This window comes from Saccostrea cucullata, unplaced genomic scaffold (assembly GCF_032062105.1).
Source record: "Saccostrea cucullata isolate Sc308-1 unplaced genomic scaffold, CSIRO_AGI_Scuc_v1 ctg5040, whole genome shotgun sequence".
Taxonomy (NCBI): Eukaryota; Metazoa; Mollusca; class Bivalvia; order Ostreida; family Ostreidae; genus Saccostrea; species Saccostrea cuccullata.
Window position 1 is genome coordinate 71,978 of NW_026922894.1, and position 132,710 is coordinate 204,687.

The following is a 132,710-nucleotide window of genomic DNA, read 5'->3' on the forward strand; positions in this document are numbered from 1 at the left end:
AATGAATCATCTACAAAATGATTTGAATCGTTTTTGAGGCCTAAAAATGAACGTTATAATCAGCATCAATTGTAATTTTATAAAATTCTATGGGTGGCGAAAAAGGATTTACAAAGGCATTCATATCTTTTGTACATAAATATTTGTTGAATTAACCGTTGTTTGTCAGTTCAAATTATTCTTATTCACAAAATTATGCCAACCTTAATCTAAATGTTTGTTTTTAGTTTTTGTGAGTTTAGATAACTTACAGAATTTTAATAATCATCACTTTTTGTGAATGTTTTCACCTAAACGAAGCACGATTTGAAGTTCTTTCTAATTTATCCCCGATTATAAAGAATACATAGTAATCTTAAATATTTTTAATCTACTTACCAAATAAAGGCAGCTCAAAGAGAAAATGGTTCTCAGCATTTTTGGCTTTCTACAGATATGTGCATCGTAATTTAACAATGCTTTATTTTATACAGCGCTTATCACAAATTACCAATCCCGACAGTCAAAATTCCTAAATATATATCTAAGTTTTCAACTACGTTTGTCTAAGATAAAACTACAAATTAGATAATAGCTCCATTACTTCAATACGCGATTTGCACAGCATGCACATCACAAAATATTTCTCTGCTTTCTCTTTTTTGTGGCTGGCCTATCATGGGCTGGCCTCCCTGAAAATTTTTTCACTACTGAATAGGATCGCTAGGTCCCAGCTTACAAAGCAGGTAACAACATTGTCTTTATTTGTAAGGCTCATTATAGTTGTAATATAATTGATAATACGTATATGTTTTTGGGAGACCAAGTCTTCCATCAATCTGTCAGAATTCCCAAGAGTACCATTTAGTCCGTTATTAGCAGATCTATTTTTGTATTCATATAGAGCAGAATTTATTATAATCTTATAGATGAGAAAAAGGAAACATTTATGTGGCCTTTAACATCTACATATATCATATAAATTAATAATAGTTACATTCCTTCATATATCAACACTATATGTCCCGGTGAGCTTGAAATAAAAGATACCACAAAGTCTGACTCATCTGATTCGTATTTGGATATTGTACTAGAAAAAGACGTAAATAACCTAACTACAAAGCTTGAAGATAAACTGATGAAGACTTCAACATTTCAATCATCAACTTCCCTTACCTATGCAGCAATAAACCATTGTCGCCTACATACATGTTTTAAAGCTCTTACTTGATTTAATATGCAAGAGCATGCTTTACGTTTGAACAATTTCTCAAACGATGTAAGTTATTGACAAACAAGTTGATGAAAAAAGAACATTTACAGTCTCGTTTAAATTCATTATTTTGCAAGTTCTATAGTCGATATTATGGCCTTGTCGCAAATTCAATCTATCATTAAGTCAAATGTTGATTACTTTTTTCATACAAATAGTTAGATTATCATTGTCCAAGAGCAATGTCGTTGTCAACGATAGTCAAGCTTTTAGTTATCATTTAAAAAAGGAATACGTCAGGAAGTCTAATATGATATGGAAAAAAAAAACATATAGGCATAGATCGTGCCTTGAAATAAAAATAACTAGAACTAGAAAGTCGGATATTGCAAGCAATAGCCTACAGAAATTGTATGTCGTCCCGAACTGGACAAGACTTTAATTTTTTTTATCACTAAAATAATACCCATTAGCTAAGCCTGAGCAACCATCAACTCGTATCAGTCCTTTCAGTACTTTGATTTAAAAATCAAAGTTAAAGAATTTCCCCTTTTCCCCTCTTTCCACGGAAACTATTGACAATTTGCAATCTTTAAATCCAATGAGCACAATTACAGATACTTATCATTACATAAATAAAATTCCATGAAGAATATTCGAGGCACCAGAGACAACACTCCCGGACAAAATTTTTTTTGTAGGTTTCCATGGCAACCGTAGCCATTTTGAAACTGAATGACCACACAACAAAACTACAACCAGTGATCCTCCTTTAAGGATATTTTTTACTATTAAAACATTAAACTAAACATTGTCTTTACATTTCAAAGTTTAAACTTTTTAGAATAAAATGATATCCAACTGCAAATTTGTGATAAAACTAAAAATGGTCATATCAAGGTCTACCTCAATTAGTTTCTACAAGATGCGAAGGTTGTATAAAACGTCATGTACGTAACACATGTTTGTTCAAAATTTGAAAATCAAAATTATTTTGATTGATTATAATGCAAGAAAAAATTAGGATACATACACAGAAAGAGAACGATCAACAGCTGAATATTATGACAAAAGGGTCTAATACATTTATATATGTCATTTAGGTATCACAGCTTAATTCCATCATTATAATTTTTTCCAGCATAAAGATTACCGGTAATGCTGACAGCGTTTCAAGTTCATAGAAAAATTATATTCTTTAAAATTTTGTTTTCAGTAATTTCACACCTTTATATTTGATTGTATTATTTTATTGAATTAATATTTAATCAATAATAGAATGGGTTTCTTCTTGATTGAACAACAACAAACTGTGGTTAACGGGTGTTTATCCGTCTCCTCATCAAATGAATTAACTCTGGTCCTGCCACCTCAAAGATGCTGTCTCCTTGATCTTCCCCCACCTTTAAATTATTTGTGGTATGCCACTTCTCTCCCTAAACCAAATTAACTGCCTTATTCAGGTCTAACAATAGTATGTAAGAAAAAAAACGACCCAAGGTTTGTTAACTCCGTCACCGGAGAGGTATCAAATGCACTATAATACGGCTTGTATTATCCTCGTGCAGTCTCAATACATTGGCAGTTTCAGTATACTATTAATATCTTAGATTTGTTTAAAAAATTAAACAAAAACTTATGTCACACTTTAATACAAAACTAAGTAAACAACAAAAATTAATTTCCGTTTTGAATATTACATGAGATGTATAATGTTGTTCACTGTAAACTTTATGCCACTTCCATACCATCGTCGCAAACCACGGCCAAAATGTACGATCCTCCCCCATTCTGGCCGTGGTTGAACGAGGAGAGAATTCTTCGTAGCTCATTAAAAAGTTGACCAATGCGAGTAAAGCATAGTCGGATGATGAACTTTATCGCGACCTTTCAATGTCCAATCACAGTATAGGAAATATTTCTTGAATACCATTGACTTCAGTTGTTGATTTCAACTGCGATGGAAAAAAAACTAGTCACTGACTGAATATGACATCATAACAGAGAGGCGTGAATATTTAAGATTACGACACTTTTTGTGATCAAGCAGCCATGGGAAGGAGAGAGTTATACACTGTATGCGGACTCCGGACCGTGACTTGAGACGATGCTTCCATACATTCACAACTTTTAAGAAAAAAACTTTTCACTTGCATTTTTTTCAATGTTCCTGACTTTTCACCTTCACTGCTATTAATATTTAGGTGAGAAGCAAAGAAAAAAGCTTGGTTGAACATTAAGGTCAAGATCTAGTTAATGTCTTTAGACGAACATTTTGGTGCTAGATCCATTATGACATCATAATCACGTTCAAATTTCCTTTCCCCGCACTTTACGATTCTAATAGGGTTATGTAGAAAAAGAATTCAATTTGAAACCACATGAAAAGTAATCCCGATACCTATATTAAATTTTTATATTTTTTTTTAAAAAGAGGCCAAGAACATACAAATTACCGTTTTCTGAAAGACTGTAGGCAATCTTGATACATTTTCTTTGTCTGGTATGGAAAAAAACTCTCATTTTCATGACTGGTTTTCTTAATTTTTCATTTGAAAGGGAAGTTTAAATATGATTTTACATCTTGTTTACCCACAAATTGTGCTTCGAAACACCTTATTTGACCAAGCTAAAGTTATAAATCATCATTTAAGAAAGAACTTTATTCGGTAATAACCAATATTTGCTCCCCCCCCCCCCCCCAAATCAAACTTTGATGGAGATATATTTAATTAAGTTCTTAAACAGGGGGGTAAACGTCGGCTTCAAAGCACTGAATATTTTCTTAAGTAATGACGTCATATGTTCGTAATGACGCCACAAACATGACGTAAATTTCAGTTTTTCAGGAATATTACAGAAAAATGTACATTTTTCGTCGATAGTTTGAGTAAAAGTCACCGAGCGCATGTGTGTTCAGGATCAATATTTTGATATAATGTGTCGAGTAATTTAAATGAAATATAAATATTGTTCCTGAACAAACATGCGCTCTATAAATTTTAAAGCTAAAATTGTTGAAATTTTGTTTATTCTGTCCTCTTTCTGAAAAAGGATATAAAATCGGACTAGTTTGTGACGTCATAAAAACAAAAATTGTGAATAAACTACTTTGAAACTATAATATGTTCTGCTAATTTAAATTTCTCATACAATTTATCGAATTCAGCACATTTCAGGAAGTTTTCAAAATTTGACTATTGTGGGGGCAAATATATGCTATATACCGCATATAGTTCTTTATTTCTTAAATTTGATATTTCTGTAGGCACCTTTCGTTTACTAGATCTTAACCTTAAAGACTAAGTGTCTATTTCAGGCGTTTTTGACTTTATTTTACTTTCCTGAAAAAAAGTTGACAAGCAAAAAAAAAAAAAAAAAAAAAGGAAAAAGTTGCCCAAATTCGGAAATCCCTTTTTGTTGGGTGGGGGGTGGGGTTGAGGTTAACTTCCTCTCAGTGTCAACTTCTTTCAGAACCAATTCTAATACTACATTTTTGGTACATCACTGAAAGTGGGGGGGGGCCAACCAGGCTTTTAATTAACATTTCCTTTAGTATACTAAGTAAGGTTGGGAAAAAAGTGGGGGGGGGGGCAGCTGTTGTAATTAGATTTAACTTGGATTGCACGTCCCTTTATCGTAGTATTTTAATTTAAAAAAATGGCTTACTGACAGAGAGCATCCATTGATATGTCGAACGTCGGAAAATCCGAAATACTTTTGAATAAGAATCTTAAGTATTTAAGGAAGTTATCATGTTTAATTGAGATGCAAGAACAAAATTATAAAACTTTTAGCGACTGACATATTCAAAGCATGTATTTTGAAAGTACAAGCAGTATAAAGCAATGGCACCTTAGATTGAATATTTCATTAAATATTCTATCTTTAAAAGATTTCAATAGTGTTTACTTTTGTAGAGAAAGAGATACACTTTATTCATTTTTGTATAAACCGAGTTTATATTATAATTAAGTTTGCTCTTTAGATTTTAATTCTAATATCAAAAAATTGAGGCTAAAGCCTATATTATGTAAACATGTACATTTCAGAAGACTTCTTATATATTTTATTTTTTTTCACAGAAGGATAATACAAAACCTATCAAGTTGAAATTTAGATTATTATAATAAGTTAAAAAAAATTAAGATTGTATTCTAATTTAGTAATTATGAACTATATGGAGATAACCAATAGTCTTCAAGTTCTACAGTCCACTAAAACAATGCTATTTTGGAGCAGATCAAGCGAATAAGTAGTTGAATCAGTTGCATTAAGCAACGACGAGGAATATAAATCATTGACAATCTATCTTACTTGAATCTTTTTAATGTTTCCACAAATCGTTCCACCTTAATTGTCATTTAAATATTGATAATGAAAAGATGACGAAGTTCATTTTCCCGCGAATTGCCGAATTACAGGAAATCCCAAACCTAATAAAACATCCGAATTACCTGTTTGAGAATAAACACCTCCAATGAATAATATATAAAAAGCCATCATGTCTTTTCTTATAGATTTTAGCACAAACACTTCTAAAACGGATATCACGAGGTTACAACACACTAACAACACACTTCCTACTTTATTTTCTATGTCTAAAGAGTACATATAGGAGCGCTATGTCAAATTACACAAGGTATTTATTTATTTATATACTGAAATGAAAAGGAAAGACTTTATTCAATTTTTAAAATATTTACTATATGAAAAACGAAATTTCATTTTGAAAATACAATATATTTTTTAAGAGAAGCAATTTTTTTAAAAGAATACTGAAGACCTAGTTTTTAAAAAAGTGATCATGATATTGAATGAAAGTTAATGGAGGTATTGAACAGTATTTGAACTCAATAGTCCATTAAACAATAAATGGAGTTGAGCAAACACGGACCTCTAAAACATCAGAATTGGAACATAAACGAGTGAGCAAACCTGTCACATCCGCCATGTGTTCAATATCATACTCAGGAATAACGGAAAAATCCATGGACAACTTAATGAGCAAAAAATAACCTTACAATAAGTATGACAACTGTCAGTCAATAAATGACTTAAAGACAGATTGCATTAATTGTTTCGACCAAAGAATTTATGTTATAATGTGGTTTATGTCTCTCATCATTTGATTCGAGCATGCTCTCCGTATGAACAATTGACAAACAAGTTGGTGAAACAAGAATATCAGTAGTTACGTTTATAGTCATCATTTCGTAAGTTCTATGGTTGATACCATGACCTTGTCAACAAATACAATTTATTATTGAGTCGAATGCTGATTGATGTTTTTGATACTAATTGTTAGGCCGTTATAAACACACACATAAATTTTCCCTTATTTTTCGTTTAAAAGCAAATGGTGGGTGTGATCCATCGCCAGGGGATGCTTACTCCAACATAGCACCTGATGTTTTTGAGCTCTCTGTTGGCTCTGCTCCAATTTTGAAATAGTCTGGTCCGATTTATAGATAACTAGAAATATGTCCATAGGGCATGAATGCCCCGCCGATGGTATATTACTAATGCAACATGAAAATTTGTATAAGTGTATGAAATTTGATCAGAATATCTTGAATAGTGATGCAGTTAAATTGCTTACATCAGTATGTATCAGCATATGAAGTTGAAAAAAATTATAAATAGTTTCTTAAAAACTAAATTAAAAACAATTTGATAAAAGTCAGGTCAAGATCAAATGAAAGGTCAAGGTAAAAACTGTTGAGGCAGTTGAATTGCTTACATCAGTATGTATCAGCATATGAAGTTTGGCACTGATTTAGGAAAAGTGAGGTCGAGGTCAAAGGAAAAGTCAAGGTGAAAAATATTGATGCAGTTGAATAACTGTCATCAATATGTATCAACTCATGGAAGTTTGATAAAAATAACTAGAATGGTATCTTTGAAATTGAGCTAAACACTAATTAAAGATAAGTGAGGTCAAGATCAAAGGAAAGGTCAAGGTCAAAATGCTGATGCAATTCAATAGCTCTCATCTGTATGTATTAACATGTGAAGTTTGATAACACCATCTTGAATGGTATGTTTAAAACTGAGCTAAACACTAATTTAAGAAAAATGTGGTCAAGGTGAAAGAAAAGGTCAGGGTCAAAAAATGTTGATGCAGTTGCATAGCTCTTATCAACATCTATCAATAAATGGAGTATGAAGTTTGATGAAAATATCTTGGATAGTTTCTTTGAAACTGAGCTTTGAACAGAACTTAACGCAAAGTGTGACGGAAGGACGGAAGACGGACATGACAACCACTGTATGCCCCGGCCATACTCATGGCCGGGCATAAAAAATACTTATGACGGCATATCATTGTTATTTGATCCAGCATAGTTTTTAACCTATTTTGAGTATGCTAAATCCCAAACCTTCATTTAAACGTCGTTAAAATGGTCAAAATGGCGATTCAAAATGGCGTACATCCAATTTTTCTAATTTTTTGAATGCCGTTCAAATAGGAGAAAGAATGTGTGAATATCTCATTGAGTGTAATGCAACTATACACATGATAAAAGAATGCTTACATTGTTTCTTTAATTCATCAGAAAATTTAGTTGTTTCTACAGTAAAATCGAATTTTATCTATTTTTTGTCTATTGTTTCTATATTCTGCTTTGTTTAGAATTTTACATTTGTGAAAAACCATAAACTGCAGATAGGTATTTTTTCCCTCCATATCTCACTTTTCTACAATTGAATGATGGTGTAGTATTTAAATTATAATTTAAATTTTGAAAAAAAAATCTATACAATGGCTCATTCACAAGTTTGCAGCAAACAACCAAGAACATCTATCCCATCTCATTGTACTTAGTAATGTGAGGCTATTACTACATCCGCCTATCTTTATATCACGTACTGCCTGGCATTGTGTTCACTTTGCATGCATATAACAAAAAAGGGAAGCAGGATTCCTAAATAATTTTCGATGCACGTAGTTTTTGTTATGCAACTCAAAGGCGAATTTTTATCAGTTAATTTTCCTTCTCCCCAATCTTTAATTGATATGGACTACAATGAATAAATTGTATTAATATTTCTTTCTGAAGCTGTGGAAAAACATATTTATCGCCGAAACAATTTAAAAGGAATGATTGCAGGCTTTAAAGGTTCCATTTGCATTCTACAGGTATCTATCTCTGGAAGGAACAAGAAATAACACATCGATATACGATATGCTAGTATGAGAACAGTTCGAGATGCAAGAGGGTACTCAAGATCGGTACTAGAGCGCAAAATGCGTTAACCAATACCATTCTCACATAGTACTCAATCTTCAGCCATCCACACACCCCTTCCTCCTCCCTCCTCTCACACACATAGCGAGCAGTAACAATGTTTTTCATAATGGGTGGTTACACATATGTTACAGGAGACAGGATAATATGCGTTTCCCAAGGAAAAGTTAATAGGCAGAGGATATCTCTTGGTGTTCCTTTGCTCTGGGTGTTGCTAATTGTATTGATTAGTCCATTTAATGATAAAAAAAAGCTAGAAAAGTTTTAACTTTTTGGAAATATTTCTGTGCAACCATATACAGTATTATATAAGAAATCATTATTGTACAGGACGACAATAATTCAATTTTGCTTCAATCAAAGCTTATAAAAAGTTCTTCCATAGCAGATATGACCAACAGAAGTTTATAAATGTTCTATTTTCCTGTCATTGAAATAGTTCATTACAAATTTGAAATATTTTTCCGATTGTCAAACATACAGCTCATATTGCTTTAAGAGTTTCCAGAGGTTTTTCTCATATTTAATCGTGTTAAAGCTCTTATCTCCTGTCTACCTAAATTCACTGCTGAAAAGCTGTCATTATCCACTTGCTCCCTACTGCAACATCCTTCAGCCCACCATGTCATAAAATAGAAAAAATTCTTGCCCGAATTAATGGAACCCTTTGTACTAGCTTTTTAGAATTATTAGCACTTGTGCATGTTGTAAGAGCTTCTTTTCACTCCCAACATCCTCTATTCCAGCTTTAAATGCAATATGTTTCAGTCAGTCTTTGGAATTATGGACTTTTCAACACCTCAAGAAACAATGCATTGATGTTCAAATAATTTAATTTTACTTGTAACACGTCATTTGATTAGATAAAAGATTTTATCCATTTTGTATAACATAACTTGCCTACGTCACAATGAGTTACGTCAAAAAAACGTATTACTCCGCTTGACGTTACTGTTATAATTAAATCAATGTGAAGCCTTATTCTGGGGGGAAATTGTCTCATTGTCTGCACTGAAATTAAATTATAAGGAATGAAGATTATTTCAACTTATATTATACGAAATAACAAAACTTGGGGCAGTTTACGCTTTTTTATAAACTGCCTCGAGTTATATTATATATATTGATATGGGACACAAAACATTTGTATGCAATCTATTACTAGACTGAAGCTAGCAGCCAATAACAGCAGCAGCCAACCAATGCAATGTAAAGTGAATTTATAAACAGGACTGAGAGTATTCAGACGTAAGTTCCTCTCCCTATGGCTCTACTTATCATCAGTAAGTTAAAAGAGTAAAAGGACAATTAATTTAATGAGGACAGATCTTAGATGGTCTGGATTAAGTGTAGTAAATCTCGTTTCATTAAGGCTGGTTAATAAAAAGAAAGCATAAATGGTACTTCAGTTAATTATTGTCACGTGCCTCACAAGTAAAATCGTAGGACCTAAAGCTAAAAACACAATCTTAAGAAGGTAAATTTTTTAAACAATTGCCTTTTGACAATTAAAGGTCGCACATAACTTTAGAATGAGCCCAACACTTTATAAAATTATTTATCTGCAAATCTTACAAAAATGCTGTGAAATGATAAAGATTGAGTATGTTTGAACTTAATATCAAGCATATACTTAGTAACATTCAGAATAAACGCTTTATAAAAATACGGAAGTAAAAACGCCCAAGTTCTGATATGTACTTAGTTATTGTTAATCTATTTTTGTTCAGACGTAAATAGATAGGCAAAATGAAGTTCCTATTGAAAGGGCTGTTCAACACGTACGATTTTAAGTAAAAAAAACAACACACGATGTTTTTTATCTTGATAGGTACGTATAAGACGTTTAATCTTTAAAACTCTTTCTTTTTCCTCTCTCTCTCTCATTTTATAATTTATTTACAGGAGTAGTATTTTCCTTCCCCAAAACATTCTGCCTATCCAAGTTTTGTGAGGAAAATGGGAAAACATACCAATTTGAAGGGGTGAAAAAATACAGCTGGACTAAAGCTGCTGAGCATTGTAAAGAATACGGTGGAACTTTAGCGTATGTTCGGTCATTTTTTTTGGAGCCTTGTATCTCCAGTAAGTAGAATTGAAAATATAATATTGTAATATAAATAGATCTAGGGCTTGTAACTGTAAATAAACGAAAACAAGATATTGACCGTAAATCATCTTTCACTGTAGATACCTTGGGAGAAATTGGTCATGGTTCGTTTTCCATCGGGGGAAAGAAACATCCCTCTAGAAACTGGACATGGATGGACGATACTCCAATTACCCAACCGTCTTACTGGGCTCGAGGTTTTTGTATAAAAATTTGAATTCGAATTATGTTGAAAATAGTAATGATGCTACATTCTTTATTTTAGCTGACAGTATGGTTAGTTTTTTGAACGACTTTGTTTAAAAAAAGGAATCATTTTTGGTAGAATTATGTCTAACATTTTTCATATCTTATGCCAAGACATCGCCTGGTTTCAAGTTTTATTGTTTCAATGGCCCGATGACTACAGCTTATTATCTCATTATTACATTCACTGAATTTAATAAAACGTTCATGACCTTCTAATCACAGAGGGAGCATGACGGTTCGATATTTCTTCATAATGAAACATAATCAATTTTCTGAAACGAAAACAAAAATTAATAGATATTCGTTTTGACAAAGATATCTTTAAAAATTTTTTTTTTTACATATGAAAATACTGAAGGGGTTTCATGGAATTTAGTCATTTATATTGTATCAACGGAGATTTTTTTTTTATCAAAAACTATAGCTCCTTGGTTAACAAAATCCTTCTTTTTTCTGAAGGCGAGCCTAATAACGTAGGAGGAAACGAAAATTGCTTACAATTCAAGTTCTATGGTGCCAACTTTCATTGGAACGATGTCTCGTGTAACGCAATTGCTGGCTTTATCTGTCAGTGTGAGTACTGGTAGTATTAAGGAGTTTATACAAATTAAAATAATTTATAGCTTTAATCAAGAGGTCTGCAATCTTTAAAAAAAAGATTCACATCTTAAGAGGACAAAATAATAACAATATCAAAATTATGATTCTTGATTGATAATTTATTATAACTTCGTGATAAAAAAGTAGAGATGATACGTTGTGTATTATATGAAAATGAGCTCACGGCGGGTGTGACGGGTCGGCAAGGGATGTTCACTACTCCATGGCACCTGATCCCACCTCTGACGTTTTTGAGGTCCGTGTTTGCTCTGCTCCTTTTTTTGTATTGTTTTGTCTCGTGCCAGAAATTTTTGAATTCCATGCATGTGTTCTATACTATTTTTTTATGGAACTAATTTTGCACCTGGAAGAATTAAAAAGAATACAAATACCAAAATAAAACAATCACTCTTTCTATCTATGTATAATTTATCATTTTTAAATAATAATTCTCATGTTTTACTTTCAGTTAATTTTTCAATCTCAGAATCAACCCTACCAGAATTACCTGAACAAACAACACTTTACGAAGAATCATTTGTTAATTTCGATGGTAATGTTAATTATCTATGTGCAAGGAGTCTTCATCCTAAATAAGCCATGTCTCTAGCAAAAAATAGTGCTTGTTTACATGTATAAAGAACAAGGATATTTTTTTTTCTTTTCTGTTTATTGTACCAAAATGCTTAAATAAATGGGACTTATTCTTTTATATCTTTGTTTTTTGATTTTACCTCTCAACTTTGACAAAGATCATGGCGTATGTTAACCTAGAAATCTTTCATCAAGGAGTATTTTTTATCACCAACAGATGACCAATCAACAAAATACAAAACAGGTCAACAAGCTACGATATCAACAACAGATGACCAATCAGTAACATCCACAACAAGTGGCCAATCAACAACCTCCACAACAAGTGGCCAATCAACAACCTCCACAACAAGTAGCCAATCAAAAACTTTCACTCAAGAAACATCAGTTAACATCATAATGACAGCCATTTCATATTATTGTACCGTACAGCGATTCCTTATGAGGGATGTTTATGAAAGAGCACAGTTGCTGACTCATAATTTTTTGACCGGAAATTTAAAAGTCGCAAAAAATTCCAAATGTCATAAAACTGCTGTTTAAGTGTGTGTGAAAATTTCTTCTATAATAATAAATCTGCAGCATTATTGGCGCGCAGTCATAACCACTAATGATAAAATGTTTACTAATACGTAAGTCGTTGCAATAATTGCTAGAGTACTAGTAAACATTTTCCGTCCGTTTTATTACTAAAGGTAAACAAAAAAATGATTTATATTATCAATACGGAATATTTTAACATAATGGGCGACGTTGTTTCACGACTAATGCTACTTTATCATCAGAAAACAAATATTCAATTGACTATACAACATTTTGCGATTTATAATTTATATCATTGTTTCAACAATGCGTGTTGCACACATATCTTTTTTTCTAAAATTTATCCTTATATTTCGTTCATCTACATGTGAAGATGTTTAAGTAATCATGTAGGCCCTATTTAAATAACCATGTTTTTTAACTATGCACAGAAACTCCATTCTTTGTGGACAAGAACCACCAGGAACAACAGGTTAATAATGTGACTAATAAGAACGATATCCAGGATATAGTATGTATAAATATTAGCGTTATATCAATAATATTTAACAGGAACACTATCTTTTTTGAGATTATGATTTTTGAAAATATTTTCAACAAGGTTGAAACAGATCTGAACGACAACTTACCGCAAACAGAGAGAGGTATGGAGATTGACAGTGTACTAAGCACATTGGGAGATATTTCATTCAACGACAAACTAACTCCAGAAAATTTTGAAGAATTCCTAGATATTCTAGAGAAAATTTTGGATGATTGCAAGAAGTTTAATATTTCACTTCCAATGACGGTAAGTACATTTTACAAATGGATATTTTATTCCATTATTCATCTGTCTAGTAAATTCCTCAATGCTGATATAATGTCATTTAGGTTATTTTGACGACAATTGACAACCTCCTAGCTGAGAATCACACAGCTGCATGGAAGAATATTTCCACTGAACAGGTTATTTAAAGTCTGTGATTAATATAATGCAAGTAATGCATTTATTTTATCAAACATTATGTTCTTTATATAAAACTTCACTATCCTTATTTTCCTGACACAGTTAAGTAGACGAGTAAGTAAAATCTTCAGATTTGTAGACAAGTTCGGCTTACTTGTCTTAGAGACCATCAGCGAAAACGAAAGCATCACCTCTAGCACAACCAAGAATATAGGTAATAAACAACAATTAATAAATTAGGAAAATTCATTTTTGTACTTATATCTAGTAACTGACTTCTTTAATAACTTTTTTTTAATTTCTTAGTTTTCAAGGCTGCAAAACTTCTGGCAAATGATACTATAAAATTCAAGGCAAACAACAACACCGTAGGTTCAACACTGGTGCTTCCAGCACAGGCGTATGGATTTCCTCAAAGTAAATTTAATTTTGTTTTATCATCTGCTTCTATGTTAAGCTGTATTGAAATTCAAAGGGTTATGCATTTACTTTCAATTAATAGGTTTGCCTTATCTTGCGGTGAATTACAAAACTTTAGGAAACCTAATTAACATCATCAAGGGGTAAGTGTTTTCTTAGATGACAAACTTTCGAAAATACAACTTGACTGGTCAATTAGATGAAGCAGTCTAATGGATTTCTTTCTTTTTTCAGACATGAAGAAAATTCAGGATACAGAATTTCCTCTGATATCATGACATTAACACTTAATAAAAGTTTACCTGACAGATCACTAGATCCTCCACTGCATTTAAAATTCTTGAAACAGGAAGTAGGTTTAACATTAAGAATAAATTAAAATATTGATTTCAATACCAGTATGTCTCTACATGCAGTTTTCCTAAATCTTTGCTTTTGTTCTAGGATTTCAATTCTATCCCCGAATGTGTATTTTGGGATTTTCACTTAAAGTAAGTACCAAGTTGGTTGAAAATGATACCTTTAAAAGAAATATAAAAAATTGTAAATTTGATTTCAAATCGTTGAAAATAGTACCTTTAAAAGAAGCAAAATTAAGGTAATTATTAAGGTAATTAATTACCTTAATTTTGATACATTTCCATTTCCATTTCACAATGTTTTGTTAAATAAGTTAAAATTGTAAAATTGTGACAGTGCTGGCGGGTGGTCAACTAATGGATGTGAATTACAATCTGAAAATCATCCTTACATTCATTGTAAATGCAACCACTTGACAAATTTTGCAGTACTGGTGCGACCATATTCAAGGGTAATAAAAATTTAAAACTTCAAATATAAAAAAAAAATTAGCATCTTTGTGCTTTCAAATAAAAGTAGTTCCAACAAATAAGTATCTCTCCTTGAGTAAATATTGATTCAGATATCTCTCTGATATTTTAAACGTTTTTAGGCACAAGACGAAGAGGAGGTGTTGAGTTGGATATCTATCATTGGTTGCGCGATATCTGTGTTTCTCTCGTTTCTTACGGCAATCATTTACACCGTTTTCTGGAAGCAAGTAGTTTTAAAAGACATTTATCAATCGTCTTTTTTTGTTAAAGATTTATTAAGAGAGAAACCCACATTTCGTTTTTCCCTCTTTTACAGATCTATTACATGTGACGTCAGCAGAATGGTAAATAAAATCACTGTTCTTCTCTGTCTCAGTATTGCTCTGGCGTACACGATATTTCTAATAGGAGTGGACAAGATTCAGCATAAGGTAAAATTTAGTACATAATTTTAATAGTCATACTTATTTTATGATTATGAATTAAATAAATCCATGTTGATTCAGTTATGATTTCTTTGTACTCGTAGACAGTACTCTAGATTATAAATTTCAGGCAGTATATAGTTATTTGTAGAACGATCATATGCCAAACCTATCGTATTTCAAAAAGTTGAAAACAACTTATGGAATTTTCAATACAATTTGGTTCAATTTTGCACTTTTCCTCAGATCATCACCATCAAAATATACGTCTTTAAATGTTTGGACTGTCATGATAGTTAACAAAGAAGATATATACATATAATTATATTTTCACCATTTTTTCGATTTTAGTCACATGTAAAATGACATCAAAATCACGTGCACTAACCAGAAAATGTTTAGTTATTTGTTATTTGTACATTTGGTCGTTCATTTAAGGTTACATCTGAGTTTGTTAGAAAAAAGAAACCATTCCTTTCAAGGACAGATGGTCTAGATTGTTGCTTTATGTTTCAGGTCGGATGTATCATTATAACAGCTTTATTACAGTATCTGTTTTTGTTGATTTTCGTCCTGATGCTGGCCCTTGGGTTGTACTATTTTAGTAGCATCTCCTTGGTCAAAATATCGTTTTCTAAAGCTTCAACGTTTCAAAGTAAAGTCACTTTCTTCAATAAAATTGTTTGGGGAATCGTCGTTGGTGAGTTAAAAAACATACAATATTTCAATGAAATTGTTTTTGAGAAGATTTTGAACTTCTAAACATTAGGATAAAAACCTCACTTATTTTCAGTTATACCAGTATGTATAACCGCAGTAACCATTGGGGCTATTTATTCCTTGAACAAGGACTACCATTCAAAATCGAGGTTAAAAATATCATTAATATCCTTCAAAGAATTATTTATACTTAAAAAAAGAAGAAATAAATACCTTAAAGCAATTGCATCGATAGTGTTTTAGGTATTTTTTTTTACAGTTGCTGGTTATCATTTGATAGTGGAGCTTTGTATGGATTTATTGGACCCGTAGCTTGCATTGTCCTGGTAAAATATTGCCGATTTAATGCATCTAAGTACATATTTATGTATTACCAATCTTGATTCAACAAAGCTAATATTTTGTCAAAGACAAGTCTACGGTACTCATTGTGCAAAATAAAGCCAACAGTACTTATTTTATTTTCAACTAATTTCAGATCAATATTATTATTGTTATCATCCTCTCAGTGACTCTTTGCTCAATGGGATACGTACCACAAGATAAGACGAGGAACAGGATATTGTAAGTCAATTTGGATTTTAATCTAGTTATTCTTAAATTCAATTCATTTGAACTTGAAAAACGGTTGAAAACGTTTTCTTTTGGTACGAAAATACATTTAGGATAGCAGTAGTGTCCGTATGTCTAATATAAAACCAGTAGTGTCCGTATGTCTAATATAAAACCAAGAAAATTAACTTTTTAATGGATAACTTTCACTATTTCTTTTCTCTTCAAAGTTAGCTTACTAATAAAATCTTAAATGCAATTCAGACTTCTAGAATTGTTTCAGAGCCGGAATAAAGTCAATATGTACCCTGTTACCTGTTCTGGGTGTCACGTGGTTGTTTGGTCTCTTGTCCATTAATGATGATGTGGTCGTCTTTCAGTATATATTTGCTTTGTTTAACTCCTTTCAGGTATCAATTCAATCTTAAATATTATTATTTAAACTATGCATCACAATTTTGTTTATCAAAAATGTATGATATAATACTTTAACGTGTTTATCTTTTAAGGGGCTTTTCATTTTCATCTCAAAATGCCTTCTAAGCAAAAAGGTAGGACTACTTAACAAAACAAGTATGTTGTTAATTTTGTAATTTTTTTTCTCTATCTTGTTACTCAATATTTTTGAAAGAATAAGTAAGGAAAATCAGTTTTTATAAAGACATAAGCATGTTAATAATTTAGAAGAGGTGTCTACTCGAATCTGCTTTTGGATTTTATCTCTTATTTAAAATGGTTGATTTAGTTGATTGATTGATGTGGAAAAAATCTTCTAATGTATTGCTACAGATCAGAAAGTTACTTAGTGAAAGTATCCACAGAAATAATTCAGGAAGTTGGAGAGGTAGACTTTATTCATTACTGAGCAGCCATCCGCATTCTGTGACCATGAAGGAGTTTTCATCACTCTCTAAAGTGAGTTTCCTCATATGTATACAATCACGAAACAAAAATATCAATGAATTAATATCATTTAACTTTATATTCTCAAAGAAATGAGAAGCATTTAAAGTCATTTGTGAGTAACTTGTTATAAAAAAAAGCAAAATTTATAAGACTAAAGAACTAACTGGTTTTTCTTGAAACTAAAGAGCCAACTTGAAGAAGATTCTAAAAGTAAAAATGGAAAACGGAAACTGATCAAGGTATTCTTTTCTATACGATAAACTATTATGTATCGATAATTTTGTGTTGAAATATACAATTTTATTTTTCTTTGGATTAATTAAAATTTTAAAACGGGATGTGTATTACAAAAGCAGTGTTGAAATATATACCAACTCGGAAAATTCTTTCGTCACTTTGAAACTGATTTAATTGAGAAATTTGACATTTCCAGGGAATATCCTTCAAAGGCAGCTATAGAGACAACACAGCCCTGTGAGAGTGCTTGGCAAAAGAAAAAGATTTATGATTAAATCATAAAAAAATATCACATATACTGATAAAAGCTTTTAAAACTAAGTCTTTTCTCTTAGAGACCTTAAAGTTAGTTAATATTATAATAATATTGTTCTGTTTGATACATAACTCTGTTTTTTATCATAAATTTTAGAAAAAAATTTTTTGTTTGAGGTATTATTTCATTTTCAAGCCATTAAAATGGTCTTATCTATTTTGAAACGTGTTTGTAAGAAATGAAAAATATGATGAAAACGAACAATTATCGATCTCAGAACTTCTATTCACTATACAAATATGAGAACAAAATTGTAAAACATGGAACCGGGGAAATTCTAAGAAGAGAATAAGGTGCCTAGGAATATAAAGCATCCCCATGATGATCGATCAAAACCGCTTTGGACGCTATGTATTGAGCATGTATTTACCAGGTATACGGGGTCTCTAGTAGTAATGAATACCTGGTAAGATAATTTCTTACAAATTAATAAGTTTCAAATTACCACGCAACTTGAATGTATATTTCTAATGCGTTAACATTTTCAAATTTGAAATAACTTTTCTTATTTAATTCTAAAATAACGAAAATCGTGCATTATCACCAAGTTTATCCATTGTATTGAAACAGAAGCAACTGGAAACATAAATGGATATGGTCTTGAGAGTAATGTTTTCTCAAATGTTCACAAGGATTTTTTATGATATAGAAAATATAGTATTGTTGACCACCTTTTTCGTGATTATCAACATTGTGTAATTTTCCAAATTCATTTCCTAGATACCGGGTATTTAAAACAACATTTTTGTTTACATCGAAAATCAACCACCAGCTCTTTTTAATTGTAACGTGTCTGTATCTACTCTGGTATGTGTGTCTTATATTTTTACAAAAGTTCCCCAGCTTTGTCAAGGCACAAACATGGCACAATGAGCGAACGAACGTCCATGTACATGAAAATATTTGGAAAAGTACATAAAGTAGACTTCGATTTTCTTTCCATGATGTATTAGCGAATGATAAGGGTATTTTTAATTTTTTTTTAAACACTTAATCCTTATATGACTTATATCGTAAAATATAATTTTTATCTATTTGAAATGTATCATATTGTTCTTTTTAGACACAAATGTCCTTTCAGTTATATATTTTTTCTTTTTTAAAATATATTTCTCTCTCTATTTCTCTCTCTCTCTCTCTCTCTCTCTCTCTCTCTCTCTCATCAACATATATATATTTCTCTCTCTCATCAAGATATATATCTCTCTCCTCTTGGAGGGTAGTGCACCTAGTCCTGGCCTGTCGTAAGTGGATGCTCATTTCCTATGGCACCTGACTCCATCTTGTTTAGCGAAGTTTCTTTCTCATTTTACAATGGTCGTCACAGTGGCTTAGTTGGTAGTGCGCTCGTCCCGTTCTCAGAAGGTCGTGTGTTCAAATCACCGCCGTCACTGACCTAAGTCGAAAACCAATTGATAGCAATTGCCCATTTGCCGGGCGCTTGTCAGTTAGAAGTGAAAGTTGTAGGTCCTATTGGTGAGAACGTAAAAATCAAGGCCCTGGCCATGTTACGGTTGACGTTGGAGCCCTCACTACTAAATGGTTCAAAGTGTCGAGGAAAGGCCCACGATAAAGAGCCCTCACTACTCAATGGTTCAAAGTGTCGAGGAAAGGCCTACGATAAGTTCAACTCTTTGTTTTAATCAGCATACATTTACTACTCTTTACAAATAATTGTTAGTGTTCACATTCATTAGACAATTTTTCCAATCTACCTTAATAGATCGAAGATAATTTTAACTTCAATTGCAGATAAAGAATGCTTCAATACATCCAGCTAACTTATAATTAAACTTTCAGATATACGTGACTTGTTTGACAATATCATCCATACGTACATAATGTGTAAGTATAGAATGGAAATTAAAATCAGTACTCAAATTCGAAAGTTCATTAAAGTAATACATATAAGGCTCAAAGCAAACAAGGACCTCTAAAAACATTAGAGGTGGGATCAAGTGACATAGAGAAGAAAGCGTCTCATGCCGGCAAATTATACCCGCTGTATGCTCCTTGTCATGATAGGGGAAGAGAAATAACCTGTAGGAAATTCAATGTGCACACAATGTTCTAACAACTAGTATAAATATAACATCGGTTAACATTCGAGTTATTGATAGATTTCATTTCCTGAGAAGGTCATTGTGTAGGCCATGTTACTTGTTGAATGATAACTTTAAACCAGACTCATAATAGATAGTTTTCGATAGGCCAGAATTTAGCGTTAATTATTTCCCGTTGGTCGCCATACTGGAGGTCCAAATGCTCATATTCCTTCATTGTTCAACCAATTTAAAAATTTTATTTTTGCTATTTTGAATTAGAAATCATTATTTTTCTGAAGTATATAAATTTTTGAAAGCGTCTTTTATTTAAAAAAAATATTTAATTTTATTAAAGATTTTCCACCAAATATTTCTGCTACAACCTCTTAAACTTGGTAAAACAAAGAGGAAAAATCACCGAGTCGACCTCCAATATGGCGACCAACGGGAGGTAATTTTCGCTAAATACTAGCCTATCGAAAACTATCTATATTCATATCCCATCTTCCTGTATGAGAAAAGCTGAATTAGAGCAAGAAGTATTTACTTCTGCCCAGGAACAGTGAAAAGTATCAACACAATGAATAATTCGCAAGTGTATTAATTTTGTTTATTGAAAGATATTTCAATTCTCGTGTAATTTTTCAAGAATCGGATTTGTTGCATTCGAATGGAGGGATTTTCCCAGTTACAATTGGATAGTAATTTCTCCGAAGAATTTTTATATTCTGTGGTGTCCACTGAAAGCTGCTGCCAGGGCATCTTCTGAATTCTTCGACTGTTGCATCCAAAATCTGATCGTATGTTCTAGACAATAAAAATCTTACTAATTCAGAAGCATTTTCACTAAGATTGTTTAAAAAACATTAAAGAATCAAATACGCGTATTAGAAACATTAAATACATAGTCCCTCATTTTGTCATTCATGAAAGATTGTCTGTTCTTTCCATGTAATATACAAGTGTTCAATGATTCAACAAGAAGTCAACTGACAAAGGAGTTACAACAATTATCATTAGCAACAAATGCTCCTCTAAAAAATAATACACATTTTTTTTCATTTTGACATTCATACTCAGTTGTCCATCTTTTCCATGTCGTTAATGATGAAATATATAGTTATAACAAACAGTATTTGAGCTCAGCAATTCCATTTAAACAACACAAATTTGGAGCAGAGCAATCACGGGCTTATACATGTAAGACATCAGAGTTGGGATCAGGTGACATGGAGTAGTGAGCTTTCCCTGCCGAGAGGCCACAACCCCCCGTGAACTACCCGTCATGATAAGGAAATAACAGAAAAATCCGTCCACAATTTAGGAGCAAAAAAGGCTTAACAATTACTCCGAAAAATCCATCAATTAACTAAATGATACTAAAGTAGACTGTATTTGATGACCAAGTCATTGCATCGATCATAAGTGATGATTTTTGAACAAGACTATTAATACTATTAATGTTAATGCTTGACATGAATTGTATTATCATTTTTTTCAAATTTTTAAAAGTTTCTTTTTCGGTAAATGGATGGTGAAGTTTTGATAAAATGCTAAAATGTTAATTTACTGAAACGTTATTACAAAATATCCTGATAATAAGCTTACTGCTTAAACTTACGTGCAGAAAGACTCTTTTGACAAATCTGTTGTGATATCGTGGCCCACAGGTTTCATCAGTGCTCGCAATATTTGTGAGTAGTTATCAAGCTTCACGTATATACTGTTAAGACATGGTCGTAACTCTTGCATCACTACAATGAGAAAAGGAGAGTTTTATCAGGCATCACTGCAATATAATTCTGAAATCTTACTCACCATGATCCAACACTTACTTGGGTACATAGGATTTAAACATAAGCTTGTTTCCGGAGTTGAAAAAACGGCAAGATAATTAATTTCGTCTGCGCATTCTGGATCATTGACAATATCACGTTCTTCTGCACAGTCAAGGAGTTCCTGTGTGTATCTATCAATAATGTAAGGGGAGTATTAATTATTAGGCCACGAATCAAAGAACACATTACAAGAAAAATTAAATATTCAAGAATTGAAAAAAGTAATGTTTTTGAATAATGACCTTATTAAAAAGTCATATTGACTACTGAAAAAAGATGTGAAAATGTCAAATAATTCTTTAAATGTACAAAACACTGCCCGTTAAAATTTTTATACTATTTCTCTCCTGCATGTTCCAGCTCAGACATATTTTACTTTAATTTGTGGTAAGAATTAAAAAAAAATGAAATTTACTTGAGCGATACAGTTTTAAATTTATTATGTTCCATTAGAAAGAAATTGTGATTCAGGAAAACTTTTTAAAAAATGGAAAAAGTAAAAAAATATATATATATTTTTTAAATACGTTGAAAGTAATAAATATTATATTAAAAGCAGTTTAGCGACATCAACAGGCCAAGGAACATTTCCATGTTGAATCAGATTTTTGTGCAGGGAAGGAAAGTATACGGTGTATATATACTATTCCGAATTAAAAAAATATAAACTGGTTACAGGGAAGACAGATGTGTGATTCACCTGTCCACAAACACGCTGGTATTATACCTAGTGTTTCTATTTACTTGTCTATGGATATGAGATAGTTTTCTTTATAAAAAAACAAACATATTTTTATCTAGAATGCTTACTTGCAGTAACTGGTGAAAAAATTTTCTCCCAAGAAAAAGTTCCCATCCTCGTCTGTATTGTCTAATGACGTTTTAGGACACGAAAATATATCCAGACAGCTGTTTTCCACAATGGTAACGTTTGTGTATTCAGAGTTGTCGTTGTCTCGTCTCATCAAAACATTACCTACACGTTTTATTGTGAACAATAGTAACACAGTTTTAAAACTATTTAACTTTTAGCCTTCATTTAGATTGTAACGACTTCAAATACAGAAATAATTTAATTTTGTGAGTTTATACCCAGTTTCGTTCTCATTTAATCCTTACTTTATTCTTTGAGCAACTGAATAAATATTATATTTATCAGCTGGTAATTTTAAAAAAAATGGAAATTATGTTAGAACAAAACAACTCAAAGGTATCTTTCGATACAGTTGATGAACTTTGCTTTTAGATCATAAAGACTTACCCACAGTGGGCTGAAAATATGTCGTGGTAGTAAAAATTAAAAACAGAGAACGAACAAAAGTTCCACACTGCATCCTGACCATTCTCTTAAAACAACAACGTGGGAATTGTTACTGTTGGCTTCATATATAAACAGTCAATGTATATTTTTGTTTAATGACGAAGAAAATTACTCCATCCCAAACATGTAAAAGAGAGGATTATCCTCTTTAAATGATATTTATGAAAAGTTCAACATATTAAAATCTATTTATTACAAATGTTGACTTTATGAAGTATAATTTCTCTGGAACACACTTATTATTTTACAAGATTTAAAGATTGGTATGAAATTGATTCTAAATAATTAGTTTCGTTCCAAACAGGTTTTTGAAGATTTGGTAGATTTGTAGATTTTGTTATATCCCACTTTCTTCCTACCATAACACCAAAGTTCTTGATTATAATCAGTCATATACAGTCACAGATTTCCATTATATAAACCCGTGGTTTTAAAGCCATTTATTCTTGAAAATCATATGACATTATAAATATACAAAACTTGCTATAAAACACACATTAAAATTTCATTTTTTAATGATTTAATGTTTTTCTTTTTTATGTTTGTTTTGGAAACCCAAATATCTATCATTTTATTATAAATCTTCTGACATATTCACTTCTTTGAATAGCGAACGCACCACCGCTTGCATAGAATATTTGATCAATACATGAAAATATTCCGAACCCCCAATAATCCTTTGCGGTTCTTAGCAACATGGTGGCTTATACATAGTAACAACGTACTTAAAAAATTACAAACAACGTTTTAATGCAATCTTTTTACTAAAAAAAAATATCGTTTGCGTCCTAAGTCAACAGGCCTTTTTATTTGACGTCATACTGTCGTCACTCAAACGAGTCGAGTATTTCCGATTTGTCGGAAGCTTCCGAGAAGTTAAGAATCTCGATCCTGATGCATGGGAGGTAATTTGTGTGTGTTTTTTTTTTATTTTCTTTCTTTTTTTAATGAACCGAGAATAGGCAATACAAGTGTAACCTGTTTATAGGTCTTTCATAAATACAAAGCTGCGCTCGTCCCAACGGTTACACCGTAAAACATAATAATACGTACCTTGATTCTCTCACGGAAGACTAGTGCTTTTGCATTCGCTTCGTGACTGCGGAGCCTGGCTTTGATTCTCGTTACCCATCTTAGACCATACATGTTTGTAATCATTTTTTCAACAATGTAAATAAAATTCAGATAGAGTATAATGAAAAACGTTTTATTGTTGTAATGATCATTTCACATCACAATGATATAATATAGGTATAATGATAGCAATCATGAATTTTTGACATTTGATGAAAAAATAATTATGTTAAGAATTGTTCTCTGTATGGGACACCAAATCGACATGATGTGAAGACGTATAATGAACTTTTGAACATGAATACTGTTTGTTATCTCCATATGTTTTAATGTAACAATAAACCTACTTTAACTTAATTGAGTGTAAATCTGCAAATTAAAAGAAAATCTCCATTTTCATGATATATACATGTATATTTTGATGTATATATATATTATCATTCATTTAAACATATAACTATTCAGAAAGTTTTTTTTTTCGGAAAGAAGGATAGATTTCAAATTACTCGGTCATTACAAACATCAGTTTATTACGAAATCACAGAAGGCTCATTCGAGATTCGAGTTTCAAAATACGAGATTCGAAATTTGAGATTCGGAATTTGAGTTTCGAAATTCAAGATCCAAAGTAACCAATCAAAAGCGGGTTCAACATTCGAGATTCGAAATAGGAGATTCGTAATTCAAAATTCGAGATTCAAAATTAGAGTTTCGAGATTCAAGATCCAGACTAACCAATCAAAAGCGGGTTCAACATTTCATTACTTCCCTTTATTTTGTTTTTACTATCAAGAAATTGTTTAATATAATTATAACAAATGTGTCATTTGATTAAATTACAATGCAAGAAAGAGTGTTATATATATTAGAAGTAAATTTAGATAAATATTGGATTTTTTGCTAAGCAAGATATACTTCAATTTAAATTATATAGAAGTATATATAAATTTTTGTCTTGTTTACTAAACTTATTTTTCATGTATCCCCCCCCCCCCGATATTCAAAGCCAGGACTTATAGGACATTTTTTCACAAATTATAATTATTACACTTATTCATCATGTGTACAATACGAAAAAAGTCTCCGGCGAAAACCCCCCAGAATAATCGCTCAACAAAAAACCCCAGTATACATTATAAGAGAGAATGCTGTTTAAGGAGAAAATGTGGGATTATACGAGATGCAGAGTCAGTGCGATAGCATGGACTAACACAGAAATATATGTAGAGACAGTGTGAATCGACGTTTTAAGTTAAAATAAAATAAATGCATGTTTTTAAAATAGGAATACCAGTGGGGGTAGAACGTTAACAGACTGGAGTGGCATACCTTTCTCTCTTCCGATGTATGGGGTATTTTTGGTTGATCGATTATTCTTGGGGTTTTACGATTTTTTTCGATGATGAATAAGTATAATAAATATATCTTGTAATGAAAAAAAGCCCATTAAGCCCTGGCATTTAATATCGCGGGGGAGGAGGGGGGTCCTGTCTAATAGTACCTGTAGTTTCCTTTCTAGAGGAAATACATTTAAGTTAAGTTTAGTAGACAGTACAAAAATATATATACTCCTGATATATGTAATCTATTTAATATTTAAGAAGTTATCATATAAATTGAAGTATATCTGGCTGATTAAAAATCCAAAGCGTATTTAAATTTCCTTCTAAAATATATAACAATCGTTCTTGCATTGTAATTTAATCAAATGACCCATTTGTTATATATATATTAAACGATTTCTTGATAGTAAAAACATAATAAAGGGGAGTAATCAAATGTTGAACCCGCTTTTGATTGGTTAGTCTGGATCTTGAATCTCGAAACTCGAATTTTGAATCTCGAATTTCGAATCTCGTATTTCGAAACTTGAATCTCGAATGAGCCTTCTGGGCTTTCGTAGTTTATACACAAATGTGCGTGTCGTTATATATTTATTGTTTCAAATAAAGAAATCAAGGAGAAACCAGATGTGTTGTTTCTTTCTTTGTAATGTTTTATTGGGTTTAGAAATCAGTTAAAGAAGGACAGATTTCTCTTGATTTACTGGTATGTTTAAAAATTTAAACAGAGTAATTTGATATTTTCCTGAAAAAGGGAACTGTCAGTATATATTAGATTTCCAGGAAGTCTTAAAAAAGCTCTACTCAAATACAGTTTTATGAAAGATCTTACAAACAAAAATTATATTGTTGTAAGCCCTGTCTGCTGAAAACATAACATATTGTTTATGTAATCTTTCGAGCTCTTTTATCATTTCTGATTTAGTGAACATGACAGTAAACATAGTGGACATTTTGCCATTTAATTTTCTTATACAAATAGTATATATATTGTAGACTGGCAAATAATAATAATAATTCTTTCATTTTGAACATCATTTAACAACTGAGGATGTAAAATTCTGTTGCTTTTTATTTGTTCAAATATGCTGCTTAATCGTAATAATAGAAGTAATGGAATTCATCACATTTATAAGTGAGCTTGGTCGTTAGATTGAACTGAATGACCAGGATATTCTGCAATTAGGTCAGTAATTTGGTAATGAAAAATATTCAAAATTTAATCCAGAAAAATAATTGTACCCAGAGTAGAAATGTTCGAATGCAAATCTCCTTCACAAGTATCGTCATTCTGCGCTTAGTGTTGTGTAAAGAGTTTAGCAAATTGAACCCGTGAAACGTACACAGCTTGATAGATGCCTGTGTCAACGGTTTTTCTATGTGGGAGGGATGGCTTGGGGGCTCCGAAAAAAAGATCTGCGTACTACAGAGCTATGCTACACGTGTACCATCAGATCTATTTTCCAATGATAACTATAGGCTAATCGGAGATAGAATTTGATAATTTTGCTATGGATATAGTTATCAGTCAAAGTAGGCATATCATTGTAGAAAAGTGAACGAACATACTTGAATATTCACTAAACCTATAAATTTTCTCTAACTGTATTTCTGTTAGAAAAATATGCATATGATCTACGTATTGCAGTCCTTTTTTTTAAAGGACAGCAACTTGTTGTTAATATTTATGAAAGTCTGCTCACCACAACCTTACGGACTGGTGATATACTGTGTGTATGTTTTGTTTTCGAACATTTCTACTCTGAATTTTCTGGATTAAAGTTTTGATATTTTTTTCATTAATACACAAATTGATTGCCAGTTTTCCTAAGTATAAAGAATAAAATAAAATTATTTGAAAGTGCAAGGATGTTTCAAGCATACACATCTCAAATTTTAAAGTTTCAATAAAATTCAGATTAAATTAGATTTAATATATTTTTGTGTGAAATGCTTATTCCAATATATGAGTCGTGATATGATATAGACAATATTAACTTCAAATCTGTGTCTATGCACCTTTAACTGCTCTTTATAAACTAAAATTAAAGGATCCAGTGTGTTAGGGAATAAGATGGGTTTACCAATTTGCTTAAATACTATTGTTTCCCTTGTTAACAAGATAATATTCACAGATGAGGACAAAATAGGCAAGAAAGAGGAGAAAAATAATCATTCATTGAAGAATATCAGAGCAGACTAGTTCTTTTGTCTTTATCTTATCAGTTTATTTTTCTCGATGTGGAACAACATAGTGTACTTGTCAGTTTGTTTTATTTTAAAGGGTTATATTCAATAATGTATTTATACTTAGTCCTTGATACTCTTATGTTTCCTTTTGCGTATAGAAAAGGACAGTAATCAGTTTTTAATAACAAAAAAAGGTTTTTAGTCCTCTTGTTCCAGATTATAATCTGGGGAGTGATAACTTATGAGCGGTATATAAATGATCGAAGCTTGGAATAATTCGATCAAAAGACCACATTACTCGAAAAAGGTTAGTAAAAATATAATCAGTATTTTATAGTTTTTTTTTTTAGGTTTTTTTTCCTTTAAGTACTAGAAACAAGTTTGTGCATAACAAATAAAATAAGAAAACTACAAGTAAGAACACTTTCTTTCACAACAAATATTTTTAAATCACATATTTTTCCTCACAAATTTAAAATAGGATTATTGAAGAACAAAATTATCAAAAAAGTGTGCGACCATACGATGAAAAGCGCGTAAAGTACCGGTATTCAGAGATTGTGTAATAGTAAAACAATAACTGTATTTACTGCTTACCAACTACAAATTATTATAAATGCGGAAGAAATGAACGCCAACGTTTTGATAAAATTAAAGTTCAAAGAAACCTGATTTGTCGAGAAATAAAACAGACATCATTTCAGTTCATCGAATTTAGAGTATGTGTTGGGAGTTAGCCAATTCTTAAGATCATGCCGAAAATCCAACACACGATATTATTATTTTTTACTGGTTTGTATTCTCTTCATCATTTATCACAAAATCCTCTCTTTCAACTCCATCCATCTCTCCAATTTTGTCTCCCTCTTTTACTTTTTCATTTCATTTTCAGGCATTTATTCCATATCTGAAGTTTTCAGCTCATGGGAAACGTGTTCAAAAAATGGAGTTTCATACATGTTTGAAGAACAGAAAGTTGATTGGCATGAGGCAGAAAGGCGATGCAAATTTGCCGGTGGATCTTTACCTATTATTCGGTCGTATTTTGATGAGAATTGTATCGTTAGTAAGTAAATACTGTTATCTTTGATGAAAACATTTGTACTTTAGAGTAATTGTTTGTAGTGTAGTTGAGGGAGACAAAATTAAAACAATTGTAACCCGAGAGTTTTCTAATATTACAGGAAGGCTAAAACAAAGTGTTGGTCCTTTTTCTATTGGAGCTGCAAAATCCACCTCTGGAGTTTGGACATGGGTTGATGGTACCCCAGTGACTCAGCCAACATACTGGGCGAGAGGTGCTGTTTATTTTGTTAATTTCAATATAAGTTTATAAACTAAATCTTTACCCGAAAAAGTTTGTTAACAAATCTATAAGGTACTATAAAACGTACCGTACTTGTCAAGATGAGCTTATGCTATACCCCTGAAGCCGGTTAAAGTTTTAGAAGCAGGTATATTATTAAGTAACTTTAAGCTCCACCTGGACCACACTAGTATGGATGATGCACCTGGGGATGAACTCTTACATACTAAGTTCGGACGCTGGATCTGACCAATATTTTCCGGATTAGTTACCAGGTTAAGGCAGAAGAGTAAAATTTTGCCATACTTTAAGGTTCATAAACCCTCTGCTCACTCATATGAAATTTTTCTTTAACTTTTATGATTTCCCAAAGGAAATGTATATGCTGAATAAAATACAAACAATTATAGCATGGCTTGCGTGGCTTTGGATGCTGAGTCTGAAAAACATTTTTCCAATGCTGGACAAAGATAAACTTTGGGACTACTGATGAAATTCTGTAGATTTTTAGAATTTGACTTGCATGGATGATGAACACTTCCAGACTTGCTCAAGATGTTTGAGTTCACAGAATTTTTTCTTTATAAGTGAATAAAGTATTTTTTGAAACAGGTCCATTCTCAAGTATCTTAAAATTCTAATTTAACCAAACTTACATGGATATTGATCACTTACTAGAAAATAAATGATGTGCTATTTGTCTTGCTAATAAATAACATTCGTCGAAGTGAGCTTTGTAATCTCTGATTTCCTATATTTTAGATGCCATGGATCTAACTATAAGTTTTCAAAGCAAGTTATGGGCTCAGTTTTCTTCCAACTTTTTTATCACCTAGCTTCAAGTTTGAAAGAATATAGTTACTCACTTGTATGTCGGGGCTTAAAACTGAACACGACTCGTAAATAGGCATACGCAATTTTCGATATCATTATCTACAATACATCAACACCAGGGTATGCTCTTTAGATTCTCACACCTGACTGCTTTATTGTATTGGATACATAAAAATATTGATATAATTTTTACATGATTTTCATATAATTTTCAAATAAAAAGATAATGACATGAATATCATGTGAGCCACTTTTCCCAGTGTGCAGATATTGCTACACAATATATATTCTGCATCCTGTGAAACTAAAACTGAAGTCCTTTATAGTTACTAAAATACTTTATTTTTTTGCTACAGAGATCTGTAGGACAGAATTGCACTACACAATGTGATGGTTATACTGGTATAATAACAAGCACTTCAAACAACTCTTTTGGCTTACTGTGAAGGGTTCAAGTAAATTGAACAGCAATATAATGTGAAAAAAATATCAAACAATAAGGTTTTCTTTTTTGATTTTGTAAAATGTTTTCAGTTAAATAAAGTACAAAGTTATTTTTACATGCTTTCCACTGATTAAGTTTATTGCATAAAATGTTGGCATTGATTGAAATGGATAATCAGCCTTATCTATATACTGTAAACCTGCGTTGGATGACTTTTTCACTCCATGATATTTTATGTTTCTTGAGGAATTATTTTACTTATTGAGGGCTTTCAAATACAAAATTTTACTTGGTATTCAGGCCCAAGATAGTGAGGGAACGCCTGCAAGGCTTTTTGTAAAATATCTGTTACAAGTTTTTTTTAATGGCTTCTTGTTACTGTGATAATGTCGTTAATATCTACAATAGGGAACGATATTTTGTGTTATAAGAAAATCAGTTTGTCTTTATATTTATAGCATTTAAGCTAGAATATGATTTTTATAGTCTTTTTAAAATTTTTAGATATATTTAAGCGGCCAAAGTATAATTAATTTGGTTGTAAGAGAATGTATGTGAGAACAAACTGCCTGAAAATGTCGCCATTTTGTTTTAGTGGCGGCCATCTTGAAAATGGCGGAAATCGCGGTGGCCAACGATGTTTTTAGATTAAGTAGTATCAGATAGACATTTGTACCCAATTTCATGCTTGTATCCACAAGTGAACTATTTTGCTGAAATTTTATTCTAAGCCGCTACACTATATCAGGTTACTTTCCTGCATTATACGAAATTTTACGTTATTATTGTCGCTACTGAGTGCTGCATAGCATATGTCTGTCTACACTGGTGTCGACTGATTACACTGAGCAGTGACAAAGTCCTGCCCTATTCATAGGGGTCTGCCGGTATAGGGATTCTCCGAACAAAAATGGTGTACACATTCCTTTTACGAATCGTGTTCAGTTTAACATGTTTTTTCCTTTGGCTCATTGTCAAATGATACTTTCGAAGAAATTTTTTCCCTCATACCTTGTTTTGAGTCGCCTTCTCGGCACAGCGGTCAAAGCGTCTGCTCTGGAATCGCAAAATAAGGTTCGAATCCACTGCGGAACGTATAGACCGGCCCTTTGGATGAAACTACATCACACGAGGTATCGCAGTAATCGATGACACGAAAATATTCTCTCCCTGCTCAATGGTCCTGGGTGCCAAGTTTAGTTATTGACCTCCATCGGCAAATACTAGTGTGTTCATATGAGTGAAAAAGTCCCGAGAGATGCTGGAGGGACGTTTAACAATTAAAACGAACAAACCTAGTTACATTGCACAAAGGTTGATTCTCTATAAGGCCATTTTCCGGCCTACGATAGAATCAATTTAAAATGTGATTTTATAGAACTAAAATCAATCCATTCCATGATTTTGATGTTTGTTTTTCAACATCGATCCCTTAAGTCACATGATTTGGAGATCACAAATGGTCATCAACTAAAGAAAAATTGAGGATAGGTCCATTCACATCATGTTTAATTTCTGAATGTAAATGATCAAAAAAATTATTTTAGTCGGAAACACATCAGACATAAGTAATACATTCGAATTGTTTTAAATTTAAGGCTCAAAATATTTTTATGACAAGGATTCGGATGCATCCACATTTTGCATACCGTATGAATCTGTTTCATTAGGATTTAATTAGAAGTATTATATCATATATATTTATATTGTGATTGTATATCATTTATATAGATGTGCTACTTATTTTATGTATAAATTTTCCGTATAAGAAAGAAAGTTTCTAAGTTTCTGTTGAACTATATAAAAGTTATGTATCAAATGTTGAAAATAATGTATGGAATTTGATTGATTAAATAAAACTGAAGAAGTTATTAATAAAATGAATTCAACATTGCAAAAATATAAAGAATTATTTAACAGCAGAAAAATATCAATGCAAGTACATGTTGACTATCCAAATACAATAAATAGTCAATAAATAAAACTCAGTACAGTTGCACTTAAATGTACATGTCCAAGTAAAACGAAACAACATCGTAAACGGCTTTGCTTTTATTTAATTACTCATGGTGCACGATATATTTAATAAAAAATGCCATTTAAACTATATGTATACATATGTATAAAAGTTAGACCCCCCCCCCCATTCTAACAGCACTTCATAAAAATGGAGTAGATTTAAAAGTTTCTTCCCCTATGCATATCAGACGTTTAAGTAGATCTAAGGACTAACAGAGCTGTACAACATCCCAGGTACAAAATGGGCCCTAAGGGTTTTATGCTCCTTTCGCACTCTTGAAACCTGTAGGCTAAATTCAGTCTCTTTCCCAGTACAACTTCAAAACACGGAAAGTGACAGTTCCTATTGTAAGTCTTTAGCATTAAAAGTAAACGTCATGGGTCGTTTGGATATTATCTTTAAAACGAGGTCCTGTCCCGCCGTAGGCGTTGGTCAGTAATGCAACTATGTATAAATCAAAATTGTGACACTTGACCTTAAGTGGATGATCTCTTTATCTGTGTGGGGAGAGGGGTTCCTAAATGTCATATGTGATCAATCACATATGACATTTAGGACCCCTCCCCTCTACCAGTTTATTTTCTAAGACAGAGCTTCTGTTCTCGTAACTTATATCGATGCTTTCAAAAAAGCGTGATGAATAGATTGAGTCCTCTCAATTAAGTCCGAGTTAACAAAACATATGGATCCTATGTCACTCGTACGAAAGGGTTCCTATAAAAATTATATGTGTAACCATTAAAAGAAGTCACAAACAGGAAATCCAGTTTCCCCTCTACAACAAAGACGACTTATATCAATTCTAGAACTATACAGTACTAATAAGGAAATACAAAGAATATATGCAGTACTCATAAGGGAATACAAAGAAGTAGCATGCAACGATAAACAAAACTACCGTTTTAAATATCCATAATGAAAATAAATAACTCATATTCACGCCTTATAGACTATAGTTTTTTTTATTTTCTAATTTTTTTATGAGACATTTCCACTAAACGTGTCCACTTTTAATTTCACGACATCCAGTCTTTTCAGTCCTTTGATTTTAGATTTTTTAAGTAAAAATTTTGACTTTTTTTAGTAAACATGCATGGCTTATATAGATTCTTAGTAAATCAACAGAAAACTGTACTCTAACCAAAAGTTCATAAAATAGAAATAATCTACATATGCTACATATCCTTCATTGTGAGTAGTTAGTTTTTCCTGCAAATATCGCTAAAATGAAGCGAAAAGTTTTTATTGACATGTCATCACCGCCTTAGAGCAAGTGCATAATTTGTTAGTCACTTTATATGTTTATAAGAAGTTTACATGCAAATTTTGGTGTTGCTTAAAGGTGGCTATGACATGTGTAAGAGTTATCTAACACAGCCACCCCCTTGAGTTTTCCTATTACGCTAAAGCAAATACGGTCCGATAGTACCGTACTTTGTGACTCTATATCATAACAAATACTAGTGTAGGATTGTAAGATGTTTGTTGAATATCCGTTACTTTAATTTGTCTGTCAGTAGCTTTCTTTGGTTAAAAAAAGTTGTCAACAGATCACACTATTACGAGTTGAGTAAGTTGGGACATTTTGATTATTTCTTCTCACGTAGTTTGTGGTGAGCTTGAGATAAAGATACCAGAGAGTCTGACACATCTGTTTCATACTTGGATAGTTTACTTAAAAAAGACGTTAATGGTAATCGAACAACCAAGCTCTATGATAAACGTGATGACTTTAACTTTTCTGTCGTCAACTTTCCTTACTTTTGCAGCAATATACCCTCATCACCTGCATACGGAGTCTATATATCTCAGTTGATTCGATACTCAAGACATGTTCTACGTACGAACAATTTCTAAAACAAGGTAAATTATTGACAAGCAAGTTGATGAAACAAGAATATCAACAGTTTTGTTTAAAGTCATCATTTCGTAAGTTCTATGGTCGATACAATGACCTTGTCAGCAAATACAATTTATCATTGAGTCAAATGCTGACTGACGTTTTCATACTAATTGTTAGTTCATTATTTATTCACGGAATTGACGACGGATTTTCCCGTTATTTCCCGATCATGACAAGGAGCACTAAGCGGGTTGACTGGTCAGCAGGGGATGCTCACTCCTCCATGGCACCTGATCCCACCTCTGATGTTTCGAAGGTCCGTGTTTGCTCTGCTCCTATTTCGTATTGTATTATGGACTTTGAGATTGAATACTGTTCGTTATCTTCATATCTTTCTTTGAATACTATGAAAGGTATTAAAATTTTGAAACATTTTAATTAGAAATGTGAAGTCATTTTTTAATTTATTTTCATTTTTGTTGTCCATGTTATCACATGATAAAATAATTATGTATTTTACAGATGAACCCAATAATTACGGAGGAAATGAAAATTGCTTACAGTTTCGGTTGTTTGAAGGAAATCATCTTTGGAACGACGTATCTTGTAGTGAGATTGCTGGCTATGTTTGTCAAAGTGAGTACTGTGATCACAATTTTCTAGTAGTAAACAAAAGGATTATTTCTTCTTTTGTATTTCGTGGAAATAGTGCGCTCACAATAGAACTTGTCCACGAATTTTTCGACCCTCCTATTGTTCATAATCTCCATATGTTTGATGATTAACTTTAAAGATGTTATTTCAAGAATCCCAATAGGTAAATACAAATAACTTTGAAAATTTTGGGTCATCTTTGTAAGCATTTTCAATTACTCAATGCCAGAATTTCAGAATCTGAGGATCGGACTACTTGAAATAAATAATTTTTAAGTGAAAGTTTTTTTTTCTAAATCCAAATTGTGAGGACATGCCACTCATAAACCTACACATGGAGTGTGTGTCAATAATAAAAAAGAAAGATGTGCAAGTGATATTGTGAATGAAACTGAAAAACTCTTTATATAAAAGCTGATTTTTAAATTATATTCCCTTTTCTAGGCCCAATAACTCCATATTGTGAAGACATGCCAAACATGGACTGTGTGTCGATAATCAAAAACATGGTATGAAATACTATATCTTAAGCACCACTTTAGTATATGATTAATAACAAGAAGGTAAATAGAATTATTTTTATACCCTTTATAATAAACTAAATAAAAATACTTTTAAGGCAGCTTACGCATTTTGTACATAATTCTTTTCCAGGTTGATTCTGCTCTACAAGGAAATTTGTCAAAAAAAGAAATGAAGCTTGCAATCGATCACGCACTTCTAAAATTACAAACTCTTTCAATAAACTCCGAACAATCTCCTGAAGACTTAGATAATTCCATAGATTTGCTGAATAAAATCGCCGATGTCTCCAATAAGTCCAATGTTACACTGCCAAAGTCGGTATGCTATATTCATGACTGTTATTTTAAACGCAATTCGATAAATTCCTCCTCAAACAGAGATGTCATAATATCAGGCGAATGATATATCTTGTTTTTTTTAATCTCATCACTCATTTAAACAAGAAATTTTCATTATTCATTTTGGTATTCAGAGGATCGTGACAACAATTGACAATATACTAGCAGAAAATCACACTGCTGCTTGGAAAAACATTTCTGCAAAGCAGGTAATTATTGTGATAATGTTAAATGAACAATATCTATATTATATTAGGATTAAACATTACTCGTCTTATTATTATCTAGGTCTCTGCAAGAGTCAATAAAATCTTCAAGACCGTTGACAAAATAGGTTTGCATCTCTTAGAAACGGTCAACGAGAACGAAAGCATCACATTTAACTCAACGAAAAATATCGGTAGAGTGACTTAATGCTTAACAAAGTACAGTCAGTAACATTTATTTTTTATTGGTTTTTCACTTTAATATTATTAATGAAGATTTATTTAAAAAAAAAGGTATCAATCATTTTTAATTTCATTCTCTTAGTTTTCACAGTGGCAAAGATTCCAGCAGATCAGCCCGTTATTTTCCCAGAAAACAATAGCATCCTAATTTCATCGCTAGTGTTTCCAGTACAAGTTAATGGTTTTAATCAAAGTAATATCAGTTTCTTTATACAACTTTTTATGCCCCCTTAAACGAAATTTCGGGGGTATATAATTTTTGTCGTGTCCGTCAGTCGATATGTCTGTTTGTTCGCAAAAACATTAACCTTGCCCATAACTTTTAATTTAGTGGAGCTATGCCTTTCATATTTCAAAGGTATATTCCTTGTGACAAGGCTTTTCTTTGGGTACCACCAAATTTGACCTTCTGACCTGGAGTTTGATCCATTTTTACACCAAAATTTCAAATTTTTACTTTGGCCATATCTTTTAAGCAGTAGATACCAGGGCATTTATACTTTACATATATATCTTTGTTTAAAGAACTTTTAAGTGGATACCAACAACCTTGAACTTTTGACCCTGACCTTGGAGATTTCTGTACTTGTGAAAAAACTTTAACCTTTGCCATAACTTTTGAACGCTATGGGATAGGGCTTCATACTTCACATATGTAATCCTTGTGGAAATACCCTTCATTGGATACCAAGAACTTTGACCCTTTGACCTTGACCTTGGAATATTATTTACATCCAAAAAGAATAGGTTGCCCATAACTTTTAAAGAGTTGGGGCTATTGCTTTCATACTTTGCATATTTAATGCTTGTGACAATACCTTTCATTTGATAGCAAGGTTTTTGACCCTTTGATAGTTTGACCTACTTTTAAAAAAGAATTAACCTTAGCCATTACTTTTGAAAGGTAAGGACTAGGGCCTCCATCATTTACATATATATTTTATGTGGCAAGACCTTTCATTGGAAACCAATTATCTTGACCTTTTGACCTGGAACTTTGAGACTTTTTGTACTTATGTAAAAAATTTAAACTTGGCCATAACTTTTGAAGGCTAAGTGCTAGTGATCTCATTATACACTTATGTAATTCTTGTGAGAAGACCCTTCATAAGTTACTAAGAACTTTTACTATTTGACCTTGGAGTTTGATCTACTTTTAAAAAGCAAACATTGACCATTACTTTTAAAGGGTTAGGGCTAGTACTTTCATACTTTCATATTTAATCCTTGTGACAAAACCTTTCATTTGAAAACAAGAAATTGGACCTTGGAGTTTGATCTACATTGATTTTTTTTAAATCTTGGCCATAACTTCTGAACGGTTAGGACCATACTTTACATATATAATTTTTGTGGCAAGACCTTTCATGGATACCAATGACCTTGACTTTGAAGATGACATATTTGCTTATGTCAAAACTTTAACCTTGGCCTACTTTCATATTTCTCAATTGTATTTCCGGTAAGAATACTCAACTTTTGGTACCGATAAAATAAATTTTCATTTAAAAAAAAATTAGTTTTTGCTATGTTGCCATACGGGGGCATCAGTGTTTCACAAACACATCATGTTTTCCATTCAATATTTTCTTGCTTCTACTGAAACCAAAATGTCAACTTTCTTTTCAATAATAAAAAAAAACTAGGTATTCCCTACCTTGCAGTGAAGTACACAACACTAGCGAAACATTTAAATGACAAAAAAAGGTAAGAAGTTCTAGATACACCGAGATATGTACGTATGCTTAAATTATAGCCAATATTCTCATCAATACGACGATTTTTTTTTTCAGAGTGAAAAAGAATTCCGGATACGATATTTCTTCTGATATTATGTCATTAACACTTAATGAACCTTTATTTGGAGGAACATTAGACCCTTCAATTCATTTAAAGATCTTAAAACAGGTAGTATATTAAATAATATCATTTGTGAACATTCTAAATGAAAATATAAGCCCCATTTAAAAAAGAAACATTTTTTCATTGTACTTTTTTCTGTTCCTTTTTGTTTCTGAATTAGGATTCTCAAAATTCCTTCAGCAAATGTGTATTTTGGGATTTTAAACGCAAGTAAGTACTGATCAGTGATTTTTTTTTCAATTTTCAACCAGCATTCGTACGTTATTATTTCATCATACGTCTGGTAATATTATATATTATTGCATGATAGTGAGAGAAATATAGAGATATATTCATCTAAGAAATATCATATTCGGCGAGGGGAATGGGATATTTCTTGGATGAATATATCTTCAAGTTTCCCGACTATTCATGCAATGGATTCTTTATTATACCGAAAAAAGCAAACATTTTGAAACAAACATAAACTTTCATATTCGGCACTGCTCTCAAATTCACTTTCAATTTAAATGTAAAATTACTTAAACCCTTTGACTGATCACTAATCATCAATTTTTAATGTAAACTAGGCTAATATAACGTCTACTACTCTCGGAAGTTTTCTTTCAATGAACGATAACTATTGCTGGAAAATGCACTAGGTATCCGAAGAGGTGAAATATGATGGAAAGCATGCCGACGACCGTGAAATATGAAGTTTTATAGCTTTATCACGTGATAGTCTAGAACCAATCTGATAAGGCGTTGTGTAGAATAGTTATAGTGAAGTATAATAAACTTAATATTTATTACAGTAACGGAACTGGTGAGTGGTCAACACGAGGATGTAAATTACTATCTACAGATCTTTATCTTCACTGTGAATGCAATCATCTGACAAATTTTGCGGTACTGGTGCGACCATATTCAAGGGTAATCATTAAGATGTCTTTTTGAATATAATAATATGTCGATTTTATGGGCAATTACTACTTGTAATTTTCCATTGTCTCACTATAAAGGAATTTACTAGCAGTGCATAATTGTAGATCTGTGATAAATCACTGAGAAAGTCCTTTCATCTTCACAGATACAAGACGAAGAGGATGCATTGAATTGGATTTCCATAATTGGTTGCTCAATATCGGTCTTTCTTTCTTTGCTGACGGCCATTATTTACATCTTCTTCTGGAAGTGAGAAGATTTAATAAACAATCTGCAAACATTGGATATTTTACAATGTTTTGTTTGTTCGTTAATGTTTAAAAATCCCTATAAAATATTTTTCGTTGATATGGAGAGCCTCAATTTGTTAACTTATACGTGGCACCAAGGACCATGTAGCAGTGAGGCTTGATTCTTTTGCAAGCTTCTATTGTGACAAGGGAATTCGTTTTACATGGTTTTAGCAGAAAGACCGGTCTAAGGCGGTCCAAAGAGGGACTCGAACCCGCGAAGCATGGATTAACACCTCCCTCTAGAGCAGACGATATACCACTGTGCCGCACGGACAACTATCTATAATATAAATCATATGGTAAATTAGATTATATCACAGAAAAACATGATCTACATTCTTTCTTTACAGATCCATTACGGTCAACGTCAACCGAATAGTAAATAAGATCACGGTGCTTCTCTGCTTTAGTCTATCCATGGCTTATACGTTATTTCTAGTCGGAGTTGATAAAATACAGAATGAAGTAAGGATTTGATTAATTTGGTTAATTTTATATGAAAGCATTAGTTTAGAGATCCGTGCCTGCTCAGTTGTTTTCAAAGACTTTTGAGCTTGGTTATTGTTTGTTATCTCTATTTTTCATTCAAAAGAGGCACATGTCCATAATGGGTTAAAATTTGATCTCTTTTATATATTTCAGGTCGGATGCACTATCATAACAGCACTGTTACATTATCTTTTCCTATTTATTTTCTTTCTAATGCTGGCCCTTGGGTGGCACTATTTCAGCAGTATCTCTCTGGTCAAATTATCACTGTCTAAAGCAACAGCACTTCAAAGCCATGCCAATGCTGTCGGTAAAGTCACGTGGGTAGTTGTCACGGGTGAGTATACATTAGGTGTGTAGCAAAGTGAAAAGAGAACGGATAACAATGTCAGTGACAAGTCATCTAGAATGTGAATAAAGATAATCGTAAATACGAGGTAAATACGTAAATCCGTAAATTGTATCTTTTAGTTATTCCAGTGTGCATAACTGCAGGAACATTCGGAATTGTATATTCCTGGGACAAGGACTATCATTCAAAAACCAGGTACTCAAACTCTATTTTACACATTGATTGTAATATTCATATATTGAAATACTTCCTAATCTTTTGGGAAAGTCGTTTAATAGTATTATTTTATAGTTGCTGGTTATCATTTGAAAGTGGAGCCTTGTATGGATTTATTGGACCCGTAGCTGGTATTATTTTGGTAGGAAGTTGTCATTTTACTAGATTTGTTAACGTCATTAATTCAGTCTTGATCAATTAAAATAGTTTTATTTTGTGATGATATTGTATGTGAAATCTTGTACAAACACTGTAATTTGTATTGATGCAAAGAGCCAATTGCTAAGAAATACTAGTTATTATTTTTAATTTTAGGTCAATATCATAATTGTGTTCAGTCTCGTTGTGACTCTATGTTCGACAATTTCCTCAGAAGGAGAAGTGAAAAAAAGGACCATGTAAGTCAAAATGAATACAAATCCAGAATTTTCTGAAAGAAGGATACGGAGATAACAAACAGTATTCAATCTCAAAGTCCATAAAACAATTCAAATTAAGAGTCAAACACTATCCGTCTTCAGAGCAAACACGGACCCCCGAAACATCAGAGGTGGGATCAGGTACGATGGAGGAGTAAGCATCCCCTGCCGACCGGTCACGACCGCCGTGTGCTCCTTGTCATGATCAGGAAATAATGGAAAAAATCCGTTGTCAATTCTGTGTATATATAATGGACTAACAATTGGTATGAAAAACTTCAGTTAGCACTTTACTCAATGATGAATTGTATTTGCTGACAAGGTCATTGTATCGACCATAGAACTTACAAATAAACGAGACTGCTGATATTCTTGTTTCATCAACTTGCTTGTCAATAATTTACCGCGTTTTAGAAATTGTTCGTGCGTAGAACATGTTCTTGCGAATCGAATCAACTGAGATATATATATATACTCCGTCTTCAGGTGATGAAGGTATATTGCTGCATAAGTAAGGGAAGTTGACGATAGAAAAGTTAAAGTCATCACGTTTATCATATAGCTTGGTTGTTAGATTACCATTAGTGTCTTTTTCAAGTAAAATATCCAAGTATGAAACAGAAGTGTCGGACTCTGTGGTGTCTTTTATCTCAAGATCACAATTATATAGCTGTAAAATAATGTTCCAGCTTAATCGCGTGTTTATCAAGACAAGAATTATGCTTTCCATAAGAATATGTTAAATTTTCGGGAATCTTTTTTTCTAATTAACATATATTTTTATGATCAATAAAATAACATGAATATTACTGGAATGGTTTTAGAGCCGGAATAAAGTCCATCTGTACCTTGTTACCTGTTCTGGGTGTGACGTGGTTGTTTGGCCTCTTGTCTATTAATGAAGATGTGGTCGTCTTTCAGTATATCTTCTCCCTGTTGAACTCCTTTCAGGTATTCAGTTTATATTTTTATTATTGCTTCGATACAACTATCGACTAATCAAAGATTATGTAGGAAATAATGATTTGATTATGTAATCTCTTCTTCAGGGACTTTTTATTTTCATCTCGAAATGTCTCCTGAACAAAAAGGTAGGGACAACACTTGATATTAAGATATCAATGTTCTTTCCCCCAAGTACCTTTTTAATTTACAATGTCAAAAATATACTGAGAAAGCCTGCTTAGAACTCAAATATTTTTGTAAACCAAAGACAATTACTTGAACCAGTTTATGTTCTACTTTATTGATACGAAAGATTTAAAAATATACCATATAATTCTACAGATCAGAGAGTTGCTAAGAGAACGCATACACATAGAAGGTTCAGAAAGCTGGAGAAGCAGGTTTTATTCACTATTGAGCAGCAATACGGTGTCTACGAATACGAAGGAGTTTTCATCAGCGTCTAGAGTTAGTTTTTTTTTATATGTTGAGAAATCAAAATGTGATTTACGTTTATTTTCTCATTCATATAAAATGCCTCTTTTTAATTTCGTTGTTGACCAACAAAAGTATTTCAAAAATTTATTTACATCCAGATATGATTAAAAAAAAAATGAAATGCATTATTTTTTATTCTTTCTTTAAAAAGATCAATTGTGCATATATTTACATTATAAGACTTCAAAACAAAGATATGCTTTTACATGTAGTAGGGATAGAATCGAGAGAAAATGCCATAAACTGAGAATTACATTTGTTTTCTCTGTGATATTAAAGATTCAAACTGATGGAGAAGAATTATCTATTAAACAAAAAGAAGGGGAGCTCATCCAGGTATTTTATTCTATATTAATGGTCATGCTAAGAACAAACACTTATTAATCTCAAAAGTACATTAAAACAATTAATGGAAATTGGAATGGAAATGGAAAGCTAACATAAAATAACAGATGTCAGATCAGTTGCCATGGAGGAGTTACCCTCTCCTGATAATATAAAATTCAATCAAAAAGATAATCAATATTTTTTTACGTAGTAAATTGTATTGTTTTCAAAAAACTATTTTGAAGCTTAACGTGAAAGAAAAGAAAAGAAATGTCATATGATGTTATATGTTTTATTCTGGTTGTATTCAGATACACTCTGTACTCATTTTTAAAAAATCATTTAATAACTAAATATTTTTTGAAAACATAAAATTTCAGGGAATTTCGTACACAAGGAGAGAAAGTATCAATACAGCTTTTTGAAGTTCATGACGAAGAATCAAGACTTATTCTTAGAACTTCTGAGAATGCTTATTACAGTGCCTAATCGATTATGATTAAATTATCTTTTCTTTTATCTGCTTGTTTCATCACGTAATGGTAAGCCATAACAGAACTTCGTCGTAATCTAACAGTTTTCAGATTTCATATTATTTGAATGAAACATTTCAATATTCTACATATATTAATAGGATTCGGCAATAATTGATTAGAACGTAGCTCTTGTTTATTATTTGGCAATTTTAGATTTTGTTTTGTTCCTACTATTAAAAGCTGTAAGCCAGCTTCTGAAGAACACTAGCTCAAGATCAGTACGTAAAGTATCAATGTATTCCTATAGCGGAATGCATTGATACTTTACGTACTGATCTTGAGCTAGAAAATATTGTTTTCAAGATATTTAGATACATTTTGAATTAAGTTACTGCATTTATCCGCTTAGTTTGTATTAATAAATTTTAATGCTACAATGTTGTTGTTTGTATGTTATCTCATTCATAAACATAATTATACAAACGTGGAATCAACAAATGCCGGATCATCTGCTCTGAAGGAATAGGTATTCCTGCTGACTTAAAAAGGAGATAAATTAATGTCAAATAAGTTGATGAAACAAGAATTTCAGTAGTCTCGTTTAAAGTCATCATTTTAACAAATGCTGACTGAGGGTTTCATACTAATTGTTAGTCCATTATTTATACACTGAATTGACCACAGATTTTCCCGTTATTTCCCAATAAATCATGACAAGGAGCACACAGCGGGTGAGACCGGTCGGTCGAGGATGCTCACTCCTCCATGGCACTTGATCCCAACTATGATGTTTTTGAGGTCCATGTTTGCTTTGTTCCCAATCTGTATTGTTTTATATACATTGATATTGAATACTGTTCGTTATCTCCATATCCTTTACCTTTACTTTCATGTGAATTATTTTCCAATTTATATACATAAATCGATCATAATTATAACCTAACTTATAGATAAATTGCTTATTTTCATCTAATCACAGTGTGCTCTGTTCCTTTACTTCAATTAACTACAAATGTATGATGAGATAATTGAAAATGACATCAAGTCGTGGCAAATCTTATATACTCGAATATTTTAGATAACGGCTTTATTCCTTTTGTTTAAAATTTAGCGTGTTCAAAATATGTACGAAATTAACTTTTGACATATATACTTTTTTGCCGGGCTAGCTGAAAGCATAGCGCTAGCTATAGGCGCCATGATCGTCTCAGTTACTATAAATAGACAATGTAAACAGAAAGTCAAACAGCGTTCAAGAAGAAACCTCCGATGTACAAAGTAGTTTTCTTGAAATTCATAAAATCGGGCAAATCATGAAATTAACTGCATTCTTATTTATTTGTGAGAAAAATAGCATTAACAGGTATTCGTTTCCAAGTCATGTCCTCGTTGTTGCAAAATTGAACATTTTTACATCGTAGATTCATGTTTGTTTTTAAATGCTGATTGCTTGATTAGAACTTCAGATAGGGCGCGTGTGCGGCCATGCTTAATTGTTTGTAAACATTTGTTGTTTTCTTCAAATGGACTTTTTAACAAAAATGTAAAAATAACAGCAGAAAAAACACTACAATTATATTTTCATTTATGAGTAATGTTCAAAAATTGTCTGTGTGTGAACTTTTCAACGTTGCATGTGTTTCAAAAATGAATTATGGGGCAGAAGTGTGGGGATTTATAACAGCAAAAGAATTAGAAAGAATACAATTAAAATTTGGTAAAAGACTTCTGGGAGTTAAAACTTCAACATGTACTCCGGCTGTTTATAGTGAATTAGGAAGAAAACCGTTGATAGTAACGAGAACATTTCACATTATTAAATATTGGTTTAAAATTCTCAGAGCAGAAAACTGTCAAATAAGATCAATTTATAATTATGATCTTAAGAATATTGCTACAAACTGGATTATTTTTGTTAGAGAGACTCCTTTATCTCATGGTTTTGGGGATGATTTCCCTGAGTCTGTAAATGAAAATGTTTTTTATATGTATTTTGAACAAAGACAAAGTGATTGTTTTTTCCAAAAAACTTAGAGTAGATATAGAAAACGCTCGTCTTCTCAAATTGTTTAAATATCTAAACTCTTTTATACAACAGGCTGAATATCTTAATAGTATATATTATGAAAAAACACAGAAAATCATTAACTAGACTCAGATCATCTTCTCATTGTCTACGCATTGAGTCTGGAAGATATGATAAAAAAATGTCCAACAAGTGAACGGAAATGTATATTTTGTACATCGAACGAAATAGAAGACGAATATCATTTTGTCTTAATATGTAACTTTTATACTGAGTTTAGAGAAAAATATATTAAAAAATATTATTATGCAAGACCTATTATGGCAAACTTTATTGAATTACTGAATTCCAATTCTGAAAGTATACTTAAAAAACTTGGAAAATTTGTGTTTGAATGTTTTAAAAACACCATTCAGCAGCATTAATAATACAAAAGACACCAGTTTTGCTTCTTATTTTTTTTCTTCCTGTTTTCAACATAATTGTAATAGCACCTGTGTAACACCTGTTTACTAATGTATATATATATATATATATATATATATATATATATATATATATATATATATATATATATATATATATATATATATATATATATATATATATATAAAGTAATGTTATATGTGGCAATATATGCAATGTATACGCCAATACAGATACTACTACAACTACATAATTTTTGACAAAAGGCCTAGATCCCGCTAATCCTTTAATCGTGATTTGCTGTATTAATTTTTATTATTATCAGTTTCATTAAATGAATCAATACCAGTTACTCTTTCCTTCATTTTTTTCTGTGAACGAAATTACTCATATAGGTCTAGATCCATGTCATTTCACAGTTGATGCTAGAAGTGCGTGCGTGCCGCTATAGATTGTTAGTAAGCATGAGTTTTGGCAATGATTAAAACAAAATATCTTAATTTATTTTGTATTTGAACAAACAACAAGAGTGAACAGAATAGAAGCATTGTGTTAATTTTACAGTGAAACATTTTGAAAACCATATATATATATTACAAAAATTGCAAAGATTGAGTATATAATTACATTGATTCATGAATTGTCTTGAAATTGAGCATTTTATAACTAGGTAAGAAAGAAAATTACTTGGAGTTGAAAAAATTTATACAATGAGTTTACAACAAAATTATAATTGGAGAACTGAATTTTTTGTAGGTGTACAATTTGAAAGATGTAAGATATCTTGGAGTGTAGCTATACTTGGAGTTGAACATTTCAAAATTAAAGTTACTTGGAGTTAAACTTACATTTATGTATAAGAAATTTATACAAGAAAAATTCATCATTTTAAAATTACAGTTTACCGGAAGTATTTGAAAATTACATAAGAGGTGTTCCAGGTAGAGTAGACCTGCAAATATTTTACTATATTAACTTTAAAAGCATTTTATGTTACCTTACATACAAGGATATATTTAACTTTATGTCTTCAAATGCTCGGCAGGCTCACCGGAGCTAGTTTTTGCTTATTTTGCTAAAGACTAACTCAAACACATTCACAGAGATGAATAATGTCATCTATTTAAATGACGATATAAAAGAAAATACTTTATGCAAAAGAATGGGGATCAGACTCACAAGCTCCGATTGAAATTACGTAAAATATGAAAAATGACTAGAAAAAATTCCTATAAAACAATAAGATCAAACATTTTAAGAAAAATATAGCAAGAAGATGGCACATCAAAACAAAAGGGGACACAAGATGTGATATGCTTGCTTTTCGCATCCGTGCCATCCAAGGTGAGCATGCACACACCCAAAAAGAAAAACTTCTTAAGCAATTCTGTATGACAGCAGTTAAGCACTGGCCTGCCCAGATAAAGATATTGAATAATATTCAAAAGAAAAAGAAAAAAAAAACAAAAAACATTCAAAAAATCTCTAGTTTATAATATAAACACTTGCTACGCTATCTAGTTCTAAGAGAAAGACAGCAGTTAATCACTGTCCTGCCCTAATGCCTAATAAAAACATTGCAACTAACGAATATTGTCATATGAGCCAGCAAGCAGGAGAGGTAAGATAAGGGTACCAATAACTATATAACAGCAGTTAGTCACTGACCTGCCAATGACAGCAGTTACTCACTGACCTGTCTCAACCATACAGCTGCAAAATGTTTATTTGTATTTAATTCCGCTGAACGTGCATCGCTTGAAGAAGATATAAGGCAGCAGTTAAATCACTGACCTGCATGTTAGACCATATTAAATTTGAAATGACTTTATCCGGATATACCTATGTAAAGCATTAGAATTCCAGCAACCCAAATGTTGAATACATGTTGAATGCTGAGTATCCTAATTGCGTTGCATGAGTAGCTGCACCTATACGAAAACTATGACGTTTAGGATCAAAACCTGCAAAGGATATTGCTTTTGAAAGCTGAGAGCTGACAAACGAGTAACTAACTGGGGTGCCGTCTACAAATTGAAAAAATGGACCTGCTGAGTGGAATGATTTTTTTACAATACTCATGCAAGGCTTGAACTGGACAGTATTCACCCGAACCTCCCTGAATAGAAACAATTATAGGATCATTTTTCTTTTGTGTTTTGTGGTGCGAATCACAATTTGAACACTGTGTGGCAGGTACCCATCACCATGGAATGTAACGTCCTGTACTTGCAAAACACGACCTCTGTCAGCTACTGACTTTACAACAACCTCCCCTAACCGCAGAAGTGCATTAAAACAAAGGAGATACAATGTTTTTAATAAAAACTGGTATATTGTTGTATAAGGAAGGGAAGTTAACGATTGAAAAGTTCAAGTCATCACGTTTTTCATAAAGCGTGGTCATTAGATTGAACCGAAAGATCAGAACTTTGTGCAATTATGTTCTTTTGTATATTAACTGCTCTTTATACACCAAATTTAAAGATTCCAGTGTGTTAAGGAATAAGATGGACTTACCAGTTTATTAATTAAGTACTATTGTTTTATTTTGTTACATGTAACAAGATAATATTTACAGATGAGGACAGAGACAGGCTAGAGAAGAGAGCAAATTTACTATTTATTGAGGAGTTCTAGAGCAGACTACTTCTTTTGTCAATATTTTATGAGTATTTTTTTTCGATATGGAATAACAGAGCCTGTCAGAATGTTTTGTTTTCATGGATATTTTCAGTATTGAATTTATACTTTCATATTGCATATTAAAAGGCCTCTTGTTGCAAATTATGATCTTGGATGACATGAAAAACCAACGAGCGGTATATAAATGATTCAAGCTTGAAAAAAAAAATCAATCAAAAGACCACCTTACTCAAGAAGAGTTAGAAAAATATATTTCAAAGACTTTTAATAGTATATTTCTTTGAATACGAGTAATAAGCTTTTGCAAATATTACAAATAAAACTTCGATACCTACAAGTTATAACAAGTTCTTTCTTTCACAATCATATATTTTTCAATCATATATTTATTTTTGTAATAAATTTGAAAGAGGTTTATTGAAGGACGCTTTTATCAAGAAATTAAAGTTTACATCCACGCAAGAATTGTGCATAAAATATTCAGAGATTGTGTAATAGTAAAACAATAATGCATTGACTGCTTACCAACTGTAACTTATTATAAATGCGGAAGAAATGAAAACCAAAGTTTTGACAAAATCCAAGTGCAAATAAAAGTTGATTTGCTGAGAAATAGAACTTACATCAATTCAGGACATCAATGTAGTGTGTGTTTTAAGAGCTAATCATTTCTTACGATCATGCCGAAAATCCAACACTCGATGTTAATTTTTTTGACTGGTTTGTATATTCATCATCATTCATCAATGAAATTCTCCCTCTCAACTCTATCTCTCCAATTTTTAATTCTTTTTTTACCTTTTTATTTCATTTTCAGGAATTTATTCCATATCTGAAATTTTCTGCTCATGGGAGACGTGTTTAGAAAACGGAGTTGCATATTTGTTTGAAGAACAGAAAGTTGATTGGAATGAGGCAGCTAGGGGATGCAAAGTTGCCGGTGGATCTTTAGCTATTATTCGGTCGAGATCTGATAAGGATTGTATAGTCAGTAAGTAAATACTTCTACCTATAATGAAAACATTTCTATTTTAGAAGAATTGTTTGTAGTGGAGGGAGACGAGGTTAAAACAATTATAATCCCCGAGAGTTTTCTTATATTGCAGGGAGGCTAAAACAAAGTGTTGGTCCCTATTCTATTGGAGGTACAAAATCGCCCTCTAGAAATTGGATATGGATAGATGACACCCCGATTACTCAGCCAACATATTGGTCTAAAGGTGATGCTTATTTTTTAAATTTTAATTCGAGTTTATAAACTGAGCATGATTATTTACCTGATTATTATTTATACACTGAATTGACGACGGATTTTTTCCGTTATTTCCTGTTCATGACAACGAGCACACGGCGGGTGTGACCGGTCGGAAGGGGATGGTCACTCCTCCATAGCACCTGATCCCACCTCTGATGTTTCGGAGGTCCATGTTTGCTCTGCTCTGATTTTGTATATTGTTTAATGGACTTTGAGATTGAATACTGTTCGTTATCTCCATATCCTTCTTGATAATGTTTGCTGTCGAATCTATAAAGGATTGATATGATTTCAGGCGAACCTTACTTGTCAATTTTCTTTTTCTTTTCTGAGCATGAGCTATACCCCCGGAGTCGGTGTTGGCTTCGGTTTCGGTATCAGAGTCGGAGTCCCTGTGAAAGGGGACGGGTGGTTGTGCCCATTTTTTACACTATTTTGATCTCCTTTTGAAGAAGAGCTCCATATATATAAAGATATAATGAAATGATCAAACTTTAAAACTAAAATTTATAAAACTTTTCTTTGCCAATGGATAGATGACATTTAAAGATACCATGTCTAAAGAGGTAAGTTATATCTGGTGGTTAATTTGTTGATCCCTAGCCTCCTTAAAGTTTTAGGAGCATGTCTAATACCAAGTACCTATATATTCCATCTGGACAAACTTGCATTGATGATGCACCTAGAAAATAACACTTACAGATTTATTTCGGATGCTAGATCTAACCAATATTTTCCAGATTAGTTACCAGAGTGAGGTAGAAGAGTAAATACATACTTGTACTTGTAAACAAAAATTGAAAGGTGTGGACATATTTATCTCTCACCATTTTCAAAAAAATGGTACGAAGACCCACTCTATATAAAAACATTAATTTTCTGAACATATTCTCAAAAACTCTTAAGTCTTAAAATGTATGTACTTTAAATATAGAACTATTTCTCATTTAAAGGGCAATTTATGTGCGACTTTGTGGCTCAGTGGTCAAAGCGGCAGTGTTGATATAGTTATTTGTCGCGAGTGCTCGAATCATACTATGAATTTTTTTTAGTTCAGGTTAAAATTTAGATAAATACAATATATTTTTTCACCAAAATTAATAAAATAATGAATTTATTTATGTTCAATACATATATTTTCTATAATAAATATTTTTTTTAAGATATATAATATTTTATATTCGATCATAGATAACTTTACTTTGTTTATTAAAAGGCAGTCTACCGAAAAACCAGGCACTATTATTGTATTGATAGGTGGTACTTCGAATGTCACGAATACTTGATATTTATTGAAAACAATTTTAATGTAGTCCAAATGGAATAATGTAAACGAACATTTTTTTTAAAAAAATTACTTATTTAGTTAATTATCGTTTTGTTTTGTGTTTTTGAATTTTCCTGTATAAACCATTGAATGTAGGTCAGAAAAAAAGAACTGTAATTTCTAATACATATTTAACAGAACTATAATTCACATCTAACTTAATCTAGAAAACATTTACCTAAGTAAATCTAGAAACATTTCATCTTTCTGTTTGAAAGTTAAAATCAGTAAGAAAAATACTTTTGAGTAGATTTCGGACAAAATAAAGAGACGTTTTCTGAAATTTTTCTACACAAGAGTTATTTCCCATGGCAATATAAAAAATTTAATTTCGGAACATGTTCTCAAAAACTCTTTTTGTGTGTTTGCTATAAAAATAGTACTGTTTAAAGGGCAATGTATGTGCGACTTTGTGATTCAATGGTCGAAGTGTTGAAATACTCAGTTATTTGTCGCGATTTTTCTTCTGATTATCCAGGAATTATGAATATTTTAGATTTACGCAAAAAAATTCGAAAAATTCAGCAGTTCAATAAATCTTATTTTCTCTTGTTGGTAAACGGATCAATAATAATCACATGATGGATAAGAGCTTTGCGGATTGGTTGAACCAATACTTAGGTAAAGGAAAAGGAATAAAATTAGTTCAATAAAATAAACGGTATAGCTGCTTAGTATAAAGCTGGGTACAATACAGACACTGTTATATAATAACATTATTTAACAAGAACATGTCACATAATGGAAATAATTTGCAATAATTACTATTTTACGCAACATTTAATACAACGAAAGTTGAGATGATTACTCCATGATGTTTGTAAAAACTTTAAAATACATATCTTAATCCAGTCAAATCAAAATAAACAGTCCACAGTACGATTAAAAATAGTTTTAAAAAATGAAAAATAAGTTCTAAAATTCTTTGTTGAGGATATAATGTCGTTAAAATCACTGCTGAACTTTCCACTTCAAGTTGATATGATACAATATATGAAAGAACTTATTTTCGTATTTATATGAAATAAAATTTTGTAAAGAAAACATTTTGATTTTGTTTTCAGAAAATATCGGAGGATAGACTTAATAGCTAGATGACAGGGTAAAAAAAACTTTGATAAAGCCGAGGCTATACACATAAAAGTATTGTCAGTATTTATGTGCGTGCAACGTTAATTACGCCACTGATAGACTTTCACTCTTAAATGAATTCCTGAGAAGTTAAAAAAAGAAATTTTAATTGGAAATAAGATATTTAATGAAGCTAAGCTGTCTGCTCTCAATGGTTGCATATTACATGCGCAAATTCTTTTCTAAAATACCGAATATCAAGAAATCAAACGGATGTTTTACATGAATTTAAATGATCTTCATGGAAATGAAAGACATTTGTAATTTAATTATACATTTGATTGAATTGATTCTATGGATAAAATCACTTAAAAATAGTCGATTAACTGAAAAGCCATAAAAGACAGCCGTACTTTTCTAATAAAATTAAATGAAGAACCAAATTTAGGAAATAGTTCTAATTTTAAGGTAGCGACTGGTAGAGTTTATAATATTAGTCTTTTCTATGATGTTGTTCAAATTTTTAAAACGTCATTTACGCCTAATAAAAGAAATCAGAATCGATAGTCACGCATATAAATGTAGAGATTAAATTTCTTTTTTATACATTGTTTTCTTTACAACTACTTTCGTATGTCATTCCCGTGCCTAATTAGGATGTAAAGAAAACATCAATAACATAATCAATAACACAATCAACTTTTAACTTTTACATTTTATTCTTTTAAAAAAAAATTAAACTAGAGCAAAGATCGTTGCAAGGCAACGAGTAGGTTTTCCGACCTGTTTGACCGAAAGTAACTTTTATTTAAAAAAAAATAGTATGAATGTCTCCAATGATTTAAAATTTTAAAATCTATATTGATTATTGCAAAATTAAGCTATTTTTTTCCACTTTCGATTTGACCGGAAGAGACGCTGATGGACGGAAAATTGAGTTTTATGCTTCCAGTTATAGTTATTACCCAAAAACGTGTGAAGAACACGAAAAATACGCAATTTTTGACTACTTCCGTTTTGACCAGAAGTGATCTCACAGGACGTATTTTGACAATCTCAAAAGATTTCACTTGACATTTAAAAATAACTTTGCTTCTTTAATGTATTACAAATGCTCAATACTTTTAAAGATATAAGAAAAAACTTTCTGGCCGCACTTGATCCCTATTTTTAGGGATCAGCCGTTTTTTCTAGACATTATTTAAAGATCTCATAATTCTGCACATCTTTTGTTCTATATGACTAAACCAAATACTAGTATTTCTAGGTAAAAAGATATCGTAAAGAACGTGTTAGAAATTTTGAAATTCACGATAGCACTAATTTCGGACCATAGCAAGCCTCTGCTCTTTGTACTTTCGGTGGCAATGATATACACAATTCAATTCTAATTATAAATAGGCTGCTTTATCATCACTGAAAATGTCATACTACTATAATCAATGATTTTTGAGAACCTTGCCGGACAAAGTGACCCTCTTTAAATGAAAAAAAATTGCGGAAATCTCCAAATCTGCGTGCACAAAATCGGTAAGAAAAAATAATTAATAAGAAATATAGTGAAAAAGAAACCTGAGAATAACAAAGAGGTCTTCCGCTGCTCTGCATTTTTGTTTTCCACGGTTATCACATGATAAAAATAATCATGTCTTTTACAGGTGAACCCAATAATGTTGATGGAAATGAAAATTGCTTACACTTCCGGTTGTTTAATGGAATTTATTTTTGGAACGACGTACCTTGTAGTGTGCTTGGTGGTTTTGTTTGCCAAGGTGAGTACAGTGATCACGATTTTCTTGTAGTAAACGAAAGGGTTGTTTCTTCTTTTCTCAAAAGTTATATAGAAGAATTCTACGAATAAAATTAAAACTCTTTTGAAGTAATGATAAAAAACCTTTTTCTTTTCAAAATTATCTTACATTATAGTAAATAGATAAACATTGAGATAGATGAAAAAATCACACTTATTAAAAATATAGCTGAGTTAAATACAGAACACTTGAATTTTGTATATCAGATATCTAAAAACCAAACTTTATGATAACCCTAATAAGAAAGAAGATTTTGAGGTGTCTACAGCTGAGCGCGATTTAATAAGAATCATGATTACAGAAAGAAAGCAAAATTATATTTTATCATATCATGCACACTGTAGGACTTGGAGACCTGTCAATCGAATGAGACTGTATAAACCAGGGTCCCCTGTCGCAGTGGGTGTTGGCACAAAAATGACCCCCTTCACTGCTCAATGGCGGTAAGCGACGAATTTAAGACAACAATTTGCAACAATCCAATGGCCAGTTGTAGCTTCTCAATATGAGTGAAAAATTCTTGAGGGGACGTTAAACAACATATGATCAATCAATCATATACATAAATGTTTTTGTCAAATACATACGCCTTAAAAATTATAGAGATCGATTTTGAGTTATTGTATTAAATCAATACATTTTGAACTTCTGGTTCAGTCCCATATAGGCAAATCTTGATTTAAGCGCTTTAACGAATTAAGACATAAATTTCAATCGATAAAGTTTAATAGATAAGTTCACATATGCACAGAAGTTCCCTGTAGAAACTCATAACACACAGGTAAAACATTAATTTATGGTTCAAATTAAGGGTATCCGATCCTCAGCCAGGAAGGATAGAAGTGAAAGTCACGGTCTTTACTGCTCAATGTTCCTGAGTGCCGGGTATAGTATAAATTTAAAGTCCTTCACCGGCATACGATGACGTCTCTATATGAGTGAGACATTCTAGATTTGGGACGTTTAACAACATAATCAATAGATTAATCAATCTAGCCTTAATTACCAAATCACATTACATGTATCATGATATGAAATTAGAAGTGATTTATGATGATTTCCAAGCAACTAAGCATTATGAAAAACGTAATGACTTCTCATTCATTATCTTCCATTACTTATGCAGGAATACACCCTAATCATGATCACCTACTATTTATATCTCTCAACTGATTCGAAAAGCAAAAGCATGCTCTACGAAAGAATAAATTCTCAAACGAGATTGGTTATTGACAGGAATCCTTAAGTTGACAGAGCAAAAATATCACAGAGTCCTGTTTAAAGTAATCATTTTGTATGTTTTATTTTCGATCCTACATTTATACATGTACAATGACATTGTAAGCAAATGCAATTTATCATTAAGTTGAGTGATAACTGACATTTTTCATAAAAATTGTTTGATGATTTTTTACACACGGATTTTTTACAAATTTTCCGTTATTTACGAAGATGACAAGGTGCACACGGTAGGTGTGACCGGTCGGCAGAGGATGCTCACTCCTCCATATGCATGGCACCTGATCCAACTTCTGATGTTTTGGAAGTTCGTATTCTGTTCCAAAGTTGTATTGTTTGATAGATTTTGAGCTTGTATACTGTTCGTTATATACATGTTTCATGAGTAACTTTAAAGATGTAATTTTAAGAAATACAATGGGTGAATATAAAAAACTTTTAGACTTTATCATCTCAGTATGCATTTTCAATCACGCAATGCCTGATTTTCAGAACCAGAGGCGCGGACTACCTTAAATAAAGGCTATTCAGATGAATGGAAAAAATATAAAGGACAACCATTTTTTAACTGTATTGATAAATTTTTCCGCCTCTACTTAATTTTCCGTGTGTATTTCATGTTTTGTTTTCAGTTATTACTTTCACCACAGAATCAAATTTAGTGATAATCCGAGATCAAACAACATTGTACGAAGCGTCGTCCATAAAACACGATGATAAGGATGTCTAACTGGACCTCATATTATAAGTGTTACGAAATACCACTTTCAATTTAAATAATAATATATCCATCCGTCAAATCTTATTCATTGACAAATCCTTTATGTTATAATTTTAAGTTAAATTATTCGAAGATTATTCTTTTTACACCTCTTTACATTGCGTAAAGTATAAGGTTTGAAAGCGCTAGGATTTTTGTTTTGTTTTGTTTGTTGTCATCAATTGACATTGACATAAAATTATGCTTTGGTTGTTAATTAGTTAAAAAGTGTTAAGACAATTGACATGACTTTGTCTTTAAGTTGAGACAATCAATTTGAAATTGTTATTTGGTTATTTTAAATTTTAATTGACATGAAAATTGAGATTTGTTTTTAGTTTAAAAAAAACAATTAAAATGCAATAAGTCACTTTGTTAACAGCCACAAACGAGCAGTCTACAACTTCAGCTACAACTTTCGATACAAAAAATACATTTTTCCTTTTGCCGTGCTATTTTTTCGGTATAAATGTCAAAAGAGAGATATCAGATGTAAATTCTTTTCTAAATATTTTGTTTAAAAAATGGAACAATAGTTATGTATATGTGTATGATTGAATTAAAAGGAGACCTCTTTTTAAAGTAAGCTGATTTTTTAAATGATGATATTTTTTTACCCTATTGTAAGAGCAAGCCACACATAAACCTACAAATGGACTCTGTGTCAATAATGTTAAACAAATATGTAAAAGTACATTTTTGAATGAAAATGAAAAGCTCTTCTAAAAATATGCTGATTTTTAAATTATGTTCTCTTTTCTAGCCCCAAAAATTCCATTTTGTGAAGACTTGCCAAACGTGGATTGTGTGTCGAGAATTGAAAACACCAAAGACATGGTATGAAATAATGTATCCTAAGCATCAGTGAAGTGTCTCTTTATAACCAGCGAGTAAATTAAATAATTTTTGTACACTTAATAATAACCTGAATAAAAAACTTTTAAGGCAGTTCATGCATTTTTTATATAATTCTTCTCTAGATTGATTCTGCTCTCCAAGGAAATTTGTCAAAGAAAGAAATAAAGCTTACGATAGATCGTCTGCTTCTAAACTTACAGACACTTTCAACAGACAACGAACAAACTCCCGAAGACTTAGATAATTCAATAGATTTGCTGAATAAAATCGTTGATGTTTCCAATAGGTCTAACGTTCCTCTTCCAAAGTCGGTATGCTATATTCATGAATATTATTTTAAATGTAATTCGATAAATTTCATAATATAAAACGAATAATACTTATTAGGTTTTTATAATTTCATCACTCAGTTAAACAAGAAATTTTCATTCTGTCATACAGATGATTGTGACAACAATTGACAATATACTGGGAGAAAATCACACTGCTGCTTGGAATAACACTTCTACAAAGGAGGTAATTATCATTGTGATAATTAATTAAGCAATATTATGTTTAATGAGGTTTAACATTACTCGTATTATATTTATCCAGGCCAGTGCAAGAGTCAATAAAATCTTTAAGACCGTGGACAAAATAGGATTGAATCTCTTAGAGACGGTCAGCGAGAACGAAAGCATCACATTTAACTCAACAAAAAATATTGGTAAGGTGACTAAATACTTGATAAAGTGTAGTCAGCTACATTTTTTTTGATTGGTTTTCCACTTTAATCTTATTGATGAAGATTTTTTTTTACAAAAATGTATTAATCGTTATTTATTTCATTTTCATAGTTTTCACACTTGCAAAGATTCCGGCAGATCAGCCCATAATTTTCCCGGAAAACAATAGCATCTCAATTTCATCGCTAGTGTTTCCAGTACAAGCTAATGGTTTAAATCAAAGTAATAACAGTTCCTTTATCTGGCCTTTTATTCCATTCAATATGTCATGAAAGCAAAAAATTTCAATTTTTTTAAATAATCAAAACTAGGTATTCCCTGCCTTGCAGTGAAGTACACAACACTAGCGAAAAATTTAAATAACAACAAAAGGTAAGAGGCTCTAGATAAATCGAAATATGTATGCTTAATTATAACCAACATTCTCACCAATAAGACAAATCTTTTTTTGAGTGAAAGAGAATTCTGGATACATTTATTCTCATTTCAGAGTGAAAGAGAATTCCGGATACGATATTTATTCTGATATTATGTCATTAACACTTAAAGAGCCTTTATTTGGAGGAACATTGGACCCATCAATTCATTTGAAGTTCTTAAAACAGGTAGTAACTTTCACTGATATTATTTGTGAACATTCTAAATGAAAATATAAATCCTATTTTAAAATAAGAATTAATTGCACTTTTCTGCTCTTTTCACTTCCTGAATTAGGATTCTCAAAATTCCCTCAGCAAATGTGTATTTTGGGATTTTAAACACAAGTAAGTACTGATCAATGATTTGTTTCTTTATCTTTCATATAACCAGCATATATACGTAATTATTTCATCATACTTCTGGTAATATTATAGGGTTATTGAACTTGAAATATTGGTTATTATTGGCACGAGTTGGTTGTACAAATGCTTGAGCTTGCGAGTGCCAATTTTCACCAAACAAGTTCAATCACTCCTTTTTATATAACTCAAACATTTCCTCATAATTTATAATGATTATTCTAACAAAAAAAAATCAAATTCATGCTTTTGTTGTATCCGTATTTAAATTCACGCCTGTCTTGTAAGTGTTCAAGCGTTATGGTTTGCTTATCTAGGTTTAAGTGGAGCTTAAACGTACTTAATTTTTTTTTATTAATAATTTCATTTTTATGTAAAAGATAGACATATCTTACCTAAAATCCACTTCCTTTCTTTAATTTAGCTCTGAGAATTTGATCAGACGATATTTTGTTTACAAAGGGGCGTTCGATATTGAACGTTGGTATTCGGAATGTTTTGGGCATCTCGTATGCGTAATACAAACTCATCGTTCAATAAAACGACAAGATATTGGAAGCTTAAATTCTCTAGATTTTTTGGTAGTATGTTATTAGAGACCATTTATTGGCTATATAATAATATATACATTTATAGCATAATAGGGAGAGAAATATGAAGTTATAGTCAGCCAAGAATAATCCCGAGGGGAATATATTTCTTGGCTGAACATATCTTCATGTTTCCCGAACATTCATGCAGTGAATTGTTTATTATACCACTACAAGGAAAAATTTTGAAACAAACATGAACTTTCAAATTCGGCACTGCTCTCGAATTTCACTTTCATTTTAAACGTAAAATTACTGAAACCCTTTGACACAACATCTTACTAATCATCAATTTTGTGACGTAAACTAGCTATCGTGACGTCTACTACTCTCGGGAGGCTATTGCAATGGTATGGGCAGCGGAAAGGGCAAAAATTACCACAATGAGAAAACAAACAATTATTCTAATTTCAATGACCATAAAACTTAACAAATGATATACTATGCATAATCAACAGACCTTTTCGCAGAACAAATATACATTAAAGCAAAACCAACGACCACGTACGTAACAAACATATATGAATGCAAAACCAACGAACATCTTTGCAGAACAAACGTACATAAAAAGATGACAAACGAAAAAAATTTAACAAACGTGCACGCGGTAAATCTAGTCTTCCCCACATCCGGCTCCCGACGGTCCCGGATTTTTTTTTCGATTTCTTTTTTGTCGGTGCACAGAAACTCTTCACACTCCTCAGGCACTTTTCTGGGTTCAAATAATATATTTTAATATAAAAAAAAATTTAACAAATTTGCGTATTTATTACTGAATCAGCAGTATCATCTGCCAAAAAGCGGTAAATCTAGTACTCAGCTATAAATGCGAAAACCACTGAAAACAAGGATACCTATGTTTTCGTAGAATCGCAAAAACACCAAACTGTGGTATATTTTTTAAAATAAACGATAACCCTCATTTATATGCCAGATAATTTGTATGCACAAAAATTCCCCACATATTTTTTTTTTCGAATAGAACTCTTTGCCACATCATGTTTATGTTCCCAGGCTCTACAACATGGACGTGGTTCTAACTCGGATGCCCCTGTAAATTTTTCCTTTTCTTTTGGTTAATTTATCTTAAAAATTTCAAATGAAAGAAAAGAATTTCCATAAGATAAAAGATACATATATCTCATTCTCCTGAAGGCCGTTTAGTCATTTTTTCCCCGTTGTTGTTACATAAATTGGTTTCCCCAATTCTTTAAATATTACAAGAATCTTTTATGATATCTTTTAATTACAGTGACATATCATATGACAAGCACACAGCAACATTTCCCAAATTTAAGAGTAAGGTCAAAAAGGGGTTATGTAGTGCATGTATTTTAGGAAAAAAATGGTACTGAAAGAAGTTGAACCTAACACCCCCCCCCCCCCCACATACACCCTCACTCACACACACGAAATAGGATTTTCGAGTTAGGGCTACATGTATATCATTTTAGTTTCCTTTTTGTTTTAGCTTGTCAAGTTTTTAAAATCTTTTTTTTTTAGCTAGATTGAATTTTTTTTCTCTGGTTGACCCCCTCCTTTCAAAAACGATACTACGTCAATGTATAACAAGCAATACTTTCATTTTCCATGGTTTTACCATAAGTACAATGTTAGATTTACGCTATTTTTATGAAAATTTTGATTAAAATCTTTTTAGAAATCAAATCATTTTGATGATATGAATTTTTATAGAATTCAAATGTTCTTTTTTTTTTATTAATACCACCAATTTCTACTGAAATACTAATTCCATCTTTTTTAGAAGAAATATCTTCTCAATATCAATATTTTAATACATGTCTCAAAATTTGAAGTTTTAAGTTTTAATAACTTTTAGATGAAATAAGATTTTTAATATATTTTTGTGTGAAATGCTATTAAAATATATAAGTCGTAATATTATACAGAATATATTAACTTCAAATCTGTGTCCGTTTTTTGGTTTTCGTATTTATAACGGAGTACTACATTTAACGCTTTTTGGCAGGTGATACTGCTGATATTCATTAATAAAAGTTTTAACATATCATTGAATTCATTTAAATAGAAAATGTGCCCGAGGAGTGTGAAGGGTTTCTGTGCACCGACAAAAAAAAAAAACCCAAAAAAAACATCCGGGACCGTCGGGAGCCGGGTGTCGGGAAGACTAGATTTACCGCGTGCACGTTTGTTAAGTTTTTTTCGCTTGTTGAGTTTTATGTACGTTTGTTTTGCATTCATAATTGTTTGTTACGAACGTGGTTGCTGGTTTTGCTTTAATGTATATTTGTTCTGCGAAAAGGTCTGTTGATTATGCATTTTATATCATTTGTTAAGTTTTTATGGTCATTGAAATTAAAATAATTGTTTGTTTTCTCATAATGGTAATTTTTGCCCTTTCCGCTGCCCATGCAATGGCTATTGCAGATATCCAAAGAGGTGGAATCGATGAAAAGCATGCCGGCGACAGTGAAATACGAAGTTTTTTGACCCGAGCACGTGATAATCTAGAACCAATTAGATAAGGCGTTGTGTAGAATAATTATAATGAGGTATAATAAATATTTATTACAGTAACGGAACTGGTAGGTGGTCAACACGAGGATGTAAATTACTATCTACAGATGACCTTTATCTTCACTGTGAATGCAACCATCTGACAAATTTTGCAGTACTGGTTCGACCATATTCAAGGGTAATCATTCAAATGTCTTTTGATTTATATTAATATGGCGATTTTACGGACAATAACTATTATCCATTGTCTAACTATTACAGAATATCTAGTACATTATTGCATATCTGTGGTTAATCATTGAGATAGCTCTTTCATCTTCACAGATAAAAGACGAAGAGGATGCATTGAATTGGATTTCCATAATTGGTTGCTCAATATCGGTCTTTCTTTCTTTGCTGACGGCCATTATTTACATCTTTTTCTGGAAGTGAGTGAATTAATAAACAATCTGCAATCACTAGTTATTTTTACAATTTTTTTATTCGTTAATTGTTTAAAATCCGGCTGAAATATACTTATACGTGGCACTAAGGACCATTTAGCAGTTAGGAATGTTTCTCTTGCAAGCTTCTACTGTGACAGGGGAACTCGCATTATATGGTTTCAACCGAAACACCGGTCTAAAGCGGTCTACAGTGGGATTAGAACCGCGAAGCAAGGATCAACACCTGACTCTAGAACAGACGTTCTACTCCTGTGCCACATGGACAACTATTTATGTTATAAATGATATGGTTAATAAGGTTATATCACAGGAAAACATAACGTGCATTCTTTCTTTACAGATCTATTACTGTCAACGTCAACCAAATAATAAATAAGATCACGGTGTTACTCTGCTTTGGTCTCTCCATGGCCTATACATTATTTCTAATTGGAGTTGATAAAATACAGAATGAAGTAAGGATTTGATAAATTCGGTTAATTTTCTATGAAAGAATTTATTTACAGGACCGTGTTTGCTCTGTTGTTTTCAAAGACTTTCGAGCTTGGTTATTGTTTGTTATCTCTATTCTTCGTTCAAAGAGGCACATGTCCATAATGGATTAAAATTTGATCTCTTTTATATATTTCAGGTCGGATGCACTGTCATCACAGCACTGCTACACTATCTTTTCCTGTTCATTTTCTTTCTAATGCTGGCCCTTGGGTGTCACTATTTCAGCAGTATCTCTCTCGTCAAATTATCACTGTCTAAAGCAACAACACTTCAGAGTCATGCCGGTACATTCGGTAAAGTAACGTGGGTAGTTGTCACGGGTGAGTATAACATTAGGTGTCTGCCATAATGAAAATAGAATGGATAACAATAATTGTGACAAGTCGTATAGATTGTGAATAAAAATAATCGTAAATATTTTTTAGTCATACCACTTAGCATAACCGCAGAAACTTTCGGAATCGTATATTCCTCGGACAAGGACTATCATTCACAAACCAGGTAATCAATCTCTATTTCAACACTTTGTTTTTGATATTCACACACAAAATAAAGCTTTATAATCTGGAAAAATCGTTTAATATTATTATTTTATAGTTGCTGGTTATCATTTGAAAGTGGAGCTTTGTATGGATTTATTGGACCCGTAGCTGCCATTATTTTGGTAGGAAGTTGTCATTTTACATGATTTGATTACGTCATTGATTCCGGCTCTATCAATTAAGATAGTTTTATTTTATGATGATATTGTAAGTGAAATCTTGTACATATTTTGTATTGAAGCAAAACATAGCCAATTGCTATGACATACTATTTATCAATTTTAATTTTAGGTCAATGTCATAATTGTATTGAGTCTCGTTGTGACTCTATGTTCGACAATTTCCTCAGAAGAAGAACTGAAGAAAAGGACAATGTAAGTCAGAATGAATACAAATCCAGGATTTGCTGAAAATATAGCTTTTAAATAATCAATTTTAATATTATTTGCATATATATCAAGGTAAGAATAATGCTTTCAAATAGAATATGGTATATTTCCGGGAATTTTTTTCTAATGTAGATATTTTTTTATGATAAATAAAATGTCATGTAAATTACTGGAATGGTTTCAGAGCTGGAATAAAGCTATCTGTACCCTGTTACCTATTCTGTGTGTCACGTGGTTATTTGGTCTCTTGTCCATTAATGATGATGTGATCGTCTTTCAGTATATTTTCTCCTTGTTAAACTCCTTTCAGGTATTCAGTATATATTTTTTTTGTTTCAATCCTTCTTCAATACATTTATCAACCAATCAAAGATTATGTAAGAAATAATAACTTGATTATGTAATCTCCTCTTCAGGGGCTTTTTATTTTCATCTCCAAATGTCTTCTGAACAAAAAGGTAAAAACTGCATAAAATTCAGAATTTAATGTTTTTCTTCGAAGTTATCTTTTAATTTCAATGTCAAAAATTAATTTAAAAGCATCTCCAGGACTTAGATATTTTTGTAAAACAAAGACAATTACTTGAACCAGTTTATGTTCTACTTTATTAATACGAAAGATTTAAAAATATACCATATAATTCTACAGATCAGAGAGTTGCTAAGCGAACGCATACACATAGAAGGTTCAGAAAGCTGGAGAAGCAGGTTTTATTCACTATTGAGCAGCAATACGATGACTCTGAACACGAAGGAGTTTTCATCAGCGTGTAGGGTTAGTTTTTGTGTATATTAAGAAGTAAAAATGTGATTTACATTTATTTTTTCATTCATATCAAATGCTCCTTTTTAATTAAATTTTATGTGAAACAACAACGTAATTGGCAAACAAAAGTATTTCAAAAATTTATTTACATTCAGATATAAGAAAAAATATTGCAATGCATTATTATTTATCCTTAAGATCAATTGTGCAAACATTTACATTGTGAGACCAAAAAAAACAAACATTAACATGTAGTAGGGATAAAATCGTGAGAAAATGCCTAAAATAAGAAAGTAAACTGGACTTATAATGTTTTTCTCTGCGATATTAAAGATTCAAACTGTTGGAGGAGAATCATTCATTAAACAAAAAGAAGAGGATCTCATTCAGGTATTTTATTCTGTTTTAATGGCATATACGAATAACCAACTGTTACAGTAATTAATCTCGAAAGTGTATTGAAACAATTAATGGAATGGAAAATAACATAGAAAATAACAGATGTAAGATCAGGTGCCATGGAGGAGGAAGCATCTCCTAACAATTTACATAAATATAAAATTCAATCAAAATGAAAATCACTAATTTTTAAGCATTAAATTTCATTGTTTCCAAAACTTTTACTTCAAGTTAGAAATGAGAAAGAAATAAAAGAAATTTTGTATAATGTTATATGGTTTAATCTGGTTGTATTCAAGATACTCATTTTTAAAAAAAAATCATTTCATAACTAAAACTTCTTTGAAAAAATAAAACTTCAGGGAGTTTCGTACACAAGAAGAAAAAGTGTCACTACAGTTTTTTGAAGATCCCTGACGAACAATCAAGACATGTTCTGAGAACTTTGGATATTATTGAAAGTGCCTAATATAATTGATTTATCATTAAATTATCATTTCTTTTATATGCTTGTTTCATCACGTAATGGTCAGACATAATAGTACATTTCTGTTTCAGATTTCACATTTATTTAAATGAATTATTTTCATATTCTACACATTGTACATATATTAATAGGATTCGGCAATAATTGATAAATACGTATTCCTTGTTTGATATTAAACATTTGATTTTGCATTTGTTTTGACTGTGCTATTAAAAGCTAAAAGGTCAGCTTCTCCAGAATACTAGCTCAAGATCAGTACTTTATGTATCAATGCATTCAAGTGAAAAATATTGTTATCACAATAATGCTCTTATGATTATGTAATGCAGCTGTTACTTTAAATACATTTTTGAATTCAATTTCCGCATTTTCCCGCTTAGTTCATATTAATAAAGTTTAATGCTACACTTTTGTTGTTTGTATGTTATCTATCTCACGAAGATATAGTCACGTGGAATCAACAAAGGCTGGGTCATGTGCTTTGAAGGAATAGGCATTCTTGCCCACTTTAAAACGAGATTCATTATTGACAAATAAGCTGATGAAACTAGAATTTCAGCACTCTCGTTTACAGTCATCATTTTGTAAGTTCTGTGGTCGATACAATGGACTTGTCAGCAATTATCATCGATTCAAATGCTGACTAACGTTTTTCATACTAATTTTTAGACCATTATTTATACACTAAATTGATAACGGATTTTTCCGTTATTTCCCAATCAACCATGACAAGGAGCACACAGCAGGTGCGACCGGTCGGCAGGGAATGCTCACTCCTCCATGGCTTATGATTCTACCTCTGACGTTTTGGAGCCCCGTGTTTGCTCTGTCCTATTTTGTATTGTTTTATGGACTTTGATATTGAATACTGTTTGTTATCTCCAGAACCTTCATCTTTAATTTAATTAAACTAATTTTTCCATTTTATATACATAAATCGATCATATAATTAAAACTTAACTTATTGATAAAAATGCTAATTGTCATCTTAAGAGAGTGTAATAACAACTTTCAGATGCATGCAGCTTGTTTAAAAATGTTACTGATGATTATATGGTACATATAATAATAATAATATCATAATAATAATGATTGTTTTTATATAACGCTTTTCGAGCATAATTGCTACTCAAAGCGCTTTACAAACAAAGACATATGTGTAAACCGAATAATTAGATAATGAACAGAAACTAAGCTCAACCAAGCTATATGACAAACGTGATGACTTTCACTTTTTCTATCGTCAACTTCCCTTATGCAGCAATATACATTCCTCACCTGCATACGGAGTGTATATTTATCTCACTTGATTCGATACCGAAGAGCATGCTCTAAGTATGAACAGTTTCTAAAAAGAGGTAAATTATTGAGAAGCAATGCAAGTTGACGAAACAAGATTATCAGCAGTCTTGTTTAAAGTCATCATTTCGTAAGTTCTATGGTCGATACAATGACCTTGTCAGCAAATCCAATTTATCATTGAGTCAAATGCTGACAGACGTTTTTCATACAAATTGTTAGTCCATTATTTATACACTGAATTGACGACGGATTTTTTCCGTTATTTCCCGATTATGACAAGTAGGACACGGCGGGTGTGACCGGTCAACAGGGGATGCTCACTCCTCCATGGCACCTGATCTCACCTCTGATGTTTCGGAGGTCCGTGTTTGCTCTGTTCCTATTTTGTATTGTTTTATAGACTTTCATATTGAATACTGTTCTTTATCTCCATATCCTTCTCAAATGTAAACAAAAAACCCAGGGGCCAGATCGCTCACCTGAGCAACTGGCTAGGTAAAAGTAAAAATCAGTGCAGTATTGAAAAGTTGAAATATAAAAGTGGGTTCAGGAGAGGGGGGTCTTTAACAAAGTTAAATCTACACGTCCTACGGATATTTGAATAAATATGATACATAATGGCTTTGCTGTTTATAAGATGAAAAATTTTATTGATATAGCCTTAATATTTCTTTGTATCACTATATTCAACTTTTATTGCTCCTCTATATTCTCCTGGTTGGGCATTATTTGCATTGGTTCTTGATTAGAAGATCTTTAAAGTTTTCCCTATGTATGACTATGCTGAACTTTGACCCCCAATCATGGCCACACCCTACAGCTGGGGGTCATGAATTGAACTTACTTGAGTCTACACTACCTGATAATTCTTCCACGTGATTTTTATCATTCCTGGCCCAGTGATTCTTGAGAAGAAGAATTTTAAAGATTTTCCCTATGTATTACTATATTAAACTTTTATCCCCATTCATGGCCACACCCTATCCCTGGGGTCATGATTTGAACGGACTTGAATTTACACTACCCGACGATACTTCCACATGGTTTTCATTATTCCTGGCCCAGTGGTTCTTGAGAAGATTTTTAAAAGATGCAATACATTTTTCACTAATTCATAATTATCCCCCTTTAAAAGAGGGTATGAAACTTCATTTGAACAAATTTGAATTCCCTTTTTCCAAGTTTGATCGAAACTGGCTTAGTGGTTCGTGAGAAGAAGATGAAAATGTGAAAAGTTCACGACAGCGACAACGACGCCGACATCAACGACAGACAACGGATAAAGTTTGATCACAAAAGCTCACTTGAGCATTCGGCCTAGCTCAGCTAATAAAAACAATACAAAGTTTGATTAAAGCAAACGCAAACCTTAATATTATTTATTGATTTTTTCTCACCTTTTCAACATTTCCTATAAATTTAACATGTTTTCCCTTCAATGGATGCTTTGTAAAACGCAGGTAAAAGCTCTTTTCTTATATGTAATAATTGCATAGGTGGTAAAATATTTTTTTTACATTTGTTTTAAGCATGCCCATTACACTAAAACAAAAACTACACTCCCTAAAAGACACTTTATTCAAAAATCACATTTTTTTTTAAATTTCCAAGCAAAATTCAATGAGCTATGCTAAATGAATTTTTGTTAACAGAACAACTGATCTTAAGTTTTAAAATTGATACCGATCAAATGAAGAAAAGCGTGAGTAAGTTTAAAGAGCCATTCTCTGTAATGACTTGAATTTTTTATAGGCTCTCTATGATGAAAGTCTGTGATACCCTTAACTTACATCAAGCAAAATTGGTTGCTATGTATTGTGATTACCATGGCAACATGTCTGGAAGCTTGAAAAATGGCATCTTTTTTGTTTATAGCTGCATAGTTAAAATTTGCGGCAAAGCAAACAATTCGCTATGACTGTTTCAAAAGGTTGAAGGATTGATACTTTAAATGCATAATAAACGTGTTTGGTGAATCAACTATTACATACGTTACTATGGAAACAAAGTAAGAAAGTGAGAAAAAAATATTCATTGAAATTTATAAAGTCATACACATAAAAAAATTATAGCATGAAATGTGACCAAATAATAGATACAAGAGTTTTGAAACGTAAGCCTATGACAAATTACCTTTCTTATTGCTTGGCAATTGTTGCCAAAGATTATATACCATGTACGTTTAAATTTGATCATATCATTTCAAAAGGTACATCTCTAAATAACTGATGATCAAATTTTAAAGGTGCTGGTATGGTCCTAATTTTCCCATTTAAAAAAAATCAAATCAAATTCTTTAAATAGAACGTTGTTATAGACATAAGCAGAAAATATATGCTTAAAAATTTGAAATATATTTTGATTTCTTAAATATATGACCCTTCAATGCAGATAACCAAAACTCTTCTTTTTTTCATTTTCATGAATAACTTACATGACTTTTAATTTTGACTATCATCCAATCTCTATCTGAATGCAAGGAGCCGGTGTAACGTTGAATATTGACCCCAGTTGAAAATTGACCTGGGGTTCATTTTTCAACGTTGAATATTGAACCAGGGGTGTTTTTTCAACGTTGAAAATTGAGACCAAAAGTCGTTGAATTTATACCCGGAGTCAGTTTTCAACAGTTTGATATTTTTTTCTTATCCCCGATGACTTCAACGAGTTGAAAATAGACCCTGTTGAATATTGACCCAATCTATAAGAGTTTGAACATTTTTTGAACTTGGAAGTTGTTTTAAGGGATGTATCAGTATCTCTTTACTATAATAGTATATATAAAAAAATCCGTTTTTCAAGTTGGACATTATAAGTTATTAATGTTGTGCATAACTAAATAAGCACGTGCATCATGCGTTAAACTCTCACCATTTCCAACTGAAATCAAATTTAGTATACAGATATATCACTTTAATATCTAGGTCAAGTTCTGTTTTGGGTACGATCGCAATTTTTGACAAATGCCCCTTGGACTAGTATTTGCACATGCACATTGAAATCAAATTTAGTATGACAAGTTCTGTTTTGGGTACGATGCACAGAGTTATGCCCCTTGGACTAATATTAGGAATTTTAAAACTAAAATAAAGTGTTGTTAGCAAAAAAATAGTATAAATAAACAAATTTATGAACTAAATTGTATAATGTGTTTAACTATGTTTACTAATATTCAGGATTTACATATACAAATGTCAAATGTATACTTCTTTTTAAATAAATATTACACGAAATATTGCAATATTAAACTACACGTAACTTTGAAATCTAAGATATTTTTCAAAATATTTCATTCTAAGAATATAACTGAATTACAGAATTAAGTGTGCATTGATTACGTTGGTGTCGGAAGCCAATTGAAAGTGCGGGGCCGGGGGGGGGGGGGGCTAATTGAAAAAGAAAGAAAAATTCATATCTAAAAAATATTGACAAGAAAAAAATTCCATTGTCCAATCTAGTAGTCCAAAACCGAAAATCCCAGGGGGGGGGGGGGGATCCAATATCTGGTTTTACTACACTTGAAAAAGCCTAAAGAAAACTTCCCTCCCCTGTACCAACGCCTATGAATTAAATCACAGTTGTGAAAACAATGTCATAAATATGTGTTTTTAAGCTGTTGAATTTTGAACCGGTTTCATGATCAAAATTCCACGACCCGGCTCAGTTTTCAACGGACTAGGGTCTAAATTCAACACCTTTGGCCTCATTATTCAACGTTGAAAAATGACCCGGGGTCAATTTTCAACCCGGGTCAAAATTCGACGTTACACCGGCACATAGGGTTTAATATTGATATAAAGTTTTCAAAATCGAACATTTTCACTTCCTGGTAACTATAACAACAGTGTGGGTTTTCTTCATCAAATTTTATCTATAAACAATATTCAACTTTAGTTCTACCAGATAATCTCTATCTAATGTGTCATGTATGATTCTTGATTTAATGGCAAATCAATTCTTAATTAAAGTAGCCAAACATTTTCACTTTAACCACTTGTACGTTGTGTTCTTTGTTATATCGCAAAGTATCAATTATTCTTAAGTTTTCTTATGATGTTGGTAGGTCGAAAAGATGCATATTTGTCAATCTACAATTTTTCTCGATTTTCCTCAAGACATTAGCATTAACCCAATCTTTGTTACTAATTTTGCTTGGTAACACGTTGTTAACATAGCAAAAAAAAAAGATAGTTTTTAAAGAGTGATATTGCTTATACCTAAACATTATAGACAAACATATTCATTGTTTTTCAAAAGTTTTTTGTCGCCCGCGTGGCTCTAGAGTAGCAAAGTAAGGAGTTAATCTTACGTTGCACGTTCGAATCCCACTGTGGGACGTGGAGACCGGTCTTTCGGATGATTCGGCATAAACCGAGGTATCGTGTCGCAGTGTATGTTGGCATGGAAAAGGTCCCCCCTTGCTCAATGGCTCTGACTGAGGAGAAAAGGACAAAATTTGTTGTTCCTCATCGGCAAGCGGTGGTGTTTCCATATGAGTAAAAAATTCGAGAGAGAGAGAGAGAGAGAGAGAGAGAGAAACGTTAAACAACAATTAAACAAACAAAAACCTTAACTTGTTGGTCGAGATTAATGAAGTATTACCTAGTAAAAAATGAGCATTTTTTAGCAAAATTCAGCATTTTAAATGTATTCCAAATGCAACCTTGGTTACCTGGTTACCCTTGGTTACCACATACTTTGAGATATATTCTAAACAATTTCTTTACAGGATAAATGGCAACAAGGTGTCATGTGTTTGTTATAATGGTTTGTAGGCTTTTCATAGTTTTTTATCAAGGCTCAATAGATATTTTAAAAAACTGGAAAACTCAATTTTTCAATTTTTTCCAGTTGTTACCATGACAACCAAGATACATAGCAACAACATTTTATTTCAAGTTCCAAGACTGAATAAAGCTTCATCTAATCAATGACCCTGCGTGGCAACGAAGTTTGAGTGGTTACGAGAATAGCTTTTAAAAGTTGTGTCACTGCAAATTTATTATCATTTAACAGCTTGATAAACAATGATTTAATAAAAATGCGGAAGAAAAGAAAGCCCAATGTTTGATAAAATGTTAATGCAAGTAAATATAATTTATTTCTACGTAGTAAATTATTCATTCATTGCATCGAATGCCAGGAAAATGTTATTTCTAAGGATCATGATGAAAAACTAACATATGATGTATTTTATTTTGATTGGTTTGTATTCTCCTTTATTAGATCTCTCTCTCTCTCTCTCTCTCTCTCTCTCTCTCTCTCTCTCTCTCTCTCTCTCTCTCTCTCTCTCCTGTGATTTTCTTTCTGTAATTTATTTACAGGTATATTTTCCATCTCTGATGTCTTCTGCTCATGGGAAACGTGTTCAGAAAATGACGTTGCTTATATGTTTGAAGAACAGAAAGTTAATTGGTATGAGGCAGCTAGGCGATGTGAAATGGCCAATGGAACCTTAGCTACAGTTCAGTCAAGAATCGAAGAAAACTGTATTTCCAGTGAGTAAAATAAAAAAAAAACAACAATAATATGAGATGAGGACATTCAATATTCAATCGAGTTCTTCGAAGTAGAGCCAGAAATATTTTGAAGTGATCTTTAATTTTAGGTACCCCTAAAGAAAGTGACGGCCCCTATTATATTGGAGATAATAAGTCCTCCTCTGGACTTTGGACATGGATAGATGGGACTCCAATAACCCAGCCAACATACTGGGCTTCAGGTTTTATAATTTCTATTAATTCACAAGCTATTTACTATAAATCATAAAAAACGAAAGACGATGTTTTTATTTGGTTTTAAAAAAAGTGTTTCGGTTTTTTAAATTATATACTGTTACTTTTTTAATGCATTATATCGTGGTTCTTTCTAGAAGTTTTCCAAGAAAACCATTGACTCGTGCTTCAGTTGATGTTTTAAAAATATGTTAATCCTGGTAAATGAATGAATCAAAATAACTTTTTGGAATTGTTATATATCTGTACAAAAAAGCGACAAATCTGCGTTTTTAATATTGTCTATGGTATTTTTTGGTTAACTTAATGTTTATGCGTTGATTTACTTAATACGTGTATAGATACATGTATTATTTATATTAATGACCTTATATAAGTCTACTGACTTTTTCATTGCATTGCATGGTTGTTTACAAATTTATTTAAAAAAAAGCATTTTAATTGTTTACACAAATTTCCTTGATGTAGATGTTTAAACGATAATTGAGTTTCTGGTTGACAATTTAAATGCATGTATATGTTTTTTTTAGATCAACCATATATTATTTTTGTATCAAATTAATGACAAAATCTTATATATAAGGTCGACAATTAAATACGTGTATATTAACAATTTTTTATCAGTTAACAACAGTTACTTTCATTCTTATGTCGAAACGATAATCGCAGTGAGTGTGTGGTTTGCATATAATTTATTTTTTAAAAATATTTTAACTTTTTTGTCCATTACTTATGCTGAAACTGATGTAGCTATATAAACTTATCACCTTATATCTCAATTTATTCGATACATAAAATATGAGCTATGTATGAGCAATTTCTGCAACGAGTTTACATAAAAAGGTGATGAAACAAGGCTTTCAACAGTCGCGCTTGTCATTATTTACACAAGTGCAGGTGTATCTTTCGTGCTCTCTAACAAAACATATTTCCTTTGTTTATATTTTTTAAGTGCATATCTTTCGTGCTCTCTAAAGCATATACCTTTTGTCATTAATTTATAATTTCTTCGAAAATGTACGTTACGTTTTTAATTATAACATTTTTTTTTCATTTTTGGTATAATCGATAACATATGGCGCCATAAAACTCCAATAAGGCACTTAAACTATTTAACATAATTTTGACAGTTTTACTATGAATACTTAATGAGAACATTCTCAGAAAAGAGTTCCATATTTTCCTTATTGTTATGAAGCAGGAAGATGGATTTACATGTAAGATACGACCCTACTTGGCATATATTTGCTGAAATATTTGTTTTTCTTCCTCGATAAATTAGAATTACATCTAACGTATTTGAAAAGCTCATAATACTTATATTGGCATGTTTTGTCCTAACTTGATCGTAATTTCATCCACAAAAACAAATTTTGACTGATCAAATTACAAAGCAGAAGTAAATAACTTCTCAAGGTCTATATTTCCATTTGTTTTCATTTTAGAAATTCTTAATTATTATATCTTTATTTCCTGATCATGACAAGGAGCACACGGCGGGTGTGACCGGTCAGCAGGGAATGCTCAATCCTCCATGGCACCCGATAAAACCTCTGATGTCTCGGAGGTCCGTGTTTGCTCTGCTCTTATTTTGTATTGTTTTATGGACTTTGAAATGGAATACTGTTCGTTATCTCCATATCCTTCATTCCTAAATAGCACAAAATAATCAAAGATGAAGGAAATTATACCAAAAGGTATATATAACTTTGAAAAAATAATGTGTTTTTATTAGGTTCGAACCCTAGCAAAATATTCCTGAGTAGTTAAATATGGAGATAAGAACAGTATTCAAGATAAAAAATCCATTAAACAATACAAAATAGGAGCAGAGCAAACACGGACCTCCAAAACATCGGAGATGTGATCAGTTGCCATGGAAGACTATTAGCATCCCCTGTCGACCTGTCACATCCGCCGTGTGCTACTCGTCATGATCAGGAAATAACGGAAAAAGCCGTCGTCAATTCAGTTTATAAATTATGGACTAACAATCGGTGTGAAAAACATCATTTAGTATTTGACTCAATAATAAAATTCATTTGCTGACAAGGTCATTGTATTGATCATAGAACTTACGAAATGATGACAGCTGAAATTCTTGTTTCATCAACTTGTTTGTTAAGCATTCTCTTCTAAAATTAATATATACATTTGTGGTATTTTTCCATTATATAAACATACAGAGAGCAAGTATCTTCAATTCTGTATGACGTTTGTCGGAGGTCCGAGGTCAATACATGTATATGGCCGAATAACAAGGCGCAATATAATATCTACCGGCACATAACATCATATAAAAATGACTTGCTCCTCTTGCTTTTCATGTATAAAAAATGAACAATATATTAAGCAAGTAAAATAATTATTTTATTTACAACGTAAATAAGTATTTCATACATTGTTTGGCGATCGATTTAACCTATGTGCATAATATACCGACAGAACCTATAGCCCTTGTTCACTTTTGTCAGCTGTACAGTCTCGGTAGATATTTTTTGGTAGACGTTATGTTAAATCTTCATGATATAGGCTAAAACTATATTTTTTTCATGAAGTGTGTGAATCTGTTGGAAAATATCAAAGCATTGCAATCACGCCACTAAAAGCTGACAGACACGGCACTGTCGTAGTTCAATGTTATATGTTGCCAGTGTCTCCGTGTTTACATCATAAATGCCTTTTTCCACTGAAATCGTATTTTGAATGTTTTGATCAAATTTAATGCTTGATTGCAAATTAATTGGCTCCATCCATCGTGTCTCCATCCATTGGATCCATCCATCCCTCTCATGGGACCGAAATTCCTCCAACTATTTATCATCATTCTTCGGACGTGCTTCTTGTGTCATTTCATCACTGATTATCAATTTCCACAAATAAAAAAATATTCCCAGACAAGAATCTGTTCACTATTACTGATCACAAGTAGGCTTTAACACAGTAATCCCTTCGAAAAAAAAATCCTTAGCCTTGTGAATTCGAAGCGTAACCGCCATTCAAGCCGATTTATTCCTTGCGTACTTTTGTCGGAAATCTACAACAACTGATTAGTGCAATATTTATATCCATATATTTTTATTTGCCCACCTCAAATGTATTTATAAGTAATAATTAACAAGCTTATAAACTTCTTTGGGAAGTGAAGTGGGTCTGTCACGTGATCATATTCTATGAAGGCCGAAATTTGTTATTTATTTCATTAGCACACTAACCAATTTGCTTCACAAGTCCTGATGAAGATGGGCATTAAAATCTTGTTTGTGATATGACCATTGACTTAGTGGACTTCAAGAATTTGTCGAAAGGATTCGAAAGTTATATCATACAGTTATATTTCTACGGTTCTTTGCCCCATAACTTTCTTTGAAAATCAAAAAATGTGTATTTGTATGCAAACTTTGAGGATGAATTTTAGCAAAAATTATAAAATAAAGATTTGATTTATCACTTTCAAGTTAAACATTTTAAAAAAACAATTGCAATTTTAATAATATCATCAAACTTGTTTATTTAAAAAATGATTTTATTGGTTAAGTCTTCTGTCTAGTCTCTATCCCTTATCCGGTCCTTCAAAGTTATATTTATCCTTGCAACTACATGAAAAAGTGGTCATTCCTACTTTAAATCTGATCCAATCTCTGATGTTGTAGAGGTCCGTGTATGTGTTTTGTTTGAATGGACATTTAAGCTTGAAACTGTTCGTGATTTCTATAAATCAAATTGGTATACTGAGCTGAAATTCTCTATGTTTCTTGCTTTAGAAAAAGATATGTGGTCTAATTTTCAAGCGTAGAAAGTTTTGAAGGAATTCATTCTTTAAAAAAGGATGAAATGTCTATGCTAATGGTTAAAAAGTCGGAAGATTTTTAGACGATGCTTGTTTAAAAGGAAGGGGTGATTTTCAGACGTTTTACTGTACAGCAAAGCGGAGCATCCCATTTCATAGAGCTTATATATGAAGAAAAACACAACTTAATATAGATCCCGATGCACGTGGCCTCCGCTTCACACAACCTTAACATTAATTCAACCATAAACAAACGAAAACACACGACAACCATATTCCCCAACGTTGTTGTGAGCATATAAAAGATGCAAATGCCCCTGATTTTGTTTTTCTCTTGATTTTGATGCCTCCATAATTAACTTATTATGTCTCTCTTCATCAGGTGAACCCAATAATGCTCAAGGAAAAGAAAATTGCTTACACTTCAAGTTGATTGGGGGAGTTCACTACTGGAACGACATCTCTTGTGATGTTCTTAGTGGTTTTGTTTGTCAGACAACATGTAGGTATTTTTCTTTCCATTCTTTAGATTAAAAATATTACTGTCTTTTTTCTTTAGTTTCGAAAGATACCTATGAGTATGTAAATATATAAAATATTAATAATCAAGGCATTTTAGTATATATTCACTCTTTCTTTTTAAAATTTTGATATTAATTTTTTATATATTTTTATTTTTAAAATTTTGATATTAATTTTTTTTTACATTTTTAAAGCTTTCGTGATGGGATAAAAACTTAATCAATCACACAAATTTGATCTCCTGAACCAGAAAAGAAGAAGAAAAAAAATACTTACAGCCCTTATAAATCAATATTAAGTTAATATACAAATGTTATTCATTATTTGCCAGAATGATTGAAAAGTTATAATAAAAATTCATCGATATCGTGGTTACATAATGAAGAACAGGAATAAGAATGTTTCTAAAATGTATTTATACCGTGAAAAAGACACCACCACCCCCGCCTTCCGACACAAAACAAATGTACAAACTGACGAATACAATCTAACTGCGGTGTTGATGTTAAAATATATCATTATTCCCTTTTCTTAGAATATTTATAAATTGCTTTAACACTTGATAATTGAAAAAAAACAATTACATGACTTTACTCGTATTTTCAATAAACACATTGTAATGGCAATGTAAGGTGAAAGATCCAGTTGCATGGAATCCAGTTTTTAAACAAACTCTGTTTTGATTTTAGTGACTTTGACAACAGAATCAGCTTTATTAAGCACACGTGATAAAACTACTCTGCACGAAGGATCATCTGAAAACCAACATGGTAATGCATATGATGAATAATTACTTTTCAATTTTTAAGAAGAATACTTACATCTATGTTGTAAAAAACTCAATATTTATGCGTTTTCTTTAAAAGTTACAGGTACTGACAGTTTTTCTTAATTAGAATTTTTCATCGACATATTCTTTTTGGTCAACTTTTTTTGTTGTGAAAAGCTCTGACTTTTTATACAGGTACAACGTCTGTATATTGTGAGGACATGTCTCAAGAAACACTACACATGGATTGTGTGCCGGTTTTAGACAACATTAAGGATATGGTATAAAACGACTGTATCATATTTAACAAGAACGTAAATTACTTTTGCCTTGAACAAGAGATTTGAATAAACTTAATTGAAAAATATTCTCCAAATAATTTGTGGTTTATGATGATTTTAACACAACTCGTGCGATGATTATTACATTCACCATAAAACCATCAGATATTCCATTCTTATTGTTCTACAGTTAATCACATTTATAAAAGAATCGAATTACTAACTTTGATGTGAAATGATTCTTTCCTAGGTTGAATCCGCACTTCAAGGAAATCTATCAAGTACGGAAACAGAACGGACGATTAATTATGTACTTCGCAAATTGCAAGACATATCATTAAACAACGACCAAACGCCGGAGGATTTCGACAGTTCCATAGACATGCTAGATAAAATCCTAAATGTTTCGAAGATGTCGAATATATCACTTATGAGGACGGTATTTGTATTTCATTTATTTAAGCAATGAATGTTATTTCTGAAAATTCATGAAGACATGAACTTCGACGCTTCACGCCTGCATATTTCATTCAGGTGTCAACTGGAAAGCGTTGTAGTTTAATCACCTCGTGGATTCTCAAAAAGTAAATTCGTTTCTTATATTTACAGTATTTTTTCTCATGACTTGCCACATAATTTTGTCATTCAGCGATCATTTTTGAAAAGAAAATTACACTATTTATTTTTTACTTCAATACATAAGACCCCTACTAATGTGTTCGGAATACTTTATTTTTCGGTGTTCTGCAAATTATAAAAACCAATGAAATCAGAGTAGCTCTGAAAGTGGCTCTGGTGAGAGTTAACGAGACTACAGCGAGATAGGGTAAATTATTCACGGAAATGTGGCTAGGAAGTGACTAGCATGTTGAGACATGTTCAACAAAATAGTTATGTTGCGTTTTTTGTTTTCACCACCCTATAATATCATTTGTAGAAATTTACTTCAATCGATTTCTCTTGAATTCATTCAAATTTAAATTATAAGTATTCTATATGATACAATTTTCTGCTGTCATGAATTAAAGTTTCTTTTCGGACAAATATTTTTGTAAGGAAACCGGGACTTTTTTTTTTTTTTTGGCGTTAGATTAGCAAATGAGGCACCATTGTATTGACAAATCAGCTGAGTCAGAGTTGCATTATGGGTTACTACGAGTACTACAGCAATTTTACGCTTGATAAATTTCTTTATTGTACTATCGGTGAATACATTTGTCAGGTGGAGTCATTGGACAAAACACGAGATCACTAGTATAATTATGTAAAAAAAAAATAGTTTGTCCATTTAAATGCATTCGAGAAGCTGCTTGTTTTCCTTACCCTTGAAGTGCTGGTGTTCTGAAGTGGACACTAACTACATTTTCATTTTATTTAACGGATTTTTTTCTAGTTAACAACAAATTAAAAACTCCCATGACATCTTTCATAGTTTCTAATCCTTGCAATGTGTTCATAAGAACATTTTTTTTTTATTTTACACTCCATTGACATGATCATAGATTGACCTGAACCACGTGTTCGAAGTAAAATGTAAACATGTATTTGTCCTAAACGTATTCAATCATCAAATGGTCAGTTGTTCATGGTTTCATCCTCTGTACGCATTAATAACAATAGCCATATAAGGCAACAAAGGTTTGTCAGTGTAGATGATATTACACCTTTTTTTACCAGCGTATCGGTCTCTAGTCAGCTCTAATCTATGATATAATATATTGTAATTTAACCCCCCCCCCTTTAGCCACCCTTTTCTGTTGAAAATCATAAAAGTCTTTCAGAATGGTCTGGAAAAACATTTTTCAAAGAACATGTTTTCAAAAGAAACAGATTATAGCAATTTCCTGTTTCTGCCAATTTTATTTATAAAACCGGTTCTACCCTAAAACTTTTGAATAGGTAAACCTGAACCACGTGTCTCGAATTTTAATCACAATAACTATAGTAGCACAATAACAATAGTAGTGGCGCATCACCATGGAAATATTCTTACATATAACACGGTAGTTCATGAGAACATGAACTCATTATAATTTGCAAAAAATTGTAAGGGAAACTATTTGGTAATGTAAATATAATTTATTATCCACTTTTTCATTGACATTGTAAACTTTCACTTTTATGCTTTTCAGGTATTTATGTCAACATTCGACAATCTTCTGGCAGAAAATCATAGCACTGCATGGAATTACACGTCTTCAGAAAAGGTTTTCATTAATTTGATCCTGTGAATAGATTTTGTAGAATTTTAAATCAACACGTTCTTGAATTTAAATAGAAAGTCTTATATTTATTGCATAGTCAAGTGCAAGAGTGAATAAGATCTTCAAAACAGTAGAAAACTTTGGTTTACATATCTTGAAGACCATCAGCGAGAACGAAAGTATCACTTTTAACACAACAAGGAATATAGGTAGTTTGTTTGTTTGGTTTTTTTTTTGTTTTTTTTTTTTTGGCTATTCTTCTTCACTTATATTCTTTATGATGCTTCCTTAGAAAAAAAGGAATCCAGGAATCCTGTATTCATTCTTTTAGATTTTACAGTCGCAAAACTTCCACCAGACCAAACTCTGATTTTCCCAGAAGGCAACAGTATTATAGGTTCATCGTTTGTGTTTTCAGCACAGGCTCATGGTTCTATTCAAAGTAATAATAGTGCTTTACACACTTTCTTTTTCATTTTTCTTAATATTTTGTTGACAGTTCTTTTGAAATTCAAAACGTTTGAAATCTATTTTTTCAAGCAAAAGGCATACCTTACCTTGCGGTGAAATATAAAACACTTGGAAACTTAATGAACACCGACAACAGGTAAGAATGTATAAATAAGATGACACATTTCTGAAATTCAACCAATAATTTCGATTGAACAGATTTTATCATTCGATCAATTTCTTTTTTTTTCAGCAATAAAGAAAATTCGGGATTCAGCATTTCGTCTGATATTATGTCTTTAACACTAGGTGATTCTCCATTTAAAGAGACAGTAGACCTTCTGCTGCATTTGAAATTCTTGAAGCCGACAGTAAGTTTCACTCATAACTAATATAGTGTATAGGTAAAAGCAATGTTCGAAAATCCAAATTTCTCTACTTCCATTTTCTTTATCTTTTCGAATTAGGATTTCCAGAATTCCTTCAGTGAATGCGTATTTTGGAATTTTCAAGTCACGTTAGTATTGATCTTTTGAAAGAAGGTCATTTAAGGTCAAGATCTAGTAAATGAAAAGTGCCTACAGATTTATCAAACTTGATAAATAAATTCCTTTATTGATGCTTTACAACCTTAGTTTCGTCAAATAAGGTGTTTCGGGGCATAATTAGTAGGTAAACAAGATGAAAAACTGTATTTTAAACTGTCATTTTCAATGAAAAATTAAGAAAACCTGTCATGAATATGGGAGTTTTTTTTTTCGTATTCGTCAAAGGAAATGCATCCAGATTGCCTACAGTCTCTCAGAAAACGGTAATTAGTATATTCATGGCCTTTTCTTTAAATCAATATCAAATTTAATATAGGTATCCGGTTTATTTTCATATGATTTCAAATTGAATGCCATGAAAATACCCTATTTTCTACATAATTCTGCTAAAGTCGTAAAGTACGCGAAAAATAAAGTTGAAATTTATTATGACGTCATAATGGATCTAGCAACAAAAAAAATAGTCTCAAGTTATTTACTAGATCTTGACCTTAAAAAAAATTTCATTCAGTGAGGAAAACCTATTTTACATAAGCATAACAGCTTATTTTCTGGAGATCTCTTTTAATACTTATTATTCTTATCCTAAATCTATTTTTTTCTAATCCAAATATAGGTCATTGAAATTGATTTAAGGCCATTCCAAGTCTTTTTAATGTTTAGCGACCCTGTGCGTCTTGGTTTTTGGACTTCCAATATCAAAAGAAAAAAATCTGGAAACCCGAAAAGGATTATTTCGGTCAAAAACTTTGAATTCTGACATTATCTGTAATGATTCATCTAAAAATTATAATATTAAGTGCCATTTAGGCATTTAATAGCTTATATATGCAAATGTATAGATCCTGTAAAGACAAAAATATCTTAAAAAGTAAATCCTTTAAATAACGTCATTTTTGATGACTAGAAAGTCTATGTTTTTCTCTTATGGTCTATGTGATATTTGGACACTTAAGGAAAGAATATGGAATGACCTTACCAGCACGCTTGCGGAATAATAAAGAAAAAAATTCAGTAATTTTTTAAAGCATGAAAAATAATGCTTTTTCATTGCTAATTTAATATTTTGAGTGATTTTTTTTTTTTTCTTTTTTTTTTTTTTTTTTGTTATCTATTTAAAATTTCAATTTATTTTTAAATTGTGATTTTCTTACATGTATACCATATGAGTTAATCGATGTTGTTTCGAAGTACACTGCAGCTGATTGGAAATTATAAAACCACTGTTTTATGATTTTTGACAATTGTTAGACTAATTAGGTCGCTACTCCTTTGAAACCGTAAACCATAGAGAAATGAAACCTTCACTAATCTCTTTGACTAATTCAGTAGACACTTCAGTGATACATTGCAAAAGCATTCGGTGACCCCTTCAATGAGTTATTGCCCCTGAAACTTCTTGAATTTTACAAATAATTAAAATTTTTCAAAACGACAAGTCGTAGGGATATGGAACCAACTGCATAAAATTCAATGACCTTTGACCTTAAAATTCATGTAAAGGTCAAAGGTCAAGGTCATTCCAAAACTGAGAAATTTAACTCTTTTTATATCTCTTTTGTCTTTTAACATATACTTAATGTCTATGCTTCATTAATATGTACTCTTAAAACTGTTTCAAAGATTTCATTCTTGTTCCCTAACATTAACCCCTTTAAAAGTTATTGCCCCTTGTGCTAAAAACATTGTTATCGCTACTCCTCCATAACTGTAGACCGTAGAGACACCAAACCTTCACTAATGTCTTAGGGGTTTTTAGGCCTAACTTCACTGTATAAGAGCCAAAGGATCTGATGACTCCTTATATGAGTTATTGCCCTTTAACTTCTTTGTACTTACTATTAAACCTTATAACTTGACAAGTATTAGTTGTAGAAGCATGGGGTCAATTGCATTATGACCCTTGACCTTTGACCTTGAAAATTAATTCAAGGTTAAAGGTCAAGGTCATTCCTTTTTTTATTTTTTAAATTTTCATTTTTCTATGCTTTAAGAGGGTTTTGATTTCTTTTTCATGGAATTTAATTTTTAGGAGCCAGATATAAAACAAATTTGAAATTTAAAGAAGGTGGAAAGACCTCTTATTGTTCTGTGAACAATAAGTTTCCTAGTTTTTTATTTTTTTTTTTCAAAAGCTGATCAATTACTAGAGCGCTTAATTATTCTATGATCGGAAGTTCAAGATTTCAAATCACGGTAGAAGGCAATAAAATTGGAAAACAATTGTTTCTTCCCTTTGCTCTCGGCACTTTCAAGTGAAAGCTGCAGGTCTTTTGAACGAAATCTTAAAATTCGAGTTACAGCAGGCGTTGGCACGATAAAGATCCCTCACTGCCCAATGGCTCCGAGTTTGAAGCCATTCACAAGTACATGGTGACGTTTCTATATGAGAGGAAAATTTTCCAAGGGAACGTAAAACATTATGCAATAAATTAATCAATTAAACGGTATTATTCATTACAGGTGGATGATGATTTTGATTTAAACGATAGAGGAGGTGATTTTTGGACTGAAGTTCTTTTTTTATTCTTAAGTTATTAACCAGCAGTCATTAAAGGAATGTTTTTTAAAGTTTTGTTTGAGATATTGGTGTGTGAATCACCGCGCTTCATGAAAAATATACCTACGTGCAATTCTGTGTGATTCATTCACCAATAATTCACACTAAAGAACTATATGCGGTATATTACATATATTTGCCCCCACAAAAGTCAAAATTTGAAAACTTCCTGAAATGTGCTGAATTCAATAAATTGTATGAGAAATATAATTTAACAGAAAATATTATCGTGTCAAAGCAGTGTATTCACAATTTTTGTTTTTATTACGTCATCTCCGATTTAATATCCTTTTTCTAAAAGAGGACAAAATGGACAAAATTTCAACAATTTTAGCTTTAAAATTTATAGAGCGCAGGTTTGTTCAGGAACAATAACATATTTCATTGATATTATCATTCTACACATTATATCAAAATATTGATCCTGAACACACATGCGCTCGGTGACTTTTACTCAAAATATCGACGAAATATGTACATTTTTCTGTAAAATTCATAACTGAAATTTACGTCATGTTTGTGACGTCATTAACGTACATATGGCGTCATTACTTATATATCAGTGCTTTGAAGTCAGCATAAACTCCCCTGTTTAAGAACTTAATTAAATATATCTCCATCAAAGTTTGATTTGGGGGGCAAATATTGGTTATTACCAAATAAAGTTCTTTAAAACATTCCTTATATTTACATTTTACATGTTTGGAAGCACCAAAAATATACTCATTATTTGAATTTCTTGCTGCCCTATATCGTTATACTTTTACTAACGTCGCTGTAGCATTATTGTGAAGTCACGTTAATGCACATTTCTCCGTGTATATTTCTACGCGTGGGTATACACGAAAATGGTTTTTAAATCAATTTCACAGTTGGCTTAGTAGAAAACACAGCAAATGTAAATATAACTTTAATAATACAGTAACAGAGATGGTGGGTGGTCAACAAGAGGGTGTGAATTACTATCTACAGATGATCTTTATCTTCACTGTGAATGCAACCATCTGACAAATTTTGCAGTACTGATGCGACCATATTCAAGGGTAATCATCTGATTGTCCATTGGTATTTCAGTTATAAGAGAAATCTATAACTTGCAACTATATTTTTATCTACTCTTTATAAAGGGAGTGTCTGAATATACCTAAGTGTCTTTCAATAATAGTTCAGTTTTACTTTCCTTCTTTAGATTCAAAGAGAAGAAGCAGCATTGAACTGGATATCCATGGTTGGTTGCTCGATATCAGTTTTTCTATCCTTGCTGACTGCTTTTATTTACATCTTTTTTTGGAAGTAAGTAGATATTTAAGATAATCGAGGGACAATCCCCAGACATTTTAACTATTTGAAATATTTGACAATCAGGGTATTCTCAGAGTGAAACACTTCTTTTTTTTTTACAGTTCCATTACGGTCCAGGTCAACCGAATAATAAATAAGATCACGGTGTCACTCTGCTTTAGTCTCTCCATGGCTTATACATTATTTCTAACTGGAGTTGATAAAATACAGAATGAAGTAAGCTTTTGATTGATTTTTATGAAAGTACCAGTATTTCATTCTTTTAGAGTGGTTCACATTTTACCCTTTGTCTTACAGTGAAAGATCAACTTAATCCTTAACACATTAATTTAATAAATTTATAATGTAGTGATAATACCTTATATGTATCTTAATGATTTGAAATGAAAGAAAACACAGAATCTTGTTTCGTGAAAGACTATCTAAATAGATATAGGCTAATGGCCAATTTATAACGAAGAATTTTCTGAAGATGTCAGTCGTTCACATTTGCTTTGCTTGCAATATTTGTTTCAAACATCTTTTGAGTTTCATTATTGTTTCATTATTTTCATATTTCAATTAAAGGAGAAAGCATATGTCCAGGTAATTAGCGTGAGATTTTAAATTTATTTTTCAGGTCGGATGCACTGTCATTACAGCACTGTTACATTATCTTTTCCTATTTATTTTCTTTCTAATGCTGGCCCTTGGGTGGCATTATTTCAGCACTATCTCTCTGGTCAAATTATCACTGTCTAAAGCAACAAAACTACAAAGCCATGCCAATGCTTCCGGTAAAGTCACTTGGGGAATTGTCACTGGTGAGTATAATTTTAACTATATGGCAACGTCAAAAAGAATGGAAATCAATATATGTGAAAAGTCTTCTAAAATGTGAATAAAGACTAACACACTTATTATTTAGCTATCCCAGTATGCATTACCGCAGTAACTTTCGGAATCGTATATTCATCGGGCAAAGACTATCATTCACCAACAAGGTACAGATATACCATCTGAATACTTTGATACTAATACACGCGTATGAAAAATATTCATCATAGAAACGTCGTTTATAAAACTACATGTATTTTACAGTTGTTGGTTATCATTTGATAGTGGAGCTTTGTATGGCTTTATTGGACCTGTAGCTTGCATAATTTTGGTAGGAATTTCAACATGATTTTTATCAATTTTTACCAATTATCCTAGCTTTAGTTTTACAAAATGAAATGGATGATAAAATAGTGAGAAATATGGTGTATACTTTTAACTTGTTTGCAAAACACAAGCTACAGTTTTAATATTACTATTCAATTTTCAGGTCAATATTATTATTGTATTCAGTCTCATCATGACCCTATATTCGACAACAATTTCTTCACAAGGAAAACTGAAGAAAAGGACACTGTAAGTCAGAATGAATACAAATCCAGGATTTTTTGATAATATAGAAAGTAAATAATCAATTCTCATATAATTTACATGTATATCAAGGCATAAAATTATGTTTTCAATACGGATAAGCCTATTTTCCTGAATAATTTTAGAGAAGACATACAAATGATAAATGATTTAAAATGTCATGAATATTACCGGAATGGTTTCAGAGCCGGAATAAAGTCCATCTGTACCCTGTTACCTGTTCTGGGTGTCACGTGGTTGTTTGGTCTTTTGTCAATCAATGATGATGTGATAGTGTTTCAGTATATATTCTCCCTGTTAAACTCCTTCCAGGTATTTAGTTTATATTTTAATATTGCTTCGATACAATTATGGGCCAGTCAAAGATTATGTTGGAAAGCTTGATTTGATTATGTGATCTCCTCTTCAGGGACTTTTTCTTTTCATCTCCAAATGTCTTTTAAACAAAAAGGTAGGAACACTACTTAACATATTTTTTGAATAACATGTAAAAGTAAATTAAAAAAGCATTGTGGTAACGAACTTTGAAAAAATTACGCACTTTGAAAAAAAAAATTTCAAAGTGTGTTAAAATTGGGACAAAATCAACGCACTTTGAAAAAAAATTCAAAGTGCGTTAAGAGTGTACATAAACATTTTTTACCATGGGGAGATTTAACGCACTTTGGAGAAAATATGTATAAAACAAAAACTCTAGACTTAGATTTTGGTAATTGAGCGAATCAATTTGTATTAATTATAACTTTCGAAAAACTTTTTAATTTACATGTACTCATTTAACCTCAAGAAGAAGATGAGTAGTAGGTCTCTCAGGCCAACTCTTTTTTTTTTTTTGCTTATACATTGTACATAGCCGTCGACAGCAAATTGAATGTGGAACCCCCCTAAAGGTAAGCCCCAATTTTCAATGCCTATATAATGTATATCTTTGCAAAACACTTGTGTCTAAGACCCCCCTCCCCGTACGTTGACGATGCCTTTGCTCCAATTAAATACATGTATTTGCATAAATGGTATGAAATTGGAATCTTTCAATAAATTTTATTTTAACTGTCTTATTTTTCGATTTCATGATGTGATCAATCGATTGGCTTGCGTGATAAGTTACATAAACGCAGAAGGCGTTTATGCATAAAATTAACACGCAAGCCAACGATTGATCTTCGTCATGAAATTGAAAAATCTGACAGTTATTCCTTATATTTACATGCTTTGATTTCCACGTGCTCCAAGCCCTGTTTCTGTCTAGCTGTTTTTCCCGCCCTGCTCGTGGTTTTTTTGGAATCGCGCTAATACATTGATGGGGAAATAAAGTACATTTACAATTTGTAATTTTATCTAGGACAAAGACATTGGAAATGTAAATATTTTACATTAAATGCAAGCAAAATGAAAAAAAATTAAGTACAGTAAAACATTTATGAGAGAAAGAATATTCAAAGTATAGAAAAATAAAAATCGCTCATTTTCACATCCTTCAAACAGGTTTCATAATTTATCATACATTATGTACCTAAGATATGCAAGAATATTGACCAAGCCGTACACATTTTTCAAAAGTGCGTTAATATGGTCGATATAAACGCACTTTGAAATGAAATTTTATTTTTTCAAAGTGCGTTGATTTGGTCTCAAATTTAACGCACTTTGAAAAAAAATTTCAAAGTGCAGAATTTTTCAAAATGTGTTGTAACAAAGCATCTTAAGGAATGCTATATTTTTGTAAAACAAAGACTGTTACTTGAACAAGATAATTTTCTATTTTATTCTTATCTTATACATTGTACATAGCCGTCGACAGCAAATTGAATGTGGAACCCCCCTAAAGGTAAGCCCCAATTTTCAATGCCTATATAATGTATATCTTTGCAAAACACTTGTGTGCCTAAGACCCCCCTCCCCGTACGTTGACGATGCCTTTGCTCCAATTAAATACATGTATTTGCATAAATGGTATGAAATTGGAATCTTTCAATAAATTTTATTTAAGGAATAACTGTCTTATTTTTCGATTTCATGATGTGATCAATCGATTGGCTTGCGTGATAAGTTACATAAACGCAGAAGGCGTTTATGCATAAAATTAACACGCAAGCCAATCGATTGATCTTCGTCATGAAATTGAAAAATCTGACAGTTATTCCTTATATTTACATGCTTTGATTCCGCCAATCCACGTGCTCCAAGCCCTGTTTCTGTCTAGCTGTTTTTCCCGCCCTGCTCGTGGTTTTTTTGGAATCGCGCTAATACATTGATGGGGAAATAAAGTACATTTACAATTTGTAATTTTATCTAGGACAAAGACATTGGAAATGTAAATATTTTACATTAAATGCAAGCAAAATGAAAAAAAATTAAGTACAGTAAAACATTTATGAGAGAAAGAATATTCAAAGTATAGAAAAATAAAAATCGCTCATTTTCACATCCTTCGAACAGGTTTAATTATTTATCATACATTATGTACCTAAGATATGCAAGAATATTGACCAAGCCGTACACATTTTTTAAAAGTGCGTTAATATGGTCGATATAAACGCACTTTGAAATGAAATTTTATTATTTCAAAGTGCGTTGATTTGGTCTCAAATTTAACGCACTTTGAAAAAAATTTTCAAAGTGCATAATTTTTCAAAATGTGTTGTAACAAAGCATCTTAAGGAATAATATATTTTTGTAAAACAAAGACTGTTACTTGAACAAGATAAATTTCTATTTTATTCGATACTATAGATTTGAAAACATACTTTATAATTCTACAGATCAGAAAGTTGCTAAGCGAACGCATACACATAAAAGGTTCAGAAAACTGGAGAAGCAGGTTTTATACACTATTGAGCAGCAATACGATGTCTATGAATACAAAGGAGTTTTCATCAGTATCTAGAGTTAGTTTTCATGCATTTTGAGATGTCAAAATGTGGTTTTTATCTATTTTCTCATTTATATCATATGCTTCTTTTTAATTACGTGCTATGTAAAACAACGGACCTGGCAAATAAACGTATTTCAAAAATTCACTTCCATCCAAATATGAGGAAATAAAACTGCAATTAATTTTTTTTAATTCTAACTTTAAAGATCAAATGTGCATACATTTACATTGTGAGAGCTCAAAAACAAATATATGCTTTTACAGTAGGGATAGAATCGGGAGAAAATGCCATAAGCTGATACTAAAATGTTTTTTTCTCTGTGATATTAAAGATTCAAACTGATGGAGAAGAATTATTCAGTAAACAAAAAGAAGGGGATTCCATCAAGGTATTTTACTTTAATAATGGCATATCCGAATAACCAATAGTAATTAATCTCGAGAGTAGATTGAAACAGTCAATGTAAATTGAGAGAAAAGCAACCCTAAAAAATAATATACGTGATGTCAGGTGCCGTGGAGGAGCTAACATCTCATGATGACTATTTAAATCAATGTAAAAGTCAATCAAAAAAATAATCACTATTTTTAGGTAGTAAATTGTATTGTTTCCCAAAACTAACTTTGAGGTTAAAAAGAAATAGTAAATAAAAGAAATGTTATGTCATGTTGTATGTTTTAAATCTGGTTATAATCAAGATACATCTAAATCCTCTTTTTAATCATTCAATAATTGAAAATGAATGAAATAATAAAATTTCAGGGAATTTCGTTCACACAGAGAGAGAGTGTCAATACAGTTCTTTAAAGATCCATGTCGAAAAAATCAAGACATCTTCAGAGAACTTGGGATATTATTGTCAGCGCCTAATTATCATTAAATTATCATTTCTTTTATTTGCTTCTTTAATCACGTAATTGTAAGATATAACAGTACGATGTCGCAATCTAAAAGCTTCAGATTTCAAATTTATTTAAATGAAATATTTTTCATATTTTACGTATATTATTAGGATTTACGTATAATTGATTAGAATGTAGTTCTTGTTTATTATTTAGTAATTTTGCATTTTGTTTTTGTCTCTACTATTATAAGCTCTTAGGTCAGCTTCTAAAGAACGCTAGTTAAAAAACAGAATTTTATGTTCAAAAGCTTGTGTGAAATACTGTTATCAAGTTAATGCTCTTATTATCATTTAATGCAGTTGCTACTTTAAATACATTTTTGAACTTAATTACCTCATTATTCCGCTTAGTTCAAATCAATAAAGTTTAATGCTTCACTGATGTTCCTTGTATGTTATCTCTCTCATGAACAGATAGTCACGTGGAATCAACAGAGGCTGGATCATGTGTTCAGAAGGAATAAGTACTCCTGCCTACTTGTCAATCTTATAAAGCTATCACGATACCGACCCACTTGTCAATCTTATGCACCTATCTAAATACCCACCCAATGTCAATCGTCTGTATTTATAAGGATACCCACCCACTTGTCAATCTTATGTATTTATCAGGATACCCACCCACCTGTCAATCGTCTGTATTTATCAGGATACCCACCCACCTGTCAATCTTATGTACTTATCATGATACCCACCCACTTGTCAATCTTCTGTATTTATCAGGATACCCCCACCCCCTTGTCCATCTTATATATTTATCAGGATACATGCCGACTTGTCAATTTTCTGTATTAATCATGATACCTGCCCACTTGCCAATCTTCTGTATTTATCAGGATATTTGCCCCATTGGCAATCTTCTGTATTTATCAAAAAACCCACACCCTTGTCAATCGTATGCATTAATCAAGCAAACGAATTATGATATAGACACAATTGCCTAAAGATTCATTCGATGTATTTATCAGGATACCCACCCATCTTTGTCAGGACAGATTGATACAAACAAAAAAATGACTTGTCAATCTGGATTGTATATATTTTCATCTATTTTTGTTGCAAATGTATATCAAATAATAAATTTCTATTTATCAGGATACTTGTCAATCTTCTGTATTTATCAGGGTGTCGCCAGGATCAATGGTCAAGGGGTATTTATCAAAATCCCCCCCACTTGTCAACCTTCTAATTTGTTTCGGAGGTCCGTGTTTGCTCTGCTCCTGTTGTGTATTATTTTATGGACTTTTAATCTTAAATGCTATTCGTTATTTCAATATGTTTCATATTAGGAAATTGTAAACCTTCTATGATGTTCCAAATTCTGCCGTTCTTAAACAATCCTTCTTAATCTTTATAAATATTTTTAACTTCAAATTACAATTTTGTGAAATTGTGAATGAAAATCTACGTGGTGAAACTTTTTACATTTTACTCAGTAAAACATAACTTTTTATGACAAAAGTTTCCTTGTATCATCTGTCCTTAATGCAAACATTAACGAAAATGCAAACAATAAAACGGTTTACCCGATTTATTCATAGTGCTCAAGGCAAATGTGCCTACTTGAGCCAGAGAAACAAAATACAGCAGAAGGTAGTTTGCTTCAGGATTTATAATTTTTCAAAAAAAAAAAAAAGAAAATCGAGTCTTAAAGACGTACAACACACTGGGGGAGATAACTCTTGCAATTTCAATTGAACTGTATTTATCAAAGGATTAACGTTGTCAATCTTCTGTATTTAACACGAGTAAAACGATCCCGATGTATATCAATCATGAAAATTGGGATATGGGGCTTCAGGATTTGCGTACCATACTTGTATTTTTTAATTAATTTAAATCCGTAAAAAACAAAATAAAATACCATCCCTTAATGTTTATTTCATTTCATTTCAATAAATGAATTGTGATTTTTTTTATTCTGAAAATTTTATTTTACATTGCCGAAATTCTCATTATGTTAATTGGCTATATAACATTCCGATTAATGGTCTTCATTACATGTGCATTTGATATAAATATGTTTTTCTTCTTTTACAATGTAAAATCGATAAATTTCTCAGACCCTTACTGATCAAAGAGGAACAACTCTGAAAATGTAGGAGATGTTTATTTTTCTCCCTTTATTCACGGTTTTCCACAGAATCATTATACATTTACAGCAAGACCTGATAAATCCGAGAATTGAATACTATAGACCTTATATACACAATGTACATGTAAGTATAGAATTGAAAAGAATTGTTCACTTGTACTGAAATTATCTGCATTTATGAATATCCTATTGCAGCAAATCGCTTGACTTTCTGTCAACAATGTCGGTTCGCATTTCCTCGAATCAAAACAAATCGTAGCCTATAAGATTTTAAAAAATATCGAAGTGCGATTTGATATAAATTTAAATAGATGAAGAGTTTAATGTTTGATATTTTGAAGCTAATGTGGACTAATACGGAATTTTCATTTTAAGTTTAGAAGCGACGACATTGAAAGAAATGCGTACAATATCATGAGGGGTGTACATCTATGCAAATGTCGATGTAACGGCCACATACTTCTCGTTTGAAAAATGAATGAAAGAAACTACAATTATTCCATTTATATCACAGGAGAATTGAACATACACCATTTTTTTTAATGAATAAAATTAAAGAAATAAAATTAAAAATCAACATATTCAAGTTATATTGTTCTATGTTCATGTTTGGAATGCTAACGCATTACATATATGACTAAACATAATTAAATCCTCCAGTAATTTCTTCCTGGATACATATAAAAAGGGTAGTCAATAGCCGCATTCATGAATTTTTCATTCCGCGATTCAAATGACGTAATACCAGTATATTTGCATTGTAAACGACGTTTTCAAACGCTAATGAAATTTCAAAAAAGGAAATAGGGGTATTCAAAAATTGCCTAAAAATCTACATTTAAATAGGCTTTACATTGAAGTACAACTTTTAAATTTTAAGTTAATATATTTCTGAAGCAAAATATTGTTTCAGGCCATTTTCTAACGCAATGTTCCAATTTAATTTTTTAATGTGTATTTGCAGATTCATATAAAAAGTGATCGAATTGTTCTGACAAAACGCGCGGGAACGTGATTTTTTCCAATGAAAAAACCCGCTATTAAAATAACTGTACAAAAATTATATAAAAAATTATGAAGATTATTTTTACTCTCCTATATTTTAAAGAAAGTTTTTTGCCAAAATTAAATGACATGCTTTTTCACAAAAAAATTTTGAATATAAATATATAAATTTTCAAGGCTTAAATGCAATTCATAGTTTTTCAATAATCTTTAAAAATTATTTTGATGACATGTATACAAAAAGATGACTATGTTTTTGTTTAAATGGTTAAAGGAATAAGCCAATGAAATTTGACATTTCATCTAACCTGGCTTTTTTGAAAAAAAAGGTTTAAGTAGTTCATTGATTAAAAATTTTCTCTCAACTTGTAAACAACTAAAGGGGGGTAACTTTTGGAAGTTCCTAAATCCAAAAACCACTGGAACGATTTTGTCCAAAATGTGCATACATGCAGTAAATAGTCATTTACTAAATATACAAAAGTTGGATAATTAAACGACAGGAATTTTTGGGGGTAGGTGTGTTGTACATCCTTAATTTTCAAAAGCGAAGTTATGTGGTGAAACTGTACAATGAATCCCTCATTTGTCCTTAGGTAATGTAGTACTCTGCTTCAAGTTCCTTCTTGGAAAAGCCCTAGTATTGCATGAAAATGAATAAATCTAAGTAATGCTCGGAGAGAAGAAGACAGAGGTCATAAGGTAGGCCTTCCAACAAATTTTTCAAGTTGCACATTATTTATAATTGAATTGTACAATGTTGTGTTTTAAGGACAGGTAACTCAGGTGTGAAAAATGACCAACTTAGTGCCGCTTTATGAGTTATCGTTTATAGGAATGACATATAGGCTACTTCAGCATTGGTATTGTTATGTGCAAAAAGGTTCCTTACATAGTTTTGTACACAAAAGCGTTGACCAAAAGAAGGAGAATTTCTTCACTCTATTTAAAATAACAGGGTCAAATGAATGGGGAACATACTATATTCAATATTTTTAACTCTCCTTGACGATTAATTGTAACGAGGAAGAAAATATAATGACATGTTTTTTGTGCACACTTTGCGCTTCCTATATAAATATATCTATTTTTACAAGTAAATGCAACAATTAATGATCTTATTTGTGTTACCAAGCACGAAGAAGAACGACCGAGTATAAACATTTAATCAGGTTAGAACTAAGAATATCGGAGGGTAGATTTCACTTTTTATTTTAATTTTAAAAAATACTTATATCTGATTAAACGGTGTCCGCAACTATATAGTAAATAAGTTAAACATTCTATTGACAGCAAAGAAACACTTGGGAAATGCTAAACACTGATTTGCTTATAAACAGTTGGATACCTCGGACCTGCTCTAAACAAGCTTCAGCAACGAGTTATCGTTCATAACAGCGAACCCTAGCGGAACTGTTGAAAGGCCTACATAAGGGAAATGTAGTCTGTGTTTGTCATTATTTACTTTGCTTAACATAAAAAGAAGGAAAGCTAATTTTCGGCAGACAATATGTTTCTCGCGGTCAACGGCAAGTATCCTTACACTGTACCACCATTCAATAACTTTCGAATCGAGTAATTGAATATTGCTTTTACGCCCCATATAGAGAAATTTTCTCTCTAATAAAGACGTCTCTATATACAGGCTTCAAATTTTGACCTTTTGTCTCAGGATCATTGAATAGTGAGGTTTTGTTATCATACCAACGCCTACCGTATTATATCAAAAAAATCTAAAATATTTTTAATATCACTTTAAAAATAAAATCAGCGTGTATAAAAATATTTACCAGATCTTAAATTTTAACATTCATTAAAAACAAAAGAAACGGTCTTTGTCATGTACCTGATACATCATGGAATTGTTTTACTGTTTTTGTCAAATGCTGCCAGTTTTAGAAATATTTATTTGAGGACACATTTAACACAGATAGTAATACATGTTTTTCATAATAGCAATAATTTAATACATCTATTGCAGAAGGTACTGGTTAAATTGTTCAATAAGTACATCCTTTTCAACTGCCTACGTAAAACATCTTTCCTGGAAACATTCAGTACTAGTATTTATCTGAGGGAAAGGTAAAGGACATTTCGGGCCTAAAACAACCAATAAGATTTCTTTCTGCGATTTTAAATGTTTCGTCCATAAGAAATTATAATTTCAGTGCAAGTAATCAGCTTGTAGATATTGAAATAATTATAGAAATATCAATGTTACGTTTGAACTAGATTTGCAGATAAATCAACCTTTTCAGATTTGAGCAATCATAAACAGCGGGAGATGAGGTTTAACAAATAAGCGACTGTAATTTAAGCAGGCCGAGATTTTAAAGTCTTACAATTTTGGAATTTTTTAGAATATGCCATTGCATGAAATGAATAGCTGAGAAAAAAAGAATGTATGTTTGTAAATGTATTAAGGTATTAAGTTACTCGAGTCACCAATATAAATACACCAAGAAGTCGATTTGGTTCATGATTCGCCATTTTCTAACGAAACCTCGAGTAGCGCAAAGTAAGGATACGTTGTGAAACTATGCGGGGAAAGCCCTTGTCCTGTGCAAGACTGGTGTTCTAAATGTGAAGCTGGATTATGTCGCCGTTGTGTTGTTGATCATCTGTCTTTTAACCCGAAGGACCATAAAGTGCTTCCATATAGGGGTAGATAAAGTCATATATCGTAAGGTCGAAGTGTTGTCTTCATAAACTAAAATACAGTACATAAGTACATATTACTGTTGGAATTGCCATTATTATTTGTGTGATGATTGTGAAAAACAACAAATGCACTGTCTTCTAGGTATCTTTTACAAATGTTCATTACAGAGTTAAGACAAAATATCAACATATTACGAGAAGAAAAGTAGAGTCCGCTTGTGTCACGGACACGCAATACTCAGCTACTGCAAAAGATTCGATGTATTGTTCTTATATAAAAGGACCATAAAAAGGTTTTGCAAAATACATACCAATGGCAACATCTGCTTTTTAGAACTTATGTAGCTAAGAAGGAATTTTTAATAGTTTTTAAAATGTGCAGTTCATCAAAGGATAAGCGTTACTACGATGTCCGACATGGAAGAGGTCCCAATTTACAGGAAGTCGTAAACTTAAGAGAGACACAAAAAGATGAATTCCAACTTTACACAGGGAGTGTAGCCTCTGTTCGTTCTGGTCCATTTTGGGTAACAGTAGAAAACACAAAGGAAAGTCTGATTTACAGCAGACAATACGAACCATATGGACAATTACTAGAAGAACGGTCTCTTCCACCCAAAGTTTCAGGTTTCCATTCTATATCATCCTGTGGAAATGTATATTACTTTAACAAAGCTAATGATTCAATTGAGTTAATTAATAAAGATGGCGAAACAAAAGTTATTCAATGCTTAAAGGAACTTGGGCTGAGCAAAGGTAAAAAAATTTGTGGACTATATTCCAATTTTTTTTATGTTATATTTTTGGCCATATCTTACAAACTTAACCGTGGAACTATTGTGAGACTAGATATAAATTCTGGTACAATTAATGCGATTGACATTGACAGACGAGGTGAGCCACTTTATGAAAGTCCAAGATGTACTGATGAAAATACACATGGAATAATTTGCACCGTAGACGTAAAAGGAATCGTTCTTTTCAATTGAGCACCAATAAAAAAATACCATGTGTTAAGGTATCGCATCCTCGAACTGTTGTGACAAATTTCAAAGATCAGTTTTTGGTGTGCTATGGACCCGAAATGTCTCCACTTCTCGGAATTATCAATGACAATGGCGAAATGCTCAAAAAGATGCATTTCCCTTGTGGTGAGATAGAACTAATGTGTTGTGATACGAAAGACAGTCTTTTGATTGTTTCAAATAACGGTTCAGCTATAAAACGAGTATCCCTAAACAGACTTCAAAGTCATAATGATCCCTAATGCTTTGTGGAAATAAGTTTTGATGGTTGTCACAATAATTATATCGGTTTTTGCACTAACCAGAGTAATGATGACTCACTCAAGAAAAAAAGTACTGAATGTGTCTATATTTATATTGAATATTGAATACAATGTAATACAGAGGTTTTTAACTACATGTATTTAGTCGGCCATTGATTTCTAATTGTATTGTGCTTTTATCAATTATTCTTTTCTCACGGATTGTATGTTAAAAGAAAACACCGCGAAAAAACCGCGAAAAATGAATAACATCTATTTTTCTGCGAATTTAGAAATTCGAATACATTGATAATTTTTCTGTGAAAGTATTTTGTGAGTAGTGGGGAGACCATTTTTTTAGGAATATGCATGTTTTCATTGATTTAATTTTTGGGAAAGGCGTTAAGTTTGCTGTCTAAGAAAGCACTTAAATTACTGTTTATTGTAGTTCACCACTTTTTCAAATTCTCAAGCAATAGAATTACTAAAAAAAAAATAGAACCAAAGCAAAATATAAATTAGAAAGGAAGGGTAAATAGATTCCTTTCCATATGTAATCAATGTAAAAAATGATTTCTCAGTTATCTGGACTAATTCTGTATAAAACACATATATCTATCATTATTTAAACCTCTCTCTAAAACATAAAATCATTACTTAGAACTAGGAAATGTTTACTAAAAACTAGGAACGTTTCTAATAACTGATAGTCTGTATGCAGATATTGAGACTTTCATCACTAATCAGGTAGTTTGCAATAGTTATGAATATCTGAGATGCATGCTCTACACTCATCTTCTAATTGCTCTTGATATATTCAAACACCACCAGGGTGTTTGTTGTAAAAGATATCGGCTTTAAAATACACTTCTTTTATTTGTAAAACATGAAAATATTGAATAAAGTATACAATGAATATAAGTGCATGTATATATTTTCTAAATATCTGTGACGGTCCATCACTCTTTGGCACAAATGTGGTCGTTAATGGCACTTCTACAACTGATTTACACTGTATAATTCAGCATTATAAAATCCATTCTCCTCCGATTTGGACTGTAAATTTGTTTGTGATGTTTTCTATAAAGATAATAAAAACACATTCCTAAACATAAATAGGGTTCATAAGGAAGCATTATGCATATATTACATGGCTTCAAGGGCAGCATACCAGAATATTTGCCCCAAGGTGACTGGAAAGCCCTGGAGTGTTATGTCACCCGATTCCGCAGGCAGAGAGCGACATAACACTCCAGGGCTTTAAGAAATAACAGTTTAAAATTTCTATTATGCCTGTATTCCATGAACCCGAGCGTATTAATATGCAGAATAAATATGCAAGGGAATTAATTGTATATATCGAGAGGGCAATATAACTGTTTCCAGTGAAATATAAAATTATAATCCGGCGTGGGGCAGTTTTTCTGTAGGGCATTTGTGGATAAAATTTATTATATTTGTGTTATAATTCTTCTGGAAAAAACATCATCAAAAATGCTGTATTGTATTGTTAACTGTATAGTTATTTTCGATCGATTTCACCCTTTATATTTCAGACGGGGGAAATAATAACCAATCTGTATTTTTCTTAAAAAGAACTGTGACTTGTATAATTTTAAAAAGGGTCATTTATTATTATTTATTTATATACATGTATTTTTCAGAATTGAAATCATAAAACCATCATATCCATATCTGTTCTTTGTTATATAAAATTAACTATTGTAAAACTTTGTAAATGTTGCGGGTTTTTTCCCAGCTTTTATGTATGAGAGAGGACTATCTAAGATTTTGTAATTTGTGTCCCTTTGAAATATGCCAATAAAACATGCTCAAAACAAAACATCATATCTTTTAACGGGAACTCAATGGATGACAAATTTCAAATTAGAAAGCTAGTTATAAAGTAAAATATATTTATTGTTTTGCAAACTTAGGTAGTTAACTTAAAGCCATGTGTAAAGAAAACCTTTAAAAAGAAAAAATAACCATGCAATTGAAAAAAATAACATTTGAACAACATCAAAAACCTTTGTGCCTAGAATTACCTTCATTTTAACAGCTCCCTGGTAAAAATTAATTTAAAGTGATACATAAGGACATGAGATAAACATCTTTCATATACTCTTGTTGAAAAGGTTTCGTATAAGTCAAGCTCAAACTTACCGGCGTGCTAAGAGACAGGGTGTTTTCTGAAGGGAGCATGGCATCAAAACAAACATTATCATATCCACCTGAACAGAAACAAAAATGTTCAGTAACTATTCCAAATCTCATTATATATAAATACGAAAAAAGCTTTTAATAAATAACTTTGAAAAATATAAAAAAAAAAAATTAAACTAAAATCTACTTAAAATTCAAATAACTTTATATTTTCGTTGATCATACCCAGATTAATTAATTTTGTATGTAATTTAAATCTTAAAACCTTTTAAAAGATTGAATTTCATGTAAATTTTGTTTATAGCAACAGTATTAAATGTATATATTTGAAATATAATACTTTTCATGCATATGAATGTAGTATGAATTTTAGTTGTATACAGGTACTTTTTATGTTGGTATGTAAGTTTCAAAGGTACATAGTAGATTGTAAGTGAGGCTATGCATATACACAGTAGCGTAAAAGGAGAAAAGGAAAAATAGATAGGAATTTGATATTTCATGGTCACTATTCCTTACCATCTATGAAATCTAACTGCTTTGTATATCTAATAAGTCGAACTGTAAAGGAAAACAACAATTACTGAGGTGAAATTATTAATTTAACGAACAATTTATTAGTATGCGTGGACAATGGACACAATTTATGCAAGATAAAATAAATAAGAAAACATACCTGGTGGAGTAACTCTTCTGGAAATTTTTGTCACTTTCTCCGTGTCTTTCTGAATAAGCAGATTTCAAGTAAGAGGTTGATATATAACATAACTTAAATTCTAGTTAAAATGAAAAAAAATGAATATCATAAATATTATTACCTTGACTGTTTTCAAATTTTCCTGTGCATTTGAAAATCTTTTTAAATTTTTGGACTCTATTTTACTATTTTCTTGTTGTGATTCAAACAACCTCATCTTATGAAGAAAACCCTCTCTAACCTGAAAGAAAAGCTTCTTAATTATTATCTTAAATTATAATTTACATCGTTTATTTCGAGAGATAAAATGCATGTTATTGCACTGTTGAATTTTATGTTACTTTAATGAATGTACGAAATTCTTGATTCTATTGTGCGTGTATAATTTATAAAAGATCATTTACCTTTTTATTAAATACACAGTTTGGAAGAAAAATAAATAGTCCCTAAAATATAAGAATAGAAATATAATCAATATACATATCAAAACATGTTTTCTCATTATAAAAATAAAATTTTAACAATTTAAATAAGATATTTTTTTATTTGGGGAGTTTAAAAAACGTATCTTGATAAGGAAATAAATATTGTATGGTATCTTTTACCTGTAGAGAATTAAATACTGCAAAAAGATACTGAAAGACAATCAAATCTTCATTGATAGATAAAATTCCAAACACCCATGTGATTCCCAGAACGGGTAGAAGTGTACACAGACTGCGAGCACCAGTTCTTGAAAAAAGAAATATGAAAAATATCATTTACTGAATAAATTTGCATCTTATCATTTTCTCTATTATTCATCTCGTAAATACATTATATTTCCAAAGTAACTTAGATATACTTACGCTGCTTTCTTTTTCGCCGTTGACTCAGTCAACAACCTGGTGGCACACATCACTCGAAATAGGGAACATATTATACATAAATTTATCTGCAACAAAATTTAACAAAATATATACATAATTATATACATTTATAATTTTTATTAAATGTAGAAATATGCTTTTTCCTATACAAAGATATTCACACGGTAATTTTTTTTTCAACGTGTTGTTCATTAGTGGTATGCAATTTTTTCTAACTTCATTATACAGTTGTTAACATCTGTATTTTTATATACATACACAAATAATAAGCAAAACAGGACCCACAAAACCATATATAGATCCACTGTTTGTAGATAACCAGCATCTGAAATAGAAAACAATGAACGAAAAAGAATTTATTTGAATTTAACACCACTTTTCTATTCTTTGGGGGGAAGCAAAGTTTTAAAAGATTAAGGTGCCTTACGCATGACTATGGTTATATTCTCTAGTATATGTTGCTCCTATTGTGATGCCTGTTATAAAAATCGGAACAACTGCAAACCAAAAAAACAGACAGATTATTACAACGCACATTGTTATATATTTGCATTACCGATACGTCACAAGCAATGTTGTGTTCATAATGTATATTATATAAAATGATCAGTTCAAGGATAAAGAGAAATATTCATGTAATGCGTTTTAACAAGTTTTTGTTTATTATATAAAATGATAGTTCAAGGAAATAAAGAGAAATATTCCTTAAAAACTTGTAATTTATTTTTAGCGAGATGTAATTTTAGCGATTTTAAAATGCTAAAAATTCTACTAATACAGTATATTGTACTAGATTAATGAGAAGTCATAAACAAGTTATGATAAAATACACCAAATCAAATATTGCCTTACATTCTCATATTGTTGCATCAAGATAGCAAAGTTTGTCAAATGGTCATATTCACATTTGGTCACGTGATTGTTTACTTAGTTGTATTGCAGCCCTCTGACGACCATGAGCTGTAAATATATTTAAGATTAATGATTTATACTACAGAAACGAAAACAGTTATAATTATTTATCTAGCATGATTTTGGAATTTGTCGAAGTCCACTTCAATTGTACATAAATACCCCAGAGTGAAAATATAAAACATGAACACAACGTCGGTCTTTTGAAGTTCAATTTGTGAAATTATAAAAAGAAAATTATCAACATATTCATTAATAGAATAATTTAAAATTCTTAAACTATTTAAGATCTAGTACTTTTACTCACTTCACTTTTATGTTTCACATTCATCATTATTCCAGGGTTCAGTGAAATTCTCTCTCTTTTATCCATGATGTCCATAAACAAAACATTTGAGTTTAAGTTTAAACTTTTCGTTGATATATTTCTACTATTATAAACTCTAAGGTTAGTTTCTAAATAACACTAGCTCAAGATCAGTCATTATATGTATCAATACATTCCGATGAAAAATACTGTTATCAAAATAATGCCCTCATGAACATTAAATGCAAGAGCTACTTTAAGGATATGTGAACCTGACAAAAAAGTAATTGGAAAATTATAAAATGGGTATCAACAGATAGAGGACAAGTTCCTTGATCAAAGAACAACAATTTTGATATATGTACATGAGTTCGTTTCCATGGCAACAGTCCCTGAAGATGACCATGTTTTCAAAGTTTAAAGCCATTTAGAAAATTAAACAAAAATTAAAGAAAGTCATAAAAAACTTATTAATTGCTGTTAAAATTAATTTATTTGCCATAATGTAAAAGATTGGTGCATAAACATACTATTCTTATTTTTTCCAATAAAAATAATATCTAATAAGCACATAATTACAGTCCGAATTTCCTCTGCCCTCTAAAAAATTGCCTATTTTTCCTTAACCTTGACTATTAAAAATGTTATAAAATCAAACTTAATATAATTGGAAATTTTATTTTTTTATTTCATTTTAAAGAAGAGATGTTTAGCTATGTGAAACAGGGAAAAAATTGGCATGTACATGAATTGGATAAAAAGATATGATAATCTGAATTTCCTCTGGCCTTCTTTCAAAAACTGACCGTAAAGCACATTTATCTGTAAAAATTGCTAAAATATCAATCAAAAAATTATTTAGTTTAATTCTAAATAAATAATGTGTTAAAATAAAATTAAAGTCATACATGCTTATTCTTTTTAATAGATAGTATCTAGTATGCGCATAATTACAGTCTGAATTTCCTCTGACCTCTTAAAAATTGCCTATTTTTTCTCAATCTTCACTGTAAAAATCTTATAAAATCACACTTGATATAATTGGAAATTTAGTTTTTCAATTCCATTTTAAAGAAGTGATGTTTAGCTTTGTGAAAGCGGGAAAAAATTGGTATGTACATGACTTGGAAAAATAGATATAATAATCTGAATTTCCTCTGGCCTTTTTCAAAAATTGACCCATAAAACACATTTAACTATAATAATTGCTGAAAAATCAATCAAAAAAATTATTTAGTTTAATTTTAAATATAAAACATGTTAAAATAAAAATTCAAATTCATACATCATGTACATGCTTATTCTTTTTCTTAAATCAAGTATCTAATAAACACATAATTAATCTGAATTTCCTCTGGCCTCTTAAAAATTGCCTATTTTTTCCTCAATCTTGACTATAAAAAATGTTATAAAATCCCACTTGATATAATTAGAAATTTGGTTTTTCAATTCCATTTTAAAGAAGTGATGTTTAGTTTTGTGAATGAGTATAAAATTGGTTTGTACATGAATTGGAAAAAAAAAGATATGATAATCTGAATTTCCTCTGACTTTTTTCCAAAATCTGACTTAAAGCACATTTGTATGTGATGATGGCTAAAAAATCAATAAAGAAACTATTCAGTTTAATTTTAAATATATACAGTGAAACTCGGTTTTAATTAAGTCATTAAGACCCATAAAATTACTTCGCTATATCCACAATCCGTTATATCCATGTAACGAATTCATTAAATTTATATAGCTGAGGATCTAAAAAAGTTCGCTATATCCATGGATTTGCTATATCCGTGTTTGCACTAAATAAATTTTGCTGTAACATGTTTGAATAAATATTATAAATAAAATAATAAAATAATCATTATTAAGTCCTTAAATAATTATATAATTATTCACATCCCCATTTCCTATATTTCATAGTCTATTTCAAGCACTAAGGTTTATATGAACAGAAAAAGGCCACACAATAAGACTGACATTACAATGACATATTTTAGGCCAAATCTAATTGCCAATGTAATTAATATTAAAATGTACAACATATGGAGATATTGGACACCAGTTAAAAATAAAACACTTATCAAAAAAGAGAACTTTTGTCCTAGTCAAACAGAATTATTTCTTTAACCTTGACAATAGTTTCTACATGCATGTACAGTCTGTTCTATAAAAGCTAGCTTTCCTGTCATAATGAATTCTTTTCTTTGCCTTTCAACTGCAAGCTTTTTTGGTCACATACTTTGTTCAAATAATGATCACTGTAGGTGTAGGTCTTTTCTGAAGCAAATAGTTCAGCCTTTGCTTTGTTTGTATGTTGTGTAATGTCCCTCTCAAGAATTTTTTTCACTCATATGAAGACGCTACCACTTGCTGGTGAAGGGCTGCAGCTTTAAACCTATTACTCGGTACTTTTGGCCATTGAGCTCTGAGGGATCTTTTTCATGCCAATGTCTACTGCAGCAGAGGAACACAGTTTATACAGTCTCATCCAAAGGACTGGCCTCCATGTTCCACAGTGCTCCTTACTTTGAGACAATTGAGAGCTGCTCTAACAACTGTGCCATGCAGATTTCAGGCTTTGACACATTAATATGATTCTTAGCCTGGAAAATAAATTTCATTTTAGTTTTAAACTTCATGTCTAAATGGTGTGTACATGGATATATATAGTAAACATGTAAATAAGTAATATCTATTTAAAACTTGGATTGTTACTTTATTGTCAATCTTTTATGAATTTGACACCTTTGCAGTTTCCGATACATGAATTTATAAGGATTGACTACTAGACTATTGAAGTTTCAAAATATTATACAACTGGACTTTCTATAATCATATTAGAAAGCTACATGTAAAGGGAGGACTATTTGATTCTGAGAATAGATATTGGGATTAATCTGACCTAGAATATTTAAACTGAAATATATACATACAATGAAGATTTTTTCCCCTCACGTATAATTTTTTAGTGAAACGAAATAATCTGTCATAATTTGTCTCTTGTGATCTTGGAAATAAAATAATCTGACATTTCATATTCTGTGCATATCAAAAGCAAAAAATTAAATACACCCCCTTCACAGTTCACACCACCACAATCAGAATCAAATGAATGATCACTCCCTCATTTTTTAATCTTAAAAAACAATTTTTTCATTCACTCCTACCCATTCTAGTGTTTGCAACACACAGAGATCTTTTCATACATCAGGCACAGCTATCTAGAGTTGAGTAGGTGGAAGATGTTAACTACTGATATATGTGGATTCTTTTCCTTCTCTATACCTGTTCAAATAACAAATCAAATACAAAATTATTCAATTTTGCAAGAATAAATTGGTCAACATTTTACAAACACCTTTTGATCATGTCCATTTAACAATGAAATGCCATATCTTCAATAGTACATCATTTTATACATGTTATAATAAGGCAAATCTTGCACTGCACAGACTATAAATTACATAGTGTTTTAGTGACAGGGTACGGGATGATACCTGCTTAGTAAATTTCATGCCTGGCGAGGCGGAGTCGAGTCTACTTACTAGGTATCATCCCGTACTCTGTCACTAAAAAACTATGTAACGAATTTACCCCACGGATGAAACATTTATGTATTATCTGTGTTTTATAAATGTTTTTCTCTGTTACATGCTTCATCACGCTTATATTGTGCATATTATGACATCACGTTGTGTTTGTTTTGTAATGTGTTCGTGCTAAAATAATGAACTAAACAGTACGTGTTATAGGTTTTCAGTAAAGAAGAAAATGTTTCTCTCATAATTACTCTACTTATAAATTTAACCTTGTCAACTGCAAACACTGAAAATATTAACCTTGTGAATTTGAGTTGTTCAAAGTGTTCCAAAATAATTTTACATCGACCTGGTATTGATTTACAATTGACTGGGTATAAATAATCTACCTCCTTCACGTGACAGACTCCAACCAATCGTAAGTCAGGATTTTGTTGAATAATCAACAGAGGTGGTGTAAATACATATTATGTATGTCAAACTGATTTGTCTATAATGTAATTTGGTTACTTGGCCAGCAAATTGCTATTGTAGCATAATTTTTTTTTATTTTTATTATTTTCTTACATTTACTTTTCTTAATTAGTATATTAGTATGTTTTTATTATTTTACTTTCATTCGTAGACTAGATTGTTTATCAATGTCTTAACCCAGACTGCGAACAGGTCATGGGGAGCTGTTAATTAGGCTAGGAGGAGGCTTTATACAATAGTAGTGATTTATAGCATTTAGATCTGATAGCTTGACCTTAGTTTAGTTCAGGGTGATTAAGAGGAGCAATGAGAGGAGTCATAAACTATATAAGCGGGGTAATTTTTAGGATGATGAGAGAGATTTTTTATTAGAGATTTTATTGGGAGTAATTTGGAAGAGGATTTTGATAATGGGAATTTAACTTGAGTTATTTTGGAATAATTATTCTAAGTGCCTTTCATTCAATTCTTTGGATTTATACTTTATAACATTGATTGGATTATATTTTACTTTCATTTGGATTTAATAAACGTTTTACTACTATTTTGTGTTTTATTACAAAGAGGAAATATTATCAGGAGCTACCAAAAATATGAATGTGAAAAAGGATTTACTCGGAAACGCTACAAATGGTGGCAGCGGTGGGATTCTTTAGATTCTTTGGATAATTTGTGAATTTTATTGTGAATCAAAATGGATCTAAACGGACCTTAATTTGCAAATGTGTTGGATTATTGTGATTCTGAATATTTGATTTTCTTTGGATTTATTTAATTCATTTTACTGGATTATTACATGTGACTTGTGTATCATACTTTTCATAGTTATGGATGTATACAGATTCGCAAATGTGTATGACTATGACGACAATGGAAACTTAGTGCATATTGGAAGGATTACAATTCACGATAAAAAGGAGTGTCCAAACTGTTATTGTATGTTTAAAGTGAGTGAGAACCGTTTTTCACTTGTCACGGAAAAAGGAGAAATCAGTGAATTCTTAAAATGTCCGTTTTGTAACTGCAGGATTAAAGCATATACAAAGCAGCGTACCATTGAAATGTAAAACATTTTGAAAATGGATGAAACTTCGTATTCTTTAATTGATATGGAAATGACAGACTGTGGCAAATCTCCAAACAAACAAACTCCTGGATTATTTTCAAGCCCAGCTAGAAGTCCTAAATTACGAAGTACAAACATACGTCGTCGTTTGGAAGATTCATTTGAGAATAGTGAAAATTTCGCTCCAGAATTTCCACACATGGAACAGCCAATGAACAGTTATGAACTTCAGGAGGAAAAGTGTTTTAAACAAGGATCCAGAAATTTAGTTTCATTATTTTGGATATCCGTGTGTATTATTGGATGTGTTATTGTGTTTGCTTTGTATCGCTATTTTCCGGGATACATGCTGTTGTGTTTGACAAAGGAATTCATCATGTCTGGAGGAGTATTTGAAGTATTTTCCTTAATCATTGGAATGATGGTGAAATTGGCAAAAAGTACTGAAAGCCCATCTAAAGGGATGGAAACTCAGAGAAATTATCCAGGGATAGCTAGAGTGAATGGTAAAGGGAGCCAGGAATCATCCTATCAAATTAATGTTAAAAGAACTTTCAAGGGAGATGGAAATGAAATTTGGTGTGAATTCATTCGTTATTTTGAAAATATTGCAATTCTTAATAACTGGAGCTTGGATCGTATGAGGAGAGTGTTACTTACTGATTTACGTGGTCAGGCTGAAACATATGCTTATGGTTTACCAGATGACAAAAGGAATAGCTATGATGAGTTGAAACAAGCCATGGAGTATAGATTTGGACACAAGTTATGTTGCAGAGGCAAAACTACGAAGAAAGAAGGAAGGTGAATCGTATAGGGATTTTGCTCAATGTCTGGAGGATTTGTATCGAACAGCACACCCTGAAAGCCGAGAGTATGTTCAAGAATGTAGTCTAAAGACTTTCCTTGATAATTGTAGTGAGGTGGAAAATTTTAGGCTTGCAGTTAGAAGAACCAGACCTAAGACATTACAAGAAGCGGTAACGGCTGCAATGCAAGAGGAATGCATAAGGATTAGTGAACAGCAAAACAGAGATCCGAAAACCTTGACAAAGCCCAGAATTTATCAAGTTAGCCAGCCCAATGATGTGAGTAATGGATTTGACAATATGAGACAACATGTGAAGAAGGCTTGCTTCAAATGTAATTCTACACAACATCTTCTAAGGAATTGTCCTGTCAAAAACAAGGGGAAAATAAGCAGTGCAATAAGTGAAACCGTGAAACAGTTAAACAGCGGGAGACCGAGGCAGTAGGCCGTGCGTTGGTCGCTGATATGAATAGGCCTAGTACAGAAGAGTTAACTCACAGTGATTTACGAGTAGTTAATTACAGAGCTCATGAGGAAGCGTGTAATACTGATTCTGTGGATATGAAGCTCAATGAAAGTGATTATTGTGATGTTTTTGAAAAGAATACATCTGACATTTTAATTCCAGGAAGGAATGGATTTTTGGTAAATGGTTTAATTCAGGGAACACCATTAACATGGAAGATTGACACTGGAGCGAGGAAAACTTTCATCACTGAAGAAACATTTTAAAGCATTCCTTTGGATAATCATCCTGTACTAGAGCGAGTGAAAAGTAAATTCTTATCAGCCGATGGACGTAAACTAAAACTTCTGGGTACTGCTAAAATGATTCTTACTTTGAAGGATGTTGATATTGAATTTCGTGTTTTTGTTGGAGGAGTCACACATGATTTATTGGGAGAAGATTTTATTGTGAAGTTCAAGTGTAATTGGAACTATCAACAATGTGCTTTGAGTTTTACATATGATCAAGAAAAGGATTTGAATGAAGTTTGTCCAACGAGAAAAATTTATAATCAGGATTCTTTTACCATACCAGGGAGACATGAATTTGTTGTGAGATCTATGGTAATGAGTGCTGATGGGACAATTGGAATACCAATGCCTTTGAAAACTTTCATTAGTTCGTATAAATTGGGAGTTGCCAGAACACTTCTTGATTCAAGCAATAGAGAATTTTACATTCGATTATATAATCCAGAGGACCATGCAATTACAGTACCGAAGCATACTGAAATAGCATTACTTGTACCTGTTGCATATGTGAGTCAACCAATTTGTGACAAAGGAAAAGTTATAGCCACAATTAGCAAGGGAGATACTCAAGAATTACCAGAGTACCTGAAATCAGTCTATGAAAATGGAATCATAAATTTAAATTCTCGAGAGTCTGAAAAGTTCAAGGAATTTCTCATGGAAAGGAGAAATGTGTTCGCTGACCCGAACGGAGTTTTACATAGAACCAACATTGGTGAGCATAGGATAAATTTGAGTGACGGAACGCCGTTTAAGGAGGCGCCGCGGCGGGTTCCATTGTTTAAAAGGGAAATTCTAGATCAAGAAATAGGGAAACTACTTGATCAGGGAATTATTGAGAAATCCAGCAGTCCATGGTCGTCGCAACTTGTTCTTGTTCAGAAGAAGGATAAAAGTTGGCGAGTTTGTGTGGATTATCGTCGTTTGAATGCGAAGACGATAAAGGACGCATATCCGATACCTAGGATAGATGATAATTTGGATGCATTGGCTGGATCTGTTTGGTTTTCGTCTTTGGATTTGAATATGGCTTATCACCAAGTGCCGATGTCAGATCAGGACAAGGAGAAAACAGCATTTGCTACACCAAGAGGGGGGTGTATATCAGTACAATGTTATGCCTTTTGGATTATGTAATGCTCCAGCGACTTTTCAGAGAATAATTGAAAGAGTATTAAGTGGTCTACAGTGGAATGTAGCTGTACTTTATTTGGATGACATCATTGTCTATGGAAAAAGTTTTGATGAGCATTTGGAGAATTTAAAGCAAGTATTGGATAGACTGGAAGATGCTAATTTGAGGTTGAAAGCAAAGAAATGTTCATTTTTCAAGAAAGAGGTGTCATTTCTTGGATATGTTGTTTCTAAAAGTGGAATCAAGACAGACCCTGCTAAAACTGAAGCAATAGAAAATATTTCAACACCAAAGAATGTCACAGAATTAAGGAGTTTTCTAGGATTAGTATCTTACTATCGGAAGTATATTAGAGATTTTGCTAATATTGCAAAGTGTTTGCATTCTTTGACTAGCAAAAATAGCAAATGGATATGGACAGAAGAGTGTGACCGAGCTTTTATTGAACTGAAGAAGAAATTACAAAGTGCGCCAATATTAGGATATCCAGATGTCAATGGTGGAAGTTTTATGTTAGACACGGATGCAAATAATGAAGCCATTGGGTGTGTTCTTTCTCAAATCAAGGATGGGAGAGAAAAAGTTATTGCATATGGAAGCAGAACACTGAGCTCAGCTGAGAAAAACTATTGTGTAACGCGAAAGGAAATGTTAGCTGTTATCTACTTTGTGAAATATTATAAACATTATCTACTAGGAAGAGAATTTATCTTGAGAACAGATCATGGATCTTTAACCTGGCTTCATAAATTCAAAGAGCCAGATGGACAAATTTACCGATGGTTGCAACAGTTAGGACCATATAACTTTACAATTATACATCGGGTGGGAAAACAACATGCAAATGCTGATGCACTCTCAAGATTACCAAAAGAGGGGTGTAATGAAAATGTGTGTAAACAGTGTAAACAAAAACATTGTATCTATGATGGTGATTTAGTGACACGTGTGAAAGATCTGCGTGAAATTTCAAAGGAGACTATCGAGGGGGCAAATGATGTAATTTGTGACATTTTCCAGTTATTTAATGTAACAAGTGAGGATGAAGAGAAAAGTGATTCTGAGCCTGAAACAGTACCAACTACAAGGAGAAAACGTAATCGTCCAAAGCGTGCTAAACAACGAGAAATACCAAATCTACAACTTACATATGAGGAAATTCGTAATCAACAAGAAAATGACAAGGGGATTGGACCAATTCTTCAATTATTTGAAAAATTTGGATCTGAAAACAAACCATCCAGAAGTGTAATCACGGAACTTGATCCAGAGTGTAAATTTTGGTATAATAGATGGGAAATTCTAGACGTTCATCAGAATGTTTTGTGTGTTAAATGGATGGAACTGGAAAAAGTTAGATTGCGTATATGTACCCCAAAATCAATGCGTGATGTTGTGATGTGGTATCTCCATGATTCACCAGTTTCAGGACATCTTGGAATTCAGAGGAATATTCGCAAAGTAAATCAGAGTTCTTATTACTGGCCAAATATTCGTGAATATGTGACCGATTATATAAAATCGTGTTATTTGTGTGAAGAAAGAAAGAATCCACAGCGACAAAAACGAAGTGTTATGGAATCGTTCATCGCAGGAGGACGTTGGGAAAGAATTGCAGCAGATATTGCTGGACCGTTTCCTAGATCAGCCAGTGGAAATGTCTATATTCTTGTGGTAGCAGATTACTTTACCAAGTTTGTGGAAATATTCCCGATTCCAAATATGGAAGCTGAAACTGTCGCTAATGTTATATTCAAAGGATGGATTAAACGTTATGGATGCCCTCATGCATTACATACAGATCAAGGCAGACAATTCGAAAGTCAACTTTTTCAAAACTTGTGTTCTTTACTTGGAATTCATAAGAGCCGTACAACTCCGTTTCACCCGAGATCAGATGGAATGGTAGAGAGGTTGAATCGTACCATTAAAGATATGCTATCGAAATACATATCCTTACATCAAAATGATTGGGATAAATTCATTGATGGAATTTCAATGGCCTACAACAGCACTGTGCATGAAACAACTGGAATAAGTCCGTATCGAATGATATTTGGTACAGAAATGGTGATGCCGGTTGATTTATTCTCTGATCAGAATAACAGTGTCATTAGTGACTTATACAATCATCATGATTATGTTCGTGAGTTGAAACAAAAATTAGATCAATGTCATGAAATTGCTAGAGAAGAAACCAAGAAAAGAAGCCAAACTCAAAAGAAATATTATGATCAAAATGTGAGAAAAATTCAATATTCTGTTGGTGATACTGTGTGTCGTTTCCAACCTCAACAAATATTAGGAACCAAACTTAAACTTGCAAGAAATTGGAGTGGACCTTGGGTAGTGACTGAAAAATTCAGTGATGTGTTATATCGAATTCAACATTCTATTTCTTCAAAACCTGTTGTAATTCATGCGGATAATCTTAAACCATTAAAAGTGAATAAGACAACTTTTTGGAAACTGCAACGCATTATTCAGAAAGCTACAGACAGTGAACCAAATGTCATCATACCAAATTTATGTCCAAGTGATGAGGTCCCTGAAGAGAACATTGAAGATCAATTTAACAACACTGGAAATTGTGAAGTCGAAAACACCTTGCCAGTTAAAGACAAGACCCATGATAAACCGTTAGAGAGGAGTAGGGAGGAGAATAATGGACACTTGTCAACCCCAATCCAGATGGAACCCAAGAAAACAAGACTAGGCAGGCTTATAAAAACTCCAACAAGATTTAGGAAATAAACACTTAAAAACTTGCTTCTAAGTGAAAATGTTCCAATGTTTTGACTGCAATATTACCTACAAACATAAAAGGAATTTACAGAGACATTTAGAAGAACACCATTATTCCAGGAAGAAAGTTTATCAATGTGACATTTGTCAAAGGATATTTACAAGGAATTTTAACTTTAAAAGACATTATTTTTCTCAACACAGTTTAATGGAAGTTTTAGATGACTTTTCGCCAGAAGATATTCCAAACGTTTCTTGTGACCAGAATATGGATTATACTGTGAAAAGCGATTTGTATGAGGACATTTCATCTGATGAAGAAGATTTCGAGCCAACACAAAATTCCGAGGATTATAACAAAACAGAAGAGAACTTGAGTGCCGAGGACACTAATGAGGAAGAAAAAGACAATGTTTCTGAGGAGAAGAAATCAATCACAATCCAGCTAATTCATAGAAGAATTAAAAACCGTGATGGACTTTCGGAAATCGTGAAAGAAATAAACTTTTCTTATTCCGAAGAAATAAAAGAGGTGCCAGTGATGGACTTGATAAACAATTTCATGGACGATTTCATGGACAATTCAAACGAGAGCAAGGAATGAACTGTGACAGTGTATAAACTTGTAAATAGATGACATTTTAATGTTGTTTCTTTTAATTCATCATTTATTAGCATTTTTGTTTAAAACTGCTATCATTGCATATATGATGATGTACATCATTGATTTTGTTTTATCATTTGCTTTTATTATTTACATTGTCTTATTTTTTTTGTTTGAAAGGCTTTCATTTTTTTTAATCATTATTTTGTACGGGGTACAAAGCTAAGCAGGGGGAAATGTAGCATAATTATTTTTTTATTTTTATTATTTTCTTACATTTACTTTTCTTAATTAGTATATTAGTATGTTTTCATTATTTTACTTCCATTCGTATATTAGATTGTTTATCAATGTCTTAACCCAGACTGCGAACAGGTCATGGGGAGCTGTTAATTAGGCTAGGAGGAGGCTTTATACAATAGTAGTGATTTATAGCATTTAGATCTGATAGCTTGACCTTAGTTTAGTTCAGGGTGATTAAGAGGAGCAATGAGAGGAGTCATAAACTATATAAGCGGGGTAATTTTTAGGATGATGAGGGAGATTTTTTATTAGAGATTTTATTGAGAGTAATTTGGAAGAGGATTTTAATGGGAATTTAACTTGAGTTATTTTGGAATAATTATTCTAAGTGCCTTTCATTCAATTCTTTTGGATTTACACTTTATAACATTGATTGGATTATATTTTACTTTCATTTGGATTTAATAAATGTTTTACTACTATTTTGTGTTTTATTACAAAGAGGAAATATTATCAGGAGCTACCAAAAATATGAATGTGAAAAAGGATTTACTCGGAAACGCTACAAATGGTGGCAGCGGTGGGATTCTTTAGATGCTTTGGATAATTTGTGAATTTTATTGTGAATCAAAATGGATCTAAACGGACCTTAATTTGCAAATGTGTTGGATTATTGTGATTCTGAATATTTGATTTTCTTTGGATTTATTTAATTCATTTTACTGGATTATTACATGTGACTTGTGTATCATACTTTTCATAGTTATGGATGTATACAGATTCGCAAATGTGTATGACTATGACGACAATGGAAACTTAGTGCATATTGGAAGGATTACAATTCACGATAAAAAGGAGTGTCCAAACTGTTATTGTATGTTTAAAGTGAGTGAGAACCGTTTTTCACTTGTCACGGAAAAAGGAGAAATCAGTGAATTCTTAAAATGTCCGTTTTGTAACTGCAGGATTAAAGCATATACAAAGCAGCGTACCATTGAAATGTAAAACATTTTGAAAATGGATGAAACTTCGTATTCTTTAATTGATATGGAAATGACAGACTGTGGCAAATTTCCAAACAAACAAACTCCTGGATTATTTTCAAGCCCAGCTAGAAGTCCTAAATTACGAAGTACAAACATACGTCGTCGTTTGGAAGATTCATTTGAGAATAGTGAAAATTTCGCTCCAGAATTTCCACACATGGAACAGCCAATGAACAGTTATGAACTTCAGGAGGAAAAGTGTTTTAAACAAGGATCCAGAAATTTAGTTTCATTATTTTGGATATCCGTGTGTATTATTGGATGTGTTATTGTGTTTGCTTTGTATCGCTATTTTCCGGGATACATGCTGTTGTGTTTGACAAAGGAATTCATCATGTCTGGAGGAGTATTTGAAGTATTTTCCTTAATCATTGGAATGATGGTGAAATTGGCAAAAAGTACTGAAAGCCCATCTAAAGGGATGGAAACTCAGAGAAATTATCCGGGGATAGCTAGAGTGAATGGTAAAGGGAGCCAGGAATCATCCTATCAAATTAATGTTAAAAGAACTTTCAAGGGAGATGGAAATGAAATTTGGTGTGAATTCATTCGTTATTTTGAAAATATTGCAATTCTTAATAACTGGAGCTTGGATCGTATGAGGAGAGTGTTACTTACTGCTTTACGTGGTCAGGCTGAAACATATGCTTATGGTTTACCAGATGACAAAAGGAATAGCTATGATGAGTTGAAACAAGCCATGGAGTATAGATTTGGACACAAGTCAATGAAGGAAAGTTATGTTGCAGAGGCAAAACTACGAAGAAAGAAGGAAGGTGAATCGTATAGGGATTTTGCTCAATGTCTGGAGGATTTGTATCGAAGAGCACACCCTGAAAGCCGAGAGTATGTTCAAGAATGTAGTCTAAAGACTTTCCTTGATAATTCCTTGTAGTGAGGTGGAAAATTTTAGGCTTGCAGTTAGAAGAACCAGACCTAAGACATTACAAGAAGCGGTAACGGCTGCAATGCAAGAGGAATGCATAAGGATTAGTGAACAGCAAAACAGAGATCCGAAAACCTTGACAAAGCCCAGAATTTATCAAGTTAGCCAGCCCAATGATGTGAGTAATAGATTTGACAATATGAGACAACATGTGAAGAAGGCTTGCTTCAAATGTAATTCCACACATCATCTTCTAAGGAATTGTCCTGTCAAAAACAAGGGGAAAATAAACAGTGCAATAAGTGAAACCGTGAAACAGTTAAACAGCGGGAGACCGAGGCAGTAGGCCGTGCGTTGATCGCTGATATGAATAGGCCTAGTACAGAAGAGTTAACTCACAGTGATTTACGAGTAGTTAATTACAGAGCTCATGAGGAGGCGTGTAATACTGATTCTGTGGATATGAAGCTCAATGAAAGTGATTATTGTGATGTTTTTGAAAAGAATACATCTGACATTTTAATTCCAGGAAGGAATGGATTTTTGGTAAATGGTTTAATTCAGGGAACACCATTAACATGGAAGATTGACACTGGAGCGAGGAAAACTTTCATCACTGAAGAAACATTTTATAGCATTCCTTTGGATAATCGTCCTGTACTAGAGCGAGTGAAAAGTAAATTCTTATCAGCCGATGGACGTAAACTAAAACTTCTGGGTACTGCTAAAATGATTCTTACTTTGAAGGATGTTGATATTGAATTTCGTGTTTTTGTTGGAGGAGTCACACATGATTTATTGGGAGAAGATTTTATTGTGAAGTTCAAGTGTAATTGGAACTATCAACAATGTGCTTTGAGTTTTACATATGATCAAGAAAAGGATTTGAATGAAGTTTGTCCAACGAGAAAAATTTATAATCAGGATTCTTTTACCATACCAGGGAGACATGAATTTGTTGTGAGATCTATGGTAATGAGTGCTGATGGGACAATTGGAATACCAATGCCTTTGAAAACTTTCATTAGTTCGTATAAATTGGGAGTTGCCAGAACACTTCTTGATTCAAGCAATAGAGAATTTTACATTCGATTATATAATCCAGAGGACCATGCAATTACAGTACCGAAGCATACTGAAATAGCATTACTTGTACCTGTTGCATATGTGAGTCAACCAATTTGTGACAAAGGAAAAGTTATAGCCACAATTAGCAAGGGAGATACTCAAGAATTACCAGAGTACCTGAAATCAGTCTATGAAAATGGAATCATAAATTTAAATTCTCGAGAGTCTGAAAAGTTCAAGGAATTTCTCATGGAAAGGAGAAATGTGTTCGCTGACCCGAACGGAGTTTTACATAGAACCAACATTGGTGAGCATAGGATAAATTTGAGTGACGGAACGCCGTTTAAGGAGGCGCCACGGCGGGTTCCATTGTTTAAAAGGGAAATTCTAGATCAAGAAATAGGGAAACTACTTGATCAGGGAATTATTGAGAAATCCAGCAGTCCATGGTCGTCGCAACTTGTTCTTGTTCAGAAGAAGGATAAAAGTTGGCGAGTTTGTGTGGATTATCGTCGTTTGAATGCGAAGACGATAAAGGACGCATATCCGATACCTAGGATAGATGATAATTTGGATGCATTGGCTGGATCTGTTTGGTTTTCGTCTTTGGATTTGAATATGGCTTATCACCAAGTGCCGATGTCAGATCAGGACAAGGAGAAAACAGCATTTGCTACACCAAGAGGGGGGTTATATCAGTACAATGTTATGCCTTTTGGATTATGTAATGCTCCAGCGACTTTTCAGAGAATAATTGAAAGAGTATTAAGTGGTCTACAGTGGAATGTAGCTGTACTTTATTTGGATGACATCATTGTCTATGGAAAAAGTTTTGATGAGCATTTGGAGAATTTAAAGCAAGTATTGGATAGACTGGAAGATGCTAATTTGAGGTTGAAAGCAAAGAAATGTTCATTTTTCAAGAAAGAGGTGTCATTTCTTGGATATGTTGTTTCTAAAAGTGGAATCAAGACAGACCCTGCTAAAACTGAAGCAATAGAAAATATTTCAACACCAAAGAATGTCACAGAATTAAGGAGTTTTCTAGGATTAGTATCTTACTATCGGAAGTATATTAGAGATTTTGCTAATATTGCAAAGTGTTTGCATTCTTTGACTAGCAAAAATAGCAAATGGATATGGACAGAAGAGTGTGACCGAGCTTTTATTGAACTGAAGAAGAAATTACAAAGTGCGCCAATATTAGGATATCCAGATGTCAATGGTGGAAGTTTTATGTTAGACACGGATGCAAATAATGAAGCCATTGGGTGTGTTCTTTCTCAAATCAAGGATGGGAGAGAAAAAGTTATTGCATATGGAAGCAGAACACTGAGCTCAGCTGAGAAAAACTATTGTGTAACGCGAAAGGAAATGTTAGCTGTTATCTACTTTGTGAAATATTATAAACATTATCTACTAGGAAGAGAATTTATCTTGAGAACAGATCATGGATCTTTAACCTGGCTTCATAAATTCAAAGAGCCAGATGGACAAATTTACCGATGGTTGCAACAGTTAGGACCATATAACTTTACAATTATACATCGGGTGGGAAAACAACATGCAAATGCTGATGCACTCTCAAGATTACCAAAAGAGGGGTGTAATGAAAATGTGTGTAAACAGTGTAAACAAAAACATTGTATCTATGATGGTGATTTAGTGACACGTGTGAAAGATCTGCGTGAAATTTCAAAGGAGACTATCGAGGGGGCAAATGATGTAATTTGTGACATTTTCCAGTTATTTAATGTAACAAGTGAGGATGAAGAGAAAAGTGATTCTGAGCCTGAAACAGTACCAACTACAAGGAGAAAACGTAATCGTCCAAAGCGTGCTAAACAACGAGAAATACCAAATCTACAACTTACATATGAGGAAATTCGTAATCAACAAGAAAATGACAAGGGGATTGGACCAATTCTTCAATTATTTGAAAAATTTGGATCTGAAAACAAACCATCCAGAAGTGTAATCACGGAACTTGATCCAGAGTGTAAATTTTGGTATAATAGATGGGAAATTCTAGACGTTCATCAGAATGTTTTGTGTGTTAAGTGGATGGAACTGGAAAAAGTTAGATTGCGTATATGTACCCCAAAATCAATGCGTGATGTTGTGATGTGGTATCTCCATGATTCACCAGTTTCAGGACATCTTGGAATTAAGAGGAATATTCGCAAAGTAAATCAGAGTTCTTATTACTGGCCAAATATTCGTGAATATGTGACCGATTATATAAAATCGTGTTATTTGTGTGAAGAAAGAAAGAATCCACAGCGACAAAAACGAAGCGTTATGGAATCGTTCATCGCAGGAGGACGTTGGGAAAGAATTGCAGCAGATATTGCTGGACCGTTTCCTAGATCAGCCAGTGGAAATGTCTATATTCTTGTGGTAGCAGATTACTTTACCAAGTTTGTGGAAATATTCCCGATTCCAAATATGGAAGCTGAAACTGTCGCTAATGTTATATTCAAAGGATGGATTAAACGTTATGGATGCCCTCATGCGTTACATACAGATCAAGGCAGACAATTCGAAAGTCAACTTTTTCAAAACTTGTGTTTTTTACTTGGAATTCATAAGAGCCGTACAACTCCGTTTCACCCGAGATCAGATGGAATGGTAGAGAGGTTGAATCGTACCATTAAAGATATGCTATCGAAATACATATCCTTACATCAAAATGATTGGGATAAATTCATTGATGGAATTTCAATGGCCTACAACAGCACTGTGCATGAAACAACTGGAATAAGTCCGTATCGAATGATATTTGGTACAGAAATGGTGATGCCGGTTGATTTATTCTCTGATCAGAATAACAGTGTCATTAGTGACTTATACAATCATCATGATTATGTTCGTGAGTTGAAACAAAAATTAGATCAATGTCATGAAATTGCTAGAGAAGAAACCAAGAAAAGAAGCCAAACTCAAAAGAAATATTATGATCAAAATGTGAGAAAAATTCAATATTCTGTTGGTGATACTGTGTGTCGTTTCCAACCTCAACAAATATTAGGAACCAAACTTAAACTTGCAAGAAATTGGAGTGGACCTTGGGTAGTGACTGAAAAATTCAGTGATGTGTTATATCGAATTCAACATTCTATTTCTTCAAAACCTGTTGTAATTCATGCGGATAATCTTAAACCATTAAAAGTGAACAAGACAACTTTTTGGAAACTGCAACGCATTATTCAGAAAGCTACAGACAGTGAACCAAATGTCATCATACCAAATTTATGTCCAAGTGATGAGGTCCCTGAAGAGAACATTGAAGATCAATTTAACAACACTGGAAATTGTGAAGTCGAAAACACCTTGCCAGTTAAAGACAAGACCCATGATAAACCGTTAGAGAGGAGTAGGGAGGAGAATAATGGACACTTGTCAACCCCAATCCAGATGGAACCCAAGAAAACAAGACTAGGCAGGCTTATAAAAACTCCAACAAGATTTAGGAAATAAACACTTAAAAACTTGCTTCTAAGTGAAAATGTTCCAATGTTTTGACTGCAATATTACCTACAAACATAAAAGGAATTTACAGAGACATTTAGAAGAACACCATTATTCCAGGAAGAAAGTTTATCAATGTGACATTTGTCAAAGGATATTTACAAGGAATTTTAACTTTAAAAGACATTATTTTTCTCAACACAGTTTAATGGAAGTTTTAGATGACCTTTCACCAGAAGAAATTCCAAACGTTTCTTGTGACCAGAATATGGATTATACTGTGAAAAGCGATTTGTATGAGGACATTTCATCTGATGAAGAAGATTTCGAGCCAACACAAAATTCCGAGGATTATAACAAAACAGAAGAGAACTTGAGTGCCGAGGACACTAATGAGGAAGAAAAAGACAATGTTTCTGAGGAGAAGAAATCAATCACAATCCAGCTAATTCATAGAAGAATTAAAAACCGTGATGGACATTCAGAAACCATAAAAGAAATAAACTTCTCCTATTCTGAAGAAATAAAAGAGGTACCAGTGATGGACTTGATAAACAATTTCATGGACGATTTCATGGACAATTCAAATGAGAGCAAGGAATGAACTGTGACAGTGTATAAACTTGTAAATAGATGACATTTTAATGTTGTTTCTTTTAATTCATCATTTATTAGCATTTTTGTTTAAAACTGCTATCATTGCATATATGATGATGTACATCATTGATTTTGTTTTATCATTTGCTTTTATTATTTACATTGTCTTATTTTTTTTGTTTGAAAGGCTTTCATTTTTTTTAATCATTATTTTGTACGGGGTACAAAGCTAAGCAGGGGGAAATGTAGCATAATTTTTTTTTTTTTTTATTATTTTCTTACATTTACTTTTCTTAATTAGTATATTAGTATGTTTTTATTATTTTACTTTCATTCGTAGACTAGATTGTTTATCAATGTCTTAACCCAGACTGCGAACAGGTCATGGGGAGCTGTTAATTAGGCTAGGAGGAGGCTTTATACAATAGTAGTGATTTATAGCATTTAGATCTGATAGCTTGACCTTAGTTTAGTTCAGGGTGATTAAGAGGAGCAATGAGAGGAGTCATAAACTATATAAGCGGGGTAATTTTTAGGATGATGAGAGAGATTTTTTATTAGAGATTTTATTGAGAGTAATTTGGAAGAGGATTTTAATGGGAATTTAACTTGAGTTATTTTGGAATAATTATTCTAAGTGCCTTTCATTCAATTCTTTTGGATTTATACTTTATAACATTGATTGGATTATATTTTACTTTCATTTGGATTTAATAAATGTTTTACTACTATTTTGTGTTTTATTACAAAGAGGAAATATTATCAGGAGCTACCAAAAATATGAATGTGAAAAAGGATTTACTCGGAAACGCTACACTATTTCAGTATTTGCCTAATTTGGTAATTTGACACTGGTAAACAAAAAGTAAATCCAATAAATAACTTATACAAATTATTTCAGACTATTTTAAAACCGTGTATTTTTATTGGATCTATCTGTGAAAATTGTGCAAATTTTCCACGTTTTCTGTAATATTCGAATCATTGTTGATCCCGACTGGAGACAGAGAATACATTGAATTTCGATGATGCTATAAATTACAACCTAATAATAAATAAATGTATAAGGTGTCAGGTAGACTCCGGTTATCCATCTGTTTGGTGTATGTTCATTCTGCTGTTAGTTAAGACCTACTTTTACTTACGTGAAAAACAATGAAGTACATGTACATCGTGGAACTGCATTCGGGGTGACATCGTTTGTACAGTTGTTACATGAATCCGAACGGCACCAATCTGTATATTTTCGTCTACATATAACCGTATAATCTATTTTCGGCGTATAAACTGCTTTTTTCCTTGCAAATGTATCGTTGCGTCCTTCTCTACAAAACATGGCGTCGCAAAACGGCTAGGGTGTAATGTCGTAAATTATCGGGCTTGGAACAGGCAAACAGCCAAAATTAATAAAAATCATGCAATGTTGATTTAATTTGGCTTTATTTTACTATGTAATCGCTGTTAAATCCTTTAAACTTGTGTTTTAGCAAAATTATATGTTCTATGATCACGACATTGACCGTTCCCATCTTCCGCAGTTCGAGTTGCGCGGTGGATTCAAAAACGTCAGGTTCACATATCCTTAAATACATTTTATAAATTTGATACATACTTTAAATTTCTGTAATGACTTGAAATTTGATATAACATCTGTGGCACGCATAGTCTCAGAATTTCTCTTAACTTTCTATGATAAAAGTCTTTGATACCTTTACGTAAAATAGGGTTGTTATGTATTATAGTTACCATGGCAACATGTCTTAAAGTTAGAAAAAGGGCATTTTTAACATGTTTAGAGACCCAAAGTTAACATTTGCGGGAAAGCAAACTTTAATTTTGACATGTTTAAAAAAAAACAATAATAAGATTAAAGGTGACCAAATAATAGAATAAAGAGCCATGAAACATAAATCAAGAACAAATTATGATATTTCATTTTGGTTGGCAATGACTGCCAAGGTTTAAATACCATATAGAGCCTTCAAATTTACACTCTCTAAGTTTAAATCTGATCCTCTATTTTAAAAAAAAGCACATTTTCCTTCATAACTGGTGATAAGTTTTTAAAGATATTGATGTGGTTCTAATTGTCTTGAATTTTTATGGTTTTCCTTAGGACAGTAGCATAAACCCAATCCTGGTCACTGATTTTGCTTGGTTACACTGTGTTTCCATGGCAACCTTAAAAGTTATTTATAGAATAATATTGCTTATACCTATGTACTTACGGTCAAACATTTATATCGTTTGTTTTGAGTTTTTGAATGAGTTTGAGCATGTAACACCTACATGTACCATTAGTGAATACTGAGCATTTTTCAGCATATTTCATCATATTTCAGCATTTTAAAAGGTATGCGTGGTTGTGGCTTTTTTAGACTATTATGATATCCTTTAGAAGAAGAGCTCTATATAAGGATATACAAAAATGATCAAGTTTTAAAACTAAACTTTATGAAATTTTTCTTTGCCAAATGATAGACGACAACTTAAAATATCATATCTTAAAAATTAAGTTATATCTGGTGGTTTAATTGTTGACCACCTAGCCTCCTTAAATGCATCCCAAATTAAATGTACCCTGGGTAACCACTAAGAGATATATTCTACACAGTTTCAATACAGTATAAGTGGCACCAAGGTGTTATGTTTTTGTGAGAATTGTTCGTTTGCTTTTCCTAGTTTTTATTCAGGATCAGTGAAAAATTGAAGTACCTGAGAATCCCAATTTTTCAAATTTTTCCGGCTGTTACCATGGCAACCAAGACACATAGCAATGAATCTTTTTATATTTGTTTTTTGTGTCAAGAACTGAGAATTGGTGGTTTCCTCAAACTCGATGACCATGCGTGGGAACGAAGATTAAGTGGTTACAGAGAATGGCTCTTAAATATATTAGTCCTACCGCACTATTCAGGTTAGTTCAGAGGGAGCAATCACCCACTTTATCAGGATATTTGCCCACTTGTCAATCTTCTGTATTTATCAGGATGCCTGTCCACTTGTCAATCTTCTGTATTTATCAGGATATCTGCCCACTTGTCAATCTTCTGTATTTATCAGAATATCTCCCCATTTGAGAATTTTCTTTATTTATCAGGATATCTGCCCACCTGTCAATCTTCTGTAATAATCAGGATACCTGTCCACTTGTCAGTCTTCTGTATTGATCAGGATACCCCTCCCCCCGGCCTTTGTCAATCTTCTGTATCTATCATGATACCTGCTCACCTGTCAATCTTATGTTTTATCAGGATACCAACTCACTTTTCAATCTTCTGTATTTATCAGGATACATGTTCACTTGTCAATCTTTTTTTATTATCAGGATACCCACCCTCTTGTCAATCTTCTGTATTTATAGGATACCCACCCTCTCGTCAATCTTCTGTTATTATCAGGATACCTGTCCATTTTTCAATCTTCTGTATTTATCAGGATACCTGCCCACCTGTCAATCTTCTATATTTTTCAGGATATTAACCCACTTGTCAATCTTCTGTATTTATCAGGATACAGTGTACCTGTCCACCTGTCAATCTTCTGTAATTATCAGGATACCTGCCCTCTTGTCAGTCTTCTGTATCTACCAGGATATCTGCCCACTTGTCAGTCTTCTGCATCTATCAGGATACCTGTCCACTTGTTAATCTGTATTTATCAGGATACTGCCCACTTGTCAATCTTAGGTATTTATCAGGCAAAGGAATTATGCTCTTGACACAATTGCCTACAAATTCATTTTAAATATGTTGGTTAAAATACGACCCATCTTGAAAACAGGCAATATAAAAATATATGCCTGAATTGGTATGTATTTTTCGTCTTGTTTTGTTGCAATCAAACATATGGAGATAACGAACAGTATTCAAGATCAAAAGTCCATATCAAATACAAAATAGGAGCAGGGCAAACACGGACCCTCAAAACAAAAGAGGACGGAGCAGGTGCCATTGGGGAGTGAGCATAACTTGCCGACATGTTACACCAGCCGTGTCTTCCTTGTCATGATCTGGATATATGATTTGATGTGATCGGGAAATGATGCAAATAATAAATTATGAAAATGTTATGAAATTGTTAAACTTCTAAGATGTTCGAAATTCAGCCTTTCTTAAACTATCTATCTTAATATATACAAAATATATTTCACTTCAAATTATTTTGAAACTTTGAATAAAAGAAATTAAAACTACGAAGTGATACTTGTTCCTTTTATTCATTAAAACTTAAATAAAGTAGCTATTTTCAATGCAAACATTAATTAAATAAACCTGATTTACTCAGAGTGCCAAAAGCATATGAGACAGTCGACAGTAGATACTTATTTCTCCTATGTAGAACTGAATACTGACGATATCTGAATAGTTATTGTTTAAAATCCAATTGAGTTACTGTAGCCACAAATACAAAATACAGGATAAAGTAGTTTGCATCAGGATTCATAATTTTTCAACAAAATAGTAAAGTGTACCTGGAAACCGTCCCTACTTCGTCTTTATTTGATAATATATTTATTTCTAATTTTCATCTCTGTGATAAATCTTTGAACGTTAGCGGAGTTGATTTCTTGATAATTCTATCGGGATGTAAATTAACCAAGTCGATCGGTCAGGAGCTAAGGGGGCCTAATATGCATGTAAATCTCGTGCGGCTGTTTTTCTGTTTGTATGACGTCAGTGGGCGAGTACTATTGAAATTGGCATGGGAGTCTTTTTTTATAATTTAAATCTTTGTCTACATTTGTAAAGTCTATATCTACAATTTTATTTCACAATGAATGCTTTTAGTTCTCTGAATAGAATTTAGAATACTAAACTTACCAGACAGTGATTCCTTAATTGTGCTCTGCTTCAAGAGTCGTCTTGGAAAATGCCTCAGTAATGCATGAAGTTGCATAAACTTATGGGATGCTTGGAGAGAAACAGACAGACGTTATAAGGGGCATGTAGTCAGTGTTTTTTATCATTTATTTTGTATAACGTAAGTAAAGCTAATTTTCAGCAGACAAGATTTTTCTACCGGTCGACGGCGAACGATCTCAAGTTTTATTCCCTCCGTTTTTAGTCTCCCGATCATGACAAGGAGCATACGTCGGGTGAGACCGTTGGCAGGGGCTGATAACTCTCAATAGCATCTCATCGCAACCCTGATTTTTTTTTTTTTTGGAGGTCCGTGGTTGTCCCTCTCCTTTTTTGAATTGTTTTATGGACTTTTGTTCTTGAAAACTGTTTGTTATCTCCACATGTTACATTCTGTAACTTCCGTAAGTCTAATTTAGCAATTGAATGTTGTTTTTTGGTCCCGTTAGATTATTTTGCACAATTATTAAGAGGTCAGTAAATATACATGTCAAGGACTTCAAGTTTTGACCTTTACTTGGTACCCAGGCTTATTGAGCACTGAGGGTTGTTATTATGCCAACGCCTATGGTGATACAGGGCCTCTATTTTTTAAGGCATCATGCGAAAGACCTGTAACTTTCACTTCAAAGTGCCATCCCTTTGGGAAAACAGTTTTTATCGACCTTTTTCAGGCTCAGCTGAAGACATTAAAACAATTGTCTTTTCTCATTGTAGTTCAATAAAACTAAATAACTTTGCATAAAGTTGCTAACTTAAAAGCTTACACCATTGAGTATATACATGATTTGAGTATTAAACAATGCCTTTGAATAATTGAAAGTGATAACTTATACACAAAAAAAAAATATTTGGAAACCCCAAGCGCGTTATGTATAATTGTAAATCAATTATAAAGTAAACATAATACTGGCCTTCGTCCTCAATTACATGGGAAGGCAAACTTCTCTTATGCACGCGGTGAAGCAGCAAAGGTGTACGCCGGCTGGACCTAAAACGCCCAAGTCGTTGAGGTTCAGGGTCTCCCGCTGTGGCCCCAGCTGTGAAATAGCGATGCTTGCAGCAGATACTCATACTTGCAGGATGTTCGTTATCTATCACAACTTTTGTTGATCAAACTCTGTGTCCACTGATCATGGAGATCGATATAGAGATAGTAATCATTAAAGGTATCTATTTGTTTCGTTCAACCAGTAACAAATAGCTTACTTTGAAATCCTTTCAAAATTCAGACTATAGGAAAAAGTTCCACGTTTGATGTCGCAATAAAATAGCTCCATGAAATATGTTCTTCTCATGAATATCTGCTTATAAATAAAGTTCATATCGGCAGAAAAATACACAGAATGTATCATACAGTAATCAGGTAATATATTTGATAACCCGCGCACATATTATGTACCACCGCATCAGTAAACAATAAACCAGAAAATCCACCCGTTCTTGTAAATGGCACTTTACAACACGAACAATACTTTGTTCCTTTCAATTCTTTGGAATTTCATCTCGACGGAAAGCCAGGGCACGTTCAGCTAAGTGAAACAATCACAGACGTTGTAACAAATCTTCAAAATAGACGTGCCTCTAATTTTAGCGTGGTCATCAGGCGGGTTATCACAATACAACTGAATGAATCGCTGAGCTGACCACGTGACCTTACACCTTCTGTCACACGTAATCCATCAACCAAGGCGTGGATCTAAGAATTTTTTTATATTTTACCAAAATTAATCCTACCGGAAACCTCCAACTAAGTTATCGCATTCAATACATAAATACAATTATTATTCTAAAAATTGTTGTTTTATATAGATAGCAGTTTTACGATATAATCAGAATGTTGAAAAATGATTTCAAGACTTCAATATTTTTATTCGTACCATGAACGACCTTTACTTACTCACATCCTGCGATTTGTCGTTCTTCATGTTTGAAGGTTTTAAGTTACTTGTGTCATCGAATATATAAATAAACTAGGTAGTTGTCCTGCTTCATGATTCGCCATCTTTGAAAAGAATGGATGAAAAGTGTGATTTTTGCTGTCTCAGAAACATTTAGGACATTAAAAACAACCATTAAGATTTCTTTTAAAAAAACGTTTGAAGTTGAATTTTTCTCTATATAGATTTTAACATTAACAGTGGAAGTAGGCCTACACATCGTGCCTTGCAGATATTTAAATAATTATAAATATATCACTTTTGTGTAAAAAACAAATATTGAATCAGTTAGCTTTCTCAATACTGAGCAATCACAGCGGGAGATAACGTCAATTAAGCTTCTGTAATTTGAACAGAGATCTGAAAGTCTTACAATTTTGTGACTTTTAAAATGTGACATTGCCTGAAATGAATAGTTGAGAGAAGAGATATATTCGTTGCATATGTATTAAGGTATTTAGTTACTTTAGTCACCGGTATAAATGTACCAGGATGTTGATCTGATTCATAATTTACCATCGAAAACTCGAGCCGTAATGGATGGATGGAAGGAAGGATACCTTGTGAAACTATGCGAGGAATGCCCTTATCCTGTGCAAGACTGGTGTACAGAATGTGAAGTTGGATTATGTCGCCGTTGTGCTGTTGATCATCTGTCTTTTAACTCGGAGGACCATAATGTACTTCCATACAGGGGTAGATACAAGCCATATATCGTAAGGTCGAAGTGTTATCTTCACGGACAAATATATAGTGCATATTATTGCTGGAATTGCCATTATCATGTGTGTGATGATTGTAAAAAACAACACACAGACCATGATATGCTGTCTTCTAGTGATTCAATAAGAAAGTTCATTAGAGAGTTAAGGCAAAATGTCACCATATTACGAAAAGAAAAGTCGCGCCAGCATGTGTCACGGAGACACAATACCCTGCTACAGCTTAAGATTCGGTGCATTGATCTTATATTAAATGACCATAACAAGGTCTTGCAAAATACATACCAATTGCAACATCTGTTTTTTAGGAGTTCTGTCGCTAAGGATGAATTTTTAATAGTTTTTAGAATATGCAATTCATTGAAAGTAATACCCTACTACAAGTCTCAACTTGGAAGTTGTCTCAATTTACAGAAAGTTGTAAACTTGAGAGATACACGAAGAGAAATATTCACACGTTGTACAGGAAGTGTGGCCTGTGTTTGTTATGGTCCATTTTGGATAACATTAGAAAACAGTAAGGGAAGTTTGACTTACAGCAGACAATATGACTTTCATGGACAATTACTGGATGAACGATCTCTTCCACCCAAAGTTTCATGTTTCCATTCTATAACTTCCTGTGGAGATGTGTATTTCTATAACAAGGCTACTGATTCAATTGAGTTAATAAAAGAAGGTAAAACACTGGTTATTCAAGAATTAACTGAACTTCGGCTGAACAAGGATAAAAGAATATGTGGACTATATTCCAATAGTTTTGATGTTATATTTTTAGCCATATCTTATGATAAACTGAAACTTGGAACTGTCGTGCGACTAGACATAAATTCTGGAACAATCAATGCGATTGATTTTGACAGTCGAGGTGAGCCACTTTATGAAAGTCCCAGGTGTACCGATGAAAATACACATGGAATACTTTGTACTGTGGACATAAAAGGAATCGTTCTTTTTCAATTGAGCACCAATGAACGAATACCTTGTGTTAAAGTATCACATCCTCGTACTGTTGTGACAAATTTCAAAGAGCAGTTTTTGGTGTGCTATGGACCCGAAATGTGTCCACTTCTCGGAATTATAAATGACAATGGCGAAATGCTCAGAAATGTGCCTTTCCATTTTGATGAGATAGATCTTATTTGTTGTGATACGAAAAACAGTCTTTTGATTGTTACAAATGATGGGTCAGTTATACAAAGAATATCTCTAAATATACTTCAAAGTCATAATGATCCCTAATGCTTTAAGGAAATAAGTTTTGATGGTTGTCATAATAAATTTACATTGGTTTATACACTAGCCAGAGTAATGAAAACTTACTCCAAGACAAAAGTACTTAAAGTGTCTATGTTCTTTTATAATGTTAAACACAGTATACTACAGAAGTTTTCGACTACATGTATTTAATCGGCCACTGATTTCTTATTGTACTGTGCTTTTATTAATCACTCTAAATCTTTTCTCATGGATCATATGTTCAAAGAAAAACTGCGGAAAATGTATAGCATCTATTATTCTGCGAATTTAGAAATTCGAATATATTGATAATTATTCTGTGAAAGTACTTTCTTGTGAGTAGTGGGAAGACAATTTTTGAGGAATATGCATGATTTCATTTATTTAATTTTGGAAGAAAAGTGTGAGGTCTGCTGTCTCAAAAATCCCTGAAATTACTGTTTATTGTAGTTCAACACACTCTGAAATTCTCAAGCAACGGAATTCCTGAAAAAAAGAAAAAAACTAGAACCCAAGCAAAATATGACTGACTTGGACAGGGTTAATAGATTTCTTCACATCTGAAATGAATATAAAGGAAAATTTCTCAGTTATCCGGACTAATCTTTAGATAAAAGATACTACAGATTCTGACACATCTGTTTCATACGTCGATATTTTACTTGAAAAAGCCGTTAATGGTAATCTTTTTTATGCAGAAATATACCTTCATCACCTTCATACGAAGTTTAAATATCTCAATTGATTCCAGTGTATACAAAGTGCTAATCGAAAATCTACTTGATTTGGATCACTAGCTATATTTGTTTGGATCATTCGAAGTTTCTGTCTGCACATTTAGACAAAAAATGTCTTTTATATACGGTTTTTTATTAATAATACAACTACGTCAACCAATATGAGACTTCTTCTTGGTATATTTAAAGATTATTAGGTTTTGGTGTCACCCACCCTTCCTTAAACATCGGTAGCACGCGTTTTTCACGCATCTGATGGTCATTTTTCGACTAATTAGCCACTTGAATGGACTCTTGACATTACTTCAATGAAACATTTATTGTTTTGTTTAATATAAATCCATCAAACGTTAGCTATCAAATTTGACCACAAGGTCTTCGTTATATCTTGACAATCACATCAAATATGCACCTACCCAACTTTTCCGGAGCTATTTTTGGTTTGCGTAGAAAATATCCAGAAGGCTATCTTTGTTGTCATGACAGCTATACTTTTTTCGAGTATACATATAGCAATTAGGCCTAGTGCAAGTAGTGAAATAATTTATTGACGTTACAACAGTCTTGTACAATATTTTCTTCCCCAGACTCCTCTTACATTTCAAATTTGGCCCAGTCTATAGAAGGTCCATGTGTCATATGCTCACCTTGAGCGTTTTATGCTCAGTCAGTGAGTGTGATACATATGTATTTGTATAAATTATAGAAAAAGTAGTGTGGCCTTTCGTGAAAGTATCTTCTTATTTTCTAATGGAAACAACTCTAAAGACGTTTTTATTTCGTTAATCAATATGTTTAGTTCCATTTGTTTTAAATTCCGGAATAAAGGATGGATCCAGCATAAATTTCTTTGGGAAGGGTAGGGGATTACATTGTTGACCATAACATTTTAAGGTCCTGACACAAAAACACTACTTTATGGTTGGGGAAGGGGTCGGCTTAATTGGTGGACAAGCTACATTCTTCCATATATACCGGTATTCTCATTTTTTCCATCAAGTTATGACAGTCATTCATTAACAAAAACATACCAAAGAAAAAACTTTAATGCAGCTTACCAAATTGTAAAATCTTAAACAATTTAAAGATCGATTTCAACTCTTTGACTTGATATATACACATAGTTTTGTATTTAGTGGTATATATATATGCATTCAAAGTTATGATAAGAAAACACAATGATTAAAACGCATTCATGGGATATTAAAAAATGTTTTCATGAAATAAAAAGAAAACAAACGGGTACCACATCTCTCGAAGAAATGCATGGATCTTTTTTTTCATAAAAATCAAAGCATATCCCTGATAATCAATTAATTTCCGTAGCTATATATATTTTTTGAAATTCTTTAATTTTCATAGACTCTGTTTCAGATTCTTAGCTTTAAGTTCTGATATCTGATGATAGTGTGAAAATAGGTGAAATATTACTAAAGTTGCATTATAATCTCGTTATCATAGATTTATAAAAGAGAGAGAAAAAGTGTATAACGCGAGGACAATCACCCGCTCTTTGACGAAAAAGTTTGATTTTTCTACAATTATGTTGTCGGTAATGTCATCTTCAACATATTTGATTCATATAATAGTATTATAATGTAAGAAATGTTGATTGAAAATTGTTTTTTAAACTTATTTAGTGGTAAATGGTTACGTTAATATTAAACAATTCCAGGCATAAGAATTTATTTCTGAATATAATGGGCCAGGTTTCTATCCTACGTTTTGTGCTTTTATTACGGAAACGTAAACACACTGTGTTTTTTTCTAAATGGAGTCTGGACCCATTCTATTTAAAAGTCGAATAATTCTGGAATGTTAAAAAAGTGAGAATAATGAGCATTGATTTATGTCGAAAAATTTACAAATACAAATATGTGAGCAGGGCATAAATACGGACCCCCCCCCCCCCCCCCCGAATACCAGAGATGGGATCAGGTGGCTAGGAGGAGTAAACATTCCTTGTTGATCGGTCAAACTCGCTGTGAGCCCTATGTATTGATCAAGTAAACGGAGCATTTCATGAACAAATTTAGTATAAAAACAAAGGTCTAACAGTTGGGTGAAAGAAGCAAGCCCCCCCCCCCCCCCCAAAAAAAAAAACTAACCAGGATAAATTAAATAAAAGGTGGAAAAATATTTTTTGTCTCAACAATTCATTTTTTTTAAAGCAAACTGACACACAACCAACAAGAAGACACCCTAGCGTATAGTGGTTAACGCATTAAATTCAGTCTCACGCTTATCATGAGCTTTGGAGAGAGTTCGAATACTAGTAGTTTGTGAAGCCTTTATTTTCCTTTTTACATTACCTTTAAAACATTAGTGAAAATATATAACGTGTATTTATCAATACATTTTAAGTTATTTAAAGACATAAATTTGAGAAAGTGTCTTTGGATTATATCCCCCTTCCCCTTTATAAGCCACCATTCTTCAAGAGGTATTCTATGCAAATCAAAGATAGCATTTCTGTATCAATTGCGACAAAATGCAAATCAAGTATAGCACAAACACCAGCAATGATTGCAAATTTCATCAATTTCTATAATTATTTATTTCTGTTTAACTTCTTTTGACTGATAAATATTTCTCTTGTGATTATGAATGCCGATATGTTTTCAAAACTGTTAAAATCGCAATAATTTTATCAAAAATCAATAAATCTTGATTTCATGCAAATCACAAAAAGGATCCGAAAAAAGTATAGCAATCGCAAAAATATGTTGCAAACATATAATAGCATTCACTCAAAACAAGAATAGCTCAATTTCTCAAAAAAGCGAAATGTTTAGAAATCAGATGATGTTTCGTGGGTGAATGGAGGAGAAAACTTATATACAATAATTTTTACTACAGAATATACTTTTAAAAAATTAAGAACAATTGAAATAATTCAAAATGAGTGAAAATAGCATTTTAACTTAGTAAATGAGAACGGTATCGCATTTCTAACATGTTTCAAATGCATCAGAGTACCCAAAGCAATATAGCTAGTGATCCAAATCAAGTAGATTTTCGATTAGCACTTTGTATACAGTGGATTCGATACGCAAGAGCATGCTCTACGTATGAACAAATTGTAAATCGAGGTAAATTATTGACAAACTAGTTGATCAGCAGTCTCGCTTAAAGTCATCATTTTGTTAGTTTTATGGTCGAAACAATGACCTTGTCAGCAAATACAATTTATCATTGAGTCAAATGTTTTTCATAGTCATTGTTAGTTTATTTAAACACTGAATTGACAACGGATTTTTCGGTCATTTCCCGATCACGATAAGGAGCACACGGCGGGTGTGACCGGTCGGCAGTATATGCGCACTCCTCCATTGCACTTGATACCACTGAACCACTTGATACCACTTCGGATGTTTTTTTATTGTTTTATGGTCTTTTGATCTTGAATACGTACTGTTCGTTATCTCCATATGTTTCATCATATATAAAACCCAAATATCAATCAATATTTAAGGCAATCTACGCCAACATATTACCAAGTAGGAAATGTTTACGACAAAATTAGTTTCACAGAGCGGAAAGGTTATATGCATTTTTTGAGAATTTCATCACTATTCAGGCTGTTTGTGGTACTTATGAGTATCTGGGATGCATGCTTCAGACTGAATTTCCGACTGCGCTTAAAATGTTCAAACATCTGCCTGGTTGTTGCTT

General features: G+C 32.1%; 8 protein-coding genes and 3 long non-coding RNA genes across 13 annotated transcripts; 8 read left to right on the plus strand and 3 right to left on the minus strand.

Moving 5' to 3' along the window:
• The first annotated feature begins 10,120 nt into the window (after nt 1-10,120).
• Nucleotides 10,121-12,556, plus strand: LOC134262707 (macrophage mannose receptor 1-like). 2 transcript variants are annotated; one of them, XM_062745073.1, is made up of 6 exons: nt 10,121-10,276; nt 10,351-10,530; nt 10,636-10,752; nt 11,264-11,377; nt 11,874-11,962; nt 12,197-12,556. In XM_062745073.1, the coding sequence occupies exons 1-6, from the start codon at nt 10,258-10,260 to the stop codon at nt 12,539-12,541; spliced, it is 864 nt and encodes a 287-aa protein (XP_062601057.1). In that variant the 5' UTR covers nt 10,121-10,257; the 3' UTR covers nt 12,542-12,556. The 2 variants fall into 2 exon arrangements, with proteins under 2 accessions (XP_062601057.1, XP_062601058.1); XM_062745074.1 differs by having other exon boundaries at nt 11,874-11,957; nt 12,216-12,556.
• A 398-nt stretch (nt 12,557-12,954) lies between these two features.
• On the plus strand, nt 12,955-15,074 carry LOC134262714 (adhesion G-protein coupled receptor F1-like). Its single transcript, XM_062745080.1, has 11 exons — nt 12,955-13,052; nt 13,143-13,331; nt 13,415-13,489; nt 13,593-13,704; nt 13,797-13,907; nt 13,993-14,053; nt 14,145-14,262; nt 14,355-14,401; nt 14,607-14,721; nt 14,863-14,970; nt 15,060-15,074. Exons 2-11 carry the CDS (start codon nt 13,188-13,190, stop codon nt 15,072-15,074), a joined length of 906 nt encoding a protein of 301 aa, XP_062601064.1. The 5' UTR covers nt 12,955-13,052; nt 13,143-13,187.
• Nucleotides 15,058-17,916, plus strand: LOC134262718 (adhesion G-protein coupled receptor D1-like). Its single transcript, XM_062745085.1, has 10 exons — nt 15,058-15,174; nt 15,685-15,868; nt 15,962-16,037; nt 16,148-16,214; nt 16,367-16,452; nt 16,724-16,850; nt 16,950-16,991; nt 17,230-17,355; nt 17,532-17,585; nt 17,780-17,916. Exons 1-10 carry the CDS (start codon nt 15,085-15,087, stop codon nt 17,822-17,824), a joined length of 897 nt encoding a protein of 298 aa, XP_062601069.1. The 5' UTR covers nt 15,058-15,084; the 3' UTR covers nt 17,825-17,916.
• Nucleotides 17,917-20,537: 2,621 nt separating this feature from the next.
• On the minus strand, nt 20,538-23,120 carry LOC134262708 (uncharacterized). The gene is made up of 5 exons (XM_062745075.1): nt 23,044-23,120; nt 22,593-22,758; nt 21,780-21,913; nt 21,566-21,698; nt 20,538-20,751 (listed from the first exon to the last, which is right to left on the minus strand). The coding sequence occupies exons 1-5, from the start codon at nt 23,114-23,116 to the stop codon at nt 20,589-20,591; spliced, it is 669 nt and encodes a 222-aa protein (XP_062601059.1). The 5' UTR covers nt 23,117-23,120; the 3' UTR covers nt 20,538-20,588.
• A 5,280-nt stretch (nt 23,121-28,400) lies between these two features.
• On the plus strand, nt 28,401-89,218 carry LOC134262716 (adhesion G protein-coupled receptor L3-like). Its single transcript, XM_062745083.1, has 24 exons — nt 28,401-28,502; nt 28,603-28,776; nt 49,131-49,244; nt 53,336-53,449; nt 56,251-56,324; nt 56,468-56,656; nt 56,787-56,861; nt 56,940-57,051; nt 57,182-57,292; nt 57,382-57,442; nt 57,561-57,675; nt 57,785-57,834; nt 60,996-61,116; nt 61,263-61,366; nt 61,725-61,839; nt 62,016-62,199; nt 62,305-62,380; nt 62,477-62,543; nt 62,713-62,795; nt 85,518-85,644; nt 85,742-85,783; nt 88,095-88,220; nt 88,540-88,596; nt 88,971-89,218. Exons 1-24 carry the CDS (start codon nt 28,463-28,465, stop codon nt 89,013-89,015), a joined length of 2,376 nt encoding a protein of 791 aa, XP_062601067.1. The 5' UTR covers nt 28,401-28,462; the 3' UTR covers nt 89,016-89,218.
• Nucleotides 35,509-37,831, plus strand: LOC134262719 (uncharacterized). Of its 2 annotated transcripts, XR_009991072.1 has the most exons (5): nt 35,509-35,655; nt 35,810-35,884; nt 35,964-36,075; nt 36,207-36,317; nt 37,771-37,831. It is a non-coding gene; the product is annotated as an uncharacterized LOC134262719 (long non-coding RNA). The 2 variants fall into 2 exon arrangements; XR_009991071.1 differs by lacking the exon at nt 37,771-37,831 and having other exon boundaries at nt 36,207-36,335.
• Nucleotides 37,912-42,914, plus strand: LOC134262717 (adhesion G-protein coupled receptor D1-like). Its single transcript, XM_062745084.1, has 14 exons — nt 37,912-38,032; nt 38,148-38,197; nt 38,782-38,899; nt 39,057-39,160; nt 39,555-39,669; nt 39,847-40,030; nt 40,165-40,240; nt 40,337-40,403; nt 40,577-40,659; nt 41,505-41,631; nt 41,730-41,771; nt 41,968-42,093; nt 42,403-42,459; nt 42,831-42,914. Exons 1-14 carry the CDS (start codon nt 37,958-37,960, stop codon nt 42,873-42,875), a joined length of 1,269 nt encoding a protein of 422 aa, XP_062601068.1. The 5' UTR covers nt 37,912-37,957; the 3' UTR covers nt 42,876-42,914.
• LOC134262703 (lactose-binding lectin l-2-like) lies at nt 70,923-76,601 on the plus strand. Its single transcript, XM_062745068.1, has 5 exons — nt 70,923-70,969; nt 71,089-71,262; nt 71,373-71,486; nt 75,672-75,791; nt 76,501-76,601. The coding sequence occupies exons 1-5, from the start codon at nt 70,948-70,950 to the stop codon at nt 76,599-76,601; spliced, it is 531 nt and encodes a 176-aa protein (XP_062601052.1). The 5' UTR covers nt 70,923-70,947.
• LOC134262720 (uncharacterized) lies at nt 79,116-83,663 on the plus strand. Its single transcript, XR_009991073.1, has 6 exons — nt 79,116-79,274; nt 79,397-79,507; nt 79,606-79,672; nt 79,769-79,886; nt 79,983-80,032; nt 83,546-83,663. It is a non-coding gene; the product is annotated as an uncharacterized LOC134262720 (long non-coding RNA).
• A 7,831-nt stretch (nt 89,219-97,049) lies between the features above and the next one.
• On the minus strand, nt 97,050-100,364 carry LOC134262721 (adhesion G-protein coupled receptor D1-like). Its single transcript, XM_062745086.1, has 10 exons — nt 100,300-100,364; nt 100,131-100,197; nt 99,852-99,937; nt 99,609-99,735; nt 99,408-99,449; nt 99,125-99,244; nt 98,983-99,031; nt 98,826-98,867; nt 98,307-98,374; nt 97,050-97,220 (listed from the first exon to the last, which is right to left on the minus strand). The coding sequence occupies exons 3-10, from the start codon at nt 99,899-99,901 to the stop codon at nt 97,137-97,139; spliced, it is 582 nt and encodes a 193-aa protein (XP_062601070.1). The 5' UTR covers nt 99,902-99,937; nt 100,131-100,197; nt 100,300-100,364; the 3' UTR covers nt 97,050-97,136.
• Nucleotides 100,365-102,039: 1,675 nt separating this feature from the next.
• Nucleotides 102,040-121,116, minus strand: LOC134262723 (uncharacterized). The gene is made up of 3 exons (XR_009991074.1): nt 120,681-121,116; nt 104,259-104,376; nt 102,040-103,694 (listed from the first exon to the last, which is right to left on the minus strand). It is a non-coding gene; the product is annotated as an uncharacterized LOC134262723 (long non-coding RNA).
• Nucleotides 121,117-132,710: the final 11,594 nt, after the last annotated feature.

Bases quoted from the DNA above. Each gene is read 5' to 3' on its own strand.
- LOC134262707 (XM_062745073.1), top strand. The intron at 10,531-10,635 runs GTAAGTAGAATT...CTTTCACTGTAG, and splicing joins TTTGGAGCCTTGTATCTCCA to ATACCTTGGGAGAAATTGGT. The intron at 11,963-12,196 runs GTTAATTATCTA...TTCATCAAGGAG, and splicing joins TTGTTAATTTCGATGGTAAT to TATTTTTTATCACCAACAGA.
- LOC134262717 (XM_062745084.1), top strand. From the start codon at position 37,958: ATGTCATTAACACTTAATGAACCTTTATTTGGAGGAACATTAGACCCT. The intron at 39,670-39,846 runs GTAAGGATTTGA...TATATATTTCAG, and splicing joins TTGATAAAATACAGAATGAA to GTCGGATGCACTATCATAAC. The intron at 40,241-40,336 runs GTACTCAAACTC...ATTATTTTATAG, and splicing joins GACTATCATTCAAAAACCAG to TTGCTGGTTATCATTTGAAA.
- LOC134262708 (XM_062745075.1), bottom strand. From the start codon at position 23,116: ATGCAGTGTGGAACTTTTGTTCGTTCTCTGTTTTTAATTTTTACTACC. The intron at 22,759-23,043 runs GTAAGTCTTTAT...TAAAACGTGTAG, and splicing joins ATATTTTCAGCCCACTGTGG to GTAATGTTTTGATGAGACGA. The intron at 20,752-21,565 runs GTAAGTTTAAGC...TTTATTGTCTAG, and splicing joins TCAAAAGAGTCTTTCTGCAC to AACATACGATCAGATTTTGG.
- LOC134262721 (XM_062745086.1), bottom strand. From the start codon at position 99,901: ATGTGTGCCACCAGGTTGTTGACTGAGTCAACGGCGAAAAAGAAAGCA. The intron at 99,736-99,851 runs GTAAGTATATCT...TCTTTTTTCAAG, and splicing joins ACGGCGAAAAAGAAAGCAGC to AACTGGTGCTCGCAGTCTGT. The intron at 97,221-98,306 runs GTAAGTTTGAGC...TTATCTTTATAG, and splicing joins CCCTGTCTCTTAGCACGCCG to AAAACATCACAAACAAATTT.
- LOC134262716 (XM_062745083.1), top strand. From the start codon at position 28,463: ATGCCGAAAATCCAACACACGATATTATTATTTTTTACTG. The intron at 57,676-57,784 runs GTAGTAACTTTC...TTCCTGAATTAG, and splicing joins ATTTGAAGTTCTTAAAACAG to GATTCTCAAAATTCCCTCAG. The intron at 85,645-85,741 runs GTATTTAGTTTA...TCTCCTCTTCAG, and splicing joins CCCTGTTAAACTCCTTCCAG to GGACTTTTTCTTTTCATCTC.
- LOC134262714 (XM_062745080.1), top strand. From the start codon at position 13,188: ATGGAGATTGACAGTGTACTAAGCACATTGGGAGATATTTCATTCAAC. The intron at 13,908-13,992 runs GTAAATTTAATT...TTCAATTAATAG, and splicing joins GGCGTATGGATTTCCTCAAA to GTTTGCCTTATCTTGCGGTG. The intron at 14,263-14,354 runs GTAGGTTTAACA...CTTTTGTTCTAG, and splicing joins TAAAATTCTTGAAACAGGAA to GATTTCAATTCTATCCCCGA.
- LOC134262718 (XM_062745085.1), top strand. From the start codon at position 15,085: ATGGTAAATAAAATCACTGTTCTTCTCTGTCTCAGTATTGCTCTGGCG. The intron at 15,175-15,684 runs GTAAAATTTAGT...TTTATGTTTCAG, and splicing joins TGGACAAGATTCAGCATAAG to GTCGGATGTATCATTATAAC. The intron at 16,453-16,723 runs GTAAGTCAATTT...GAATTGTTTCAG, and splicing joins AAGACGAGGAACAGGATATT to AGCCGGAATAAAGTCAATAT.
- LOC134262703 (XM_062745068.1), top strand. From the start codon at position 70,948: ATGATGTATTTTATTTTGATTG. The intron at 71,263-71,372 runs GTGAGTAAAATA...CTTTAATTTTAG, and splicing joins CGAAGAAAACTGTATTTCCA to GTACCCCTAAAGAAAGTGAC. The intron at 75,792-76,500 runs GTAGGTATTTTT...TTTTGATTTTAG, and splicing joins TTTTGTTTGTCAGACAACAT to TGACTTTGACAACAGAATCA.